Genomic DNA, 144,179 nt, shown 5'->3' with positions numbered 1-144,179 from the left:
CTCTGTCTCTCTTCCTCCAAAAACCTCTGCTTAAAAATCAGAGCAAGACTTCCATTCTTCCTTCACAAATCTGCATACTCAAGCTTTATGGACTTTAGATCAAAGTCCCTTTCTTTTTAATTCAAATCCAACATACCTTCCCACCTTATCTGACTTGCTTAAGTCAAACTAACATTCTCTTGGCTTTACTTCAATTGCTAATTGGTAATCCAAAAGAATTCTGATTTAAAGGATTACTGTATCTTCAAATGCTGCATCTTTAGCATAATGCTCATCAATTATAAGTTTTTCTCATTTTAGCAGCAAGTCACATAACAATCATAAAATTCTGAGCAAGCATTCTTCACATGTATGCCATTTTTAACATCCTACCCTCTCCTTGGCTACTGTTTGCAACATATATCTTTATACAGAGCAAAATGTTATCAAAATAACAATCAACATATTCCCAAAGTTCCTGTGAGGTAACTTATCAATTACATATCTCTCAACTCTTTTTATCATTCTGCATATGGAATGTTTGCATTAAGATTCCACAGCTTCAGAGAAGCTTCTTGGTCAGACAGGGCTGGCAACATTTGCTTGCTTGAGCATCTTAAAACCTCTGAAATATACAATTAAAATATACTCATCATTTAGTTCTATCACACAGTGGTTGTCACCGATGTGAGGTTCCTATTTCAGTCTCTAAATATCAGTGTGGAACAATTTTAAGTACTACTTTCTCCTTGCTGTGCGCAAGGAAGGGGTTAATAGCTTCTGAGTAATTTATTCTAAGACTGCTTGGCTCAATTTAGGTTTTATTATTTAACAATCTTGTCCCATCCTTCTTTAACAAGTCAGATTACTAGAATTTTTATTTTGAATTTTGAATTCATCAAACCCTTCATAAAAATTTACTCTCAGTGGATTTTAGTTTGAACTTCACAACTTCCCAATAACTTTGATTAAGTCCTTTAGTAATCTCTCAGTGTGTGACCAAACTGAAATTCAAAGCATTTACCTGTACTCCTTTCAACCTACTGTCTAAAGTAGAACAGAACCTCCAGTTTAGTTTTCTTTTAGCTCAAAACATAGCTACATACCTGATTAAATTCCAGCAACATTATTCCAATTTATAATTTCTTGTATCTATTTCACACTAGAATTCAGAGTATCAACTAGAATCTCTATCCATTACTCTTATTTCTTCTGGTTTCTCCTCTTTACCATTATTGTAGGTAGAAGAAAGGTACTCTGCTGAATTGTATTTAATCCTCATGACAAGCCCTCCTTGATTTCATGGCTGGTCCAATTTGTCTTGTTAAGGACATACAGTTTGCATATCATAGACCCTTAACCTATTTAGGTGGAAAACTTACTTCTCTTCATCCTACAAATGCATACATATTTTGTATTCACTAATCATTACTTTCCAGGTATTTATATCTGAATACATTTTCATCTCTAGATCACAAATTCCTTCCTATACACCACTGTACACATTTTAAAAAACAAATCATATAACCTTAGTCAAAGACAACACCGCTTAGAAATTCCCTCTTTTGCAAAATACCAAATTCTTAGTACTTGTATTATTAAGTCCCAAGCTCAGATGAACCACTTTGAATACTTCTTGTGTGTCATATAATTTATTATGGCTAGTTCTGAAGAATATATCTGTTCTTAAATATTTATGGCAGCTCTGTTTGTGGTGGTGGCAAAGAACTAGAAACTGAAGAGATACCCATCAGTTGGGCAATGGTTAAAAAATTTAGGCCATCTGATTGTGATGCAACACTACTTATATATAAGAAATGATGAATGAGTTAATATGTTTTTAAATATAAAGAACTGCATTAAATTATGAAGTAGTTAATGAGCAGAACCAAGAGGAACTTGTAAAGGGAAATAGAAATATTTTTGAAGAATAACTATGAATGTCCACCTCCAGAGAAAGTATCGATCAATAGACATATTCAAGATGTAGTTTTCCATATATGTTTTTTTAAACAATGCCTTCTCTGATGGTTGGAAGGGAGAGGTAGAGACACTTTATAGAAATATAAATTAAAAAAAAGAAGGATGTTGAACCTAAGAACTCTGCTTGAAGGCTGACTGCTTATATATAAATCAATGTGACTTTGTGAGATCTAAAACAAACCTAGGCTTGTGTTCTTGGCTGGGTGATCAGTCCAGTCCCTCTTCTACTTGGGGGAACTCTGGGGGGAAAGCCATATTTGTCTTCAGCAAAAAAATTAAAACCATTCACAGGAATACAAAATGCAGAACTAGGCACCAACAGAGGCACACAACTGTCCATGGTTTACCATGACTTCCCAGCAAAGGTTCTAACACTCAGTATGGTAAGTGTGATAGAAAGTCAATTAGGAAAGACTAAAGTAAGATTGCCCTCTATTAGTGATAGTTCACTGCAGAGGAGATAATGCACAACTGTGGTAGGCATCATGTCCCACCAGGACACCACAAATTTCTTGAGACATCCTAGGTCAAAGAATACATGAGGGACTACATACCTGCTATGCTACAGGGACAAAGCCAACCTAGTGCCATCTAAGAGGTTGCTGAGTAAACAAAGGATCCTTTGTCTCTGGCTTTCTTTACATTAGTCTTAAGATAAGGATCTCCAGGGGAAGGGAGACCTATTTATGTCTCAAACATCCATAGGTTTCTCATGATAGGTAACTTGGGAACAGGACATCATAAAGGCTTTTTACTTCTGTTTAAGCCCTCAGACCCAAAGGCACCTATTATGTTACCTAATTCTCTCTTGATTGCCCAGCACTTTGTTTTCATTGTTTATCTTCCTCCCCACCATTCCCCTCCAAGTCACTTAGACCCCTTCCCTTCAGGATGTAAAAATCCTGACCTTTTCTCTGTTAATGAAAGAAGTTGGTCCTGCACACTCTCTCCCATTTATTCAACCTAAATAAATCGCTCTATCTTTGAAAGGTTTCCACCAGAGTCTATCATTCTTGAAAGAGCATCCTCCCCGGACCAAGGCTTCATCTCCAGCCTCCACAACATAACTATGAGATACCAGTCAGCATAGTCATGGGAGCTCTTCCAACTTCATTCAGTTGCAGATGAGGAGAGGAATAAGAGAATGAGGGTAAAGCAAGATTTGGCTTTGGCTTTAGGATTGGGAAAGCATTAGTGGAACAAGTAAAGCAGGGGAAGGGAAGTTGAGGAAAGAAGGCAGCTAACATTGAAGTCTTTAAAAATAGAGTGCAGATTGAGAAAGGAGGAAGATGAGGTTAGAGGAGGCATGATCAACTTAAAAGCACTGAGCTGAGTGGCTCAGGGACCCTGACCACCAGGAGAATACACACAGGAAGCCTAAGAGGTAGAGACAATGTAGAGAGACAATTCCAGATTATTGTATGGCTTGTTAGAAGTTTGGGTGATAGACTTGGTGATAACCAGATCCTCTGGTGTTTTGGACCTGGGTATGTGACTTGAACATTCATTTTATTCCATTTCTGTCCCCAGGCAGCAGCAATCAGAATGATCAGTTGAGAAAATACCCCCAAGAAAACACAGCATTTCTGATGAAAAGTCCCCATTGACTGCTTTGGAATGCCCACAAAATGCAAATGTTCTCCTTCCTTTGGTACTCTGAAACTCTCTGGTGTGTCTGGTGCATTTGCTCAGTTTAGTAAATGGAAAGGGATCCCTTGTGGATAGAAATGGACTATTTCCGGCCAGAAGGAATCTTAGTGATCCCCCGGTCCAATCCAATCATTTGATGGAAAGATGTTGCCTGGAGAGAAGTCACCTGTCCTCCTCCACAACCTCCTGAGATGCCTGATCATCATGCACCCTGGGGACCCCATGAGGGCTTTCCCTTGGGCCTTACTGTGAGAAAGCCTTTGATCTCCCAGGACACAGTTCTGGGTCTCAGTTCCATAATGTCAGAAACGACCTCAGAAGCTTTAGAGGTCAACTTCTCTGTGCACAAGGACATGCTTTTGCTCCATCATCCGGGTCACCTCATCAGGTAGATCTTATGGGCTGCCCCACCAGCAGCAGCCTAGAGCAGGGGAAGATTTGCATGAGGAGCACCACCTCTCTGAGAGTCCAGAGAGGATATAAGAGAATGCCAGCTGAGTCTTGCATAGACTGGGGGGCTTCCACACATGGAGTTCTTGGAGGAACCTCCACCATGGCCTGGACACTGCTCCTGTTCCAGCTCCTTACTCTCTGCATAGGTGAGTCCTCCTGGCATCTCTTCCCTGGGCTCAGAGCCCGCAGGCTACTCCTTGTCTGGACCCCAAGTTGACTCTGGCATGGCCTTTTGGAATGGACACTGCTTGCCTCTGACAGATCTCTTCTTCCCTTTCCTTCCAGGTTCGATGGCTGCCTATGTGGTCACTCAGCCACCCTCAGTGTCCATGTCTCTGGGAGAACAAGTCAGCCTGTCCTGTGATGGGGATGGTATTGGTAACAAGTTTGTATCCTGGTACCAGCAGAAGCCTGGCCAAGCCATTAAACCACTTATTTATGAGGATAGCTACCGGCCCGAAGGGATCCCTGAGCGATTCTCTGGCTCCAACTCAGGGAACACAGCCACGCTAAGCATCTCTGGGCTCCAGGCTGAGGATGAGGCCGATTATTACTGCTTCACAGTAATAGAACACAGAACTATGAAATAGTCAAAATCACTCTTTAATTGAGGGCAATAAAGGGGTTCAGCGCTAGGAGGCCTGAACAACAGAGGTGCATGCCACACAAGACTGCAGAGAGTCAAAGGATTGATCCCTGGCCGCTCTGGTCTCTGACCCCTGGGAGTTCCACTGTTATGGAGTTCAGATATGCACCCCTGGGGTTCAGGAAGGATGCCTTTTGCAAGAATGGAAGACTCCAAACTTAGCTTAAAAACAAAAGGAGTAATTTATTAATTTAGGAGGTAATGTTGAGAATGGCCAGGAGGATAGCAAGTTGGAACAGCAAGATGGGGAGCAGTTCCTGGGAGGACAGCATGAACGGTAAGGCGGTTCCCCATGAGGATAGCATAGATGGAAAAGCTGTCCCACAGACTACATCAGTTCTGGGGATCTTATACTATTTACAACAGATGCTATCTCATGGTGTGGATGTGACCTAGAGTGTTAGTCCCTCAGGCCCTTGTTAGGGTGGGATGGTCATCTGGCTGGGGTCTGGCTGGAGGCATAAAGATTCATCTCATTGTCCATCTTAAATCTAGAGGACAATCAAAAAGGATAAACATCTCAGGACCCTAGGGGGTCATTGGGTGTTTCTAGGTTCAGACATGAGGATGCAAAGGAGCAAGGGAGTTTCCCTGATAATAGTTCCGCCGGTTTTCTGGGGTTACAGTGCCCATGTCACCACCACACTAGATGGATTGCAAGGAACAAAAGAATTTGGGGCATCCCTATATCATTTGGGGAACACAGGGGTAGGGAAAAATGATTGATATTGCTATAGCTACAAAGAAAATGTCAGTGTTCAAACTGCATTGACAGGATACAATCAAGCTTGGGAAAGGAATCATAGCTAGAGGCTGGGCTATAAGGGAAGAGTCTGCTTACAATGGATGGTAAAGAATGGTTGCACCCCAGGTGTGATTCTTGGGAAAGGGTCTGATACAATAGGGGAGACTACCTAAGAAAAAGAGAGTCCAAAGCATATGCTTAGTCTCACTCTACTAGAATTGTCATTCCCCTGAGGGTCCCCCACTCAGTCTGAACCTGCCAGCCTGGGATTCCCTTCAGGGTAGATTCCATGGGTAAAGGGAACAAGGACAAGCTATGGAATCTCTAACCTATAAGCTACTCCTGAAACTTGGGGTTCATGAGATCCCATTAGGCTACAAGTTTGGGATTCCTAAATTCCATGTTGACGCCCCCCCCCTTTGGTTCAAGACTGGATGTCACTGACCAAGCAAATGGACAAATGGGCAATGCTATATGGGATTGGACTCCATCTCTAATGGTGGGAAAGCCTAGGGATACAGGCAGGAGTAACTGGCATTTGGAGGCATTCCCCAATGCCACTAGCGCACTGACAATTTGAGTCAAAAAGGCAGGCCGTCTGACTTTGGCAAAAACAATCAAAACAGGACCCCATTTCCCCAAAGTCTTTAAGTCTTTCAAATCTGGTGGGTCCTGATATGATACCTTCAGCCTCCTCTCAGGCAGACTTCAGTGCTTCTGTAGGCTTCTCCTTTATACTAGAGCACTTCCTTGTGGTTACAAGAGAAAAGAAGAGAAATCTATAAACACATTCTTTAATAGGATTTGATCATCTCTCTATATGCTTACTCACTACAAAGGGTATTCAGGCTGCTAACCTTAAATCTGCTATCATATTATTTATTCTAGTAATGTTCTTTCCACAATTATAAAATTATGTAAATTACACGCTTAATCAGAAAGATTGCCTAACTTTACCAAAATAGTATTATAAAAACCCTACAAACTATAGAAGTATTGAAGTGCCCAGTTATTGATCCCAAAGATGAAAAAAGACCAACAATGTAACCCACAGGAGGGAGTTTGTTAAACACACTGAAGTTTGGGCTTAGCACTCTAAAAATGGCTGGCCCCGAGTCTGGGGTTTGCAGGGTTTTTTTATACACTTTTGTGTTAGTGGAAATGCAGAGGAATTCCTGTGGTGGGGGATGTGAACAGGAACTCCTAGGGCTGAGGTGTTATGAGTTCCTGGCATATTTCAGGAGGGGGAGGGACAAGAACTCCTAGGGTTAGGGGGCCAGGTAGGGGAAAGAAGGATTTTGGGAGCTGACTCTTCATTCTCCACTTCTTCTGCAGTACATGAGGTATCTGCCTCATGAGATCTTATGATCATAAGGGGATTCAGTAGGAGTAAGGGTTTGATATTGCTGGTGAAGGACCATAGCTGGGCATTATTAATGCAATTCTAGACAAAGGCTACTAGGCGATTAAGAATTCATGGAACATAGATTCCTTAACAAGGGCTGTATGATCAGCTTAAAAGTAAATAATAACATAGGATCCTATAGGGGTCATTAGATTCCTTAGGCTAGGAGTTGTAATGATTAAAATCTGGGGAAAACCGAGGCAGGTAGAAATTAGTTTCTCTCTGCAAAGAGTGTTATATTTTTAGAGGTTTATTTAAGATAAGGTATTTAAGAAAATACAGAATAAGAAAGCACATGTCTAGGCCCAGAGAGGACTAGACAACCTCACCTACATTATGAAAAAGACACGTCTGCTTGGAAGCAGGAACAGGAAAGCAGAGAGACCCCGCCTTAGGTGGAGACCCTTTAAATAATAATTTGCTCTCGGCCCAGGTGAGAATTCAGTGAGATTACAAAGCATTCTGGCAAGTGGAGCAAATACTTCTGGGGATTGAAGTCCTGGATTAAAGTCTCCATTTTTACATTTCACCATGTTATCATTTTTGGAAAAAAGAAATTTTTCCCCAAAAGGATCATGAAAACATAAGCAACTTAAGGATTACAATAATTTGAGGATAAGAGAAAAAACAAAACAAAACCAAGAATTGCTGGACACATTGACAAAAAGCCAGTTAGGGGGCAGTCCCCTCTGGCATGAAAGTATACATACAAATAAATGTTCAATCAACTATACCCAAAGTTCATTCTTGTGGAGCTTGTGGTCTGGAGGCTTCTTCATGGTGTCTTCTCCAACAGTTCAGTTTCTGGATTCAGAGAGGTAGCATCTTTCATTACCTAAATTTCTTCTTTAAGGGAATTTAAACTTTGCAATTTAAAATAATTTTTTTTTTTACATTTCCCCGTATTGTGGGTGATTGAAAAATACAGGATCACTTAGGGATGCATGGCGGAGGTATGAGGTATATGAATCAATTGGCAAGAGAACTTAATAAGATATCAGAAAAATCAAAAAAAAAAGCAAATACTGAATGAAAATATAGACTATCAAAGTCTTATGTGTAAAAATTCTAAGCAAAAGAAAAATAAATCTATGGCAGGTCCTTGAATCAGGGCCCAATTAAAATGATTTAAGCAATGATGCATTTACCCAGTCAATAGCCAGGACTATAGAAAGTTACCACACTATGAAAGATAGAAAAAGGACCAGATTATAGGAGCCAAGGTTAAGATACTTGGAAGAATGTAGAACAAGGAAGACCTGCATTTAACACATGTTAAACAGCCGCAATCTCGAACCCCAAACACGTTCAAGTCCTCCTTGTCTAGACTCAAAATTACATCAATCCCACCAGGATTGGTTGGTCTCTTTGACCTTGTGCTTGATTGGCACTATGCAGTTTAGCTTTGTGCTTCTTTGGCACTGTGCAATGGCTCTTTTGTGTATATCTTGTCCTGGAACCAGACAGAATCATTAAGCAAAGTCCCATAATTTATTTTAAATAATTAGTGGCATCAATTTTATAGTCCCAAGCTTCTGGGGCATGCATTATTTTAGTGTATTTTAAGTGTATTTTAAACTTATATTACTAAAAAATCAAAAAGTTAAAGAAAATCTTAATACCAGTGACATGCGCTTCAAATATAAAAAGGAGAGAAAAATAAAAAAATTCTGAAATAGTATATTGCACATGCAAGACAAATATAATAAGAGTTTTAAAGAATTCAAAAATATAGCTTATAATCATTGACACTATGTGTCAGCTAAGAAAATATAAAATGCAAGGCTTTCTCACCAAAAATGAGATCCATTTCCTCTTCATATCTGGTCATGATCCACTTTAAGTATGAGCAAATGAATTGAACAAGGTAACATTTTTTCATTTTTAAAGAACAGTATTACAAATATGTAGATATCCATATCCCCCAAATTCTAAATATCCCAATAAATTACAATAGCAAACAAACACACTATCATATTTCACATAAGTTGCTGTATGACATTATAGAGCCTATGAATTGATAGATATTTGTCACAAATTTTTACAAAAGTAGCAAATCTTTCAACCTTGGTAATAAACACTTTTAAAGAAAGTAAAACTCATTTTGGGTTTAGAACATCATCAAAAAAATCTAGATATCATCCTGGTGGAAGTAAAGTAGTGAGCTGAGGAGTAATAAATGAGAGATGCTTCTTTTTTTGGAGGCTTTTTTAGGGATACAAATGCCCTGAGATTAACTGCCCCAACTTCCATTCACATATTTAGAAATGTGGGAAGGTTGGGGGTTATAATTGTATTTCACTTCAGCTACTAGAATGGGCCTTATACCCCATGTTAGGGGCAGGCAAAATAACCAGAGATTGTTAAAAAAAATTCTAAAAGTCATGTTTTAAAAAAAACAAACCCTTAAAATCAATTGCGATATTTAGCATATTAAATTTTCCAAAGGTTTTTATACAATTGTAACCAGTGCTGATGAAGTCCATCTATCCTCTATCTGACAATTTACAAAGGCAAAAATAGAAAAGCTGTTTTCCTATATGGGCTTAATTACAATGACATTTATTCAATATGGCTATAGGGGGAAAGCAACAGAATTTAACAGTTAAACTCAGTACATCAAAATGATTCAGTGTAACAGAATAATATTGAATGCAGTAATATGTGAATTTAAAATCACAAAGTTAAACCTTAAACAACGCAAACAGTAAAATGCAATAGAATACAGAGATTTTTATAAACCATTGGAGTCTGAAATGCCTTAAAATATATAACCTCCAGTCTTTTTAAAGTTCCTTGGGTTTTTTATCCATTTAGATGTCTATTGTCCGAAGGCAAATTGATAAGGGGTAAGCAATAAGGGTTAAATGACCTGCTCAGGGCCACCCCACCATGAAGTGTCTCAGGCCAGATTCCAAACAAAGATTTCCCGTCTCTAGGCCTGGCTCTCAGTGCGCTGAGATGCCCAGCTGCCTCCCCAAAGTTATCTAAAAGGTTGTACAGAGCTTAATTTTTTTCTGACACACAGGTGAAGTCAATTAAAGGATCAATGGAATTAAAAGATATCCTTGTAAAATAGCCATGTTTTTAAGTTCCCGCTTGTAAGTCTCTTCTCTCCCTTTTCCTCTCCCCTCCTCCAATACCTAAACCTGCCCCAGTCCACATAGATAATCTTAGCCTAAGGGAAAATTACCTCCCCATCTTTACCAGCTGGGAGAAATGAGTCCTGAGCCTGAGGCAGGATTGCTGGGTCCGGAGGTTGATCTGGGTCATGATTGCAGGCAGCAGGGCAGGGAGCTGGAGCACAAGGTGAGAATGGAGAGAGGCCAGGAGCAGGAGCCAGAGCCGGAGCAGTCAGCCAGGGTGGGCAGGGCTGGGACCAGGTGAGAGATATCAATCAAACAGGTCCAGATTGCAGGCAACAGTAGCCGGGCTGGAAGGGCTATGACCAGGTGATCAATATTGAATCAAGAAGGTTCAAAGTGGATGGCTGCTGGCAGGAGCTGATCAAGATGGTTTTCTAAAAAAACATCTTGGAGAAATGTGGCTTAAAAATTTTTATAGGCATTAGCTATTAAAGGCTAAATTACAGATCACTAAAGAAACGAATCAGAAGATTGAGATATTTCATTTTCCCGAAGTGGTAGCCAAACTGTAATGATTACAATTTGGGGAAAACCGAGGCAGGTAGAAATTAGTTTCTCTCTGCAAAGAGTGTTATATTTTTAGAGGTTTATTTAAGATAAGGAATTTAAGAAAATATAGAATAAGAAAGCACATGTCTAGGCCCAGAGAGGACTAGACAACCTCACCTACATTATGAAAAAGACGCGTCTGCTTGGAAGCAGGAACAGGAAAGCAGAGAGACCCCGCGTTAGGCGGAGACCCTTTAAATGATAATTTGCTCTCGGCCCAGGTGGGAATTCAGTGAGATTACAAAGCATTCTGGGGATGTGGAGCAAGGACTTCTGAGGATTGAAGTCCTGGATTATATTCTCCATTTTACAGAGTCACAAGGATGCAAGGGAGCAAAGGAACTTCCCTGACAATAGTCTGCTTGAGTTTCTGGGGGTACAATGCCCATGTCATCTCCCCCCCTCTCCAAATATCTAAGGGAAAAGGGGCGATAGTCTCAGTATTCTGTAGCTTCTTCAGAGCTGAGCTGTCCCTGACTATTGTTAGGAGAAAGAGGTATTGACTGTAGGCAATGTCCAGGGCTTCAGGCTGGAATGGTTGCCGAGGTTATAGTGGCATCTGGGTGAGTCCCATGAGTGCTTCTACCCTAGGAGCAATTAGAGAAGTGACAAGGTTACAAATTTAAGGTCCATATATCCCACAGGGGAGTAGCCAAAACTTGGACTTGCCGAGAAAGGTTGTGGACACAGGGTTTTTAGGGGCATGTCCTCAGTGAATGCCTGGGTCCTAGGAAGGTGGGGACCTGCTTGGAGATCTGAAGGATGTCCAGCAACTGCTTCCCCTGATTGGCAGACAGGTCACAAGGGGGAGAGTCAGCCCCTAAGATAGAAGGGTAGAAACCAGGACTAGGGCAAAAACTAGAACACCAGATAGAAACAGAGAAAATTAGTACAATGGTAACTGATATTACACATTTGCATTTGGCTAGCTTAGCCAACAGACTTCTTCAGAAATCATCTTCTGAAAGGAATAGAACCCTTTGGAAATCAGATTCCAGAGTTGTTTGCAGAATTAGTATGTGATGTTTCTCTTAAAGAATATCTTTTTGGAAAGTACACATTAACTATAAACATCTACAAACACTTAAGTAATAATATTTTATAGATGAATTTCTTTACCCCAGATTCTGTGGGAAATTCAAGAAAGCTTTGAGCTATATTTCCAAGCTCACGATCCAAACTTCAACTGTGGTAAATTAAGGTTACAAATACAAGCCATCTATGAATAAACTTTACCTACTTCTACAAGCCATATTTTTCTTCTGCAAAGAAATTAAAACCATTCACAGGAATACAAAATGCAGAACTAGGCACCAACAGAGGCACACAACTGACCATGGTTTACCATGACTTCAGAGCAAAGATTCTAATACTCAGTATGGTAAGTGTGATAGAAAGTCAATTAGGAAAGACTAAAATAAGATTTCTCTCTATTAGTGATAGTTCACTGCAAAGGAGATAATGCACAACTGTGGTAGGCATCATGTCCCACCAGGATACCCCAAATTTCTTGAGACATCCCAGGTCAAAGACTACATGAGGGACTTTATCCCTCCTATGCTACAGGGACAAAGCCAACCTAGTGCCACCTAAGAAGTTTCTGCATAAAAAAGGATCATTGGCCTCTGGCTTTATTTACATTAGTCTTATGATAAGGGTCTTAACAAAAAGAGGGACCTATTTATGTCTCAAACATCCATAGGTTTCTCAAGACAGGTAATTTAGGATTAGGACATCATGAAGGTGTTTAACTTCTGTTTAACCTGCCAGACCCAAAGGCACCTATTATGTTACCTAATTCTCTCTTGCTTGCCCCGCACTTTATTTTCATTGTTTATCTTCCTCCCCACCTTTCCCCTCCAAGTCACTTAGACCCCTTCTCTTCAGGATGTAAAAATCCTGACCTTTTCTTTGTTACAGAAAGAAGTTGGTCCTGCCCACTCTCTCCCATTTATTCAACCTAAATAAATCTCTATCTTTGAAAGGTTTCCACCAGAGTCTATTATTCTTGAAAGAACACCTCCCTGGACCAAGAGTTCATCTCCAGCCCCCACAACATAACTATGAGATACCAGTCAGCATGGTCATGGAAGCTCTTCCAACTTCATTCAGTTGCAGTTGAGGAGAGGAATAAGAGAATGAGGGTAAAGCAAGATTACTATTTTGCTTTAGGATTGGGAAAGCATTAGTGGAACAAGTAAAGCAGGGGAAGGGAAGTTGAGGAAAGAAGGCAGCTAACATTGAAGTCTTTAAAAATAGAGTGCAGATTGAGAAAGGAGGAAGATGAGGTTAGAGGAGGCATGATCAACTTAAAAGTCCTGAGCTGACTGGCTCAGGGACCCTGGCCACCAGGAGAATACACATAGGAAGCGTAAGAGGTAGAGACAATGTAGAGAGACAATTCCAGATTATTGTAGGGCACGTTAGAAGTTTGGATCATAGACTTGGTGATAACCAGATCCTCTGGTGTTTTGGACCTGGGGATATGACTTGAACATTCATTTTATTCCATTTCTGTCCTCAAGCAGCAGCAATCAGAATGATCAGTTGAGAAAATACCCCCAAGAAAACACAGCATTTGTGATGAAAAGTCTCCCTTAACTGCCTTGGAATGCCCACAAAATGCAAATGTTCTCCTTCCTTTGGTGCTCTGAAACTCTCTAGTGTGTCCTGTGCATTTGCTCAGGTTCTGAAATGGACAGTGATCCCTTGTGGTTAGAAATGGACTATTTCAGGCCAGAAGGAATCTTAGTGTTTCCCCTGGTCCAATCCAATCATTTGATGGAAAGATGTTGCCTGGAGAGAAGTCACCTGTCCTTCCCCACAACCTCCTGAGATGCCTGATCATCATGCACCCTGGGGACCCCATGAGGGCTTTCCCTTGGGCCTTACTGTGAGAAAGCCTTTGATCTCCCAGGACACAGTTCTGGGTCTCAGTTCCATAATGTCAGAGTCTCCAAGTTGGAAACGACCTCAGGAGCTTTAGAGGTCAACTTCTATCTGAACAAGGACATCTGGGTCAGAGCATCAGGTAGATCTTATGGGCTGCCCCACCAGCAGCAGCCTAGAGCAGGGGAAGATTTGCATGAGGAGCACCACCTCTCTGAGAGTCCAGAGAGGATATAAGAGAATGCCAGCTGAGACTTGCATAGACTGGGGGGCTTCCACACACAGAGTTCTTGGAGGAGCCTCCACCATGGCCTGGACGCTGCTCCTCTTCCAGCTCCTTACTCTCTGCATAGGTGAGTCTTCCTGGCATCTCTTCCCTGGGCTCAGAGCCCGCAGGCTACCCCTTGTCTGGACCCCAAGTTGACTCTGGTATGGCCTTTTGGAATGGACACTGTTTGCCTCTGACAGATCTCTTCTTCCCTTTCCTTCCAGGTTCGATGGCTGCCTATGTGGTCACTCAGCCACCCTCAGTGTCCATGTCTCTGGGAGAACGAGTCAGCCTGTCCTGTGATGGGGATGGTATTGGTAGCTATGCTGTATCCTGGTACCAGCAGAAGCCTGGCCAAGCCATTCTACTACTTATTTATGGTGATAGCAACCGGCCTGAAGGGATCCCTGAGCGATTCTCTGGCTCCAACTCAGGGAACACAGCCACGCTAAGCATCTCTGGGCTCCAGGCTGAGGATGAGGCCGATTATTACTGCTTAGCGTCGGGTAGTAGTGGTGTACACAGTGACACAGACTGATGGGGAAGTGAGACAAAAACCCCTGCCAGCCTCTGCTCACACAGCGCCCTTCCTCCTGGAGAAGTGGCTGGTGAAGACAGACATCAACAACTTCTCCTTCAGGCCTCTCTTATTCCCCAACTCCTTTCACAGCCAGAAGCAGAGCCATTATCAAACGTTTATTGACATTCATTAATGTGATGTTCTGGGACTGGGTTAGAAAACATACCTGGAGTGGGGAGGAGGGAGAAGTCAGGCCCTGCCCTCAGGGAGCTTTTCATTGAATGGGGGAAGAAGGTCAACAGAACCTCTAAGATCTTTAATCAGGACAAGGACAAAGTTCTTCTGGCCACCACATAGTCATGAGCTCCTAAACCAATACTGTCACACCAAGCTGGGGTCTGAGACTCTGGAAACAATGTCTCTGGGGAAACTCACCAGAAACGGGAATGTTCATCAGGGGAAATTCCAAAGACCTGAACCACTTGGAGTCCCAAATATACTTTGGGGAATAAAGGAAAGGAAGGAGAACTGATTGGGATACATGGAGACGAAGGCAGGAGGATTTCAGCCCAGACACTAAGGGAGAAACTTCTAAGACAAAAGGGTACTGAAGATTTGAGCTTCTTTATCATGCCTGTTTGGGGTGCTTATTGGATATTTAATGGGTACTTGATGGCTTATTTAATTAGTTTGGGACCAGAGTCAGTTTGGGAGTTCCTTGAAGGCAAGTTGACATGGGACTAAGGTAAATTTAGGGGTTCCATAAATGAATTAATGTAAAAAACCAAAATAAAACTAAGAAAGGTTTGGGGAAAGTAGTGAAGAGTTTGGGTGGGGTGGGGATGGGCACAGTGAAATAGGTAAGGAAGTCCAGAATGAGTGTAGAAAGACAAGAAATGAGATGTTTGAAAGGAACCATCCTCTCTGCTTTTTGATCTGGGGGGGGGTCCCATCTTCCTCTCTGGCCCTCTTTTTCCAAGACTCCTTCCCCAGGCCCAGTTCCTCACCTGCTTCTCCTTGGTATCTGCTATCCTCTGAAAGCCCATTGTAGCCTTTCTCCTACTTGGACCACTTAGATGGAGCTCTGGACCCAGAGCCTTCTAGTTAGCATCAGACACAGTTGTATCTCAGGAAGTACTCTCCCCCAGGCTCAGGCTCCCTGGCAACTTAGAGAGGTTTCTTTTTTGTGTTGATAAAAATCACTGAAAGGCTTTTATCTTGAGAGTGATGGAGAGGTCCAATGATTTGTGATTTGCTTTTTTAGAAAAGGGTTAGTGTTAGCGTCTGAGTGGAAGACCACCCCAGGGAGCATACAGAGACAATGCAATTCAGGCAAGGGGAACTTTATTACTAGCAATCTTAGGGGAGCCCAATCAAGGGGTTCTGAAGAGGCAGAGTCAGAGGGGAGTTTATATTGGTTAAAGCAGTCATAGTTGAGTTGCTTGATGGGGGACACCTAGAACATTCTGTTAATGATGTTGGCTAGTTTAGCATAACAAGTGGGCGATGTTGGACAGCCATGAAAGATGGCCATATGAGGTGGGCTCTTGGACAGCCATGAAAGGTGGCCATATGAGGTGGGCTCTTGGACAGCCATGAAAGGTAGGTAACTACGTGACTACGAGCATACTTCAGGGGTCCTGTAATTCCTGGGACCTTGCCAAGAACATTCTGTCGCGGGACATTCTGTTGTCCCTTACAGAGTGAGGGTCAGTTGATTTTTACCACATAACATCCCCCACTTCTGGTTGTTCATAATGAGGAATCTTACTCATGGCTATATCATTATTACATAGTTTAGGGATGGTGTCCAAGGGTTGGTACTGTTGCCTTAGTACCATGAGCTGGACAGTGTTGATGCGATCCTTCACAAACTGAACCTTTGAGTCTAAGGAGCCTTTAGATACACAGGGGGTCAAATCTGAGATCGCACACAACCATTGGGTGCCTTTGGGTGGGAGAAGGTATTAACTGTTGCTAGGAGTCACAAAGATGTAAGGGAGAAAAAGTGTTTCCCTGACAATAGTATGACTGAGTTTCTGGGGGTACAATGCCCATGTCATCTCCCCCTCTCCAAATATCTAGGGGAAAGGGGAAGATGATCTCAGTCTTCTATAGCTTCTTCAGAGCTGAGAATGGTTGTAGAGCTGTCCCTGCCTATTGTTAGGAGAGAGAGGTATTGACCATAGGCAATGTCCAGGGCTTCAGGCTGGAATAGTTGCCAAGGTTAACAGGGAGAGAATGGCTACAAACACAGGGTCTTTAGGGGCATGTCCTCAGTGGATGCCTGGGTCCTAGGTAGGTGGGGACCTGCTTGGAGATCTGAAGGATGTCCAGCAACTGCTTCCCCTGATTGGCAGACAGGTCACAAGGGGGAGAGTCAGCCCTTAAGATAGAAGGGTAGAAACCAGGACTAGGGCAAAAACTAGAACACCAGATAGAAACAGAGAAATTAGTACAATAGTAATTGATATTACACATTTCCATTTGGGTATCTTAGCCAACAGACTCCATCTTCAGAAATCATCTTCTGACAGGAATAGATCCCTTTAGGAAATCAGATTCCTGAATTGTTTGCAGAGTTGGTGTGTGGTGTTTCTGTCAAAGAATATCCTTTTGCATAATACACATTAACTATAAACATCTATAACAATATTATACAGATGAATTTCTTTACCTCAGACTTTGGGGGAATTCAAAAAAGCTTTGAGCTATATTTCCAAGCTCAAGATCCGAATTTCAACTGGGGCAAATTAAGGCTATAAATACAAACCATCTATTAATAACCTCACCTACTTCTCAAATTATGTTCCCTAATAATTTAAGAGTCTTCAATTATTAACCTAATAGGTTGTTTGAGGAAATGGAAACTTTAATTTTACAATTTGCATTATGTGCTGAGTATGGGAATGTCACAAAGGAAAGGCAGGGAAAACATTTCCTAATGTCCCAAAGGACACATAGTGAGGGCTTCACGTGCAGGCCAAAGCTATCACTGGCTCATGCCATCATTGTTTCACTCAAGGATTAATAGCCTAAATGGTCAGAAAATGTCCATTTCCAGGCGAGCCCAGAATATGCCTCTGTAACCATCCCAGGACTTTCTCTATCCTTATGTACTTTGTCACCATTCAATCCCAGAAGCCTTCTTTTGCTTGAAAAGACTAGTCTCACCCATTTTAAGCTGAGAGAGTTTCTGCTTATCAGTCAATAAGAATTTCCATACACCTCAAGCAAGCTTTTCTGATCATTTACCCTCTCTAAGGATTCCTTAAAGCCTATGAGTCTACATTATAGCAATTATCCTTACATATTCTGGCAATAATTGACATATCACACTTAAGTCACAAAACCTGAAATAAAGAACATGAGTGCTGAATTGAGTAGCTCCCTAGTAATATAAATCAGGGCTGTATCATCTCTTGGATCTAGGCCATCTGAAAGACTAAGGCAAGGCCATACAGGAATTACTTCAGGGTAACTATCCAGAGAAATTATAGAATCATATGTGATTTTCCTACAACACATACATTAATTTTAGAAATTATCCCTAGGTCAGGGATTCAATTATAAGAGTAGAACATTTATCTGTTCTCTTTCACCTCCCTACTCATCTTTAAGTCCTATCACACAGTGTTTGTCAACTTTGTGAGATTCCTATTTCAATCCCCAAGTATTAGTGTGGAACAATTATAAGCACTTCTTTCTCCTTCCTATATGCAAGGAAGGGATTAATAGCTTGTGAGCAATTATCCTAAGACTGCTTGGCTGAATTTAGTTTTTAACCTTGTCCCATCCTTTTTTAACAAGTGGGCTTAGCTTAAAATTTTGAATGCATCAAACCCCCTTCATAATAATTAGTCTCAGTGGATTATAGTTTGAACTCCACAACTTCCAAATAACTTTGATTAAGTCCTTTAGCAGTCTTTCAGTGTGTAACCAAATTGAAGTTCAAAGCATTTACCTGTACTCCTTTCAACCTTCTGTCTAAAGTAGAATAGAACCTCCAGTTTAGTTTTCTTTTAGCTCAAAACATTGCTACGTACCTGATTAAATTCCATCAACATTATTCCAATTTAGAATTTGTTGTATCTATTTCACACTAGAATTCAAGCCCTTCTTGATTTCAGGGCTGGTCAAATTTGTTTTGTTAAGGACATACAGTTTGCATATCATAAGCCCTTAATCTTTTTAGGTGGTGCAAATATAGTACAAATGCACACATAATTTATATCTGAATATATGTTCATCTCTAGATCACAAATTCCTTTCTTTGCATTTTGCACATTTTAAAAATGATTCATATAACCTTAGTCAAAGAAAACACCATTTAGCTCAGTACTGGTATTATTAAATCCTATGCACAGATTACCCACTTTAAAAACTTTTTGTGTGTCATATGAGTACTTGTTGCTAGTTCTGACAGCACATACATTAAAATAACATCTGATTTAAAAAATCCCAAGTTTAAATTCTAGAATAAGTTCTTCTCAACAGCATAAAACTCTTTCTGGATGACTTTTACATCTATAAGTAGCCAGTACAATTTCTTTCCTCATAGAATAAAACATTTCTTCTCTGTGTCAGGCTGGCTATCAATCACATTTGGATAATTCTCAAATTCACTGAACCCATTATACATTGCAAGATCTAACAAAACAAACCTCTAACCATGAGTTTTTGTGCTCAATAAAAATCTGGTTAACATTTCACATTTAACTGATAAACAGTAATACATAAAATTACATTTGTACCATATCAAAATCATTAGGATCCTCCCAAGTTGCATGTATCAACCCTTAGAATTAATCTTTGCGATGGGGAGGGCCATTGTGGAAGAAGGGGGGGTTGTTCTGGCGGGGGGTAGGCAGTGGAGGTGACATCGGGAGGAAGGGGGGGGGACTCAAGGATCTACAACCTTGACACAGGACAAACTTGTTACCCTTTTTCTCCCAGCTAACCGATTCCTAGGGAGAGTGAAGATTTTCCTAGGCAGAAACCCCAAATCCTCATCGATTGTCCTAAAAATCCACACAGGCCATGGACTTGTCCTCCCATTCCAGCCCACCCAACCCCAGCTCCAACCATCTAGCCCATCTGGCTCTGAGTGGGTTATACCTAGGGCTGGGGAAAGACTCCTCTGAGTGTCAATGGAGCGGAAAGGACATGGCACGGGGCCAGCCCATTGCTCCACTGGGTTTTGGGCTTAACTCCTTTTCTGCAGACCAAGAGTTTTACACCAATAGCTGGAGACTTGGAAGAGAGGAAACCTAGGGACATATGATGGGGGTCCATGGGTGGTGACCCCGAAGGGGGCAACATGGGAGTGGTTGGGGTTGGTGCCTTGGCCACCAGGATGGTAGAGGGGTTGGTGGCCAACACCAGGGGACGGACCCAGGGAGGAGGATGCAAGACCAGGTCTTGCCCGATCACGATATAAGGCATTTCATTGGGGACACAGATAACAAAGAGAACAAGACAGACAAAGAGACAGACAGACAAAAAAAACAAACAAAGAATTCTCTTTCAGGGGTTGGAGCTTGCTAAAGACTCCAGCCTACCTTCCCTGGTGTCCTGCTAAAAGGACCCAGTGTCCCTTTTACTTGTCCTGTGCCTGCAGTGCACAGTGCCCTTTTGCTGAGTCTGTGCCTGTAGTGCATCCATTATGGGGATTCCTGGAATTCTGTCACGGACTCTAACCCTGAATTCTAAACCTGCCAGGGACTTTAACCCTGATCATCAAGGACTCTAACCTTGATATGTCAGGGACTTTAACCCTGATCACCCCCTTATTGTCTGGGGGTCAGAAGGACTCTAACCTCTTGAAGCAGAAGGACTCTAACCTCCTGAAGTTCCAACTTTGTCTCCAAGCTTTTGCAGGACTTCCTTTCCACCCAGCTAAATACACTCGCTTCCCTGTTTTCCCGACCTGGTCCCTCTTGGGAGATAGGAAATGCGTTAGACACCGGTCTACACTCACACACAGGTGGAACAAGACCACTTAGTGGAATTGAGCTTAGCTTAGGTCCCCTCGTATAAACCCTGAGGCGGAGAGTCTAGCCAGACCACTTAGCCATATGCTCTAATTCCATGATCTGTTCCCCATAAGTCACAGCCACACAACCAATTACATAGCACAGACACTTAGATCACCTCAAGAAAGTTACCACAAAACTTGGGAGAGAACTTCTGTATCCTGGAGATCCTCTGGGTGTCATATCCCAGACTAGCCCCCATATGTTAGGGTCCAAGTGGAAGACCACCTGAAGGAGCATACAGAGACAATGCAATTAAGGCAAGGGGAAGTTTATTACTAGCAACGCTAGGGGAGCCCAATCAAGGGGTTCTGAAGAGGCAGAGTCAGAGGGGAATTTATATTGGTTAAAGCAGTCATAGTTGACTTACTTGATGGGGGACCTGGAACATTCTGTTAATGATATTGGATAGTTTAGCATAACAGGTGGGCGATGTTGGACAGACATGAAAGGTAGGAAACTACATGACTACTAGCATACTTCAGGGGTCCTGTAATTCCTGGGACCTTGCCCAGAAGATTCTGTTGCGGGACATTCTGTTGTCCTTTACAGAGTGAGGGTCAGTTGATTTTTAAAACATAACATCAGGAGTTGGCTGTTTGAGAACAGAGGAGATGAGCTGGAAGTATGTCACTGGGGAGGGTGGTATGGAATCACTCAGACTAAAAGTTGAGGGTTGCCATGTATCTGTTGACTGGGAAAAACACAGAACTATTAAATAGTCAAAATCACTTTTAATTGAGGGCAAAAGGGATTCAGCACTAGGATACCTCCACAACAGAGCTGTGTGCCACACAGAATGGCACAGAGTCTGAGGATTGAACTCTGGCCGTTCTGGTCCCTGACCCCTGGGAGTACTACCACACTAGATGGATTCCAGGGAACAAAAGAGTTTGGGGAATCTCTATAGCATTTGGGGAATACAGGGGCAGGGAAAGATGATTGATATTGCTATAGCTACCAAAAAAAATGGAAGCGTTCAACCTACTTTGACAGGATACAATCAAGCTTGGGAACAGAATCATAGCTAGAGGCTGTGGGTATAAGGGAAGGGGCTGCTTACAATGGATACTAAAGGATGGTTCCAGCCCAGGTATGATTCTTAGGTAAGGGTCTGATACAATAGGGGAGACCACCTAAGAAAAAGAGGGTCCTTAGCATATGCTTAGTCTCACTCAACTAGAATTGTCATTCCCCTGAGGGTCCCCCACTTGTTCTGAAATGTCCAGCCTGGGATTCCCTTTAGTGTAGATTCCCATAGGAAAAGGGAACAAGGATAAGCTTTGGGGTCTCCAACCTATAAGCTACTCCTGAAATTTGGGGTTCATCAGATCCCATTAGATCACAAGTTGGGAATCTCTAAAGTCCATGTTGAACCCCCCACCCCGTTTGGTCAAGACTGGATGTTGCTGACCAAACAAATGGACAAATGGCCAATGCTATATGGGATTGGACTCCATCTCTAATGATGGGAAAGCCTAGGGATACAAGCAGGAGTAATTGGCATTTGGGGGCATTCCCCAATGCCACTGGCACATTCACAATTTGAGCCAGAAAGGCAGGCAATCTGCCTTTGGCAAAAACTAACAATCAAAACAATACCAAGGTTGTAGGTTCAAATCTGGCTTCAGACACTTCCCAGCTGTGTGACCCTGGGCAAGTCACTTGACCCCCATTGCCTACACAGTATTGACTCCAAGAAAAAAGGTAAGGGTTAAAAAAAAAGAAATAAGAAAGAAATCATCTTCTGACAGGAATAGATCGCTTTAGGAAATCAGATTCCAAAGTTGTTTTCAGAGTTGGTATGTGATGTTTCTGTTAAAGAATATCTTTTTGCAAAGTACACATTAACTATGAACATCTTTAAACACTTGAGTAACAATATTTTACAGATGAATTTCTTTACCCCAGATTCTGGGGGAAATTCAAGAAAGCTTTGAGCTATAATTCCAAGCTCAAGATACAAACTTCTACTGTGATAAATTAAGGCAACAAATACAAGCCATCTATTAATAAACTTTACCTACTTTGAAAAGTATGTTCCCTAACAATTTTAAAAATTTCAATTATTAACCTGAGGAAAATGGAATTTGTATTATGTGCTGATTATGGGAATTTGTTATAAAGGAAAAGGCAGACAGGGAAAATATTTCCTTATGTCCCAAGGACACAGTGAGTGTCTTCATGTACAAGCCAAGGCTGTCACTGGCTCATGTCATTGTTGTATCACTCAAGGATTAACAGCCTAGATGGTCAGAAAAGGTCCATTCCCAGTTGAGCCCAAAATATACCTGTAACCATCCCAGGACATTCTCTCTCCTTAGAATACTTTGTCGCCATTGGATCCCAGAAGCCTTTTTGCCTTAAAGGACAAGTCTTACCCATTTCAGCTGAAAGAAGTTCTGCTTATCAGCAAATAAGAATTTCCATATACCTCAAACATGCTTTTCTGACCATTTGCCCTCTATAAGGATTCCTTAAAGCCTTTGAGTCTACATTATAGCAGTTATTCTTACATATTTTGCAAAATAACTAATTTATCAATATGTAGTCACAAAGTCTGAACAGGAATGTTGAATTCATTAGCTCTACTGTAAATACAAGTCAGGGCTAGATCAAATCCTGGCCTTAGGCCAGCAGAAGGAACTAAGACATGATCAGTCAGGAATGTCTCTAAGAATTTCAGAAAAATTCCAGAAATATTTGTGATTTTCCAAAACCACATACATCAGTTCTTGATATAATCCCCAAGTTAAAGATCCAATTATGAGAACAGAACATTTATCTGTTCTCTCTCTCTCTCTCTCTCTCTCTCTCTCTCTCTCTCTCTCTCTCTCTCTCTCTCTCTCTCTCTCTCTGTCTTTCCTTCCAAAACCCTCTGTTTTAAAATCTGAGAAAGACTTCCATTCTTCCTTCACAAATCTGCATACTCAAGCTTTATGGACTTTAGATCAAAGTCCCTTTCTTCTGAATTCAAATCCAACATACCATCCCACCGTATCTGATTTGCTTATGTCAAACAAACATTCCTTTGGTATCACTTCAATTGCTAATTGGTAATCCAAAAGAATTCTGACTTAAAGGATTACATCATTGAACCACTGCATCTTTAGCATAGTGCTCATCAATTATAAGTTTTTGATCATTATTGCAGCAAGTCACATAATAATCGTAAAATTCTGAGCAAGCATTTTACACATATATGCCATTTTTAACGTCCTACCAACTCCTTGGCTACTGTTTGCAACATATACCTTTATACAGTTCAAAATGTAATCATAATATCAACCAATATATTCCCAAAGTTTGTATGAGGTAACTTATCAATTACATATCTCTCAATTCATTTTATCATTCTGGACATGGAATGTTTGCATTAAGATTCCACAGCTTCAGAGAAGCTTCTTGGTCAGACAGGGCTGGCAACATTTGCTTGCTTGAGCATCTTAAAGCCTCTGAAATATACAATTAAATATACTCATCTTTAAGTTCCATCACACAGTGGTTGTCAATTTTGTGAGGTCCATATTTCAATCCCTAAGTATCAGTGTGGAACAATTATAAGCACTTCTTTCTCATTCCTGTGTGCAAGGAAGGGGTTAATAGCTTCTGAGTAATTTATTCTAAGACTGCTTGGCTTGATTTAGGTTTTATTACTTAATAACCTTGTCCCATACTTTTTTAACAAGTGACCCTTCATCATACCCTTCATAATAATTTATTCTCAGTGAATTTTAGTTTGAACTCCACAACTTCCAAATAACATTAAGTCCATTAGCAATCTTTCAGTGTGTAACCAAACTGAAGTTCAAAGCATTTACCTGTATTCCTTTCAACCTTCTGTCTAAAGTAGAATAGAACCTCCAGTTTAGTTTTCTTTTAGCTCAAAACATTGCTATATACCTGATTAAATTCCATCAACATTATTCCAATTTATAATTTCTTGTATCTATTTCACACGAGAATTCAGAGTATCAACTAGAATCTCTATCCATTACTCTTATTTCTTCTGACTTCTCCTCTTTACCATTATTGTAAGTAGAGGAAAGGTACTCTACTGAATTGTATTTAATCCTCATGACAAGCCCTCCTTGATTTCAGGGCTGGTCAAATTTGTCTTGTCAAGGACATACAGTTTACATATCATAGACCCTTAAGCTATTTAGGTGGAAATTTTAATTCTTTTCATAGTAGTGGTAGTCTCTCGGTGACTGAGAATGACTATTGTCTTTGTGCAGTTTCATCTACGGTGTACCCTCATGTGGCTTTGGAGTCCAAAGGCTGAGGCGCAGAGTGTGTGGCACATGGGGGATGGGATGCCAGTTGTTACGGGAGGTGCGGTTGTGGCCTGGTGTCGGCATTCACGTGCAGAGGCAAGATGTCAATGTCCCTCATCTTCAAAGGTGGTGGTGAATGTGGGTTCACCAGCTGCTTCTGTCAGAGGCAGCGAGTTCTAGTTGCTTTGGTGTCATGCCAGCCCACTTCAAGTTGGACTTTAGCTGATCCTTGAATCTTTTCTTTGGTCGGCCTTGTTTCCTGAGTCTAGCTGACAGTTCACCGTAGAATACCTGTCTTGGTATTCGCTGTGGGTCCATGCGGATGACGTGTCCAGACCATCGTAGCTGGATTTTGAGGACCATGACTTCGATGCTGGTGGAGTTGGCTCTGTCGAGGACTTCCTGATTGGTGATTCGGTCCTGCCATCGGATCCTCATGATTGACCGGAGAGAGCATTGGTGGAATTGCTCCAGCTGCTTCATGTGCTTCCGGTACAGTGTCCATGTCTCACAACCGTACAGGAGCAAGCTGAGGACCACTGCGTTGTATACTTTGAGCTTCGTCGCAGTGCTTACACCCCTGTGTTGGAGGACTTTGCAGCGCAGCCGCCGGAGTGCCTAGCTGGCCTTTTGGATCTTGGCATTAATCTCGTGGTCTAGGGACCCATCATTGGCGATGGTGCTGCCCAGGTACTTGAAAGTGTTGACGTTAGAAAGCTGCGTGCCATCGATTGTAATGCGCGGCTGGTTCGTTGGCCTCCCTGGTGCAGGTTGGAACAGCACCTCTGTTTTGCTGAGGCTGATCGTCAGGCCAAACAGTTTTGTTGCGGTGGAGAACCTGTCCACAATGGTTTGGAGATGATTTTCTTGGTGGGCCATGAGAGCACAGTCATCTGCAAAGAGAGATTCCAGGATGAGTCTCTCTGTTGTCTTTGTTTTTGCAGTCAGGTGGCGAAGGTCAAATAGTGAGCCATCCAGTCGGTATTTGATGTAGACGCCCAGGTCTATATCCATCACAGCATGTCGTAATACTTGGGTGAAGTATTGGTTGAATAGTACCGGAGCGAGGACACAGCCTTGTTTCACGCCATTGGAGATGTTGAAGTGGTCGGAAGTCTCTCCACCAGATAGGACTTCCCCTGTCATGTCAACATGAAAGAGCTGGATCAGTTTGACGAATTTTGCTGGGCAACCGAGCTTGCTGAGGATCACCCACAATGCGTCCCTGTTCACTGTGTCGAACGCCTTCATCAGGTGTATGAAGACAATGTAGAGACTCAGGTTCTGCTGAAGACATTTTTTCCTGCATTTGCCTCACCATGGAGACCATGTCGATGGTGCTACGATCCGGTCGGAAGCCACATTGTGATTCAGGCAGGTTCTGCTCTGAAACAGATGACAGGAGTCTATTGAGTATAACATCGGCGAGGATCTTTCCAGCAGTGGAGAGTAGTGAGATGCCTCTGTAGTTGACACAGGCTGCTCGTGAGTTTTTTTTTTTTTTTTAGTTCTGATGTTCCATGCTCCTAGTAGGAGTTTCTTTGTATTTTTTCTTTGATTTCGACCACTTAAAGGGATGACCCGCCAGCCGCGGTGTGCTGACAGGGTGTTTGTAGGGCAGGCAATGTTTGGGACACCTTTTCTAGTCCCCTCCCTTGATTAGGGTGAGCAATGCTGTCCTAGAGAGGGCTGCTCAGTCGCCCAGGATGCTGCTGAATGTCTGCTGCCCACAGGGCTGAGCGACCACTGGTCTCTGGGCCGCCTACATGCAGGATTGTGACTACAACTGCCAGTGGTCACCTCCACCTATTGTGTTGCCACTCCCCCATTGCCACAAGTCTTGTAGAGAGTGGATGGGGTTAGGATAGATGAGTGTGCACAAAGATACTTGTGCGTGAAAGAGATTTAAGTGGAAAAGTCGATGCACAGAGACAGTCTCACTCTCTCAGCGTTGGAAGCCTGGGTCCAGTGGCACGAAAAGTCGTTACGTCTGGAGACTTCCTCAGCTGCATTGGGTGGCTGTGTTGTCCTTTGTGCTCCAACATGCCCTAAGCACTCCACAGTGCTTTGCTGCGACGCCATCTCAGCCGTTGAACCTTCTTATTAGTTTCTTCCGTCTGTTCTGCCAAAGCAGTCTTCACATGCTGGGTGAGCAAAGCCCTAGTTCACCAGGGGTCGACGACCCGACGGCTACTCTCACAAGGTTTAGCCGGCCTGTCCAAGCCATTGCCCAGGGTGTGGCCGCTGCCACAGGCTAGCAGCTACTGGGAGCCACAAGTGAGAGCTGGGTGTCAGGTGGGGGTCAGAGGCTGGAGAGCTGCCCTAGGAGGGCACGACAAGCCCTCCCTACCAGAGATACTACCCCTCCCTGAGCACCACATACACCCCTTTTTCATAGTACAAATGCATAAATATTATGTATTCACTCATTATTACTTCCCAGCAATTTGTATCCAAATACATGTTCATCTCTAGATCACAAATTCCTTCCTATACATTGTGCACATTTTTAAAAACAATTCATGTAACCTTAGTCAAAGACAACACCATTTAGAAATTCCCTCTTTTGCAAAATACCAAATTCTTAGTACTTGTATTATAAAATCCCATGCACAAATTAGCCACTTTAAAAATTTCTTTGTTTTCATTGTTTATCTCCCTCCCCACCTTTCCTCTCCCTGTCACATAGACCCCTTCCCTCCAGGATATAAAAATCCTGAACTTTTCTCTGTTAAAGAAAGAAGTTGGTCCTGCACACTCTCTCCCATTTATTCAACATAAATAAATCTCTCTATCTTTGAAAGGTTTCCACCAGAGTCTATCATTCCTGAAAGAACACCTCCCCAGACCAAGAGTTCATCTCCAGCCTCCACAACATAACTATGAGATACCAGTCAGCATGGTCATGGGAGCTCTTCCAACTTCATTCAGTTGCAGTTGAGGAGAGGAATAAGAGAATGAGGGTAAAGCAAGATTACTATTTTGCTTTAGGATTGGGAAAGCATTAGTGGGACAAGTAAAACAGGGGAAGGGAAGTTGAGGAAAGAAGGCAGCTAACATTGAAGTCTTTAAAAATAGAGTGCAGATTGAGAAAGGAGGAAGATGAGGTTAGAGGAGGCATGATCAACTTAAAAGTCCTGAGCTGACTGGCTCAGGGACCCTGGCCACCAGGAGAATACACATAGGAAGTCTAAGATGTAGAGACAATGTAGAGAGAGAATTTCAGATTATTGTAGGGCATGTTAGAAGTTTCGGTGATAGACTTGGTGATAACCAGATCCTCTGGTGTTTTGGTCCTGGGGATCTGACTTGAACATTCATTTGATTCCATTTCTGTCCCCAAGCAGCAGCAATCAGAATGATCAGTTGATAAAATACCCCCAAGAAAACACAGCATTTGTGATGAAAAGTCTCCCTTGACTGCCTTTGAATGCCCACAAAATGCAAATGTTCTCCTTCCTTTGGTGCTCTGAAACTCTCTGGTGTGTCCTGTGCATTTGCTCAGGTTCTGAAATGGACAATGATCCCTTGTGGTTAGAAATGGACTATTTCAGGCCAGAAGGAATCTTAGTGATCCCCCGGTCCAATCCAATCATTTGATGGAAAGATGTTGCCTGCAGAGAAGTCACCTGTCCTACTTCCCCACAACCACCTGAGATGCCTGATCATCATGCACCCTGGGGACCCCATGAGGGCTTTCCCTTGGGGCTTACTGTGAGAAAGCCTTTGATCTCCCAGGACACAGTTCTGGGTCTCAGTTCCATAATGTCAGAGTCTCCAAGTTGGAAACGACCTCAGGAGCTTTAGAGGTCAACTTCTCTCTGAACAAGGACATCTGGGTCAGAGCATCAGGTAGATCTTATGGGCTGCCCCATTAGCAGCAGCCTAGAGCAGGAGAAGATTTGCATGAGGAGCACCACCTCTCTGAGAGTCCAGAGAGGATATAAGAGAATGCCAGCTGAGTCTTGCATACACTGGGGGGCTTCTGTACACAGAGTTCTTGGAGGAGCCTCCACCATGGCCTGGACGCTGCTCCTCTTCCAGCTCCTTACTCTCTGCATAGGTGAGTCCTCCTGGCATCTCTTCCCTGGGCTCAGAGCCCCGCAGGCTACCCCTTGTCTGGACCCCAAGTTGACTCTGGTATGGCCTTTTGGAATGGACACTGCTTGCCTCTGACAGATCTCTTCTTCCCTTTCCTTCCAGGTTCGATGGCTGCCTATGTGGTCACTCAGCCACCCTCAGTGTCCATGTCTCTGGGAGAACAAGTCAGCCTGTCCTGTGATGGGGATGGTATTGGTAACAACTATGTTTCCTGGTACCAGCAGAAGCCTGGCCAAGCCATTCTACCACTTATTTATGGTGATAGCAACCGGCCTGAAGGGATCCCTGAGCGATTCTCTGGCTCCAACTCAGGGAACACAGCCACGCTAAGCATCTCTGGGCTCCAGGCTGAGGATGAGGCCGATTATTACTGCTTAGCGTCGGGTAGTAGTGGTGTACACAGTGACACAGACTGATGGGGAAGTGAGACAAAAACCCCTGCCAGCCTCTGCTCACACAGCGCCCTTCCTCCTGGAGAAGTGGCTGGTGAAGACAGACATCAACAACTTCTCCTTCAGGCCTCTCTTATTCCCCAACTCCTTTCACAGCCAGAAGCAGAGCCATTATCAAACATTTATTAACATTTATACTGTGGTTGGACTAAGAGAAATGGAGATGGGCTAAGGCAGTCCAGAATGAGTGTAGCCAGACAGGAAATGAGATGTTTGAGAGGAAACATCGTCTCTGCTCTTTCATCTGGGTGGTCCCATCTTCCTCTCTGGCCCTCTTTTCCAAGGCTCCTTCCCCAGGCCCAGTTCCTCACCTGCTCCCCCCTCATTCCTTGGTATCTGCTACCCTCTGAAAGCCCATTGTAGCCTTTCTCCTGCTTGGGCCACTTAGATGAAGCTCTGGCCCCAGAGCCTTCTGGTCCGGGTCAGACCCACTTGGATCTCAGGATCTTCTCTCCCCCCTGGAAACTTAGAGAGGCTTCCTTTTTGTGTTGATAAAAATCACGGAAAGGCTTTTATCTTGGGAGTGACTGAGATGACCAAGTGGTTTGTGGTTTGTTTTTTTAGAAAAGGGTTGGGAATGGAGTTGGCTGTTTGAGAACGGAGGAGATGAGCTGGAAGTATGTCACTGGGGAGGGTGGTACGGAATCACTCAGTCTAACAGTTAAGCCTCGCCATCTGTTGACTGGGAAAAAACCCAGAACTATTAAATAGTCAAAATCACTCTTTAATTGAGGGCAAAAGGGTTTAATCACTAGGATTTCTCCACAACAGAGCTGTGTGCCACACAGAACTGTACAGAGTCTGAGGATTGAACTCTGGCCGCTGTGATCACTGACCCCTGGGAGTGCCACCACACTAGATGGATTCCAGGGAACAAAAGAGTTTGGGGAATCTCTATACCATTTGGGGAATACAGGGGCAGGGAAAGATGATTGATATTGCTATAGCTGCCAAAAAATGGGAGCATTCAAACTACATTGACAGGATACAATCAAGTTTGGGAAAGGAATCACAGCTAGAGGCTGGGGTGTAAGGGAAAGGGCTGTTTACAATGGATGCTAAAGGATGGTTCTATCCCAGGTGTGATTCTTGGGAAAGGGTCTGATACAATAGGGGAGACTACCTAAGAAAAAGAGGGTCCTTAGCATATCTTAGTCTCACTCAATTACGATTGTCATTCCACTGAAAGTCCACCACTCAGTCTGAACCTGCCAGCCTGGGATTCCCTTTAGTGTAGATTCCCATAGGAAAAGGGAACAAGGACAAGCTTTGGAATCTCCAACCTATAAGCTACTCCTGAAACTTGGGGCTCATCAGATCCCACTAGGACACAAGTTCGGGATTCCTAAATTCCATGTTGATACACCACCCCACCCCCTTAGTCAAGACTGGATGTTGCTGACCAAACAAATGGACAAATGGGCAATTTTATGTGGGATTGGACCCCATCCATAATGGTGGGAAAGGCTAGGGATAGAGGCAGGAGTAATTGGCATTTGGGGGCATTCCCCAATGCTACTGGTGCATTGACAATTTGAGCCAGAAAGGCAGGCAGTCTGCCTTTGGTAAAAACTAACAATCAAAACAATCCCCCCATTTCCCTGAAGTCTTAAGTCTTTCACATCTGGTGGGTCCTGATATGATACCTTCAGCCTACTCTTAGGCAGACTCCAGTGCTTCTGCAGGAGAGAAAGATTGTGGACACAGGGTCTTTAGGGGCATGTCCTCAGTGAATGCCTGGGTCCTAGGTAGGTGGAGACCTGCTTGGAGATCTGAAGGATTTCTAGTGACTGCTACACCTGATTGGCAGACAGATCAAAAGGGGGAGAAATAGCCAGTAGGATAGAAGTGTAGAAAGAAGGTCTGGGGCAAAAACTAGAACGCCTGCTAGAAACCAAGAAAATTAATACAATAGTAATTGATATTACACATTTGCATTTGGGTATGTTAGCCAACAGATGTCTTCAGAAATCATCTTCTGACAGGAATAGATCCCTTAAGGAAATTGGATTCCTGAGTTGTTTGCAGAGTTGGTATGTGATGATTCTGTTAAAGAATATCCTTTTCATAGCACACATTAACTATAAACATCTATAAACATTTGAGTAACAATATTTTACACATGAATTTCTTTACCCCAGATTCTGTGGGAAATTGCAAAATACCAAATTCTTAGTACTTGTATTATTAAATCCCATGCACAGATGAACCCCTTTAAAAACTTCTTGTGTGTCATATGATTTCTTGTGGCTAGTTCTGTAGAATATATTTGTTCTTAAATATTTATGGCAGCTCTGTTTGTGGTGGTGGCAACGAACTAGAAATTAAAGAGATACCCATCAGTTGGGCAATGGTTAAAAATTTTAGGGCATCTGATTGTGATGCAACACTTCTTATAACTAAGAAGTGATGAATGAGTTATTATATTTTTAAATATAAATAACTACATTAAATTATGAAGTACATAATGAGCAGAACCAAGAGGAACTTGTAAATGGAAATGGAAATATAATTTGAAGAATAACTATGAAAGTCCACCTCCGGAGAAAGTATCGATCAATAGACATATTCAACACGTAGTTTTCCATATATGTTTTTTTAAACAATGCCTTCTCTAAAGGTTGGAAGGGAGAGGTAGAAACACTTCATAGAAATAGAAATTTTAAAAAAAAGGATGTTGAATCTAAGAACTTTCCTTGAAGGCTGGTTGCATCTAGATAAATCAATGTGACTTTGTGAGATCTAATACAAACCTAGGCTTGTTTCCTTGGCTGGGTGATCAGTCCAGTCCATTTTCTACTTGGGGGAACTCTGGGGGGAAATCCATATTTTTCTTCAGCAAAGAAATTAAAACCATTCACAGGAATACAAAATGCAGAATTAAGGCACAAACAGAGGCACCCAACTGACCATGGTTTACCATGACTTGAGAGCAAAGATTCTAACATTCAGTATTATAAGTGTGATAGAAAGTCAAATAGGAAAGACTAAAATAAGATTTCTCTCTATTAGTGATAGTTCACTGCAGAGGAGATAATGCACAACTGTGGTAGGCATCGTGTCCCACAAGGACACCCCAAATTCCTTGAGACATCACAGGTCAAAGAATACATGAGGGACTTCATACCTGCTATGCTACAGGGACAAAGCCAACCTAGTGCCACCTAAGAGGTTGCTGAGTAAACAAAGGATCCTTTGTCTCTGGCTTTATTTACATTAGTCTAAAGATAAGGGTCTCAACACAAAGGGAGACCTATTTATGTCTCAAACATCCCTAGGTTTCTCAAGACAGATAACTTAGGATCAGGACATCATAAAGGCTTATAACTTCTGTTTAAGCCCCCAGACCCAAAGGCACCTAATATGTTATAATTCTCCCTTGATTGCCTCCCACTTTGTTTTCATTGTTTATCTCCCTCCCCACCTTTCCTCTCCCCATCACATAGACCCTTTCCCTCCAGGATATAAAAATCCTGAACTTTTCTCTGTTAATGAAAGAAGTTGGTCCTGAACACTGTCTCCCACTTATTCAACCTAAATAAATCTCTCTATCTTTGAAAACTTTGCACCAGAGTCTGTCATTATTGAAAGGGCACCCCCAACATAACTATGAGATACCAGTCAGCAAGGTCATGGGAGCTCTTCCAACTTCATTCAGTTGCAGTTGAGGAGAGGAATAAGAGAATGAGGGTAAAGCAAGATTACTATTTGGCTTTGGGATTGGGAAAGCATTAGTGGGACAAGTAAAGCAGGGTAAGGGAAGTTGAGGAAAGAAGGCAGCTAACATTGAAGTCATTAAAAATAGAGTGCAGATTTGTAAAGGAGGAAGATGAGGTTAGAGGAGGCATGATCAACTTAAAAGTCCTGAGCTGAGTGGCTCAGGGACCCTGGCCACCAGGAGAATACACACAGGAAGCCTAAGAGGTAGAGACAATGTAGAGAGACAATTTCAGATTATTGTAGGGCACGTTAGAGGTTTGGGTCATAGACTTGGTGATAACCAGATCCTCTGGTGTTTCGGACCTGCGTATCTGACTTGAACATTCATTTTATTCCATTTCTGTCCCCAAGCAGCAGCAATCAGAATTATCAGTTGAGAAAATACCCCCAAGAAAACACAGCATTTGTGATGAAAAGTCTCCCTTGACTGCCTTTGAATGCCACAAAATGCAAATGTTCTCCTTCCTTTGGTGCTCTGAAACTCTCTGGTGTGTCTGGTGCATTTGCTCAGGTTCTGAAATGGACAGGGATCCCTTGTGGTTAGAAATGGACTATTTCAGGCCAGAGGGAATCTTAGTGATCCCCCGGTCCAATCCAATCATTTGATGGAAAGATGTTGCCTGGAGAGAAGTCACCTGTCCTTCCCCACAACCTCCTGAGATGCCAGATCATCATGCACCCTGGGGACCCCATGAGGGCTTTCCCTTGGGCCTTACTGTGAGAAAGCCTTTGATCTCCCAGGACACAGTTCTGGGTCTCAGTTCCATAATGTCAGAGTCTCCAAGTTGGAAACGACCTCAGGAGCTTTAGAGGTCAACTTCTCTCTGAACAAGGACATCTGGGTCAGAGCATCAGGTAGATCTTATGGGCTGCCCCACCAGCAGCAGCCTAGAGCAGAAGATTTGCATGAGGAGCACCACCTCTCTGAGAGTCCAGAGAGGATATAAGAGAATGCCAGCTGAGTCTTGCATACACTGGGGGGCTTCTGTACACAGAGTTCTTGGAGGAGCCTCCACCATGGCCTGGATGCTGCTCCTGTTCCAGCTCCTTACTCTCTGCATAGGTGAGTCCTCCTGGCATCTCTTCCCTGGGCTCAGAGCCCGCAGGCTACCCCTTGTCTGGACCCCAAGTTGACTCTGGTAAGGCCTTTTGGAATGGACACTGCTTGCCTCTGACAGATCTCTTCTTCCCTTTCCTTCCAGGTTCGATGGCTGCCTATGTGGTCACTCAGCCACCCTCAGTGTCCATGTCTCTGGGAGAACAAGTCAGCCTGTCCTGTGATGGGGATGGTATTGGTAACCACCTTGTATCCTGGTACCAGCAGAAGCCTGGCCAAGCCATTCTACCACTTATTTATGATGATAGCTACCGGCCCGAAGGGATCCCTGAGCGATTCTCTGGCTCCAACTCAGGGAACACAGCCACGCTAAGCATCTCTGGGCTCCAGGCTGAGGATGAGGCCGATTATTTCTGCATGGCGTATCATGGTAGTGATGGTGTACACAGTGACACAGACTGATGGGGAAGTGAGACAAAAACCCCTGCCAGGCTCTGCTCACACAGCGCCCTTCCTCCTGGAGAAGTGGCTGGAGAAGACAGACATCAACAACTTCTCCTTCAGGCCTCTCTTATTCCCCAACTCCTTTCACAGCCAGAAGCAGAGCCATTATCAAACGTTTATTGACATTCATTAATGTGATCTTCTGGGACTGTGTTAGGAAACATACCTGGAGTGGGGAGGAGGGAGAAGTCAGGCCCTGCCCTCAGGGAGCTTTTCATTGAATGGGGGAAGAAGGTCAACAGAACCTCTAAAATCTTTAATCAGGACAAGGACAAAGTTCTTCTGGCCACCACATAGTCATGAGCTCCTAAACCAATACTGTCACAGCAAGCTGGGGTCTGAGACTCTGGAAACAATGTCTCTGGGGAAACTCACCAGAAACGGGAATGTTCATCAGGGGAAATTCCAAAGAACTGAACCACTTGGAGTCCCAAATATACTTTGGGGAATAAAGGAAAGGAAGGAGAACTGATTGGCTTACATGGAGATGAAGGCAGGAGGATTTCAGCCCAGACACTAAGGGAGAGACTTCTAAGGCAAAAGGGTACTGAAGATTTGAGCTTCTTCATCATGCCTGTTTAGGGTGCTTAATGGATATTTAATGGGGACTTGATGGCTTATTATTTATTTTGGGACCAGAGTTTGGGAGTGTCTCTGTTTCAGATGCTGCATAAAGTGCACACATTTTTTCTCCATCCTTGAGCCCCTTCACTTGTACTCTAGGTGTCCCAAAGGTGTCTTCAGGGACACCCAAACCAGAATGGTTGTCACCAGGCAGATCTTTGGCCATAAATAAGCTTCCATCTTTGGTTTTGGCAACATTCTGAGAAAGCTCCTCTATCCCTGAAAAGTCACAGTAGTTACTGGCCCAGATATATAAGAACAATCTACGCCAGGAGTTCAGCCATGTTAATAAATGATAACCTTCCCTTGTACATCATTGCATATAGGAGTTAAACAAGTCTAAGAAAGTGGGAGAATGCTTGGGAAGACACTAGAGAAAGTCGAAATGGAATGAACAAACCCATCTGGTTACTCAGAGACTAAGACAATAGAGAGAAATGTTAGAATATTCAGAAATAAATCCCAGATCCACTCCCCAGACATTTTCCTGGGCAAATGTCTTGCTATGTATTGTTTCTACAAAGAAAGAAGGGAGAGAACCATCTGAAGGAGCACACTGGGGATCCCTTTTGATTTCTAGCCTATAAGCCCAGACTGGCCTCTGGCTCTAGTACACATGTCCCCTGTTCCTGCTCCTTGCCAAGGAGGAAAGAAGCACATCCTTTTTCTTTTGTGGGTACTTGAAACAAGTGAATAAAGACAGTACATCAGCTCATCCAAACCCTGGGGCCCCTTCCTAGGCCTATGGAAAAGAAAGGTTTTGTCTTTTCCCCATCTATCTCCCAAACTCCAATCCTCTTCATGGAGTGACTCAACAAAGGAAATCTTCAAGCCATTATCTGGGATTGATTTAAAAAAATAAAAGCAGGAAGGTTTCCCAACTCAGTATGTATCTTATTCCCACCCCTGAGCAATAGGGCCAGAGAGAGATCAGAGGCCCTGTATCTGAGGGCATGAGGCTCATTCTCCAGTCTGAAGAAGTTGATTGAGATGGGCTAAGATGAACTGTGTGGGGTGGAAGTGGAACGGTCCTTGGAAATGTTAAAGTTCTGCCTCTTTTACCACTTATTAAAAAACAATGTGTTCATGTTCTGTTCTTGTTATGGGGTAAAGAGGTGCCCCCCTTGGGTTCAGGAAGGATACCTTTTCTGCAAAATTGCAAAACTTCGAACCTTGGCTCAAAGGCAAAAAGAGAAATATTTATTAGTGAAATAACAAGGGGGTAAACCCTTTGCCAGCTAGATAGCATAAGTCAAACAACCTAAAGGTTCCCCCTCAATGCCTCCATTCTACGGTTTTTATCTTAATTCAAGAAGGGTAGTCTCCAAGGCCAGGTGTTTTAGATTGGGAGTCAGGAGACCCTCAGGGAGCAAAGGAATTTCCCTTATATGGTTTCCCTGAGTTTCTGTGGATACAATGCCCATGGCATTCTAATTGTTCTTTCAGATGGTCATGAGAGCAGTGATGGTGCTCTGGGATACACAGCCCTAGATTGGAGGCAAGGCAAAGAAAGAAGCATTTATTCATCATTTCCTATGTACCAGATAGTATTATAAAGATTAAAATTTTAGGGGAGACTTAGGCAAGATAGAAATTAGTTTCTCTCTGCAAGGAGTATTATATTTTTATGAGGTTTATTAAAGGTTAAGGATTAAAGAAAATACAGAATAAGAAAACATATGTCTAGGCCAGAGAGGCCTAGACAAGATAACCTCACATCATGAAAGAGAAGCATCTGCTCCGAAAAGGAAGTCCAAAAGAGGTTGAGCCTATTCACAACCAGGTTAAAATATCCCATCTTGCTCTCGGCCCAGGTGAGAATTCAGTGAGATTAGAGGGATTCTGGGGAAATGGAGAAAGGATTTCTGGGGTTTGAAGTCCTGGATTCAAGTCCATTTTTACAGTATAAAGGGTAAATTTAGGGGTTTTTGACTAATATATTATCCTTATGGTTGCCAGGGATTAATTAAAATCCCAATATACATACTTTTCTGTTTGGGAATTTTATGGTGGTTTGATATAGAGGGAAGGAATTAAGAAGAGAGAGGGAAAAGGGTATAAGATTTCTCCAGCCTAGCCTGAGCCAGGGGGAGTTCAGAGCCCTCAGCCACAAGGCCTCCCCCAAGATTTAATCTAGCTTGGCTTCAAGCCATGAGGCCTCCTCCAAGATGAAGGGCCTCCTAGGAGGATAGCGTTTTAGGAAAGGTAAAGGAAAAAGGGAATCAGCCTAAACTCTGAGAGAGCTCAGAGAAGATGCCTCACCTGACCCATGCTATTGAGCTTCTCCCAGTCACTGCACCAAGGACGCTCACTGCCAAACCTGGACAAGAGCTGCAGCAACACCAAGACTCCAAGACTCCAAGATTCCAAGACGCCAAGACGCCAAGATGCTGAGCACACTGCCACCAGACATACTGCTGCTGAACCCAACATCTCTGAGAGAGAGACCCAGAGCTCAACACCTCCACCAAAGAGAGCCCGGAAAGAGGAAGTGATGCAAATGTATGGACTTTTTTACATCACTTCCTGTGTCTCACATGTACCAATGGTGTGCTAAGTGCTGGGGATACTAATGTAAACAAAAAGTTCCTGCACAGCTTATTTTCTAATAGGGGAAGATAACACAAAAAAAGGGGGCTGAAAGGAATGATGGAGAAAAGACTGAGGTACAGGTTGGAGGAGGGCATAGTCAGAGGCACAATTGGAAGGAAATGAAACCTAACTCAGGTCCTTGGAGGAACTCCAACGGAGGGGCTGTCATGGTGCATGGATATTCCATGTTGAGAAGGCCCCAGTGCTGCAGGGATGTCCAGGGTGAGAAAACTGCTGAGTTATATTATAGTCACAAAGTCGAGGAGCATCAGACATAGAACCTGGAGAGAAATGAATCTGACTCCCAGAATCCCTGCATCTCAGAGTTGGAAATTAATTCAGGGGCTATGGTGACCCTCCTTTGTCCCCTAGATCCTAGGGCTGTGTTGGTAAACCTATAGTACATGTGCCTGATCATGCCAGAGGGGGCTGCTCCCTTGTCCCTCTCCACTCACGCCTGGGGACATGCCCCCCCCACTCTGCCCAGCAACCCAATGGGAGCACTTCCTCCCTCCCCCATTTGGGGTAAGGTATGGGGCTCTCATGCAGCAGGAAGGGTGCAGTTTGGGTATTCAATCTCCAAGATCTTTAAAAGGTTCACCATCACTACCCTAGGAACAGCAGGGGTTAGTTAGTGGCCCCTCCAGAGCAGGAGTAGATTTGCCTATTGTAAGGGCCAGAAGATGGGATTAACTCTTCCCTCTCTGGCCTTCCCGCAAGGCAGAGATGTGGATAATAGAGCCCAGAAGGGACCTAACCCAACTGTAGATCCTCAGGGTCCAGCTATCCGGTTCTAAGAAGAATTTTTACAATGGCTTGGATCCCTTTTCTGTTCCCATTCCTCACTATTAACATAGGTGAGACCCTTTAAGGGCACAAGTTGGCCCTCATCCTTCCCTGAAGCTGCTTGAGGGGGGACCTCTTCTGGCCAAGAGCTTCTTCCCTTCCCTGTACATCCTGCCATGTCCTATGGACTGACTCAATTACCTTCAGAGACCAAGTCCCTGGTTGAGATAGCCACCATATTGTGTAAAGGAGAAGGAATTGGTGAAAGAAGCATATTCTGGCATCAGAAGAAATCTCTGTGCTGGTGATTTATGAGAATGTCAAAAGACCCTTGAGAACTGCTGACCCATTCTTTGGCTCCCACTCAGGAACCACAGCCACGCCATGCCTCTCTGGGCTCCAGGCTGAGGATGTCAGCCATGGCATAGTGACACAGACCAACGGGGAAGTGAGACATAAACCCCTGCCAGGTTCTGCTCACACAGTGTCCTTCCTTCTAGACAGGTGCCTGGTAAGGAGAGAGACAGAAATGACTTTTTCCTCAGTTTCCTCTCTATCCTCTTCTCTCACTGCCCATTCTCTGTCTTTGACCTTCTTTACTGTCCCTTATCTGGACCAAATCCCTCATCTGTTCTCTCCTTCCAGGCACTCACCTCTTTTTCCTTGAATTCTGTTGCCCCCACGAAGTCTATTTTGGCCTCTCCCTAACTTTGAAGGTTTGTGGATGAAACTTCTGTGCCCAGGCCAAGCCCTGGATCAGGCTGTTCCTTGCCCACATCCCAGACTTTTTGGACCTCAGAATTAATTCTCTCATATCCCCAGACTCATCTACTAACTGAAGACTTATCCTTTTTGATCTCAGGTTTTGGACTAGAGGAGAAACCTGTAGATCTCTGGCTCTATAATTTCTCTGTGACAATAAAGACAGATCTTTACTCAGAAGGGTCTCCCAGCGTCTTATTTTTACCTCTGGCCCTCCTCAGGTCTGGAACCTGGACTCCAGACATGGGATCCTCAAGTCAACCTTCAGGAATGCCTGGATCTCTTCCCAAGAGATTCAGGTTCTGGGACTTCCCTTTTGCTTGGATCCCTCCTTTTCCAGGTTTAGTAAGCTTCCATCTTTAGGAGGATCGTATCATTCTTTCTTCCCCTTGTGGGCCCCTTACTATTATGTGGTTTGTTTCATGTTAGTCTTGGTTTTAGGTCTACTTGTGTTTTAGATGGTTGGATTTTCTTTTAAGGAAAATTTAAGGAAATTTAAGGAAAAAATAGGTCTTTCTGAGTAAAAGCACTTGGACCAACACTGAACCATTTAGAGTTCAAGACTCCCCCCCATTCCAAGGAAGATTATCTGGGTGAGTACTCATTTTTAAAAATATCCCTCATTATAGACGATGGTTTTCCCTGGAGGATGGAGGCTACTCTCATCTCTAAGATAGCAACTGAAAACCCAAGATCCTTTTTTTGTTTGTTTTAAGTGAAAGGCTGAGAAAATTCTTCTCTGACAAGGACTCACTTTTCAGTGGAGAGAAATTGTCTTACTTGTGCTCTGTTTTCATTTCAGTTCTGTCATCATCTGGCTTTTCAGTTTTTAAAATGACATCAATTATGCTACTCTGAAAGAAGCTTTAAAAATTACTCATTTGATTGCGAAGAGCCATCTACATTGGCTATATAAGCTCATACAAGGTCCGTTAGATTCCTGTGGCTCTTACTGAAACTCCCAGACACCTGTATCTACAGATACCGAACTTGCTATTGCCTTGTTCTGTTTCTATGCATGAGAAACTTTGAGGTTACTTACACAGGCTGTCGATTTGTTAGAAAGAAAAAGGGGAAGCCAGCTAAGCTCTATTCCACTTGACAGCTCACTCAGGAAATTGCCACAAGCACAATGGCAGGGTAGGCTTCACGTTCAGCCTGACGGTACAACGAATAAAATTCAGTGAGTGAAAATATATATAAAGTTTTTTGAAAAGCTAGCTAATTAGTTATTGCATATTGTCAAATAATGGAACCAGGGGACAGACTACTCTTAAGAATTTTATTCCCAGTAAAAACACTGATGAAAAGCAACTGCTTGACCACAGGGTTGGAGGAGATAAGACTGAGGAGAGACTCTAAATGAACACTATAATGCAAATTCCAACAACAGGGAAATGGGTTCGAGTCAAGAACACATGTGATAACCAGTGGAATCGTGCATCGGCTATGGGAGAGGGAAAGGTGGTGGGAGGGGGAAAGGGGAGGAAAAGAAAATGATCTTTGTTTCCAGTGAATAATGTATGAAAACGACCAAATAAAATAATGTTTAAATAAAAAAAAAAAGAATTTTATTCCCAGATTTTAGTAGGTTTTTTTCTTCTCTGATATCCTGTTGTCAGTTATTGAATTTTAATCATCTCATGTTCTGTAATGATCTTACATATGGTAAAGAAAGCAAATCATAAGTTAATAACGAAAGGTTAATTGAAGTATAAACTATAATACTTAAGCGTTTTGCTATTGTTAAACATGATTAATGGTTTGAATCTTGAAGAAAAAAGTACATTAAAATTTTTAGAGAGTTTCCAGTGATGTCCTATTAAAATCTTGTCAGGGTGAAATTTTTGTTTTTAAAAAGTACTAATTAGTATAGACTGAAATCATCCCCAAACGAAATCTTTTGACAGAAACTTTGCTCAGAAAACTCATGATCCTCTTGTTAACTTTCAACTGAGAAAATAATAATTGTACATTTACTATTGTCTATGATGCTCCATCCTGAAGATCCTTAAATATTTGCCACAATCTTCTGTTTAAATCCTTACATTTCACGTGTAGTGCATTTTAAAAAAATATAATTTAGAAATAACTTTTTTGTCTCTGGACTTGGGGAACTTCTGAAATAGATGGTATATTTCAGTGTAATAAATTCACCTATACTATTACTATAAACTTGACCATAGCTCTATCATGCTCCTGTTTCAAAGACACACTTTAGCTCTCTAACAAACTTTAACACCCTAACTGTAAAGAAACTGTAGAGTCTGTTCACATGAAGAAACTGAAGTGAAAGGTTAATACCATTTCTTCATGTGGTAGAAGTTGTACCATGAATTGGACAACCTGGCAGTACAGTCTAACCTTGAAATTAAAAAACCCACTATTGATTCTATTTTAAGTTGACATTAATCATTGTTGCCTTCCCATTTTTCTGAGAGTCTCCTTGGAAATTCTTCAAACAGATAAACTACCATTTCCTGTACTTCTTACAGTCAATCCTTTAAGAATTCTGGAATTCAGGGGGGCAGCTGGGTAGCTCAGTGGATTAAGAGCCAGTCCTAGAGATGGGAGGTTCTAGGTTCAAATGTGGCCTCAGACACTTCCCAGCTGTGTGACCCTGGGCAAGTCACTTGACCCCCATTGCCTAGCCCTTACCACTCTTCTGCCTTGGAGCCAATACACAGTATTGACTCCAAGACGGAAGGTGAGGGTTTAAAAAAAAAAGAATTCTGGGATTCTTGAATGAATGAACAGGGATGTTTTTAGATCTGTCATTACTTTCCATCTAACGGATTAAAAAAAATTGCTTTTATTTCAAATTTTCATCTGATCATTTGTTACATGCAAGTTGCTGAGGCTACCTTGTGTTGAAACCCATGGCTCCTGTCTCCCTGATGGTAGGACATGGGCTACTACTTCCTTTTTTCTTGCATGCTGACCTAAAAAATGAAGTTAGGTGAATGAGTCCCAGACTGTTAGTGTAATGTAGGGGGGTTTAGGGGATGATATATGTTTTAATTATGGGTCAGTATCAGAAGAATAACTTTTTGGAAGGCCAGCTATGGGCTGACAGATCCAGACCAGGCAAATCCTGTCCTGAGCTAACAAACACAGTCCAGGTTATATCAAGAATAGATGATGGATTTATTAGTCAAGGGAAGGTGAAAAAGGGATTTGGATAAATCTAATTTAATGTAAACTACCTAAAACCCCTCTTACTGTCCTATAACCAGGAGTCTTCTTGGATTCAAACCACACTGAACTACTTAGCTGTCTAAAGACCCAGACCCTAATATAACTAGATCTACACTAACCAAAACCAACCCCCCTTTTGGTGATATTAGAGGTAGTGGGTTTGGCAGTTAGACAGGACAGGGCCCAGGAAGAGGTCCTGGATCCAAAAGGACCCCAGACCAAATCTTATAGGCAGATGGCCCTGACAGTTCAGGATCACACCAGGAAGCTCTGTAGATATCAGCCAGCAACACAGGAAGAAGGTGGGATGGAGAACATCAGATAGAAAACAGCCAGCAAGGGAAGGCAGCCAGTACCCTCCAGGAAAACCAGAGAGCTAGAGACAGCCCCAAGACCCAACTGTCCCTTAGCAACAACTTAACTCCCCCTTGCAGAATTCCAGAGTTCCTTACTCTGCCCTCTGCAAACACACACTTTCCTCCTTAACTTAACTTTTCCTTATAACAATAGTCTTAGATCCTAAGGTTCTAGTGACCAAATCTTAAGTACCAATCTTGAGTACTCTTTGATTTAGAAGACTCCCCTATTGTACCTTTGTAGCCCCTTCTAGATAATCCAGTCATGACTTACTCCCCTCTCTCCACTCTTTGTATCTGTCTCCAACTTCCTAGACACTTCTTTGAAATGTTGATTTGCTTGGATGTATCCATTATGAAGCCATTCTCCAATTTCTTGAAGATGTTAATAAGTTTGAATGTGTTCAGTGTAAAACCAATGTAAAACTATTCAACACTCTGCCTCCAACTATTGTAAAATGTTATTATCCCTTCTGGGAGACTGAATTACATCAGGATTCTTCTATAAGAAAGGAATTTTTCTGTGAAATTTTGGGCATTTGTCTTGGGTCACAACTTGAGGCAGTGCCCCTAATTTTCTCTGTAATTCCTTGGTGGCATGTGTCTTGGGTCCTCTGCCTAAGACAGTGTCCTCCCCCATCTCTCTCTCTCTCTCTCTCTCTCTCTCTCAAGCCTTATATTTTAAATTAATGCTTTCCATGATCCTATTTTTGTGAATAAGTGATAAAGGAAGGTGAACTTTGAAATATCCAAGGTCCCCTCAATTTCCACTCCACACAGTCCTGAGATGAGGGAATGGCTGGTATGACATCAAGTCTGAGACATTGATGTTATTTGATCCTGTCCAAGAAGTGAAGGGAGAGTTAGGAAAGAGGCTTCATAAATATCATACACAATATAATAGATCTTTGAACAGATTACATTGAGTCCTAAGTATGAGATCTGGCTTACAATGTTACTTGTTCAGGGAAATGTAATGATACAAGGCAATTAGCCCTATAAGCTATCAAGGAAAATGCCACCATTAAGTTGTCAGGTGTTTTTTTTTTTAATTTTGTCACCTCTCAAGGAAGTTTTCATTAGGTTTAATCATCAATGACCATTTTCTGAACCCAAGATGCATAAAGTACTTTTCCAGAAAGACACCTTTGTACCATAGACTCTACAGGGAACTAGAGTTCACAATATTACTTTGAACTTATGTTTTTCCCTTGGATGCATAGATGTATAGAGGGGGGAAAAGAAACTCCCTTCTAATTAGGATACCCAAATTCCAAATTCAATGTTGTATTTTAACTTTTCTTTTCCTATCAGGTAATATCCTCAAGAAGAAAGGATTTGGGAGATAATTCTGCATTCCTTGGCAAACTGACTGAATACACAATTTAATAGTTTTCCTAATTAGCTTACAAGATTCCTTGGACCATCGGAAGCCCTGCAAAAAGGAATTCTCAAGATGGAATTTTTTACTATAGACCTAGGACTCCTCAGACTCACCATCTCCACTGACCTCTTCCCTACTTCCATGAAAGTCACATGACCATTAACATATGAGCTCATTCTATAACAAGAATTTGACTGAATTGTGTTAAAAGCAGACTTTGTAATTTTGATATAACCTACTTATTGTTTCCCCTGTCTACCAGTGATGTCAATTGGTTTTCCAACTCTCTCTCTCTCTCTCTCTCTCTCTCTCTCTCTCTCTCTCTCTCTCTCTCTCTCTCTCTTTCCTTTCCTCTTTCTGTAATTCATATCAGTTATACCTTCCAGTTTAAGAATTAAGAGTCTGCCCTGGCCTTTCTGCATGTGTATATAATGCCATCTGTTGGAAAGAATAACAATAAATAAATATTACATTTCTTATATATAATATAAATAAATAAAAAGGAATAAACCTAATGGGCTAAGCAAACTCTAAGGTCCCTTTAATGTCTCAGACTTGATGTTATTTGATCCTGTCCAAGAAGTGAAGGGAGAGTTAGGAAAGAGGCTTCATAAATATCATACACAGTATAATAGATCTTTGAACAGATTACATTGAGTCCTAAGTATGAGATCTGGCTTACAATGTTACTTGTTCAGGGAAATGTAATGATACAAGGCAATTAGCCCTATAAGCTATCAAGGAAAATGCCACCATTAAGTTGTCAGGTGTTTTTTTTTTAATTTTGTCACCTCTCAAGGAAGTTTTCATTAGGTTTAATCATCAATGACCATTTTCTGAACCCAAGATGCATAAAGTACTTTTCCAGAAAGACACCTTTGTACCATAGACTCTACAGGGAACTAGAGTTCACAATATTACTTTGAACTTATGTTTTTCCCTTGGATGCAGAGACTCAGCTGCAGAGAGGCCCCAGGCAGTTTGGTCTCTAGAGTTCACAATACACCTAGGCTTCCCTGTTGAGGCTGGTGTAGGGAGAATGATCCCCATCAAGACAACAACAAGGACTGCTCTGAGACAGAATTCTTTCTAAAAGTTGATGAAACTATAAAATTTCCACTGGTATTGCACCACTGTCTTTATTTTGGACCTGGGTCTGACTAACATCCCATTGTGTTTCCTCAGGGGTGACAGGCAGAACATAACCTGGGCATCTACAAAAGAACCAGACATTTCTGATGCTGGACAGCTCCTCATCAGTCCTTAAGGCTGCCAATTTTAGTCTAAGGGGCTTCTTGGTTTCTTGGAACTCCAGGAAATTTTCAGGGAGATGTTGCCTAATATTCACAAAAGCATTTCTCAACTGCTTTCTGCCTTTCTCATCTCTCTGCTTCTGCAACTTCCAGGCTCTGACCACAGGACAGAGAAGCCACCCTGCTTCCATGAGGTTAATCCCATTGTTTCCAGAGATGGAGATCTGTTGATTGGCATCTTTTTATCCTTATTCTCAGTTGAAGTAAACAGAGTAACAGGAGCAGAATTGTTTGAAAACCCTCCTAATCTAGTTTGTAAGCCTTATCAGTAAGTGCCTCTCTATCTATTTCACCATGGGTGATTAAAAATTGGTCCTTATAGATGGAGCAGAAGGGCACATCCATGCCACATGGGACAAGGGAGCTCTAGTCTTTTCTTGACTCTAATTTTTTTTAAGTTCTTATCGGTTTCCACTTTGTCAGATTTACTTTCATAATTTAAAGTACAGAGTCTCTCCCCTCTACTTCCTCTTGCAAAAGACCCTTTCTTAGGAAGCTCAGTTCTGATCATGCTCAATCTTTGATTACTCTGCCTTTCCTGTCCTAACCTCATGTTTATTCTTAAGTATTAGAACTAATGAAAGTCCTAAGAAAATCAACCCTAATTAATTCCTAATTAGATTAATACCCGGAAGCAGAAAAAGACCTTAAAGACTGTGACCCTTTTCCACTCTTGGGCAGAATTATCACTGTTATGTGTAATGAAATTGATCAAGGAGAAAATCTGACCCTTCCAAATGAATGAAAGTTCCGACTTGTCCTCTTTTCAATTCCCATTCTGATAACAATGAGTGCAAACGTCTCCAGTCAGAGGACCTCTTTCTTTGGTGAAGATATGATGTTTCTCTGAACTCTCACACAAGTGGAAAATACACCCTAAGTGTTCTCCCTCTTGTGGATATGTGAAGTTTGCATTTTCTTCTATTCTTTTTGACACTAGGTGCATGTTCCTGATAACAGAGCAGTCCAGGCTAGGGAATCCCAACAAAGTCTACTTAGACCTGCCTCAGAACTTGAAACTCCAGGTTCAGTAGATTTGAATTTATTTGGAAAGAGAAGTATACCCAGCACACAGTTGTAACAAGTACTGATTGAAATTTAGAAATGTCTTTGTGGAATTCTTATTCTCATTGATGTGAAGAACATTCTGATTTTCTCTAGGTGGTATTTGAGGGGCTTGTTTCTGTTTCTCTAGCTCAGTTTTACATCACTTAAAAGTATTCAAAAGATGTAGAGCTAGATTTCCTTTCAGGAAATTTCCAAAGTGAATTGACATTGGTGCCATTGGCCAGACTTTATTTTTGTGCTTTGTTCTGTATCAATCCCCTTTGCAAAAAGAAATCCTGGTTTGCACAACAGGAACTCTGTGTGTAACAATGCAAACTCATATGTGAGCCTCTTTGTTTCCACTGCTGAAATGGAATTCAGACTAAACCTAACAATTTCTGGACAATTTTACTTTCTTATAGCAGAGGAGAAGCAGGTTAGTAGTTGACTATATTTTAATAGTGAGAGGAAGATTATGAGATACATTGGGTAGTACTTGGCAAAGGAGAATTCTGCTTTTTTTCTGAACCTTCTTTTACCCAAATGATTTTGTATAACTTGTTTATCTTCTGTCACTTTTATAACTCTCTAGATTCCTTGATTTTCTGTTATATCTTGCTATTCATAAATAAGAAGTATTTGCCTATTTTTGTCAAAAGGAGAAAATCTTTTAATCATTTAATGCATTGGTTACATTTTAATGCCCTAATTTTCTTCTTCTTATTCTCATTTCCTTCTTCTATTATTCAGCAGTTAGGCAGAATTTGTGATTTGGCTTAATTAAAAAAGAAGGTTCTGCTCTCCCTTGATATACTATTAAAACAGAAAAAATACTCTTCTAAGTCAAATATCCTTTTAAGTTATTTGCACTCTTTGAAATTTGTCTTGATAATAGTTGTCCTTTGTGAGGGTAGAGTTCTCCTTCTGTACTATCTGAATCTAAATCAATAGAAAATTAATAAAGAAGTAAAGAATGGACACAGGGTGCCAAATTCTTAGAAACTAGAAAGTTACCCCTTAAGACAAAACTGAAAAATTTGTGGATACTTATCTTAAGTAAGGTAGCCAGGCCTTGGAATTCTGTCACGCTCACCTTCTGCCTCCATTAAAACAAACCCAGGTTTTCTGAGAGGTGGTGACTGCTAGATAAATTTTACAATGTGGCATGTATTTTTTGAATATTGCCAAGAATCATAGTGCTATTTGTTTTTTTCTGTTTAAACATAAAACTAAGTTATAATCTTGGAATTGACTTTAGTTACCTTCTTACCTTTGTCCCTCTAAAGGAAAGGAAGAAGGTGAATAAGGAAAGAAGTCTAATTGAGGATTTTGCCTTTCATTGTAGACATCAGACAGAACCTAAGTAAGACACTTGGGGCCCAAATGTGCCTTCTCTTCTACTCTAATAACTATGTGATCTTTTTTGTATCATTTCCTCTCCTTGGAATAAACTCTTGTCCAAATATATTGAAATTCTTCTCACCTTTCAGAGACCTTGATATCCTCCATAAAGACTTCCTTCATTTCTTCCTCCTCCTGCTCAACTTTCTTTGATCTTAGTGCCATTCACCTTTAACACTTTAACATTCACTGCCACCCTGAATTTTGGTTGTTGGTGTCTATTCTTTTTCCGCTATTCCATTAACCTTCTGGGGTCAAGAACCCTACAGATACTCTACTAGATCTAGTAGATACTAGATGCTCAATATCTATTGGTGGAGTGAATGAATGACTAAGGCAGACAGTCACACAGGAATTTAAAGGCAATAATTCTCATCCTCAGGAAATGCAAATGAAAAGTTAGGAACAAGGCAATTTAGAGATGCATTTTTAATGCAAGTTAAACTGACTGAACATCTGTTGGAGTTCTTAGTTTTGACTCACATAGCCTGAGAGATCTCTCTTCTAAAAAAGTCTTAATTATGAAAGCTTTTCTTGGCCCCTCAGGTGGCTACACAAAAATTACCAGCAGGCTCTGGCTATAATGTTTGCTGTAGAGGAGATTAACAGGGATCCCAATCTGTTGCCCAACATTTCCCTGGGATTCCACATCTACAACACTTACCACAGTGATGAGAGAACCTTGGAGAGCTCCCTAAGGTGGCTCTCTGGTCAGGGCCAGCCCATACCTAACTATAACTGCAGGGAGCAGGAAAATTCTGTGGCTATTATTGGGGGAGGCACATCAGCTCTGTCTGTCCAAATGGAGACCCTGTTTGACCTCTACAAGTTTCCACAGGTGAGTGATATTGAATCTGACATTTCATATTTTTAGCAACCAAAATAATAATAATAGTAATAATATAACAAAAACAATAAGTAATCTTTATGAAGTACATTTATGTTTTAAGTGTATTTTACAACTAGAATTCTTTTGATCCTCACAACAAAACCATAATGCAGATGTTAGTATTATCCCTATTTTCTATAGGAGTATAGTAAAACTTTATTTTCAATTTAAGTTGCTTGCAACTAATAAATTCCTGTGGCAGAATTTGACCTCAGGTCTTTCTAACACAATTTAACTATTTATACACTACACCATGCAGCTTCCTCTATTATTGGGGAAAGAGAATCTCTCCTTGAGTGTAACTCAGATTTCAGGGCAAGAATAGAATAGGAGTCTTTTGAATTCTAGTCCATGAAAGGACTAGAAGGACTAGAAGTAACCCTGATATACTTGCCCATTGCAAAGATGAGATCACAGAAGTTTAGAAAAGTTAAAATGTTTGCTCAGTATTACACAGTAGAGTGATAGAAGGGTAGATACTAGAACTTATACATCTGAACCTATCAATTGAAGGATTGATCAGTCTAATAAATCTTACTCTATGTGTCTTATCTTTCCTTTTTAAATTAAATTTATTTTAAGGTTTTTTCCCAAGGTTACATGATTCATGTTCTCTCCCTTCCCTTTTCCCTCCCCTTTCCTGGAGCTGACAAGCAATCCTCCTGGGTTATACATTTATTATCACTCAATATCTATTTCCATTTCATTCGTCTTTATAATAGAGTAGTCTTTTAAAACTAAAACCCCAAGTCCTATACCCATATAAACAAATGATAAAAGCATGTTTTTCTTCTGTGTTTCTACTTCAACACTTCTTTCTCTATATGTGGATACCATTATTTCCCATAAGTCACTTGGTTTGCCCTGAATCATTGTATTGCTATTAGTAGTGTTACAAGGGATTCACTTTAAAAGACTGATATATATTAATTTAAGGTCGCCAAGGAATCAGCTATGTAATTCCTAAATGAAAAACTCAAGTCAGCCGTCAGCTTTTTTTGGAGTTTAATTACAATAGGAGTAAGAAAGGAATTAGAGATATAGAGAGAGAGAGAAAGGGGAGAGAAGGGAATAGGGCTTAAATACCCCTTCTGTTTAGGCTGGGCCAAAAGGCCCAAGCCCTTAGATAGCTGGGGCAAAGAAAAGAGATCAGTCCCTATTACTCACGTGTCCAAAATGGAGAAACAGTCTCAGAGGCCCCCACCTTCAGCTTCCTTCAGAGCAAGCTTCCTCAGAGCCCAGGAACCACACCGCTCAAAAACTCCACACCCCTCTCCTGAGTCTCCAGACCCTCCTATCTTTAAGGACACCATCCAAGTTGCCTCCCCTCAGTCCTCACATCTACCAATCACTCTTCATCAATTTCCCTGTCAATGGAGGCTCTCGCTTAACCCAGGACCACCCAGAGGTTTCTGGCTTTTGCACATGTCTGTTGAAGGTCATATTTTTCAAATGATTAAATCTTTACTCCTTTGTTCCAGCCCTTTCTAAATCCTGTTAACTTGAGTATGGTAGAGATTGGAATAATTAAATTTTGATCTAGGCTGCAGCCCTTACTCAATCTTATTAGGACTGAATAGGGTGGAGTATCTCCATTGTATCAATTCTAAAATCAATCAAGACTCAAAGAAATTCCTGTTCTATGCTCAAGCATAGGTCAAAGTCCTTTCCATTGTTCAGCAAGGGGTTTCTGTCCTAAAGTAATCTTAAGAAGGGAAGAGAAGGAACCTCCCATGCCAATGGAGTTCCCATTCCAATAGACTATCAGTAAGAAATTTTCCAAGTATGAAATATCCCAATGGTGAAATTTTCAACAATTATAAGTCTAAGGAAATTTGAGGTTTACAATCCCCCCTGATGATCATTGGGAGACTAGTCTCCCCATTGATCATTTAACATAATCATTTTGTAGTTCTAAATTCACTTCTAACTAAAGATATACACAATATTCAATTTTCTAAGAGAAATTAGAATAGTGAGAGAGGAAATAGAAAAGAAAAGAAAGCAAAACCAATGTTTGCTAGGCGCATTGACAGAAAGCCAAATTAGGGGCAGTCCCTTTTGGCATAAATGTTACAATAAATGTTCAATCAAAAGTTCAGTCCAATCAATCACATCCAAAGTTCATTCTTGATCTTCTTGATGAAGTGTAGGTTTTTGGCATCTTTCTGCAACAGTTCATTCTCTGGATATAAAAGTTTCAAGCTTCTTTCTTGAAGATCTTTTCTTGAACAAAATCAAAATCTTTGAATTTTTTATAAAAGTAAAATCTTAAACAAAAGTCTTGGATTTTTATAAAAATAAAATCTCAAACAAAAAAAATTCAAAAATTCTTAGATTTTAAATTAAAATACAATCCCCCCTGAAGTAAGTATTTAAAAAAAAATATCAAGTTTAGCTCAGAATGCAATGTTCAGTTATGGGGGTGTATGTGTCAATTATCAAAAGAATAGAAAAATAATCAAAAACATAAGAAAATTTCAAAATAGACCTTGTATAGGTCCAGTTTAAAGTAATTTCTATCCCACAAGTATGTAGGACAGAATGCAGTAATATTTCACTTAGCCATTTGTAGCCAAGACTACAGGAAGTTGCCATAATATAAGAAGAAAAGAATTAGAATTCTATTTTGATGGGGAAATGTCATTCCCTTGTCTGATTTTTTTTTCAGGGATATAGGGAGCCAGCATGATAGTCAAGCTTTTTACTTGTTTGAGTACTTCAAAAAGAGTGTAGATACAAGGAAGTCCTACGACTTAAACATAAGTTAAGCGTCGCAACCTCGAGTCTCACTTTAATATTTCTTGTGTGCTCTATTGGCACTATTCAGGTTTAGTCTGTGCTCCTTGTTTTTATCCCTTTTCCTGGAATCAGACACAAACATTAATCACAGTCCTATAATATTTTATCAATAAATGGCAGGTTCCCATAGTTTAAAGCTTTTAGGCATATATTGATATTATAGCAAGAGTATATATATTAACTTGTATTACTGCAGGGAAAAAAATATTAATATTAATTATGTGTACCTTCAGTACAAAAAATGAGAAAAAAAATCAAATATTCTGATAAAAAATAAAAGAAATAAGAAAAAATAAGAAAAAAATCAGTAATTCAATATATTCTTGAAAAAAAAAACATCCATTTGTCTATGGATTATTATCTCCAATTCATATGATAAGATAGAGTCACAATTCATATGATAGGATAGAGTCAATCAGTCTCAGCAGAAGATGCTTTCTTCACATGTGAGCAGTGAATCCAAGAGTCTCTTTCTCCAATCTTTATAGATGTTGGAGTAGTTAATAATATTTGGAATGGTCCTTCCCATGAAGGTTCAGTTGCTCCAGTTCGCTTGAAATTCTTGATATAAACTTTATCTCCTGGGTTCAGGTCATGCAGAGAAAAGTCTAATGGTCCAGCTTGTACTGCAGCTCCGGATTCATGAAGTTCACGTAGTTTGTGCTGTAACTCCTGTATATAGGAAGCAATAGTAATATCTCCCCCTAATAGCGATGTATAAGCCGGGGAGAAAGGCTTAGCCTGTATAGGCGGATGTCCAAAAAGCATCTCAAATGGTGAAATATGTAAGTCTCCTCTAGGCCTGCTTCTAAGATAAAATAGGGCCAGAGGGAGAATTTCAGGCCATTTTAAATGGGTCTCAGTGCATAATTTGCCAATCATAGTCTTAAGTTCTTTATTCATCCTCTCCACTTGGCCTGAGCTCTGGGGGTGATATGGAACATGGAATTTTGGAGTTATCCCCAAGCAAGAATATATTTGATTTAAGACAGAATCGGTAAAATGACTCCCTCTATCGGAGTCAATACGTGCTGGTAGGCCAAAACGAGGAATAATTTCTTTTAAAAGTATCTTTGCAACAAAATCTGCTGTGGCTCGGGTCGTAGGAAATGCTTCCGGCCATCTGGTTAGTTGATCTACAATTACTAGACAAAATTTATAACGTCCAGCTTTTGGCATTGTAATGAAATCTATCTGTAGATGTTCAAAAGGTGTGTAAGCCAGAGGACGTCCCCCAAAGGCTTTTCCACGATATGCATGTTGGTTATATGCCTGGCAAATAGGGCAGGCTGAACATACTTTAGAGGCTACAGTAGTTATACCAGGGGCTATCCATACTCTCTTGACAGAGTCCACGATGCCCTGGGTGCCAAAATGACCATTTTTATGAATAGATTGGCAAATTTGGTTATAGAAACTTCTAGGGAGCAGGGGTTTTCCTTCAGGTGACACCCATACTCCATTAATTTGTTTTGCTTTAAATTTTTGTTTCCATTTTTCCACTTCCTTTTCATTATAGGAGAGTGATAAATTTAAATTATCAGTGGTTGTTAATGTTAAAATTAATCCAGGTCCTTCTATGGCTGCTAGTTTTGCAGCGGCATCTGCTCGGTCATTTCCTCTAGAGACAGGGTCAGAGCCACCTGTATGGGCAGAGCAATGAACTACAGCTAGGGCTTTAGGCAGTTTGAGAGCAGAAAGAACTTCATTAATAATTTCTGCATTAGCTATGGATTTTCCAGCTGAGGTTAAAAATCCTCTTTGGAGCCATAGCATCCCGACTGAGTGACAAATGCCGAAAGCATATCTAGAATCTGTATGAATTGTTGCCTTTTTATCCTTGGCAATTATACAAGCTTGTTTTAGAGCTATGAGTTCTGCTCCTTGAGCGCTAATGTTAGAAGGTAGTGAAGCTGACCATTCAGTGGCAAATTCTGAGACTACGGCAGCTCCAGTGTAACGTATGCCATCCCTCATAAAAGAGGAACCATCGGTAAATAAAATCAGATCTGCATTGTCTAAGGGAGTGTCCAAGAGATTATCTCGAGGCTTTTCTGCCATGGACACTAATGTTTCACAGTTATGTAGTGGTTCTCCTGAAGTGGGTAAATCTGGAAGCAAGGTGGCAGGGTTAAGAGTTGAACAGCGTTTCAAGGTAATATTTTCACTATTTAATAAGGTTATTTCATACCTTGTAATTCTCTGATCCGAGAATGCCTGTGTTCTATGTTTTACCAATAATGCTTCAATCTCATGTGGGCACATTATTGTTAATGGACATCCCAATACTAAATCAACGGTTTTTGTTACTAGTAAGGCTGTAGCAGCTACTCCTCTAAGGCATGGTGGTGCTCCTGCTGCTACTGGGTCTAGTTGGGCAGAATAATAAGCAATTGGGCGCTGAGAAGGTCCCAAAGTCTGAGTTAACACACCAGAGGCTACTCCTCTTCGCTCATGCACATATAAAGTAAATGGCTTGTTGTAATCTGGGATGCCTAGAGCAGGGGCAGACATGATAGCCTTTTTTAGATCTGCTAGAGCTGACAAGTGTTCAGGCTCTAATTTGAGGGGTTCAGGAACTGAATCCTTTGTTAATGCTATAAGGGGTTTAGTGATTTCCCCATAGCAAGGAATCCATTGTCTACAAAACCCTGTTGCTCCTAAAATTGCTCTCAGCTGTTTCTTAGTGGTAGGAGCACTCAATTTTTGAATGTTCTCAATTCGTTTTGGAGAAATATAACGAGCACCCGCAGTCAAGATGAATCCCAAATATTCTACTTTTTGGAGACACCATTGAACTTTATCCTTAGAGATTTTATGTCCTCTTTTGTGCAATTCCAAAAGAAGGTGTTTGCTATCTTCTTGACATGTTTCTGCATCTGTTGAAGCCAAGAGTAGATCATCTACATATTTGATTAATTTGCTATTTTTAAATGTTATATTGTCTGTGTCTTGGCTCAAAATTTGCTCAAATAAGCTCGGACTTTCGACATAACCCTGTGGCAGCCGACACCAGGTATATTGTGAGCCCTTCCAGGTGAAAGCAAAAATATGCCTGGAGTTTTCATGTATTGGTATGGAAAAGAAAGCTGAACACAAGTCTACTACTGTAAAGTATGTAGCTGTGCTAGGAATAGATGAAATAATAGTATGTATGTTAGAAACTACGGAGTGTCTCTTTATAACATGATTATTCACTGCCCTTAGATCCTGTACGAATCTATAGATGTGCTTGCCATCGGGTCCTTTTTTTGGTTTTTTAATTGGCAGGATGGGCGTGTTGTATTCAGATTTGCAAGGGATTATTATTCCCTGTTCTATTAATGAGTTAATAACTGGTGTAATACCCTCAATTGCCTCCTTTGAGAGGGGATACTGAGGGATAGAAGGAGGTGGGCTAGATTTAGTTTTTATCTGCACAGGAACAGCAGATTTAAGTAAGCCTACATCAGAAGAAGATGTGGCCCAAAGAGACTCCGGTATATCTTTAGGTATTTCAAAAATGGAAGGTTCTTTTGCCTCCTGGTTTTCTGAGAGAAGTACAGGGAGTAAATTTAAAGATTCCTCTGGTACTTCTAATGATAATGAGCCATCTGGGGAGCAGGTTATTGTGGCTCTGAGTTTGCATAGAAGGTCCCTCCCCAGCAAATTTAAAGGGGAGTCAGGCTTCAAAAGGAAGGAGTGTTGTACCTCTAGGGGTCCTACAGACACCATTCTAGGAGGAAGTCTTTTAACTCTTTGGGTTATTCCTGATACTCCCATTACATTCTCTGAGCCAATAGAATAACATTGTAAATCAGGTGTTCTCTTTAATACAGACCAGGAAGCTCCGGTGTCTAATAGACAATCATAATAAGTGTTACCCACTTTTAAGGTAACATGGGGTTCATTAGTATGGGGAGGGCAGTGGATAGGGACAACGGGTAGTAGGACATCAGGGTCTGGGAAATCAAAGGTTGTATCCTCTGATTCCTGTGCCCCAGCCCCCCCCGGGCACCATCATTGTGTTTGGGATATTCCTTGGGCACCCCCCTGAAGGGCACCTCTCTGAGGGTCATTAGTACCTCGAGTAATTTTTGGACGAGCGCCATTTCTCATATATTGTTGAGTATTATCATTAAAATTTTCTTCAATTTGAGCATTGTCATTAAATTCCCAATTCCTATTTCTATAATTTTGGTTTCTAAAGCTCTTATTTCTATATTCATTATAGTTATTTCCATAGTCATTATTATAATTTCTAGAATTTTGGTTTCTATAACCATTATCATAATTTCTATAGTTATTATTTCTAAAACCATTATTAAACTGTGTATTCCTTCCAAACATCTTAAGAAAGGTTCTACATTCCATCATTTTGTGGCCCTTCTTCTCACAGAAGTGGCAAGTAATGGATTGATAATTGGATTTCTGGAGAGGGGCAATTGTCGTTGGTTCATTATCATGCCCACTTTCTAATTTAGTTATCCTATCTATTACACATCTCATTTTTTTCTTCATTTCCTCCATGTCATCATTATTCTCTTTCTCCTTTTCTTCGTTTCCCTTAAAAACATATATAGCTGTTTTTCGCAATTCTTCAAGGTCCATATCTGACCATCTTGGGCATTGTGTTTTAAAATAATTTTTAATTACTTTGCAAGAATTATTTACAAAGATTCTTCTAACTTGTCTTAAACTATTCTCTTTATTTAAGTCCCAATCTAAGTATCTGTCCCCAAACTCGATAATTCTGTCCATAAATCTGGAGGGTGTTTCGTTTTCCTTTTGCTTAATTTTTTCCAGTTCCATCCACTTATCTGTACTGTCCGCACATTCCTTCATGGCCGTGAGGATGGCCTCTCTACAACGGTATAGTTGTAGATAGTCCTCAGGATTATTATAGTCCCATTCGGGATCCTGAGATGGCCAATGTGCTGCATTACGCCCCCGGGTTTTGTTGACATGAGCAATTATTTTATTTTTTTCACGTTCACTTAAAAAAGCCTGTAGTAAGCTCTCAACGTCCTTGTAAGACGGATTATATTGAAAAAATATGTCTCCCATCTTTTTTGTTACTAGAAAAGGATCTTGTTCATATGTGGGGATATTTCGTGTAAATTCATTTATTTCTTGGGGAGTAAACGGTATCCTATGTCTTAAAGTCACCACATCCCCATTTCGTCCTATTTCAGGTACTTCTCTTAGAGGAAACAGGCCTCTAGTTGAATTTTGCACCTGTGGGTCAGTTTGACAAGGACAGGTTTCTCTAGGAGGACAAGATCTCCCTTGCATTGGAATTTGGTTTTCTGTAGGAGAAGGAACATGAGAAGCTGGGATTGCAGGGGAAGGGTTTTGGGGATTAAATTCAGACAAGATTTGCACTGCACGAGAGAAGCAGTCTGTTAATTGGGCTATAGGGAAGGTGTTTTCCATCTCTATTTCAGGGAAGGAAATTTCCTCATTCAAAGGTTCAGAAACAGGTCTGTTTCCGGTAGAGTGGGTGTTTGCCCATTGATCCTGTAAGAAACATTTTAGATCTTCTAATTGGGCTTGCATTTTTTCCTCAATTTTTCCTATTTTATCTTCCATATCTCCCATTTTATCCTCAATATTTCCTATTTTATTCTCAATATTTCCTATTTTATCCTCAAGTTTTTCTATTTTATTCTCAATATTTCCTATTTTATCCTCAATATTTTCTATTTTATCCTCATTTTTTTCTATTTTATCCTCAACATTTTCTATTTTATCCTCAATATTTTCTATTTTATCCTCATTTTGTTTTATTTTATCCTCATTTTGTTTTATTTTATCCTCATTTTGTTTTATTTTATCCTCATTTTGTTTTATTTTATCCTCAATATTTTTTATTTTTTCATCTCTAAATATAGTATTGAGGAGTACAAAAATGACAGTACCTATTAATATAAAAATTTGGAGGTATCCTTCATTCCTCAATGCCCCTACTTCTTCAGCTGCCATATAATTGTCAAAGAATGTAGTACTCATTTTTATATGTATATTTTGTAATTTCACAAAACACGTGGGGAGCAGGGCAAAGCAACAAACTTTCCACAGGGTTTTTTTTTTTTCTAATCCAGGAAGTTGTTCCTTAAGGGAAAGGATATTTAGAAACAGTTCTTCCAGCCAGGACTTTAGAGTCCTGTTGCTGAGATTTAAAAACAGCTGTTTTCTGTCTATCAGAGTCACACAGCTGGGAAGTATCTGAGGTCTGATTTGAACCCAGGACCTTCTGCCTCTAGGGCTGGCTCTCAATCCGCTGAGCTACCCAGCTGTCCCTTAAGATTAAAGGGAAGAAAAAGAAAAAACTGCTGATTCCAATTTAACTTAAGGAGAAAAGAGAAAAAGTTTTTTATACTCACGTGTTCTAGCAGCTGTGTCTTTAAGCCAAGTTTTTTTGTTAAAAAAAAAAGAACTAAGTGGTGAAACAGTATAGTAAAAAGGCAAGGAAAAAGTTTTATTGAGAGGATTCTTTAGACTCCCGTGTGGTCAGCCACAATGTTACAAGGGAATCACTTTAAAAGACTGATATATATTAATTTAAGGTCGCCAAGGAATCAGCTATGTAATTCCTAAATGAAAAACTCAAGTCAGCCGTCAGCTTTTTTTGGAGTTTAATTACAATAGGAGTAAGAAAGGAATTAGAGATATAGAGAGAGAGAGAAAGGGGAGAGAAGGGAATAGGGCTTAAATACCCCTTCTGTTTAGGCTGGGCCAAAAGGCCCAAGCCCTTAGATAGCTGGGGCAAAGAAAAGAGATCAGTCCCTATTACTCACGTGTCCAAAATGGAGAAACAGTCTCAGAGGCCCCCACCTTCAGCTTCCTTCAGAGCAAGCTTCCTCAGAGCCCAGGAACCACACCGCTCAAAAACTCCACACCCCTCTCCTGAGTCTCCAGACCCTCCTATCTTTAAGGACACCATCCAAGTTGCCTCCCCTCAGTCCTCACATCTACCAATCACTCTTCATCAATTTCCCTGTCAATGGAGGCTCTCGCTTAACCCAGGACCGCCCAGAGGTTTCTGGCTTTTGCACATGTCTGTTGAAGGTCATATTTTTCAAATGATTAAATCTTTACTCCTTTGTTCCAGCCCTTTCTAAATCCTGTTAACTTGAGTATGGTAGAGATTGGAATAATTAAATTTTGATCTAGGCTGCAGCCCTTACTCAATCTTATTAGGACTGAATAGGGTGGAGTATCTCCATTGTATCAATTCTAAAATCAATCAAGACTCAAAGAAATTCCTGTTCTATGCTCAAGCATAGGTCAAAGTCCTTTCCATTGTTCAGCAAGGGGTTTCTGTCCTAAAGTAATCTTAAGAAGGGAAGAGAAGGAACCTCCCATGCCAATGGAGTTCCCATTCCAATAGACTATCAGTAAGAAATTTTCCAAGTATGAAATATCCCAATGGTGAAATTTTCAACAATTATAAGTCTAAGGAAATTTGAGGTTTACAGTAGCAAGTAGCAAAGCAAATATTGCTACCACAAACAATATTTCAGTTACTGTGTATAATGTTCTCCTAGTTCTGCTTATTTCACTCCACATTAGTTCATGTCGGTCTTTCCAGCTTTTTCTGAAATCATCCTGTTCATCATTTCATATAGCACAATAGTATTCCATCACCATCATAAACCACAATTTGTTTAGCCATTCCCCAATCAAGGGACATAGCCTCAATTTCCAAATTTTTGCCACCACAAAAAGTCCAGCTACAAATATTTCTGTTCATGTAGGTCCAGCCCCATTTAAAAAAAAATCTCTTTGGGATACAAATCTAATACTGCTATTTTGGCATCAAAAGGTATGCATTCTTTTAAAGACCTTAGTGCATGATTCCAAATTGCTTTCCAAAATGGTTGGATCAATTCACAACTCTACCAGCAATGCATTAGTGTCCCAATTTTGCCATGTCCCCTCCAACATTTATTATTTTCCTTTACTGTCATATTGGCTTATCTGAAAGGTGAGAGGTAATACATTAGATTTGTTTTGATTTCCATTTCTCCAATCAGGAGGGATTTAGAACACTTTTTCATGTGATTATTGATAGTTTTGATTTCTTCATCTGAAAACTACCTATTCCTATCCCTTGACCATTTGTCAACTGGGGAATGGCTTGATTTCTTGTATATTTGACTTAGTTCCTTATATATTTGAGAAATTAGACCGTTGTCAGAGAATTTTGTTATAAAAATTTCCCTCAGTTTGTTGCTTTACTTCTAATTTTAGTTGCATTGGGAAAAAAAGTTCACACCCCCAAAGGCCACAAGCACTGCCACTCCTCAGGCAGTGTCTCTCTCTCTCTCTCTCTCTCTCTCTCTCTCTCTCTCTCTCTCTCTCTCTCTCTCTCAGCACTTCAGTGGGATACTCTCTTCAGTGTGAGCTTTGGTAAGGTTCTTGGTGGTCTTAGCCTCATGTGGGTTGAAGGTTCTCAGTGGATTTTTCAGCTTTTCCTGGTTCTTCGGATTTCAGCTTCCTATTTAGAACTTTAGATTTTGGTGATATTCGATTTCAGATTCCCATTTGTGTCCTGGAGGTAATAGGATTAGGACTTAGGATATTTGTAGCTAGGGGATTTTTTTTCTATCTCTTTCCTATATTTCCCACTTTAATATCTCTACCTTGCTGTAAATAAAAGCTGCTAACAGTCATTTTTACTTAAGAAGTTAATTATTTTTTATAAATGGTGGCCACAACAATAATTTTTTAATTCTTATATTTGTCAAACCCATTTCAGTTATTACATATGATACATATACTATTCTATGTTCCCCTAATTTACATATAATTTCCCTTTTTATATTGTCATTTACCTACTTTGAATTTATCTTGGTATAGGGTGTGAGATGTTGACCTAAACCTAAATTTTCCCATACTGTTTTTCCAATTTTCCCAATAGTTTCTGTCAAATAGTGTTTTTTCCCAGAAAGCTGGGATCTTTGGATTTATCAAGGACTAGCTTACTGAGGTCATTACCCCAAGTCTCCACTGATCTACCCTTCTATCTCTTAGCTGGAAACCATATTGTTTTCATGATCACTGCTTTATAGTATAGTTTAAGATCTAGTACTGCTAAGCCATCATCCTTCTCATTTTTCTTTCATTAGTTCCCTTGATACTCTTGAGCTTTTGTTCTTCCAGATAAACTTATATTTTTTTCTAATTCTATAAAAAAAAGTTTCTTGGTAGTTTGATAGGTATAGCACTGAGTAAGTAAATTAATTTAGTTAGAATTTTCATCATTATGATATTAGCTTGTCCTACCCATAAGCAATTAATGTTTTTATAATTATTTAGATCTAGTTTTATTAGTGCAAAAAGTGTTTTGTAGTTGTGTTCATATAATTCCCATGTTTGTCTTGGCAAATAGATTCCCAAATATTTTATATTGCCCAGAATGATTTTAAGTGGAGTTTCTCTTTCTAACTCTTACTACTGACTTTTGTTGGAAATATATAGAAATGCTGATGATTTATGTGGGTTTGTTTTGTATCCTGCAAATTTGCTAAAGTTATTATTTCCATTAGCCTTTTAGTTGATTTCCTAGGACTCTCTAAGTATACCATCATATCATCTGAAAAGAATGACTTTAATTTCCTCATTGTCTACTTTGATTCCTTCAATTTCTTTATTTTTCTAATTGGTACCACTAGCATTTCTTGTACAATATTAAATAATAGTAGTGATGATGGGCATCCTTACTTCACTCCAGATCTTATCGGGAAGGCTTCTAACTTATCACCATTGCAGATGATTCTTGTTGATGGGTTTAAATAAATACTGTTTATTATTTTGAGAAAAGACTCTTTTATTCCTGTACTTTCTAACATTTTCAATAGGAATGAGTGTTATATCTTGTCAAAGGCTTTTTCTGCATCTATTGAGATAATAATTTGATTTCTGTTAGTTTGGTAGTTGATATGGTCAATTATGTAGATGTATTATTAATATTGAACTAGCCTTCCATTACTGGTATAAATCCTACCTGGTCATATTGAATAATTTTGATAACTTGCTGTAGTCTTTTTGCTAGTATTCTATTTAAGATTTTTTGCCATCTATGTTTATTAAGGAGATTGGTCTATTGTTTTCTTTTTTTGTTTTGGTGTTAAGGGTAAATTAAACTCCAGTCCTTAATTTCCATAAAATTTATTATTATTTATTGGATAAGAGAAGACAGACAGAGAGAGATTGAAGCCTATTCTCAAATTAGTCATGTGGACACTCTTCCAATGGCTCTCTCTCTCTCTCTCAGCCTACCTCCTTTCACTGCCCTGTCCAAGGGAATAGGAGAGATCACTTCCTGGAACCCCCACTTTTATATCTTCTCCTTTGCCCCTCTGGATCCTAACCTGATTCTTTCCAGGTCCTGAGCCTAGGTCAGTGTCTTATGACCCATGCTGGAGCACACATGATATACACTGGGACACAGGTTGGATGACTCCAATATGTGATCCTGGGAGGGGATTCCCTTCATACAATCTCCACTTTGATTCTATGGGAGACCAGCATGTTAAATTCTCTCATTCATGTTTCTGGAAGATTAACATGTCAGGTTTCCCTAATGAATCATTCCATATATATCACTTAAAACTCTAAAGCTTCTCTTACTAGAGGTTCATAAAATATTGTGTTTTACAAAGGGGGATTACAACAATTTGGGAATAAGAGGGAAAGAAAGAGAAAGAAAAAAGTGATTGATAGACACATTGACAAAAAGCCAATTGGGGGCACTATCCTTTGGAATAAGAGTTTACATTCAGAAAAAAAAATATGTTCAACCCCCTTCATCTCAGTTCATTATATTCCAAAGTCCACTCTGAATCTTTTGATGCAGTGTGTAGTTTCTGGAGGCATTCTTATACCATTTTCTCCAGAAGATCCAATTTCTTGATTTGGGATGTTGGTAATTTTCTTTCCCTAAAATTGTTTTAAAAGATTTTAAAATTTGGAATTGAGATTAATTATGCAATTTCCGTTTAGGGTGTTGACCAACACTCGAATAACCCTGGGATACATGGCTGATTCTAAAGCTTTTGGGTATGCATTGATATTAGGGCAAATAGATATTGTAAACTTATCCTTCAAAATAAAAAAAACATTAATACTGATTCCATGTATTCAATTATAGAAAATAAGAAAGAGAAAAATATCAAATATCCTATTATAAATATAATCAAAAATTAAAAATTCAGAAATTCATAGTTCACATTCCATGTGACAATGTGTCAGTCAAACAGAGGCACAATGCAAAGGTTTTTCACTCAAAAGTGAGCTCTATTTCCTTTCTAACTTTGTCATGAGTCACAGTGTAAGCATACATCATTTTTTCACCAGGTAAAATCTTGTTATAAACAGTAGTAAATGCATATTCTAAGAAGTACCACAACCCCCCAAATTATAAGAATCCATTCGTTGTCTACTGCAAGCAAACTAGTTCCCTGCTGTCATGAGAGATTCCACCAGTTATCATTAGGAGTCACACGAGTCTCTATAGCTACTTGCTGTGTGTCATTTAAAATCCTTTGAAGCTCATGGATATTTGTCACAAGTTCTTCATATCTATTTATATAAGAATCACTAAGAGAAGGGAAAATTGAAAGTATGGGTAAGGAAAGTGGGTAGCAGGAGCCCCTGTCACCTGGTAGACTGAGCACCCCCTCCCCCCAATCTTGGGGGTCCAGACCCTCAGCTTTGGCCACTCTTCTGGTCAGCTACTGACTTGTCCCTACTCCTGAGCTAATCTGGGTAAATGATGGAGTTCAGGACAAATTGGGGATAGAGAGGTAGAAAATATCCATGGAGAGGATTTCCTTGGTAGATAGCTTCTTTCAAAGTTCAGTCTACAGTATTTGAGTTGGATGAGAGGATTCAGAAGTTCACTAAGAAGCAGTGGATGTCCAGAGGGACCCCCAGCCTCAGAGATCCTAATCCCAGACTTTCAACTGGAGGAGTTCAATTGAAGTGGCAGTTTTTAGTTCTACTCAGCCTCTGTTATCGTTCTGGAATCCTGGGTCTCTTCCTTTATTCCCCTCCCCCATGTGGGCTGCTTCTTGCTCCACTGGATCAGATTTCTTTCTTTTGCATCTTCCTCTCTTTTGCAAAATTTTCTCTTACACTCCCTTTCCTGGCTTTCCTGGAGGTACTAGCCCCCGGAGGGGCCCCTCATCAGGGAGTAGGCCTCTTGGCTAAAACATTTGTTAACTGACCCTTACACCCTCCGTCTTGGGGTTCTGGAGCCCAGCTGGAGTAAAACCCAGGGATTGAGCAATAGTCTAGCTTGTTAATATAGATTTCTTACTCTGCCCTCTTTCTCATTTCTCTACTTTCCTACTTTCCCTCCATTTTATAAATGAATTGCTAAAAAAATCATTTAGGATTGATTAAATTCCTGGCAACCCTATTCTAAAATATTCTAGTCCAACCTTTTATATTAACCCCTTACATTCTGATCCTTACAGACACCTGACTCCCCTTACAGACCTCAGCCTTGAGCTGAGGACCTGGGAATGACTAAAGCAAGGGCTTCAGTCACAAAGCCTCTCTCAAGAGAGGAGGCCTCTCCTGAGACTAGTCCCTCTAGAAAATCCAGGAAAGGTGTCAGCCTTTTTCATTCACCCACGAGGTAGTTCAAAGAGAGAGAGATCTAAGAAGAGTCTCACCAAGTCCAAGGTCTCAGGTCCAGTAACCAGATTCTTCACCAGCCTCCAACTCAAACTCAGAACTATGAAGAATGAAGAATTCCCTCATAGGAAGTTTTAACTCCTTTTAAAGATACTCCTTTGCATCACTTCCTGTGCCTTACTCTACTTTTTACATGGACAAATTATAGTCTATAGTTTTGCTTAGGACTGCCAAGGGGACAGTCAGTGGTTTCTGATTCATCACCCACTTTTGCACACATGAGTCACAGACCTCTCCCACTCAAGTGTAAGTGGGGTGTATGTGCTTCTGGTGATTAAATCTAAAAATGGGCAGGGGAGAGTTAATTCCATCTTCACATAACCAAGTACTTACTACTACTTAATGGAACCTTACTTCTTGTCACACACAAGTCAAAGGTAGGTGAATGATAAGTCAGAAGTAATGGTGCTTCTAGATATTTGAAAATCACTTCTGAAGACCAATAAAAATCAATTGAAATTTTCAGCTCATTAAATTCCTCAAAGGCCATAGATATGGCTTGTAAACATTTTGATGGAGTCTATCTACCATCATCTATTGACATTTAACAAAGGCAAAAGGAATAAAAGGCCACTTAGGTAACATGTGATCTCCTTGTGTTGCAAGCTGTGGTAACATCTCATTACTGACTGAATTTATTTATATTATGGACTGAAATTGTTGCCCATAACAAGGTAGAGCTCCAATGGACCTGGTGACAAATCTAGCCTCCATAAGGACCTCTGACTTTGTTACTGAAAAGAGTTTGTCCCACTTGCCTATGGATTCCTATAATAGTATTACCAGTTCAGTCACAGGAGGAGGGTACAAATAAAGACAATGTAACAGAAGCTATAGCTAATAACCAACACACACACACACACACACACACATATGTATTATATAATGGAATACATATTATATAATGGAACATTTTAGATTATATTAATGTGTAAACTTAAAAGCAAAATTAAATCTTAAAACAAACTGGTAGCAAATACAAGATACGTAACAATACACATAACAGTCACTCAAAGACAGTAAAAGGTACCCATTTTACATGTGAGCAATGAATCCAATAGTTTTTTTCTCCAATTTTGATAGTTGTTGGAGTGGTTAAGAGTACTTGAAGTAGACCTTCCCAGGCAGGTTGAGTTCCTCCAGTGTGCTACAAGTTCTTTATATACACATGTAGATCTCCCCTGGGCCTGATACAAAGATTAAACAGGGTTAAGGGGAGAACCTCAAGCTATTTCAAGTAAGTCTCAGTGCACAATTTTCAAAACATATTTTAAGATCTCTATTCATTATCTCCACTTGACCTGGGCTCTGGGTATGTGGAATTGGGGAGAAAAGCCCAAACAAGACTAAACCTGAGACAAAAAAGAGTCAACAAAATGGGTTCCCATGTCTGAATTAATGTGGGCTGGTGGGCCAAATCAAGGGACAATCTCCCTCAAGAGCACCTTAGTGACAAAAACTGCTGTGGCCTAGGCACTAGGAAAAGCTTCTATCCATTTGGTCATCTGATCCACTATGACTAGACAAACTTTATAATGTCCAGGCTTGGGCATTGTGTAAAGAGAACCCTTTCCTCCTGGCATCTTCAAACCTGTGTCCCTGTGCTGAGTGACTGGACACCACATGAATACTCCAAACAGAGGTCATAGGTGAAGAGTCCTAGGGACATGACCCAGAACTAAAGGTTATGGGTTGAGCCAAAAGAAACAAATAAAAGAGGGGTGCCAGGAAGTACTTGCTCTCTATTCCCTTGGACAGTGGCAGTGGAAGACCATGACTGAGAGAGATAGCCATGTGGAGGGACATGTGGTAAGAATTAGATTAGAAAAAGGATTTAATCTCTATTTGTTTTCTTTATTCAAGTAATATTAAGACACTCCATGGAAACTAAGAACCAGAAGTTTTTAATTTAACTTTAGCAGCAGAGTAATAAAATTAATTTGTAAATGTTCAAAAAGTGTGTAAGCCAGAGGACACCCACCAAGAGCTTTGCCATTAAAAGCTTGTTGATTGTATGCCTGGCAAGTGGGGCAGGCTGCACACATTTTGGAGGCTATGGTGGTTATACCAGAGGCTATCCAGACATTGTTAACAAAGTCTACAATACCCTGGGTACCAAAAGTGACCACTCTTGTGAACAGAAAAGTATGTTTGATGATAGAAGCTTTGAGGAGGGGTTTTACTTCAGATGACACCCATACCCCATAGACCTATTTTGCTTTAAACATTTGTTTCCATTTTTCCACTTACTGTTCATTATAAGAGAGAGATAAATTTGAATTATTACTAGTTGTCAAAGTTAAAATCAACTCAGATCCTTCTAAGGTAGCACGCTTTACCGCAGTATCTGCCTGGTGGTTCCCTCTAGAGACAGGGTCAGTACCACCTGTATGAGAAGAACAATGAACTCCAGCTAGAGCATCAGGTAGCTGGAGAGCAGAAAACACCTCATTAATAATCTCTGCATTTCCAACATTACATTACATTTCCCAGCAAAAGTTAGAAACCTCTTTGGAGCCATAGCATGCCCACTGCATATCATATTCCAAAGGCATACCTAGAATCTGTGAAAATTGTTGCTTTCTTACTCTTGGCAACTATATAGGCATATTTTAGATCTATCAGTTCTGTACCTTGAGCATTTATATTTGAGGGAAATGAAGTTGATCACACAGTGGCAAATTCTATGACCATGGCAGCCCCAGTGTAGCATATGACTTCCCTCATGAAAGAAGAACCATCAGTGAATAAAACTAAGTTTGAGTTGTTCAAATGAGTGTCCAGGGGATTATCTCATGGCTTTTCAACCATAGGCACTAAAAATTGGCAATTGTGCAATGACTCTCCTGAAACTGGTAAATCAGGAAGTATGGTGACAGGATTAATTTTTGTACAGTGTTTTGAGGCAATAACTTCATTCCCCAACAAGGTTATTTCATACCTAATGAGTCTTTGACCTGAAAATGCCTGTGTTCTATGCATTAACAACAATGTCTTAACCTCATACAGGCACATTATGGTTAATGGGCACCCCAATATTAAAGTGTCAGATTTAGTTACTAAAAAAGCTGTGGCAGCTACACCTCTATGACAGAGCAGGGCTCCTAAAGCTACTGGGTCCAGCTGGGCTGAAAAATAAGCAACTGGTTGCTGAATTGGCCCCAAAATATACTTGTTTACATACAAGGTAAATGGCTTTTTGTATCTGGAATTCCTAGAGCAGGGGCAGATAGAATAGCTTGTTTTAATTCTGAAAGAGCTGACAGGTGTTCTGCATCTAATTTGAGAGGGTCAGGGATGGATTTTTTATCAGAGGTATAAGAGGTTTAGTGATTTCCCCATAGTGAGCAATCAACTGACTATGAAACCCTGTTGCTCCTAAAACTGCCCTAAACTGTTTCTTAGTGGAGAGAGTCAATTTCTGAATTGTTTTAAGGAACTTGGGTGAAATGGAGCAGGATCTAGCAGTTAGAACAAAGCCTAAATATTCAACTTTGGGGAGATACCACTGAACACTTTGCCTTAGATAACTTTGACTTCTTCTATGTAGCTCTAAGAGAAGAAGCTTGCTATATTCATGGCACACTGTGACATTTGTTGCAGTCAAGAGCAGATCATCCACAAACTATATCAAACAGTTCTTCTGAAAAATATTAGCTAAATCCTGCTTTAAAATTTGTGAGAACAAAACATTGACAAATCCTTGTGGAAGTCTTGTCCATGACCCTGGATGCCTTTCCAGGTAAAGGTAAATATATTACTGGAATTTTCAAGAATAGGAATTGAGGAGAATGCTGAGCCCAAATCCACCACAGTAAAATATGTGACTGTGCTGGGAATAGAGGAGATAATTATGACTGGGTTGGGAACCATAGGGTATCCTTTTATGACATGATTATTTACAGCCCTTAGATCCTGTACAAACTGATACATAGGTTTTCCATCTGGTCCTGGCTTTGGCTTTTTTTTCAGGGAGATTAGGTGCCTTATATTCAGATTTACATGGAATTATTATTCCTTGCTTAATTAATGAATCTGTCACTGGGGAAATTCCCTCAATTGTCTCTCTTGATAGGGGATACTGAGGAATGGAAGGAAGTGATTCACCTTTTGTCTTAATCTGAACAGGAAAAGCTGATTTGAGTGGCCCTACATTGGAAGATGTGGCTCAGAGAGACTCAGGTATATATACTGGGATTTCAAAGGTATGATTGTCTGAAAGAAGGACAGGGAACAAAGTTAAGTATTCCTCAGGTAATTCTAGTATCATAGAGCCATCTAGGGAGCTTGTGATCATGGCCCTAAATTTGTACAAAAGATCTCTCCCTAACAAATTGTAGGGGAATCAGGCATGAAAAAGAAAGACTATTCTACTGATAGGGGTCCTACAGACACCATTTGAGGAGAGAGTTTTGGAACCTATTGGGGTGTTACCAACACACCTACTACGTTTGATTCAGAATTGTGTTTATTCACTGAAACTGATCTGGAAGCTCCAGTTTCTGAGGCAATCATAATAAGTGTTCTCAAATTTCAGGGTCATGTGAGGTTCTTTATTTTGGGGAAGGGAATCAACCGGGATAACTGGAATCAAAACATTAGGATCTGGAAAATTGAAGGTTTCAACCCCCAAATCCAGAGCCCTCTCCCCCCCAACCATCATAATAATCCCTGGCTATTCCTCTGGGACCCCCCATACTGAGAGGAGTTCCCACACTGAGTATAGTGAGGACAAATCCCATATTGGATATTTTGGTGTGGGTTTTGTTTTGCCTCATTTGAATTACTAGTCCTATTGGAGTTATTATTATTATTCCTCAAGCTTCTATTTCTATTTTACTGAATCTTCTTCCTGCAATTCATAGCTACATGACTTTCATTTCCACAAAAATAACGTGTTATTTGTTATTTTGCAGATTCCTTTAAGGGAGCTATGACTTCTGTCTGTTTTATAGTTCCTTCTTTTACTTGTTCCATTATTTCAGCTGTTTATTTCCTTAATTTCTTCTCTAATTCAATTTTATCCTTCTTTTGTCTCTTCACTAATTCAGCTTCCTCTCTGTCTTCCTATTCATGACCATCAAAGACCTAAACTGCTACTCTTTAATGCATCATGGTCCATAGTGAACCAGTCAGGGTATTTAGTCAAAAATATTTCCTAAGAACCCTACAGCAGTTATTTACAAAATAAATTCTTATGTGTCTAACATCTTTTTCTCTAGAAAGATGTAGGTCATGATACCTGTATCTCAGTTCAAAAAGTCTATCCCTGAACTGAGATGGTTTCTCATTTTTACTTTAAGTCTTCGAATTAAATCCAACTTCTTGGCCTGTCAGAACAAGTTCTCATTCCCTTTAGTAATGCATTTCTAGCCTGACATAGATGTGTACAATCTTCCTCTGAATTTGTGTTCCAATTTGTGTTTTCACTTGGTCAAGGAATTGCACCCCTTCTCTGGGCCTAGTTGACAAGAGAAAGGACTTTGCTCCTTTGTCTTTCTATTAGCAGGGCATGAAGCAAGTTGTTGACATCTATCTAGTGCAGATTGTAAGTTTGGTAAATGCTTTCAAACTTTCTGATCACTTCTATGGGTTCATCTTCAAAGGAAGAGTTTTCTTCTTTGAATATCTCACTGTCTTATGGAGAAAAAGCTGTATGATGTCTAATATTTACTAAGTTCCCTCATTTATCATAATTGGGAATATCCTGTAGAGGCAATCGGCATGTATTTGAATTGTCTCTGGGTACTGGGGTATGATTTGTTTCTCTGTTTGAAGCTGAGTGCATGAGGGAAAGGGGAGGAGTGATTGGTCAGGTAGGGAGGGGCTGGTCAGGTGTTGGGAAGGCAGGGTGAAGGGGGACAGAGTGGAGGTGGGGATGTGTAGGATATTGGGAGAGGTGAGGAGGGGACTGGGTTGGGTTGGGAAGTGTTAGTCATGGACAGGGTGGAAGAAGACTGAGTGAGGGTGGGGAGGAGAGTAGAAGACTGGGTTGGATGGGAAGGACTGGTCAGGGAAAGGAGCACAGGGAGGAGAGCAGGGAGGTCAAGAAGAAGGAGAGTAGGGAAGGGGAAGATGGTTGGAGGTTGGATAGTAGGAAGGGAGCAACTGGGCAAAATAAGAGAGCAAGGTAAGGCAAAGACTTGGTGCCACGAGTACAGGGATAGGTGGGGTGAAGGTCAGATGGTAATGTAAGGTAGAAATGTGGATTGGGAGGAAAGGGGATGGGAGGGTTTGGAGGTTAGTGGGGTCTGATAGGGGGAGAGACTGAAGGTGTCAAGTCCTGGACTGGATCAAGAGGAGGAGGAGGACCTTTTTGACAGGCAGGGTTGGAAGACAATAGGGTACCTTTCTTGCTAGATTTAAATAGTGTTTTTGGAGGAGGAATTAAAGGAGTCAAGCCAGAATGGTCTGGATCTAAAGAAGGAATAGCCTTCTGGATGGAGGACATGAAGGCAGTTTTTGAGGGTTTTCAGAATCACCCAAGCTATTTTCAGAGGTATTATATTTGGTTGTATTGTCAAGCAGATAAGCCCAGAGTAGCCAAAATGAGTATTCTTTAGAATTTTTATGGCCAATGGCCAGTTTTAGTTCTTTCAAAACTTTAAAATCTAGTGAACCAAATATTGACCAGCTAAAGGATATTACTTCCCATGCTTTACACAATCTTTTTGCTTCTTTTTTTGGCATACCATCTTATTTTGGGAAATGAGGACCATCCCAAGAATTCAATAGTTTTTGCAGGCGTGAATATAGAGGAATTTTTCCTGATTTCCTCTGATTTGTTGCAGTATTTCCCATAGTGTCTAGTGTTTTGACTCTGAATTTAGAAAAAAATTCCTAGCCTTTCTGGCAATCTCTTTAGGAAAAGTCCTGGGCCTCCCCCCCCACCCCCCGCCCCCATCTGTGTGAGGCTTCTGCTCTAGCTGCTGTTGTTGAGGATTTCAGTAGTTGTGGTACAAGCCTATTACTGTCAGTGTTCAGTAAAGAGCTGTTCTGACCATTGCTAAATTAGCAATTCAAACAATGAAAGGATCCCAAAGCATTTAAAAAAATGTTGAGACACAACTTCCTTTGTTTTTATTGTAGAAAACAACCAAATTAGAGTAGTGTTAAATAAGAAACCAATGTAAGGCAATAGTAATTGATGCAAGGCAATAGTACTAATAATAAATATATATTTATAATAGTAATATTTTAAATGTATTATGTTTGAAATAATGAATCACTGAATTAGTGTGTTCATTTAATTAGCATTGCATTGAATTGGTTTGGCTTAATTTGGTTTTATTTTATTCAATTTAATTCAATAATATTAATTTTTAATTTATTAATAATTCCTTTATTTATTTTTATTCCATTCAGTTTGATTTATTCAATTATATTTCATTTTATTTAATACTTCAAAAAAAATAAATTGCCTGCAGTTCTACTTCTTGCCTATAGATGGCTCTACACTGGTGTGTACTGGCTGCTGGGCACCTTTAGCCATAGCTGGGCAGCAATCTCTTCTCTGGGAGCTTACTTTCTCTCTGGGAGCTCACCACAGAGCTTTGGCCTGGAGTCAGGGTCTAGGTCTGGGCTTCTCAGGGGATCTGCCGCCACCATAGACCCACAAGTGGGGAGCAAACTTGTCCTTAGCTCTGAGCCAGATTTTGGGGTGCAAGTCTGAAGCGCTTTGCTGGGTGTGTGGTGTGGAAGCAGAGTAGCTGCAACCTGGCTGGGATGGTCAGTGGGGAGCCAGGGTTTGGGGATAAGGCTTGGGTGTTGGTGGAGGCTGATGTGGAGGGCTATTGGTGATGAATGGGAGTAGGGAAGGTTTGCTGACCCAGGCCGACCTGTCAGTACTCAGTCCAGAGCTGGGTTGTAAGCAGCTGTGCCTAGCACAACCCTCACACTCTGGGAATACCTGCTGTGTATCTGTGTTGCTCTTGGGTCTTTGCTTTGTCTCTGGCTGCGCCAAGATGCTGGGAACAGGGAGATCTAGCCTGCTCCTCTCTCCAACACCCCATCCTCACCTAAACTAAGGCTAGGGCCACATAAGGACAATCTTATCAAAATGGCAGTAGCAGCAGCAGCATATCAATGGCTGAAGGAGCAGCAGTGACAGGAGCAGCAGTGGCAGCTTTTTGGCAGTGGAAGAAAAATAGGGAGATTAAACTCTCCTATTTTCTACTCTAAACTAAAAGTCTTTTTTAAAAAGTAAGGATTCTAATAGAAATTTCTACTGGTTTCCATAAGTGTTAAATGTAAATTAAACTATGGGTCTTAATTTCCATAGAGTTTATTAATATTTATGTGAGTAAGAAAAGACAGAGAGATAGAGATTGAAGCCTATTCTCAAACTAGCCACGTGGGCACTCCTCTCATGACTCTCAGCCCACCTCCTTTCATTGCCCTGTCCAAGGGAATAGAGAGAGACCACTTCCTGGAAAAGAGAGAGAGCAAGAGAGAGAGAGCGAGAGGGATAGAGAGCGAGAGAGAGAGAGAGACAGAGAGAGAGAGAGAGAGAGAGAGAGAGAGAGAGAGAGAGAGGGAGAGGGAGAGTGAGAGAGAGGAAGAGAGAGAGAGAGAAAGAGAGAGGGAGGGAGAGAGAGAGACAGAGAGAGACAGAGAGAGAGGGAGAGGAGAGAGAGAGAGACAGAGAGGGGGGAGAGAGAGAGAGGGAGAGAGAGGGAGAGAGAGAGAAAGAGAGAGAGAGAGAGAGAGAGAGAGAGAGAGAGAGAGAGAGAGAGGGAGAGGGAGAGGGGGAGAGAGAGAGAGAGAGAGAGAGAGAGAGAGAGAGAGAGAGAGAGAGAGAGAGAGAGAGAATAGCAAAGGAACAAAGATTCAGAGACAAAGAGTTAAAACACATGGGCTCCAGCATACTCCTCTGACGGTATTGAGAGAGTTGCACGTGTTCCCAAACTTTTTATTGAAGAATCCAGGAATGTGGAGTGGGAGGTAGCTAATGAACATGTGACATGGCATAGGATTTATTGATTTATTATCAATTTACTCAATTGACAACCACATTATCAAAGAGGAGAAGATTAGTCAAACATGTGACTTGGTATGGAATGTGGTCTAACAAGTTGGGAGCTAGGACTCTGTGGCAACTAATGTCCTGCTCAGGAATTATTTTTTCCTTTGGACCTAACGATTTGGAAATACAATAATCAAGAAGTAACATGATCATGAGTCTGGTATAAGAACACATATGTCACAATGTCAATACATCAATAATACTTTCAAGATGATAATATAACTGGGATGCTACATTAACATATATATCATATCATCATAATCAGCTTACTTCTCCACCTTCTTTCTGAATAAATGCCTTCTATCTTCTCTACTACTAAGAGTAATTTTTGAGAATTATAGAAATCCTCTTTCTATGTAGACATATAACATTTTGAGCTTAATGAATTCCTTAAAATTTCTCTTTCTTTTTTGCCTTTTTGGGTTTCTCTTATGTCTCATGTTTGTTCTTCAAATTTTTTGTTTAGGACTCATTTATTCCTCAGGAATGTTTGGAAATCTTCTATTGTATGGAATGACCATTTTTTCCCCTGAAATAAATATTCAGTTTTGCTGGATAGGTGACTCTGGATTGTAAACCCAAATCTTTTGCCTTCTTGAATATCATATTCAATGCCTTTTGATTCTTTAATGTGGAAGCCCCTAGGTCCTCTGTGATTCTGATTGTAGCTCCATGGTATTTGAATGCTTTCTTTCTGGCTGCTTGAAGTATTCTTTCCTTGGATTGGTGGCTCTTGAATTTAGCTATTATATTCTTGGAAGTTGTCATTTAAGGATTTCTTTCTTGAGGTTATCTGTGAATTCTTTAAATTTCAATTTTCTTTTCTTGTTCAAGGATCACTGGGAAGTTATCTTTGATAATTTCTTGTAATATGATATCCAAGGTTTTTTACTTGATCGTGGCTTTCAGGCAGTCCAATAATTCTCAAATTGTCTCTTCTAGATCTATTTTTATGTTAGTTATTAGTTTCCAGTTGGTCAATTCTGATTTTTAAGGCCTGATTTTCCTATCAGTTTTTGATTCTCCTTTTTCAATTGGCCCATTTCTGCTTGCATTAATTTCATTTCTCTTTGCATCACTTTCATTTCTCTTTCCCACTTTCCCCCTGCTTCTCTTAATTGGTTACTTAAGTCCTTTTTGAGTTCTTCCAGAATTTGTGTCCAATCCATATTTTTCTTTTGGACTTTGGATGTGTTTCCTTTGCTTTCACTGTCCTCTTCTGTGTCTATACCTTGCTCTTTGTATTTATAAAAATTCTTTAGAGTTAGGTGCTTTTTTTTGCTCACTTTCCTTATTTAATTATAGGTAGGCTTGGGGGATAATGTAATGATCTGAGGGTTGAGAGTTCTGAGAGCCCCCTCCCCCTGCTGATACAATTCGCCCTTGTGATGCTGATAACTTAAAGACTTGACTCAGGTTTAGATGTAAACTTTTGATCTCACTCTTATCTTCATCAGGTCAGGAACTGATCAAATTCTAGCCTCAGATTTAGTCTCAAGTTTTGGGTCTCACTCTGTAATTGATCCAATCAGGCTCACTCTTGTTTGTTCTGTCTTGGAGCCCAGCCCTGTGCATTAGGCAAAAAGATCAGTACTCAGTACTTAGTACTATCATCCACCATAAAGTGTTATTTAAGTCCTTGTCCCTAGCCCAGACTAGAATTCCCTGGGTTTAGGTTCTGGATTTTTCCACAGGTTTGAAATTTCAGGGGATATGGGTTGGCTTTTACCTCCATTTTTTCAGGCAGGGTCTCAGGATCTGGATGTAGGCTTAGGCATAGGTCCCCAACTTGGACAATGGATATGGGATGGGGGTGGGGCTTGCTCTTCCTTCCTTGTTACAGCTTCTTGCTTGCTCTGCTCTCCTGTCACTCCAGTGCCCCAGATGTTCATTGCCTACCTTTTAGGTTTTTCTTTTCTTGAAAGTTGTTTCATTCTGTCTTCTTGTTTATTTTTTTTTCATTCCTGTTTTGGTTTTGTGGTGGCATTTTGATCAAGGTTGGGGAGGATTCTCATGATGGCACAGAGCTGCTGAGGATTACTCTGCCATATTTGTCATACCCCCAGAACTCCCCTAGTCTTATTTATTAGTTCAATACTTCTTTTACTTTTACTTTTATTAATTTCAACTTTAATTTTTAGAATTTCCAATTTATTCTTTAACTGTAGATTTTTAATTTGTTTTTTCTAGTTTTTTTAAGTTTCATGCCTAATTCATTGATCTCCTCCCTCTCTGTTTTTTTTTAATATAGGCAGTCTGGGATATAAATCCCCCTCTGAGTACTACTTTGGCTGTATCCCATAGATTTTGATATGCTGTCTTCTCGTTGTCATTGTCAATGAAATCAGTAATTGTTTTTTTTTCTCCCCTTGATCCACCAATTTTGAAGAATTAGATGATTAAGTTTCCAATTAATTTTAATTTTGACTCTTCATGAACCCTTATTAATTATAATTTTTATCCCATTATGATCTGAAAAAGTTGAATTTATTATTTATGCTTTTCTACATGTTTTATGATGTTTTTATGTCCTGGTACATGGTCAATCTTTGTATACATACCATGTGCTGCTGAAAAGAACATATATTCCTTTTTATCCCTATTCATTTTTCTCCAGTTATCTACTAAATTTATTTTTTTCCTAATATTTCATTTTCTTCTCTTCTTTATTCTTTATTTTTTATTTGAATTGTCTATTTCTGATAGGGAAATATTGAGGTCCCCCACTGGTATGGTTTTACTATATATTTCCTACTTAAACTCCTTTAGTTTTTCCTTTAAAAGTCTGAATGCTATATCATTTGATGCATATATGTTGAGTACTGATATTTTTTCATTCATCAAGATGTAATTACCTTCCTTATCTCTTTTAATGAGATCTATTTTTATTTTAGCTTCGTCTGAGATCTTGATTTGCTACTCCTGCCTTCTTTGTCTCATTTGCAGCACAATAGATTCTGCTCCAGCCTCTAACTTTAACCTGTGTGCATCTACTTACCTCAAGTGTGTTACTAGAAAATAACATATGGTAGGAATTTGATTTTTAATCCATTCTGCTATCTGGTTCCTTTATAAGGATGAGTTTATCCCGTTTATATTCACAGTTATGATTACCATCTTGTGTATTCCCCTCCATTTTGACTTCCTCTTTAATCCTGACTTTTCCCCTTTCATTCTTTCCATTCCCTCCATAGTTTTGCTTTTAGTCAGTCTCCTTCCTTCCCCCTCCCTTATATTACTCTCCTTCCAACCACCTCCCTTATTTCCCTTTTACTATAGGGCCTTTTGATTGATTCCCTCAATCTCTCTTTCTCTTGTATTACTTCCCTCCCCACTACCTCATTTCTTATTCCTCTTTAACTTCTCTATAGAGTAAGATACAACTCTATACACCCAATGAATCAAGCTATTCTTTCCTCTCTGTGCTAATTCCAATGAGAGTAAAGTTTAAGTGTTACTCGTCACCAACCTCTTCCTTCTTTCCATTTTATTGGTCTACTACCCAGACTCAGTACTTCTTTATGTGATATATTTTTATTCCATTTTACTTCTCTTTCCTCATTTCTCTTAGTTTTATCCTATTTTTCATCTCTACATATATATATATATATATATGTATATTGACCTCCCACCCTTTATGTATACTTCTAACTACTATGATAATGATAACAATTTTTAAGAGTTAAAGATATCTTTCAAGCCCTTAATTTTTTCTCTTTCTTATTGACTTTTTTATGCTTCTCTTGAATTTCATATTTGGGAATCAAATTTTCTGTTTTAGTCTGTTTTTTCCTCAGAAATGCTTGGAAATCTTCTATTTTATTAAATTACCACACTTTCCCCTGAACGAATATAGTCAGTTTTGCTGGGTAATTTTTTTGTTTTATTTTCTTTGTTTTAAACTCAGTTCTCTTGCCTTTCAGAATATCATATTCCAAGCCTAACAATCCTTCAATGTGGAGGCTGCCATATCCTGTGTGATACTGGCTAGGGAATGTATGATATCTACATTGTTTATTTGTAGCTGCTTGAAGTATTTTCTCCTTAGCCTGGGAACTCTTGAACTTGGCTATGGTATCCCTGGGAGATGTTATTTGGGGATTTATTGAAGGAGGTCTGTGAATTCTTTTAATCTCAATTTTACCCTCTTGTTCAAGAATATCAGGGCAGTTTTCTTGGATAATTTCCTGTAGTATGATGTCTGGGTTTTTGTTTTTGTTTTTGTTTTTTGGTCATAACTTTCAGATAGTTCACTAATTCTTAAATTGTCTCTCCTAGATCAGTTTTCCAGGTCAGTTTTTTAATGAGGTATTTCATATTTTCTTCTATTTTTTCATTCTTTTGTTATTGTTCTATTGTTTCTTGATGTCTTGTGAAGTAATTTGCTTCTAATTGCCCAATTCTCATTTTTTAAAACTGAATTTCTTCAATGAATTTTTAATCCTCATTTTCTAATTGGTTCATTCTTCATTTCAAGCCATTATTTTTATCCTTTGATTTTTTTGCCTCATTTTCCAGTTGGTTAATTCTGACTCTTATGACCCTCTGGTTTTAATTCATGTGCCTCTGTTTCCAGATGACCTATTGCTTTTTTAGCTGTTGTTTTCCTTTTCCCATATTTCTTCAACCTGTCTCTTTTGACTTTTGAATTCCTTTTTGAGCTCTTTCAGAGCCTGAGTCCAATTCCCTGGATTTTTTTAGTTTTTTTCTTGAAGTTCTTTGGATCCATTGGACCTCTGTTGATTCTGTTCTTTGTTCTTTATTCCCAGAGAAGCTTTTAATCATTGCCTCCTTCTTTTTTCTACATATTTTCCACCTTTGTGAATTAAAAACTGTTGGTTTACTGGAACAGGGTGTTTGAGCACTCTGTTGTGGAGGGAATCTTCAGTCTTCTCTCTTCTCTGCTGGTATACTGAATTAGACTGGTTGAGCTGACCTGTGTGTTAATCTCTTGAGGCCAAATCTTCATTATAGCCTACTGCCACAAGGAAGTGCAAGTTACCCAACCAGATGGGATCCCCTCCCCCAAGTTCTGCCTTGCTAGTCACTGTCAAAGACTTGGACCTTATGTGGTGAATCTGAGGCTCTCCATCATCAATGTTTTTTCAGATAGTACTTTATTAAGTACTTTACAAAGCTATTATTTTTCTTTTCATGATTTTCTTATCCATTATTAACCTAGTTTTCCTTAACAAATTTTATTTGATTCCAAATATAATTTTTAGCTCTTAGATGGTTGACTTCATTTTCTTCTTCTCAGTCTTGATTTCCCATGGCACCATAATAGATATTGGTGAACATTAGGACCATAAGAGATGCCTGATCTTTAAGTCTCTAAGAACAAATCTTTTGTAACTAACTGTAATAAATTTCTGGTTTAAGACTTGTACAATCAGTCCTACTCTTCACAACTAGCATCTTAATATTTAGTGAATATATAAATATCTCCTTACATAAAAATCTATGAATGGGCATTGGTAATATCATAATTATAGCACCTATGTATATCTCATATCTTTTAAGTACCTATAACTTGCTATTTCCAAGTGTTTTTTTAAAGATATTCACTCCCCAGTTGATCATAGAAAATAGAAATTGTTGGTTTTGTTCAGCTATTTCAGTTATGCCTGAGTTTTAATTGCCCCATTTGGGATTTTCTTAGTAATGTTACTTGAGAAGATTGTCATTTCCTTCTGTCACTCCTTTTACATATGATATAACTAAGAAAAATAGGGTTAATTTACTTGCCCAGAGTCCACAGCTCATAAATGTATTCAGGAAGATGAATCAGCCCTGCCCTTTTTGTCTTATTTCTTTTACCCATTTCCATCCTACTACATTGTTGAGCAAGATAGATTCCTTTATTTAACTCTGTGCATGTATATTCATCTACTGTGCCAAGTTACAACAGAAAATTAAAGAGGTGAAAATTCCCTGATTTTCAAAAAAGAGACTATCATGGAATTTTAAATTTATGCTATTGATATTGACTTGATTCCATGAAATAATTCTAAAATGTTACATTAAGAATATTATGAATGTAAAAAAATGTATTTTTATGTAAAATGTAAATGTAAATTAAAATGTAAAAAAATCAGTTATTACAAATAACCAACATGACTTCTTCAAAAACAGATGTATATATACCCATATATATACATATATATATATACAGGTTTAATCTGTAATTCTACTCTGGGTAAACAAAAAGACAAAGATGTAAGACTATATACAGGTTCTTTTGGAAAGTATAGGGAAGACACAGTGACTGAAGTAGAGAAAACAATAGAATCTAAACACTGTCAACCAAATCATTGTCTTTTTAGGGGAACAAAGAGAAGAATGAATATAGTAACTCACAGTGACTAAAATACTACCTATAACAAACTGAAAGCTGAAATTAATATGATGTTTTTTCTGGCAATAAAATTTTTCAATTAAGAATTTGTATTTGCTTCTATTCTCTCCCTGTGATCATGGGTACCTGTGATCATAGGTCAAATTGAAACATATTTCTTTCTCATCCAGATCAGCTATGGTCCATTTGATTCCATTCTCAGTGACAAGGTCCAGTTTCCTTCCCTCTATCAGATGGCTCCCAAGGACTCTTCTCTTTATCAAGGTGTTGTTCATTTAATGGTATATTTTAAATGGAACTGGATAGGTCTGATTGTAACAGATGATATGAGAGGAGAGGATTTCCTCTGGGAAATAAGAAGGGAAATGGTAAAGAACGGTGTTTGTGTGTCCTTCACCGAGAAGATCCCTGTCAGTGAAAGAAGACATGTGGAATCACAGGACGCATTTATTCCCAGGATCTTATCATCATCAACAAGGGTGATTGTCATCCATGGTGACACAGACTCATTAATGATTCTGAGACACTCACAAATTCCTCTTATACTTCCCATTATAACATGGAAGGTATGGATTGCCTCATCTCACTGGGACATTACCATGAGATATTTTTATCATCATGGTTATACTTTCAATGGGGCTCTCACATTTTCTTATTTGACAAATGAAATTCCTGGGTTCAAGACTTTTCTTAAGACAATTAAACCCTCACAATACCCAGATGACATTTTACTTAGAGAATTCTGGCTCTCTACTTTTAGTTGCTCAAATCAACCTGTTAACTTAGAACAAAAGATTTGTTCACCAAATGCTTCTTTGGAGATTTTGCCTCTGTGCTTTTTTGATATGACCATATCTGGTTTGAGTTACACCATCTACAATACTGTTTATGCTGTGGCTTGGGCTCTCCATGAAATATTTAGGAGAAAAATAGAGAAAAAATCAAAGAGAGATGAAGAATACAGAGTATTCCATTCTTGGCAGGTAATATCAAATGGGTTGCCACAATTTAGACATGGTAAAGTAAAGATATATTTTCAGTATGCACGGGACAATATAGATTATGAAACTCCAACTATCAAATCATGTAATTTTATATTCCTGAAAGATTTTGTGTGTTGTTAATAGTCAATATTTGTCAATCTACATGGGAATTCCTAATTGTTGTTTCAACCTGGGTTTAAAGTTGGAAAAGACCACCGGCACCAATTGGTAATCATATATGTATCTGGACAAGTGCTTCTTTTGCAACGACTTTGCTGTTGTACTTCTAGTCAGAAAAAATATTGCCTCCAAAGGCATCTTTTTCCATTTTGTGGTGGTTATCATTGTTCAGAAACTATTCTTCATTCACCTAGGTCAGCTTGTTAAGACTATAAAATATCCTTTACTAGCTGACAACCAAGGTCATGACTATCCCTCATAAAGTCTATACCTGCTTGTGAGTACAAATATCCCATCCACATTGTGGGCATAGGACAAGTTACCTCTATAATCTGAAAAATCCATTCATAATTTTTGGTGTGCTCCTGGTACCTTATATTCATTTATTAATAACAAAAAATTTAAAATATCTCTGTTTCTAGCCTATTATGTGTCATCTGCAGGCCTTCATATTCTTTTCACAGACTATATTTATTTTTACTTATATAAACTTTAAAAAGGAAATTGTATCTATGTTGTTAAAAGTTAAATATGTTGATATAATACAATGCTATACATATATTTTATGTCTTTTGAGTTTCTAAAATTTCTGTGTAATCTGCTCCCCTTTATATTTCAGCTACTATTTATGTAACTCTCCAAAATTCCCTTTCCATTTCTTATTTTGACAAATTGAAACTATGATTGGGAAAGTCACAATGTGGAAGGTATACCTGCAGTTTCTTCAATTATTCTCATTCGGAGTTCTAAATAAACCAGGAGTTATATTTTCTCCTAAATTACTACTGAAGCACAATTCCTCTTTAATCAGTTAATTAACTGTGAACCTTCTTCAGTTCATAAGTAAATCAGAGACTCTTCTTTCCTGCCAAGTTTTTCTCTTTACATCAGTCCCTGGACTCAGATTATACAAACATGAATTCTCTTAACCATATAATTTATTAAATGTTTAAAAAAATTAAAGCCTTAGCAACCATGATGTATACGTCACAGGTTTGTCTCTAGGCATTGGAGATCATCTTGACTAAATATTAATCAAGTCAGACAAAGACTATCTTTTTCTATTTAGAAGGATGACAATATGACAACAAAGCTGAGTAAGAGAATGGACACCTTCTTCAGAGTCTGAGCACCATAAGTGAAGTTCTATTCTTAGGAATTTTATTATTTAATCAGTCAGTGAATAAGTATTTATTAAGTGCCTATTTATTGTAGTAGGCACTGTACTAAGCACTGGGAATATTAACAGAGTCTATATAGGAGCTAATGATCAAATAGGGAGACAAGGAAACAAATATGTATAAATGGGCTTTATAAAGGATAAATTAGAAATAATTAATGCAGTGAAGGCACTAGAATTAAGATGAATTGGTAAAGACATCCATTAGAAGGTTGGATTTAATTAAGATTTAAAAGGAAGACCAGGAAAGCAGAAAATGGTTTTGGAGAGGGAATGAATTGCATGAAGAGAATTCAGCCAGAGAAAATATATTCTGGAGCCAAGAAGTAGAGTCTTATTCACAAAACAGCAAATGAAGCCAGTGTCACTATATTGAATAATAAATAGGAAGGAATGAGGTAATATATTAGAACATTAGAAAGATGTGCTGGGGAATGAATACACAAAGTGCTTTGAATGTCACTAAAAGATATTTTTTTAAATATCCTGGAAGCAAAAGAAAAAGACTAGAGTTTATTGATTATGAGAGTCACACAGTCAGATATTAATTTTTGAAAATTTCTTTTGTAGCTGAATGAGGGATGAAGTGGAATGAGACAAGACTTGTGGCAGACAGACACATTTGTGGGCTACAAATATTGGAATAATTCTGGTGTGAGGTGATGAAGCTTAGGCAGTATGAGAAGAGAGGATGGGAAAATACTTGAGAGATGTTGTAAAGGTGCCCTTGGTAATAGATTATCAAAAAGAGATGAAGGATACTGAGAAGTAGGGAATGAAACTGAGATTTTGAACTATGGTGCATGAACACCACTGTGTGATCCAGGGGTTCACTCCTACGAGTCCCAGGAGACAGCCAGGTTTTATCACACCTCCAAATAAGACTACAAAAGAGGTCCAGTATCTCTCATATAACTCATAGGTTATGTGTCAACAAACTGCTCTTTGCTCTTCCCCTTGACACCATCTGGTGATGAAGATTTCTCTTCCCTTTCAGCTGCACTCTTCCCTGAAGAACACCCAATTTCAGAACAGTGCTGGGGACCAGGTGTTTGTGGATGAGAAAAGAAGATCTGAGGCTCAGTATGCCATTATGAACTATGTGTTCTTTCCAAATGAGACTGACGCTCTGGTGAAAGTGGGCCAGTTTGTCCCCAAGAGTCCCCTTGGTCAAGATTTCACAATTTGTGAGGATGCCATAGTGTGGAGCAGTTCCTGGGATTCAAAGGTCAGAGACAGTTGATATGTTAACTTTATTCTTCTAATCACATGATTGATTCTTGCCCTATTTGGTTTCTTCCACATCACATATTTCTATATAGCAAACATCTAGTGACTGCTTTAAAAATATCTGGGTAGATCTAAGGAATGAAAGGATCTCAAAGGCCATTTAGTGCACTGCCCTCTCTTTTCAAATGAGGAAACTTCTGCTCAGGGAAGTTGAGTGATTTATTCAAGGATACAAAGGTGCTGAGAATTCTAGGTAGTATTTGTTGTTATTGTAGTTGTCATTCAGTCACACCAAACACTAAATGATACCTCCATGCAGTCCATAGAGTTTTATGGGAAAAGATACAGGAGTGATTTGCCTTTTTCTCTTCAATTGTGTCCCCATTTTACAGAGAAGGAAGTACAAAAATAGGAGTTAATTGATTAGCTAGAATGTGAACCTGAGTTTTCCTGATTCTAGGTCCAGTGCATTATCCACTTTGGTACCTGGTTCCTCACTGGTTTTGTGTGTATATATGTATTTCAGTCTGTCTGTTCACACATGTATAAACACACACACATATATAATTTCCTTCAATCATCAAAAAGTAAACTTTTTCTCCATCTGACTCCAAATCTTCTTTCTTTCCAACTAAGAATGAAAGAATAACCAAACCTCATGAATAATGAACCAAAACTAATGTAGAAATTGGTCAATTCCATAAAAATAGTGCATGTAATTTTGCATTCTGGGTGCTTTACCTCTTTTTTAGAATATGAGTAGCATGTCTCATTCTTAATATTCTAGATCTATGTTTGTTTATTACATGGATTAAAGTTCCCAATTCTTTAAAAGTTTTGTTATGTAGGACAGGTGTAGCAATATTGCATTTTCTCACCATCAGCCATGACCCCAAAAAGTTGTATGCTAAAGAAAAAATGAGAAGGACCAAAGTCTGATTTCTACCTCAATCATGGGGATTTTAAGACAGAATTTAAGCCAAATAGAGACATAATTTTGTCTCATATCTTAACAGAAGAAAACAAGGAAGTTCGATTTCAGAAGTTGCTGAACAGCCACTTCCCTGAGTCCCCTGAGATGAATCTTCTACTTTGCAATTGATATTCAGCACTACCACTGGGACTTTTGGTATCTTTGATCCTGTGCTCCTCAGCACTGAGCAGTGGTTTATTAGCAGTTTCTTTTTTCTGGTATCAGATACAAACATCAGCTTAAGTCCCATAAAATTTAACAACCAATGGCAAGTTTCAATAGTCTAAAGCTTTTAGGCATGCAGCATTGGTTGTTGTGGTTGATAGGTACTGTAAACTGATCCTTTAATATCAAATATCAATACCGAGTCCATAAGCTCAAATTTTTAAAAGAAATCAAATTCAAAATTGGGAATAAGGAAACAAAAAAAAGGAAAAATCTCATTGCAAACCCCATTAAACAATGAGATAGTGAAACATAGGCATAAACAAAAATAAAAATCACTTAAAATTTAAAATCAACTCAGATTTTCAACGCTAAATTTCTTAAAGACTAATGGTAGAGACTGTAACTAGTTTGATGAAGTCCATCTGTTGTTATTTATATGACATATAACAAAACCAAAAGGGGCAAAAGACTCTTTTGGTAACATATGACCTTCCTGCAGTGCAAGTTGTGACAAAGTCTCATTCATATGGTGTGAAATTGCTGCCCAAGACAAAACAGAGCTCAGATAGAGCTGGCAACAGACCCAACATCCATAAGATCCAATGGCCTTGTGTTGGAAGAGTATATATCTGGCTTGACAATGGACTTTTATAATAGCATTATTCCTAGGTCAGTCATGGGAAAAGGGTACAAATGAAGAAAATGTAACCTGGATTATAGCTAATAACCCAAACATCCTAATTTAAGGTAACATTTTGTCACAGAATAACCTAGATTAGATTAATTTATAATCTTAAAGAAAAATCAAATCCCAAAAAAACAAAACAAAACCAAAACAAACAAATAAGCAATAACATGCAATGTATGCCACAGAATACAATTACTCAGTGTCAGTAGATGGTCCTTGTTTTACATGAGAATGATGAATCCAAGAGTCTTTTTCTCCAATTTTGATCACAGTTGGAGTTATTAGCAATTCTTGTAAAAGGCCTTCCATGAGTTCCTCCAGTGTGCTGAAAATTCTTTACATAAACCTTGACTCTTGAGTATAGATCTGCATGTGCATGAGGTTCTTCACTTGGGGAGGGGAGTAGACTGAAATAATTATTGTCAAGAAGACATTGGGATCTGAGAAGGAGTAAACACCTCCAGACTCCTTGATGTCTCTTCCCCATCCTTGTGCCATCAGAAATCATGAACCCTTTAACCATACCTTTGGTTATTCCTCTAGTGTCCCCCACAGTGACTATAGGCATTTTATGGGTTGTTATAATTTGAATTGTGATTTATCTTATTAACATTATGAGCCCTTTTGGAGGTTCTATTATTATTATCCCTCCAATGTCTGATCCTAATCTCCTGATTCTTCCTTCTACAATTTGTAGGTACATGGCCTTGATTTCCAGAGAAATATTATTGTATTGACCCTCAATATGCCAGGGTACTTGCCATGTCTTTCAAGAAAGTCATGATTTCCTTAATTACATTTGTTAAGATAGGAGCAAAAGTAACTGCCACTTTCTCCCTGCCTTGTTTTTGTTTGTCCAGTTTCTCCTTTATAGCTTTTTCCTTTTCTTTCCTCTCAAACTCTTCCAAAACATACACTGCTAATCTCTTCAAGTATTCTATGTCCATGATGGGCCTGTCTGGACAGTTCTTCAGAAAATATTCTTTCATTTTTGAGGACAAGTGATTGATAAAATGGTTTTCTTATGATATGAGTATTTGGAATCTCTGAAAGATCTAGCCCAAAATTCTACAATCCTATCATAAAAGTGAATTGAATGTTCACTTACTTACTGATTAATATATTTGATTTCATTCCAGTTCTCTGGTCTTGAGGAGCAAGTTTTCATACACTTTAACTAAGTATGTCTGGCTTCACATAATTGCATACAGTCCTCAGCTGTGTTTGAGTCCCATATGGGGTTTTTAAAGGCCATTTTTTGGCATTCTCATCTTGATAATTATTAGTAGCTACAAGGATGACCTGTTTATCCCCCTCAGTAAGTAAGGCATACATGATATCCATGACATGCTCAACTTGGGTTATAAGTCCTAAGAATATTTTCAAATTGCTTGGTCAAAAGAAAGGGTTCACCATCAAATAAAGGAGTCCTGTTTATACATCTATCAATATCATTGGAGGAAAAAGACACATGATTTCCTACTGTTACTAAATTTCCTTTACTCTCATGTGTGGTAACTTCCCTCAAAGGAAGCCTGCCTTTACTTGAGGCTTCTTTAGCTTTCAGTACAATGCCTAGAGTCTGAGTAGAGAAGGAAGAGAAGACACATGGAGTAGAGGGAGAAGGACATAGAGGAAGAGAAAGGAGAGGAGCAGACAGAGGGAGAGGAGAAGAAAGGAAAGGTGAGGAGGAGGAGAAAAAGGAGGAAGAACAGAAGGAGGGATTGAGGGAGGAGGAAGAGGAGAAAAGAGAGGAGTAGAAGAAGAAGGAAGAATAGGGGAAACAGCAAAAGGGGAAAGAGATATTTCAGACTCTGGGAGGAGCAGAGGCAGAGGCAGAAGGAAGAGGTGTGGTTAGGGAGGGAGGAAGAGGAGAATCCAAAGATGTACCACAGGGCCAGATCTTCAGAAGGAAAGGGTCTGGGCATAGATCAAGTGAAGGTTTACCAGAAATTTTTAGGGAGACGGGGCTTCATATGACACTGGTTTAGTAGAATATTTAAAGAAAAATTTCCAAACAAACCAGTAAAACAGTTTCTTGGGATTATCTTCTCCTATAGCCATCTTTAACTCCTTTTTGACTAAGATTTACAGAAATAAATTGCTTTCTTCCTCTTCATAAAAGATTATCTCCTCATAAAATGAGCATCTTATTAAAAGAGATTTCTTTTGGAATTCATTCTGTAATATTTTTCAGAGTCCCTGGAGAATTTTCCATTGTCTAAACTTTAAAATTCCAATATAGAAGAGAAAAGGGTGGGAGGTGGGGAAGAAAAATCAGGTTTCCCAATCTTACTATAGGACGTACCCCCACTAGGTCACACTTTAAAACTTAACTTTAAACTTGTTCCTAAAGAGGTCCCATTTTAAAAATCTACTTTAAATTTCTTTCTCAAGCTACCATTTGGTCTCCATGAATCCCCCTAAACACTGGGTAATTTTAAAGTGAAAATGGAAATAAAAAGTAAAGTCGTCATCTCTCCACTCAAATAATACTAATCTCTCACTCTCTGAGGCTGAGCTAAAACCTTTCCACCTTCCTACACCCATAGCCTAACAATCTAATTTAAAAGAACACAAAGATGAAGTCTCATTGAGCTGATCCACAGCATGGCTATTGTCACATCTCAGGAAACTGAAACTCAAAAAAAATTTAGATTTTCTAGTAAACTACCTTTATGAAAAACTGAGAGGAAGAGGAAGATAAAAATGGGGGGGGGGGAGGGAATTGGAAAAAATCCAAAGAGGAGAAACATCACCAACTTCATGGTTTGCCAGACTGTTAGGAATAAAAATTAATCTTGAAGACTATATTAAATTTATAAATATTTATTAGTAAAGAGAAAAAATATAGAAATAAGATTTCCAGCCTTTCTAACTTATAGTAAGATCAGGTCCCAAATTCCAGCCTGGCAAGCTGGCACTTGCCAGAGATGGTTATATAGATATGCCAGGGGAAATGGGCAATAGAAAAAGAGAGAGAGCAATAGAGGAGAGCTCCCCCAACCCCAAGCCTGTAGTTTCCTGCATTGGCTTTTCAAGCTTTTTTTCAAGTTTTCCTTTCCTTGGATCCTTTTCTTGTCCCCAGGCCTCCATACATTATATCTCCTGGCCTCCTGACTTAAATGGCAGTGCTATGCTGACATACTACCAGACATGTGACTTTGTTACTCCTCTGTCCATCCTCTGGGATGAGTCTAATATTGTTTTTGCCGGAAAAGTTCATTTAATTCTGTTCACTTCACTTGTCATCACTTCATACAAGTTTCCATTGATTCTCTGAAACAATCCCTTTCATCATTTCTTACATTATAATAATATTTCATGACATATATACATCTACATATGAACATATATACACATCATGTGAGCATGTATAATTTATGTTTATATATGCCTATTTATATATGTGCACATGTGTATATATCATAACTTGTTTAGTTATTCTTCAAATTATCTACAGTATTTAATATTTCCTTTGCCATTTCAAAAAGAGTAAAATGTACATTCTTATTTTCATTTTATTTACTATAGGCTTTATCCCTCTTTTGATCCACCTTCTCTCTAATTCCTCATTTTCCCTCTTATCAGCCTTTACCCATCCCATTCCTTGTTTGTGCAAATCTCTTTTTAGCGTACCTTGATTATGAGATACTTTCTTCTAACATTCCATTCTTTTCCCCACCTAGTATATTCCTCTTCTCATCTTTCCATTCTTCCTTTAAGATCATGAAGGCATAATACTACCACTACCAAGTATTATCTAATTAGTCTCCCACTAGGTCCTCTAATGATAAGGTTCAGTGGTGACATAAGATTCTCTCCCCACAGTAGAAATTAAGCTGCATGTGTTCCATTAGTCTTTTATCATTGCCAAGAATGGGATACTGTATATTCTTCATTCATCTTTGGTTTTTTCTCTATTTTTATCTTAAATATTTCATTGAGAGCCCAAACCACAGCATAGATAATATTGTAAATGGTGTAACTCAAGACAGACGTGGTCATATCAAAAGAGGACAGAGGCAAAACCAAATAAGCATTTATATCATTTTTACTTGAAAGTTTAGTAAACTGAGGCAGACAAAGGTAAAATGACGTGCCCAGTAACAGACAGTGAATGTTATGCTGTAAGTGAATTCAGATCTTCCTGCCTCCAAGGTCAGCCTTCTATTTGCATGGTCACTTGGCTATCCATGGAAGTGGGTGTAAAATAATGGTTACCTAGAAAATAAGCTTCTTTTTTGCTGTCCAAAATCTCTGGAGTTCTCAGTTAAGATGTGTATTCCCCTCTCCTGTTACTGTCTTAGGTTCCCTGTGGAGTTTGCAGTGACAGTTGTGTTCCTGGATTCAGGAAGACCCCTTTGGAGGGAGAGTCTGTCTGCTGCTTTGACTGCTTCCCATGCCCAGAAGGGGAGATATCTAGTCAGATGAGTGAGTTCCTGCAGGGAACTCCCTTCTCACGGTCATTAACATACATCATTTTCTGAGTAACAGATCATATGAGACCAAGAAGCATCAGATGAATATCCTGAAATAAGTGCCCCAAACATGGTGCCTTTGATCTTACAACAGATTGAAAATTGAAAACTACCCAAAAAAAAGCATTTGCTGTTGTTTCATTGATGAATTCAAATTCTTTAATCTTCTATTGGAAAAAAAATGGTTATAAATTCCCCAGAAAAAGCATTCCAGCCAGGCTGAATATCAGAGATGAAGACTCTAATGTAGCCTGGGTGTCAGAGGGGGTAGAGTAATGTTACGTTTAAGTGAGTTAAGCAGGTGAAAGTGAGATTTCAGGTCTCAGATCTATCTTCAAGAGCCATCAGAACAAATTGTTTTCAGGTACAATTACAGGGAATCTACTGAACTTGTTCCAAATGGGGTGTTATACTCTCTTCATTATAATAATACTGGGGACTATGTTGTGAGAGCCCCAGATACCCAAAAGAGTAGATTTGTGCTGGGGGGGCAAATTGTAGGAGCTGGGGGGTTAGCTTTAGGAAACTTGAAATCTGTCATAAGATACCTGTTAGCTACAGTAATGAGGAAGGGGAAGGGGAACAGTTACCTCTTCCCTATACTCTTTCTGATCTAAAAGAAGTGATGTCACTTGGGAGCTTTAGTGGATTACAGCTATCCACATCAGAATAGTCATTCCTTCTCCTGTCCCTTGCTATGTGTGTCCATTTATGTATCTTTAGGTACCATGTTTTGCATCCCTCCTCTCTATTTTTTTCTTTCTGTCTCTGTTTGTCTCCAATCCAATATTCTTTTCCTCTAGCTCATATTAATAATGATCCATTGAAGAACAAAGAAGAATCAGTTTTTCTAGAGAATGTTCAAAGCAATGTTTGGAATTTTAAACAATATAAAATAAGGTGATGTCCCTGGGCAAGTCACTTGACCCCCATTGCCTAGCCCTTACCACTCTTCTGCCTTGGAGCCAATACACAGTATTGACTCCAAGACGGAAGGTAAGGGTTCTAAAAAAAAAAATAAGGTGATGATAGGGCTAGGGGCTGGGATTGGGTCTGTGATTTTACTGCTAAAGGCAAATACTGAACTAGAAACTGCTTCTACCAATTCAGGTCCACAACTCATATGAATCTTACTGTTTTAGTGTTACCTGAACACTGAATGATTGAGTAACTTCTATTGGATTACAAGAGCATATGTATCAGAGGCAGAACTTGAACTATGGTCTTCTTGGTTTGCAATCCGTTTTCTACCAATTATACTATATTGCACATGAAGCAACATCAGAAAATGAATAAAATCAGAAGATTAAGCAATGGGGCATTAGTGTGAATAAATGCACACCTGAATCACAGTATTTATGGACTGAAAATATCATCAGATCTTGGGAGAAGAATGGATGCACCCAGAACTCAGCCAGGGCCATTTCATTTGAAACTTGATTTAGATTGTCTTGAAGCCAAGCCAGTAGGTAAAAGGAGAAAGTAGAGAAAAGGCTGATTCTATGAGAAGTTCCTACAATGTGTACCAGGTTTACGCCATATACTAATATGTTCTATTGCCTTGATATGGGAATATATCAGTTTTTCCTTTGCAATGAAGGAAGTCTCTTGATTTAGTGATAATGAGGATGATGACGAAAGTAATAATAAAAACCAGCATTTATATATTGCTTTACACATTTACCCTCATTTGAACCTCACAATTCTTGATGTACATGTTATTCTCACTGTCATTTTGCTGACATAGAAACTGAAACAGATAAAGGTGAAGTGACTTGCATAGGGTCATAGAGCTAACTAGAGTTTGAGGAAGGATTTGAACTCAGGCATTCCTAATACCTGTGTCTATGAACTATTTATGTTACTTATAACGTAGTAAAATTTCAGAACTTCTGTATGGATTTGTGACATCACCAGCAAATGAGTTGATTTCAATTCTTATCTCTGATGTCACAGAGGAAGTTTTGGGATTTGAAAGTTTCATGTGGTGGAAGACAACAGAAAAAGGAAGAAGAAGCAAAGAGGAGGAAATTGAATGTCTAGGGAAGAGATAACCTGCTGATGACAAGACGAGGTCTAGAGTGCCAGAGAAATTTTGTCATTTAGGGGGTAAAATTTTAGAAAAATTATTGAATCTGAATAAGAGGTTGAAAATATGGTAAATTCACTATTCCAAAAGCATGTGAAAAAATTTATTCTGTGACAGAATGAGAATTTGGCTTTAAACTATCTGATAAAACATTGATATTAAAGGATTATGGAATCCTCTGTTGAATATATCATGGAGTTGCCTGCTATTCCACAAATCATCAATCAATCAATATCCTTATATTATATGACAGTGTTGTTGACAAATGGTAAGAATATAAGGAATAAAAAGAAATAGTTCCTGTATTCAAGGAATTTCCATTCCAAAGAAGGAGATAACAAGAGCACAGAGAGTACAGCCCTACAAAAATAGGTTTATTTCATAAAAATTAAATGTGGGAGTGGTTATACTGAAAGCTGGGAAGAATGTGGAAAGATTAATTCAGGCAATCTATAGCTAGAGTTGTTGCACAATGCAATGGATATAGCAGCAAGCTTTACCTTTGATAATGGGTCTGCAAATATTAGCTTTATTGCATTAAGAGAATAAATTAAAAGTAACAGATATTATCAGTTAAGGAAAAGGAATATAGAGAATCAATGAGACCTAAATCTAACTATGAATGAAGGACATGGTCAGAGGGGGGCCTAGCCTTGATTGTCCTTTTATTTACCAGTAACATCTCTCAGCAAAAAGGGAAGAGAGATTTTTGGTCCTATCGGGAAAAAAGATATTGTTGCCATTCTCTTGCCTACTTCCTAAATATGGGCATAGACATAATTCTTTAAATCTAAACATTGAGTCCTTATTTGTCTCCTGCAGATGCAGAGCATTGTATGAAGTGCCCAGATGTTGAATATCCAAATAGAGAGAGAGATCGCTGCATCCCTAAGACTATTACCTTCCTGAATGCAAAAGATCCTTTGGGGATGACTTTGGCTCTACTGGCTGTTTTTTTCTCTTTACTGACTGCCTTGGTTCTGTGGGTCTTTGTGAAGTTCCAAGACACTCCCATAGTCAAAGCCAATAACAGGACTCTCAGCTATACTCTCCTCATCTCTCTTACCTTCTGTTTCCTCTGCTCCCTGCTCTTCATTGGCCATCCTACCCCTGCCACCTGTCTCCTCCAACAAACAGTATTTGCAGTTGTCTTCACAGTGGCTGTTTCCTCCATTTTGGCCAAAACTGTAATAGTGGTTCTGGCTTTCAGAAGTATAAAACCAGGAAGCAGGATCCGCATGTTCATTCAGCCCAGAGTGTCCATCTATATTGTTCTCATCTGCTCTGGAATTCAAGTGATTTTCTGTGGCATTTGGTTGGTAACTTCTCCCCCCTTTCCAGAGGCAGACACACACTCTGAATACGGCCACATAATCATTAGATGTAGCGAGGGCTCTACCTTTGCATTTTACAGTGTCCTGGGCTATGTGGCCCTTCTAGCCCTGGGGAGCTTCACTGTGGCTTTCCTGGCCAGAAACCTGCCTGATACCTTCAATGAAGCCAAGTTCATCACTTTCAGCATGCTGGTGTTTTGCAGTGTCTGGGCCTCTTTTCTGCCCACCTACCAGAGCACCAAAGGGAAGGCCATGGTGGCTGTGGAGATCTTCTCCATCCTGGCCTCCAGTGCTGGGTTACTGGGCTGCATTTTCATTCCCAAATGTTATATCATCCTCCTGAAGCCAGACAGAAATACCCAGGAAAAAAAGTTAAAAAATAAACAAGTTTTCAAAGGCAAGGTTTTTCCTCGAACCCAGTCTTATACTTCCAGTTCTTGGAATATTAGGTTGGAAGAATAACCAACATGAATCTGGAATAGGAATTTTTTTAGTTTTTGGTGATGTTTGGACAGCACTTCATGTCTATATGACAGTCTCTTTGGCTACTTTGTAAACTTCCACTCTCATAGATAGGCTGAGTTCCCATGGTGCAACTGACTACTGCTCTTTTGATGAGGTTGCTACTAATTTTGATGGACATTTCTAATAATGAAATGGGTAAAATATTGGATTTCAGAATGTTAGATGTTATCAACGTCATCCTATAAATGTAAGGGATGGAGACAAAGAGTCTAAATAAAATCTCTCATGTACCATATCAACCATCAATTCCCATGAGGAAATTCTTAATCAATACACTCAATCATAACTTAAATCATTGATTATCTGATACTTTGATTTGTTACCTTTAGCTCCATGGGGCATGACTTATTCTACATAACTAGTCTCAAACTATCTTCATTATGGATCATCTGCTTTCATTCAATGACCTGAGGGAATTGTCAGAATTGAGTTAACTGCACTTACTCCATTTTGTGACTTCATTCTAGATTTAAATCACTTCCCTTCATATACAATTATTGATCTGATCCAATTTCTATCTTGAAAGAAAACTGTATTCTATCATGGGACTTGTGAGAAATCTTTATTACATTGTTTGAACATAGATGTTTGTGACTTGAAGCTGGATCATCTCTAATCATACTTAAAGACTCTTATCTAAAGATCTAGGTTTTGTTGACCAGAAAACCAGTTTTATATGAAGACTGATACTAGGATGTTTTTCACAATTATTCCTCTCAAGGACTCATATATTTTGTCTAAAATTTGTCCATGTCTAGTCAATCTGTTTCTATTTTCAAGTTTCATTGATTGAAAGCAGACAATTGTGGTGAGTGGAACACCACTTTTTTCTGATTTAAGGGGGTCACACATGTGCACTGGTTTCCTACATATTTGGAATGCTCCGAATCAGATTATTTAACTGACTAACTATGGTTTATACTCTGTTAATTATTTTCTTTTAATACATAAAGAATGTGTCTCTTATGTATTGGTGGTCCATTGTCATGATGAGGACTGGTCCTAATTTCTTATCAAATTGACATGTACTGTTCAATAAATCATTATGCTTAGAAGCTTGAATCTTTCTTCAATTATTTCAGTTTTCACTCTCAAAGATGCTTAGCAAATTGAAGCAAATCAAGTCAGGAATCTGACTTCTGGGAGGCAGCTTTTTAGAAAAACTCCTTTTTTTCTGAGTTTCCTTTTTGGTACTTTTTCATGGAAGACCATCCTCTTCTGAATTGAGAGGACCATATTCTTTTCAGTTTCTTTGAAGATAAAGTAAGGTTTATTCTCACACTGCTAGAGGAAAATATTCTGTTTAAAGGAATAATAGGTTAAGATACTTCCTTTAAAGGAATAATAGTTTCTGATAATAATAAAATGATGAAAAGATATTCCACTTAAGGGAATGAGGTTCAGTCATTTATCAGTCATGTTTGACTCTTCAGTGATAGTCTGTTGGAATAGTGAAATCCTGGATATGACTATGGCTTCCAGGAGCAATAATTTCAGATTCTTTGTGATTTTCAGGCTGTTTTCCAGTTTTTTTTCCTTCTCCATATCTTCCCTAAAGATGACACCTGGCTGTGTGGAGGGTGGTGAGGGTGGAGATGGCTTTTATCTAGATCACCTGGATGAACATAATTCTTTCAAGAGTCAAAATTGCAACTCCTTCATGGATTCTCATGTTATAAAACTTACCCATAGTTCCTTTCTGAATCTTCCATATGGGCCCTCTCACTCAGTATGTGTGTTGCTTTTTCTAGATCTCTTGCCACTTCTTATTTACAATTGGAAACAAGGGACCAATACATGAACAACTAATTAGCATTTTGGGGGTGGAGGGGGTTCCCCATAAACAAAGGCACATTGACAATTTGCCAGAAGCCAGGCCTTATGCTTCAGCAAAATGTTACAACAGAAAAAGGTACCCCATAATAAAAGGTATCTCCATAATAGAAGATATTATGTTCTACTATTCCTCATAGTGGAATAAAACATCACTGATTTGTAACTTTCCTACTCTAGTTAGGTATGAAGATGAGCTTCTCCTGCCCCCTTCTAACTTTTTTAGATGTCATTGTTATTTAGATGTTGAAGTAATTGATGATCTCAAGAAGGGACCTCATTCAGAAGTGATAGGTGAGATGCAAGACGGTTAAGGACTACTCATGCTCTTGGGGGTCACAATGTCAGCAGATATTATCAGTGGCAGGGTAGGCAGGACTAATGCTGGCAATGGAGGCATGGAGGCAAAAAAGAAGTTACTCTTCTTGACCTAAACCCCACAATGGAAAGCACCTCACAATTACCAAGCTTACCTAGGGAAGGGTACTGTGCTTGGCCATTATTAGACTTAACTTCACAGAGAAAGTTATTCTTGGTGTCATTTGCTTTACATCTAGACAATGGCCAAATTCCCTGACCTTCGTCTAACCATATACAACCAGGACTCTATTCTTGCTTCCAAATAGATGCAATGTGAGAACATTTTTTCTTATCTGGATAGGAATCAGATTTCTCTGCCAAGTCCTATAGTCTTCTCCTCTTCTCTGCATTCCAATACCTTTAATATTCATTATAATGTAAATTCCTTGAGTGCAGAGATTATATTGTATCTCTAGTCCTTAACAATGATATAAATAAAAATGAACCTTGGAGGCTTATAACTAGATTTATGAGCATTTATTAGTAAAGAGATAATATGAGCCTATATAGCTTAACATAAAAACCTGGTTCTCCATTGCAGCCAGCACTCCATGCTATAGCTTGCCAGAGATGGCAAGATAAGATGAAAGAGAGCCTCTACATTTTTCTAACTGCAGGTGCATACAAAATTTCACCTTATAAGAGGAAACTACAATAGTTAGATAGAAGAGGGGAATAAAAGAGAGAAAGACAGAAAAACCAATGTTTGTTGGGCGCATTGACAAAAACCAATTGGGGTAGTCCCCTTTTGGCATAAGTGTATACATTCAAATAAATGTTCAATCAAACTTCTGTTCAATCAACCACACCCAAAGTTCATTCTGGATCTTCTTGATGTAGTGTAGGTTTTCTGGCATCTTTCTGCAACAGTTCATTCTCTGGATTTAGGAGTTAGCAAGCTTCTTTCCTTGAAGATCTTTCTCAAACAAAATTTTAAAATCTTGAATTTTTATTAAAATACAGTCCCCCCTGAAGTGGATGTTAAGAAACATCTAGTTCAGCTCAGGATGCATGGTTGAGTTATGGGGGGTATATGAGTCAATTATCAAAAGAAGAGAAAAAACCCAAAAACATAAAGAAAAAAAATGGAAGAAAGTTAAAATTTTAGAAGAAAGGAAAAAAATTCAAAATCAGAAACAAAATATCAAAATCTATATATATAAAATGTTGAGTAACCAAGAATAAATTCCTAATAGGTCCTTGTATTAGGGTCCAATAAATTTCTAACAAGCCTTTCTATTAGGGTCCAACTTAAAGTAAGTTCTATCCCACACGTCTGTAGGAGAGAATGCAGTAATATTTCACTTTCCCATTTGTAGCCAAGAATACAGGAAGTTGCCATACTATAAGAAAGAAAAAGTACTAGATTTTTATTTTGAGAGGGAAGTATCATTCCCTGGTCTGATTTTTTGTCATTCTCAGGGATATGGGAGCCAGGATGATAGCCAAACTTTGGTACTTGTCTGTGAGTGTTTCACAAAGAGTATGGATATAAGGAAGTCCTACAACTTGACATATGTCAAGCATCGCAACCTCGAGTCTCACACTAGGTTCAAGTCCTTTTGTATTGGCTTATAAGTGCATTGATCCTACCTGGATTGGTTTCTTTCTTTTTACCTGTGTGCTCTTTTTTTGGCACTATTCAGGTTAAGTCTGTGCTCCTTGTTTTTATCCCATTTCCTAGAATCATACACAAACAATCACAGTCCCATAACATTTATCAATAAATGGAAGGTTTCCACAGTTTAAAGTTCTTTGGGTATGCATTAATATTATAGCATGTATATATATATATTTATATATATATATTAAACTTATATTACTGCTGAATCAAAAATTAATACCTTAATTACAAGAAATGAAAAAAGGGAAAAATAAAATATTCTAATCAAATATAAGAAAAGCAATAATAAAATAAGGGGGGGGGAATTCAGGAATTCAATGTGTTCCCAAAAAAACAGTATCCACTTGTCTATGGATTATTATCTCCAGTACACGTGATAGGATACAGTCAATCAGTCTCAATAGAAGATGCTCTCTTTACATGTGAGCAATGAATCAGAATCATTCTCTCCAATCTTCATAGATATTGGAGTAGTTTACAATATTTGGAATGGCCCTTCCCAGGAAGACTGAGTTGCTCCAGTATGCTGGAAAATTTTATATACACCTTTTCTCCTGGGTTCAGGTAATGAAGTGAAAAGTCTAGTGGTCTGGCTTTTACTGCAGCTCCAGATTCATTGAGTTCACACATTTTGTGCTGTAATTGCTGTATGTAGGAAGCAATATTACAATCTCCCCCTAATAGTGATGTATATGCAGGGGAGAAAGGCTTAGCCTGTATAGGTGGATGTCTAAAAAGCATCTCAAATGGTGAGATGTGTAGATTTCCTCTAGGCCTGCTTCTAAGATAAAATAGGGCTTGAGGGAGAATTTCAGGCCATTTTAAATGTGTTTCAGTGCATAATTTGCCAATCATAGTTTTAAGTTCTCTGTTAATTCTTTAAACTTGACCTGAGCACTGGGGATGATATGGTACATGAAATTTGGGAGTTATCCTTCAGATGACACACATGCTCCATTAATCTGTTTTGCTTTAAATTTTTGCTTTTTTCCACTTCATTTTCATTATAGGAAAGTGATAAATTTAAGTCATCAGTGGTTGTTAATAGCAAAATTATTTCAGGCCCTTCTATGGCTGCTAGCTTTGCAGCAGTATCTACTTGGTCATTTCCCCTAGAGACAGGGTCAGAGCCACCTGAATGGGCAGAGCAATGAACTACAGCTAGGGCTTCAGGCAGCTGGAGAGCAGAAAGAACTTCATTAACAATTTCTGCATTAGCTACAGATTTTCCAGCTGAGGTTAAAAATCCTCTTTGGAGCCATAGTATCCCAACTGAGTGACAAATGCCAAAAGCATATCTAGAATCCATATACATTGTTGCCTTTTTATCCTTGGCAATTATACAGGCATGTTTCAGAGCTATGAGTTCTGCACCTTGAGCGCTAATATTAGAGGGCAGTGAAGCTGACCACTCAGTGGCAAATTCTGTGACTACAGCAGCTCCAGTGTGGCATATGCCATCCCTCATAAAAGAACCATCAATAAATAAGACCAGATCTAGGTTGTCTAGGGGAATATCCAAGAGATTATCTCAAGGCTTTTCTGCCATGGATACTAGTGATTCACAACTGTGTAATAGTTGTCCTGAAGTTGTTAAATCTGGAAGCAAGGTGGCAGGGTTAAGGGTTGTATAGTGTTTCAGAGTAATATTTTCATTGTTTAACAGGGTAATTTCATACCGTGAAATTCACTGATCAGAAAATGCTTGTGTTCTATGCCTTAGCAACTATGCTTCTACCTCATGTGGTGTAATAGAGTGATAATCTATAATAGATAGATACTTCATGAGGGTGTCTATTGATACTAGATAACTAATGGATCAAGATTTTACCTACCCTCCTCCCTCAATGCCTCCTATTTTCTCCCCTCTTCTGAAGCCTTTAGCTTCCCCTCCCCCTTCTCCTTCAATTCACTCAATGTGAACTATGAGATTTAGGGAAGATACTTTTTTCTCTTAATTTCTCAGGGAAGGGTTTATTGTGGAAGACAGGAAATGATGGGGGATGAAGTAAGAGGGATAGGATTCCCTATTCTCTAATATGAGAGTTAGGAGGATATTGGGGAAATGGCAATCAGTCACTAGCAGGGACAGTCTGAGAGATAGGAGGACAAAAATTTTTCTTCTTTCTTCTTTTTCTTCTAACCAGCCAGGTAAATATCAGTCAATCAGCAAAAGCTTCAGGGTCTTCATCATCATCCATAAGCAGCCAAAAATAAGTTCACCAGCCTCTCCCCCCAGCTCCAGAAGCCAAAGGGGGTCCAGTTAAGAAGCTTCTCAGCCCAGTTCAGCCTGACTTGACTCCAACTGTCTTTCCCAGGAACATTCCAAATGGAATGTTCCTTTTGATTGACAGCTATTCTGTCCTCAGCTTTCTGTCTTGCATACATACCTCTTCCACAGTAGGCACATAATTGTTAATGGGCATTCCAATTCTAGATCAACAGTTTTTGTCACTAGAAAGGCTGTAGCAGCTACTCCTCTAAGATATGGTGGTGTGCCTGATGCAACTGGGTCCAGTTGGGCAGAATAATAAGCAATTGGGAGCTGAGAAGGTCCCAAAGTCTGAGTTAAAATATCTGAAGCTACCCCTCTTCTTACATGTACATACAAAGTAAATGGTTTGTTGTAATCCGGGATGCCTAGAGCAGGGGCAGACAGGATAGCCTGTTTTAGATCTAATAGAACTGTCAGGTGTTCTGGCTCTAATTTGAGGGGTCCAGGGATCAAATCCCTTGTTAGTGCTATAAGGGGTTTAGTAATTTCCCCATAGCAAGGAATCCATTGTCTACAAAATGCTGTTGCTCCTAAAATTGCTCTCAACTGTTTCTTAGTGGTAGGAGCACTTAGGTTTTGAATATTTTCAATTCATTTTGGAGAAATATAACAGGCACTTGCAGTCAGGATAAACCCAAATATTCTACTTTGGGGAGACACCACTGAACTTTATTCTTTGAGATCTTATGCTCTCTTTTGTGTAGTTCCAAAAGAAGGTATTTACTATCTTCCTGACATGCGTCTGTGTCTGTTTAAGCCAAGAGTAGATCATCTACATATTTGATTAATTTACTGCTTTTAAATCTTATATTATCTGTGTCTTGGCTCAAAATTTATGCAAATAAACTCGGGCTTTCCATGTAACCCTGAGGCAGACAGCTCCATGTATCTGGGAGCCCTTCCAGGTGAAAGTAAAGATATGCCTGGAATCCTCATGAATGGGTATGGAAAAGAAGGCTGAGTACAAGTCCACTACTGTAAAGTATGTAGCTATGCTAGGAATACAAGAAATGATCATATGTATGTGGGAAACTATGGAGTGTCTCTTTATAATGTCATTGTTCACAGCCCTCAAATCCTTTATGAATATATAGAGGTGTTTGCCATGAGGCCCTATTTTTGGTTTTTTAACGGCAGGATGAACAAATTGTATTCAGATTTACAAGGTATTATTATTCCCTAAACAATTAACGAGTTTATTACTAGGGTAATACCCTCAATTGACTATTTTGAGAAGGGATACTAAGGAATGGAAGGAGGTGGGCTAGATTTAGTTTTTTTTTTATTAAAACCTTTACCTTCTGTCTTGGAATCAATACTGTGTATTGGCTCCAAGGCAGAAGAGTGGTAAGGGCTAGGCAATGGGGGTCAAGTGACTTGCCCAGGGTCACACAGCTAGGAAGTGGCTGAGGCCAGATTTGAACCTAGGACCTCCCGTTTCTAGGCCTGGTTCTCAATCCACTGAGCTACCCAGCTGCCCCCCGATTTAGTTTTTATCTGCACAGGAACAGCTGACTTAAGTAAGCCTACAACAGAAGAAGATTTGGCCCAAAGAGACTCTGGTATATCTGCAGGTGTTACAAAGGCAGGATGTTCTTTCCCCTCCTCACTCTCTGAGAGAAGTACAGGGAGTAATTTTAAAGATTCCTCAGGTACTTCCAATGATAAGGAATCATCTGGGGAGCAAGTTATTGTGGCTCTGAGTTTGCATAGAAGGTCCCTCCCCAGCAAATTTAAAGGGGAGTCAGGCATCAAGTGGAAAGAATGTTGTACTTCTAGGGGTACTACAGACACTATCCTAGAGGAAAGTTTTTTTTAACTCTTTTGGGTATCTCTGACACTCCCATTACACTCTCTGAGCCCATGGAATAGCAATGTAAATCAGGAGTACTCTTTAATAAAGACCTGGAAGCTCCAGTGTCCAAAAGACAATCATAATAGGTGTTACCCACCTTTAAGGTAACATGGGGCTCATCAGTATGGGGGGGCAGTGGATAGGGACAACAGGTAGTAGGACATCAGGGTCTGGGAAATCAAAGGTTGTATCCTCTGTTTCCTGTGCCCCATAATAGCTTCCCTAATAATCCTCAGAGTTGTTATAGTTCCATTTGGGATCATGAGATGGCCACCATGCTGCATTGTGCCCCTGGGCTTTGTTGACATGAGAAATTATTTTATTTTTCTCACATTCAGTTAAAAAAGCCTGGAGCAAGTTTTCAACAACTTTCTAAGATGAATTATACTGAAAAATATGTCTATTATCTTTTCTGTTACCAAAAAGGGATCTTGTTTATATGTGGGAACATTTCATGTGAATATATTTATTTCTTGGGGGGTAAATGGTATAATGTGCCTGAGGGTCACCACATCCCCATTGCATCCTATTTCAGGTACTTCTCTTAGGGGAAAAATACCTCTAGTTGAATTTGGTACCTGAGAGTCAGTTTGACTAGAAAGAGGTTCTTTAGAAGGATGAGATTTCCTTGGGGCTAGAATTGGTTTTTGGGTAGGAGAAGGAACAGGAGAAACTGGGATTTCAGGAGGAGGGTCTTGGGAAGTAAGTTCAGCCAAGATTTGCAGACCATAAGAGAAGCAGTCTGGTATAGGAGAGGTGTTTTCTATTTCCATTTTGGGGTAGGGAATTTCCTCATTTAGAGGTTCAGAAGCAGGTTTCTATGGGTCAGACATGTTTGGGGTGGGATCAGTATTTGCCAATTGATCCTGTAAGGAGCATTTTAAATTATCCAATGGGTTTTGCATGTCTTCGTGCATTTTAGCTTCAAATTTTTTCAAGGTAGCATTTCTCATCACAGTATTTAGGAATATAAAAATGAAATTACCTAAGAACATAAGAAATGGGAGGTATTAGACTAGAAGCTGGTACTTTGAAAAAACAGACAAAATAGACAAAGTACTGGTCAATCTAATTTAAAAAAGGAAAGAAGAAAGGCAAATTAACAGCATCAAGGATGAAAAGGGGGACCTCACCTTCAATGAAGAGGAAATTAAGGCAATCATTAAAAACTACTTTGCCCAACTATATGGCAATAAATATACCTAGGTGATATGGATGAATATTTATAAAAATATAAATTGCCTAGACTAACAGAAGAAGAAATAGATTTCTTAAATAATCCCATATCAGAAAAAGAAATCCAACAGGCCATCAAAGAACTTCCTAAGAAAAAATCCCCAGGGCCTGATGGATTCACCAGTGAATTCTATCAAACATTCAGAGAACAGGTAATCCCAATACTATACAAACTATTTGACATAATAAGCAAAGAGGGAGTTCTACCAAATTCCTTTTATGACACAAACATGGTACTGATTCCAAAGCCAGGCAGGACAAAAACAGAGAAAGAAAATTATAGACCAATCTCCCTAATGAATATAGATGCAAAAATCTTAAATAGGATACTAGCAAAAAGACTCCAGCAAGTAAACAGAAGGGTCATCCACCATGATCAAGTAGGATTTATACCAGGGATCCAGGGCTGGTTCAATATTAGGAAAACCATCCACATAATTGACCACATCAACTAACAAACAAACAAAAATCACATGATTATTTCAATAGATGCATAAAAAGCCTTTGATAAAATACAACACCCATTCATATTAAAAACACTAGACAGCATAGGAATAGAAGGGTTGTTCCTAAAAATAATAAACAGTATATATCTAAAACCATCAACTAATATCATCTGCAATGGGGATAAACTAGATGCATTCCCAATAAGATCAGGAGTGAAACAAGGATGCCCATTATCACCTCTATTATTTGACATTGTACTAGAAACACTAACAGTAGCAATTAGAGAAGAAAAAGAAATTGAAGGTATTAAAATAGGCAAGGAGGAGACCAAGTTATCACTCTTTGTGGATGACATGATGGTCTACTTAAAGAATCCTAGAGATTCAACCAAAAAGCTAATCGAAATAATCAACAGCTTTAGCAAGGTTGCAGGATACAAAATAAACCCACATAAGTCATCAGCATTTCTATATATTTCCAACACAGCTCAGCAGCAAGAACTAGAAAGAGAAATCCTATTCAAAATTACCTCAGACAAAATAAAATACTTAGGAATCTATCTCCTGAGACAAACACAGGAACTATATGAACACAACTACAAAACACTCTCCACACAACTAAAACTAGACCTGAACAATTGGAAAAACATTAACTGCTCATGGGTAGGATGAGCCAATATAATAAAAATGACCATCCTACCCAAACTCACTTATCTATTTAGTGCCATACCCATTGAGTTTCCAAAAAAATTTTTTTCTGATTTAGGAAAACCATAACAAAGTTCATTTGGAAGAACAAAGGATCAAGGATATCAAGGGAAATAATGGGAAAAAAATACAAAGGAAGGTGGCCTTGCAGTCCCAGATCTCAGACTATATTATAAAGCAGCAGTCATCAAAACAATTTGGTACTGGCTAAGAGACAGAAAGGAGGAATAGACTCGGGGTACGTGACCTCAGCAGGACAGTATACGACAAACCCAGAGATCCCAGCTTTTCTGACAAAAATCCACTATTTAATAAAAACTGCTGGGAAAATTGGAGGACAGTGTGGGAAAGATTAGGTTTAGATCAACACCTCACACCCTACACCAAGATAAATTCAAAATGGGTGAATGACTTGAACATAAAGAAGGAAACTATAAGAAAATTAGGTGAACACAGAATAGTATACATGTCAGACCTTTGGGAAGGGAAAGATTTAAAAACCAAACAAGACTTAGAAAGAGTCACAAAATGCAAAATAAATAATTTGGAATACATCAAATTGAAAAGGTTTTGTACAAACAAAACCAATGTTACTAAAATCAGAAGGAAAGCAACAAATTGGGGAACAATCTTCATAGAAACCTCTGACAAAGGTTTAATTACTCAAATTTACAAAGAGCTAAATCAATTGTACAAAAAACCAAGGCATTCTCCAATTGATAAATGGGCAAGGGACATGAAGAGGCAGTTCTCAGCCAAAGAAATCAAAACTATTAATAAGCACATAAAAAAGTGCTCTACATCTCTTATAATCAGAGAGATGCAAATCAAAACAACTCTGAGGTATCACCTCACACCTAGCAGATTAGCTAACATGACAGCAAAGGAGAGTAATGAATGCTGGAGGGGATGTGGCAAAGTAGGGACACTATTCCACTGCTGGTGGGATTGTGAACTGATCCAACCATTTTGGAGGGCAATTTGGAACTATGCCCAAAGGGCACTAAAAGACTGTCTGCCCTTTGATTGTAAAAAATAGACTCGAATACAGGACTACAATCCCCATGAGCCTTTGCTCCACTTCCCCAGAATGCCTTGTAATCTCACCTGGGCCGAGATCGAGAAGATATTTAAGTTGATTCAAAGGCTTTTGAGGGGCTCTTGGCTCTTTTTGGACTTCCGTTTTGGAGCAGGCGGGCTCTTGCGTGATGTGAGGTTATTTTGTCTAGGCCTCTGGCCTAGGCACATGTTTCTTACTTGTATATTTTTTAATCTTTAACCTTTAATAAACCTCTAAAAAATATAATACTCCTTGCAGAGAGAAACTAATTTCTACCTGCCTCAGTCTCCCCATATTCCTAAATTTTAACTGTTACATGATCCAGCCAAAGCACTGCTGGGTCTGTACCCCAAAGAGATAATAAGGAAAAAAACTTGTACAAGAATATTCATAGCTGCGCTCTTTGTGGTGGCAAAAAATTGGAAAAGGAGGGGATACCCTTCAATTGGGGAATGGCTGAACAAATTGTGGTATATGTTGGTGATGGAATACTATTGTGCTAAAAGGAATAATAAAGTGGAGGAATTCCATGGAGACTGGAACAACCTCCAGGAAGTAATGCAGAGTGAGAGGAGGAGAACCAGGAAAACATTGTACACAGAGACTGATACACTGTGGTACAATCGAAGATGATGGACTTCTCCATTAGGGTCAATGCAATGTCCCTGAACAATCTGCAGGGATCTAAAAATACTATCCACAAGTAGAGGATAAACTGTGGGAGTAAAAACACCGATGAAAAGCAACTGCTTGACTAGAGGGGTTGAGGGGATATGACTGAGGAGAGAATCTAAATGAACACTCTAATGCAAATACCAACAGCACGGAAATGGGTTCGAATCAAGAACACACGTGATATCCAGTGGAATCATGCGTCAGCTATGGGAGAGGTGGTGGGAGGGGGAGGGGGAGGAAAAGAAAATGATCTTTGTTTCCAATGAATAGTGTTTGGAAATGACCAAATAAAATAATGTTTTTAAAAAAGGGAGGTATTCTGAAATCTTTAATGTCCCTAATTTATCAAACATCATACAAATTTCATAGAATGTACTATTCATTTTTTTATACATACATATATGTACACATATATTTAAATTATTTACAATTTTGGTTTTAGTTGGTAGATGTTGCTACTGGCTAGGGGTTAAAGTCAAGGAGTGAAAACAAAGATTGGGTATAGTATACCTTTTTAAGAGCCTTTTAATCCAATCAAGTCCCCTAGGCCAAAAGGAGACAGAAAGTAAAGTCTTTTGCCTGAGGCTGACTGAGTTTTTGTTTGATTTGAGATGGCAAGCATCCTCTATTTCCCTTTCAGGGTAAAACTTTCTTTCTTTGAGCAAAGCCTCAAAGGCTTTTTCTAACTGGCCTCACCAGGCTTTTTTACTTCTTACTTAATTTTAAAACTAGGGACACTAAGGACAAAGGCCAAAACTTTCTCCAGGTTTTTCTCACTGCTAGCTAAGAGTGTTTCTCGATGCTATTGAAGATCTATTGAGTAAAAAGAACAAAGCCTTTTTGGAGTGGCAAAATAACCCAAACTCCTAAAAAGGACAGATTCAAGTCTCTCCAAGCCATGGCGCAGGGTGAGATCAGGAAGATGCAAGGCCGATGGTGGGAAAAAAAGGCAGAAGAAATCCAGCATTTTGCTGATACAAAAAACTACAAACAATTTTTCAGTGCCCTCAAGACTGTCTATGGGCCATTAAAACCCACCACCACTCCCTTGCTATCCTCTGACAGTGACACTCTCATAAAAGATAAAAAAGGCATCAGCAACAGGTGGAAAGAACGCTTCAGTCAGCTTCTCAACCGACCCTCTTCAGTCGACCAAAGAGCCCTTGACCAGATCCCCCAAAACCGCACCATTGAACAACTTGAAGTCCCTTCTTCAATAGAGGAAGTCCAAAAAGCCATTCAACAAATGAGTGCAGGCAAGGCACCCGGTAAAGACGGGATCCCAACTGAGGTGTACAAGGCCTTAAATGGAAAGGCACTCTAGGCATTCCACATAGTGCTGACCAGCATATGGGAAGAGGAAGACATGCCCCCAGAACTCAGAGATGCCTCCATCATAGCCCTATACAAGAACAAAGGCTCATGAGCAGCCTGTGACAACTACAGAGGCATCTCACTACTCTCCACTGCCGGAAAGATCCTCGCCCGTGTTATACTCAACAGACTCCTGTCATCTGTTTTAGAGCAGAACCTGCCTGAATCATAATGTGGCTTCTGACCAGATCGTAGCACCATCGACATGGTCTTCACGGTGAGGCAAATGCAGGAAAAATGCCTTGAGCAGAACCTGAGTCTCTACATTGTCTTCATAGACCTGACGAAGGCATTTGACATAGTGAACAGGGACGCATTGGTTGCCCAGCAAAATTTGTCAAACTGATTCAGCTCTTTCATGTCAACATGACAGGGGAAGTCCTATCTGGTGGAGAGACTTACGATCACTTCAACATCTCCAATGGCGTGAAACAAGGCTGTGTCCTCGCTCCGGTGCTATTCAACCTATACTTCACCCAAGTATTACGACATGCTGTGGTGGATCTAGACCTGGGCGTCTATATCAAATACCGACTGGATGGCTCACTATTCAACCTTCGCCACCTGACTGCAAAAACAAAGACAACAGAGAGATTCATCCTGGAAGCTCTCTTCACAGATGCCTGTGCTCTCATGGCCCACCAAGAAAATCATCTCCAAACCATTGTGGACAGGTTCTCTACAGCAACAAAACTATTTGGCCTGACCATCAGCCTCAGCAAAACAGAGGTGTTGTTCCAACCTGCACCAGGGAGGCCAACGAACCAGCCGTGCATTATAATCGACCACACACAGCTTTCCAACATCAACACTTTCAAGTACCTGGGCAGCACCATCGCCAACAACGGGTTGTAAACCTTAAAATTTCTTAGACTTATAAATGTTGGAAATTTCACCATTGGGAAATTTCATACTTGAAAAATTCCCTATTGATAGTAGGAACTCTATTGGAATGTGAACCCCATTGGCATGGGAGGTTCCTCCTCCTCCCTTCTTAAGATTACTTTAGGACAGAAACCTTTTGCTGAACAAGCACTGCGATGAAGCTCAAAGTGTATAACACAGTGGTCCTCAGCTCGCTCCTGTATGGTTGTGAAACATGGACACTGTACCAGAAGCACATGAAACAGTTGGAGCAATTCCAACGACGCTCTCTCCAGTCAATCATGAGGATCTGATGGTAGGACCAAATCACCAACCAGGAAGTCCTCGACAGAGCCAACTCCACCAGCATCGAAGTCATGGTCCTCCAAACCCAGCTACGATGGTCTGGACACGTCATCCGCATGGACCCACAGCGAATACCAAGACAGGTATTCTATGGTGAACTGTCAGCTGGACTCAGGAAACAAGACTGACCAAAGAAAAGATTCAAGGATCAGCTAAAGTCCAACTTGAAGTGGGCTGGCATGACACCAAAGCAACTAGAACTCGCTGCCTCTGACAGAAGCAGCTGGCGAACCCACATTAACCATGCCACCACCACCTTTGAAGATGAGCAACGTCGACGTCTTGCCGCTGCACATGAACGCAGACACCAGGCCACAACTGCACCTCCCGTAACAACTGGCGTCCCATGCCCCATGTGCCACAAACTCTGTGCCTCAGCCTTTGGACTCCAAAGCCACATGAGGGTACATCAAAAGATGATAATGCACAAAGACAAAATTCATTCTCCGTCACTGAGAGACTACCACTAGACTAGTTAAGAGTAATCTAGGCATTATTGTCAGTGAGGGTTGGCTAATTGGGTTGTTTGTTCCCTCAGGGAATGGAGATTTGTAAACAACTTCCCTGGCTAAGGCCACTTAAGGTCCTGCTACTTTTAGGTTAAAAAAAAAAATCTGTGTTCAATTCAAATTAAGGAGAAAAGAGGGGGAAAATGCTTTATACTCACCTGATCTCACAGTTGTGTTTTGAACTGCTGAGTTATATGTTTAAAAGACTGACTTAAGAAGGTAATAGAGGAAGGAGAGGAAGGGTCGTAGTCACAACTTTCGTGGATTAGCCAAACTGTAAGGAGTAAATTTAGGTTTGTTGTTATGGCCTTCAACAGACATGTGCAAAAAAAGGACAGACCTCTGGGCAGTCCTAGGTCAAGCTAGAGCCACCATTGGCACATGTGAGATGCAGGAAGTGAGATAGAGAACAGCCTCTGGAGTTCTCGGGACTTCCTGTGAGGAGGGCTAGAGTTCAGTTTGAGGTTGGTGCTTGAGGATGGAGGAGCCCCACAGACTGCTTTCCTTCAGATTGGTCACGTGAGTGATAAGGACTGATCCCTTTCCCTGCCTTGGCTATTCGAGGCCTTAACACCTGCTTTGGCCCAGCCTGAGCCAGAGTAGTTCTGAGTTAAACTTCTTTCCTTCTCTCCCTTTTTCCTTCTCTCTCTCTCTCTCTCTCTCTCTCTCTCTCTCTCTCTCTCTCTCTCTCTCTCTCTCTCTCTCTCTCTCTCTCTCTCCCTTTCTCTCTCTCCCTCTAATACTTTCTTCCTCCTGTTGTAATTAAAACACCATAAAAATTTGGCAGCTTACTTGAGTGTTTCATTTAGGAATTATATAAGTGAATTCCTTGGTGACCTTACTATATATCAGTCTTTTAAATGACAGTATGATGGTATCAAGGAAGCCATAGGGCATGACATTTGAAAGCAGTTAGCTAAGGGAAGGATTAGGAGGAGGAGATTAGGTTCAGAAAGCCAGTAGAGGACGTTTAATAGATCTCTTTCCTTCCCTATCTGTCTTTAGTGTGAATTTTAGATTTATTCCACCCTGCTTAGTCTAGCAATCAGGAATGTAAACACCCCTACTTAAGGATTAATTGTTGAGGAGGATGGCCTATGAAAAGACATGTGCTAGTAAATGACAAATCAGAAACAACTGACAGACCCCCTGGGCTGTCCTAAGTCAAGCTTAAGCTACCATTGCTACATGTAAGATGCAGGAAATGATGTAAAAAATGGTCTATATATCTGGCATCACTTCCTCTCTCTGACTTCTTTTTGCGGAGAACTGTCTCTGGCTCTTTTTTTGGTAGCGGGGGTGTGCAGCTCAGTCTCTCTCTCTCTCTCTCTCTCTCTCTCTCTCTCTCTCTCTCTCTCTCTGATACATTGGGTTTGACTATCGGTGTGGCTTGTGGATGCATTTTGGTGTCTTGGCTGGGTCAGGTGAGGTGTCTGAGCTCTCTCAGAGTTTAGGCTGATTCCTTTCTTTTTCCTTTACCTTTCCTAAAACACTATCCTCCTAGGAGGCCCCTTATCTCAGAGGAGGCCTTGTGGCTGGAAGGTCTCTGAACTCCCCTTGGATCAGGCTAGGCTAGAGAAATCTTATACCCCTTTCTCTCTCTTCTTCTTCTTAATTCATAGGTAGATACAAATCTACTAACATTCTGAGTGGATGAGTGTGAGATTTAAAATGGTTGAGGTCTTAAACTGTGGTGATTAAAATAGTGGAAGATATAAATTGTGATAGATATAAGAGAGGGTGAGTAAATTTTGACTGCAGAAATATGTTTCACTACAGTGTCTTGGGTTTTAAAATCAAATATAAGGTGGTCACCAGGGAAATATTCCCAATTATTCAAATACCCAAGTCAATTGGGTTTTATAGAGATTTTTATTAACAATACAACGAGTAATCAAAGAAAGAGAGAGAGAGTAAGAAAGGAATAAGTATGAAGGGCCTCAAGCCAATATGGCCTAGACCTGAGCCTTAAGAGAAAAATCAGTCAGTTTTTTATAACTCACCATAAGATCTGTCTAAGTAAGGATTTCTAATGACACTAGGCCAGTAGCGTCTCAGCTGCTTTCACCAGCTCCCTCCTCCATCTGAATGTTTCAGAATCAGTCTCCTCAGAATGAGTCTCTCCAATCTGAATGTTTCAGAATCACTTCCCAGCTCTTCCCTGAGCTCTTATTTTTAAGGGCAAAATCTTCTCTGTCACCTTCCCTAAGTCCTTACATCTACCAATCACTGTAGATGTTTCTAAAGGACCACCCATTTTGAATTCACAGCTGAGTAGTTTTAATCTCTGTAGTAAGTCAGGAAAAAAAATGCTGCCGTGTCAACAAATTTCATTAGAAAAAATCTCTGAATAAGTTATCACCCTTTTAGGTTTAAGTAGTTTACAAGTTGCCCCACCTTTATAGGTACTTAGTATCCCATTGTATCAATTCTAAAAGAGTCATGACTCAAAGAACTTCCTGTCCCTTCCATAAGCATGGATCAAAGTACTTTTCATTGTTCTCAAGGAGCTCTCTGTCCTAAAGCAGTCCTAAGTAGGGTGGAGTAGGGATATTCCCAAGGCAAGGAACCCCCACACTCAAGTAGAGTTCTCACCATGTGCTAGGGAATTTTTTTAAGTAGAAGATTCCCCAATGGGGGAAACCCCTAACATTCATAAGTCTCCTTCATTCATATGGTCCTCCTCAACCTGTAGATTCAGAGACTTTTAACTAAGGACATTGTCATGCTGGCCAGAAATACAGTCAAATATGAAGATTGATGCAGTAATTTTTCTCATACTTGTACATGTCAAATGACCCATATGTCTTATCTGAAAAAATGGCCCCTGATTGAGAAGTAAGTAAGTGTTTCCATGTCTCTTTAACACTTGTGGGGGGAGGGAAATATCTCTTTTTTATTTCAGGGAATTGCACGTGTTTGCTCTCACCCTCCTTAATTTGAAAATCTCCAATCATTCTTACAATTAGAAATTAATTGCGGAATTTTGGGCCATGGTTTATATCCTGCTAATTGGTTTATTTTAATGCATTTAAATTATTTTTCCCCGTATTCGATGTCCAATGCCAAGCTCAGGAGTCCAGATTCTACTTTGTCATTCAATCAGCTTGCATTGCTAAATAAATATATATGCTCAGAAGCACAAGCCTTTGCTTCCTCAGTTATTTCATATTTTATCCATCACAGACTCAAAGAAGGAGTGATCCTTTAAAATCATTTAAGGAATTACTCACTACCAATTTGTATTTGATTGATTAAATTGTTCAGTCAAAATGTATTCTTGATAATAATGGATAAAATAGTGTTGTAGAAACTAACCATGGAAAAATATGGTTGAGGATTCATAAATAAAAGCCTATGTGGGGAGATGAATTAAAAGAGTAATGTCTATGCATCATTGATATTTTTCCAAAGATGGGATTCAGAAGGCAATAAATGTAATAAATACTTAAAAGTAGAAATATAAATGAAATGGATGATTATTTGATAAAGAAGATAGGATTAGTCATTTTCTTGGAGGCAATTTAACTATTTGAATGAGATGTACAACTTAAAGAAGTATGAAAAGAAAAAATGGAAATGTAAATAATGCAATTTTCATTTTGTGTTTGCTTTTGTCTTGTGAGGAGAATAATGCTAGACTTATAATAATAGAAAGAAAATAGCTCATGGTTATTTTATATTAAAGTCCAACAGGGAGAATTACACAAATCAGGTAATAAAGAGGTAGAGGACTAGCCATTTTCATGGGTTTTAAGAGCATCTCAAATTTCTCAAACAGAAGAATAATATTCAATAAGTAAGGCAAGTTCAGCTACTTCCATCATCTAAGAATGGAAAAACTCTTAACTATGTACCAATCTTAGGATGTTAATTGAAGGAACAGAGGAGTTGAGATCTTTCCAAATGCTCTAAAAATTTTTATTGCTGAGGATACAGAATTATTTAGATTCTGATATGATTTTGTAGTGGCTACTTTGGACATTTTTATAGCCATTTGTCATGATCCTTGGAGTCCTGAAAAATACTCTGAGGTACCATCTCAAACCTATCACATTGGCCAATACAGCCAAAAAGAAAAGTGATAAAGTTGGAAAGGATGTGGCAAAACTGGGCCTCTAATACACTACTGATGGAGTTGGGAACTGATCAAAGCATTCAGGAGGGCAATTTAAAACTATGTCTGAAGGGCATTAAAACAATACATACCATTTGATCTGGTAATAACATCACATTGTATCTCAAAGAGATTTTTAAAAGGGGAGGAACAGAGGTGAGGATTTACTTTTATCAAAATATTTATAGCAGTTCTTTTTGTGGTGGCAAAGAATTAGAAATTTAAGGGATATCCAATAACTGAGGAATGAGCAAATTATGGTATATGATGGTGATGGAATACTATTGTGCTCTAAGAAATGATGAGCAGGATGATTTCAGAAAGACCTGGAAAGACCTACATGCTCTGATCTAGAGTGAAATAAGTAGAACCAGGAGAATATTGTACACAGTAACAACAGTATTATGAAATGGTCAACTGTGAAAGACTTAGCTACTCTCATTAACATAATAATCCAGAAAAATTCTGAGGGACTTGGGATAAAGAATGCTCTCCACCTCCAGGGGTAGAACTTTTGGAATCGGAATGCAGATCAAAACTAGAGTGAGAAAACAGAATGTCCTAGACATAACACACAAGAAGTTTAGAAACTCAGAAATGCATACTTAACTCAAAACTTACAATAAGATACTGTAACATCACATAAAAGTAAAAGAAAATTTTCAGAGTCCTCTTGTGTTAAGAGAGGACCAAAAAATTTATGTGGATTTTCCAGTTCATAGGGGCACTGTGCTCCTAATCCCCAGAATGCATAAGGGTATATTAGCTTTGGATTCAAAAGAGCAAAATTCATCAGCTCCATATTGTCTAAATGCAGGCATTTTATATTCTTGGCCATCACTTTCCTCATCTGTCAAATTAAGATATGAAATCAGATTACTTCAAGGGTCTATGGCAGTTCTCAATTGTTTACTCATCAAAAAGGTACAAATGCATATCTCCAGAGTCTGACATTCTATCCTTACTCATGTAGGGAATGTGAGTGTGCATGTGTATATAATACTATCCATTGGAAAGAAGAATTAAATCATAAATCTAATGGACTAAACCACTTCAGAGTTCTCTTTTAGCTCTCACACTGTGACACTATATGATCCTGTCCAAGATGGGAGGGAAAAAGTAGGAGTGGTCCTTTATGGACATTGTGCACAGTATAATAAATCTTCAGAATAAATTTCACTGAGTCCTGAGTATGAGACATGGCTTACAAAATACTTCTTTCAGGGAAGTATAGGGATATCAAGACCATCAGTCTTATAGACTGTAAGAGAAATTGTCATTACTTGGGATTTTTTTTTATTTTGTCTTCTATCAGGGAATTTTTCATGTGCTTTAGTCATCATAAGACATTCTCTGAACCCAAGATGCATGAAGTACTTTTCTAGAAAGACACTTCGATACCGTAGGCTCTACAGGGAATAAGGACATAAGTGTCCAAAATATAATTTTCCACTTGTGTTTTTCCTTTGGATGCAGAGACTCAGCTGCAGATGCCCTAGGCAGTCTGGTCTCCAGAGTTTTTAATAGACCCAGGCTTCCCGGTGGACTAGAGAGAGACTCATCAATAGCTAACAATAAGTGTGCTGTGAGACAGAATTCCTTTTAAAAGCTGATGAAACAATAAAATGTCCATTGGTATTACAACCTGGTCCTTGTCTTGGACTTGGACCCAGTTAATATCCCATTGTGTTTCCTCAGGGGTGGCAGGCAGAACAGAACCTGGGCATCTACAAAAGGATAAGACATTTCTGATGCTGGACAGTTCCTCCTCAATCCATGACTAAGACAGTTAACTTTAGCCTGAGGAGTTCCTTAGTTTCCCCAGATTTGGAACTCAGGATAATATTCAGGGAGATGTTGCCCAACACTCATAAAAGCATTTCTCAACTGTTTTCTGCCTTTCTTATCTCTCTGCTCCAGCAGTCTCTGAGCTCTGGCCTCAAGACACAGAAGCATCCCTGTTTCCACCAGATTAATCCCATTGTTTCCCAAGATGGACACCTGGTGATTGGCATCTTTTTATCCTTATTCTCAGTTGAAGTAAACAGAGTAACAGGAGCAGAACTGTTTGAAAATTCTCCAAACAAAGCTTGTAAGCCTTATCAGTAAGTGCTTCTCTATCTGTCTGAGATTATTCTTGCCATGATGATCAAAAAGTGGTCCTTATCTATTGATTAGAAAGGCAGATCCACGCAACATAGGGCAAGGGAGCTCCAGTCTTTCCTTGTCTCTAATTTCTTTTACATTTGTGTCAGTTTCCCCTTTGTCACATTCACTTTCCCCTCTACTTCCTCTTATAAGAGGCCCATTCTTAGGAAGCTCGGTTCTGATTGAGCTCAGTCTTTTAGAACCTTGCCTTCCCTGTCCTGACTTCATGTTTATACTTAAGTATTGGAACTAATGAAAATCCTTAGAAAATAGACCCTTTGAAATTAGATTAATATCCTGAAGCTACAAAAAATGTTTTAAAGACTGTGACCCTTTTCCATTCTTGGGCAGAATTATTTCTGTTGCATATACTGATATTGTTCAAGGAAAAGATCTGGCCCATCCAAAGGAATGAAAGCTCCAAACTTTCCTCACTACACTTATCCATCTGATAACAAGTGAGCATAACAATTTGTATAGTCATAGGATATCTTCCTTTGATGAAGATATTATATTCTTTCCAACTCTCACATGAGTGGAAAATACATCGTAAAATATTTTTTCTTATGAGTGAGTGAATTTATCACGTTCCTCTATTTTAATTGGTGCTAGTCACCTTTTAATGATTGACAGAGCACTAGATAGTCCCAACAAAGTTGACTAGACCTGCCTGATACAGATCCTGAAAGTTAAACTGAGGGCTCGGTTACTTTGAGTTTATTGGGAAAGAGAAGTATTCCAGGACATAGTGGTTACAAGTATTGAGTGAGTTTTAGAAATATATTTCTGATTTGCCTGCTATTTCTCATTATGTGTGGAATAGTCTGACTCTCTCCAGGTGATATGTGAGGCCTTATTTTTGTTTCTCTAGAACAATTTTATTGAACTGTTAGCATCTAGGGAAAGTGGAACTGTATTTCTTTGGTTATGCTTTGAGAAGGTGTATTGACATTTGTACTGATGTCCAGGTTATAGTTCTGTGCTTTCTTCTGTATCATTTTTCCTTTGAAGAAAACTTGGTTTACATAGCAGGAACTCTGGGTGTGGCAATGTTAACTCACAGAGGAGCTTCTTTAAGTCTCCAGTGCTAAAATGATACTCAGACTAAAATACCCCAAATTCCCGGACAATTTCACTTTGTGATAGCTGAGGAGAAGCACATTAGCAGTTGAATCTTCCTTTAGGTTAAGGGGGAAATTTTGAGATATGTTGGATCCTCATTTGATAGATTCGTGTTCTGACCTCTTCTTTATTTTCTCTGTAGCCCAATGCTTCTATATAGCCATCTTAATATCCATTTCTGTCTCTCTGGATTCCTTTATTTCCCTTTCTATATTTTATTTCAACTATAAATTTAAAAATACAAAAATCATTAAATCATTATTTACTTTTAAAATGCTATATTTCATATACTTCTTAGTCTTATTTTCTTTATTATTCACTAATTAGGCAAAATTCCCAGTTTAGCATAGATAGAAGTAAGGGAAGGTTGTACCATCCCTCAGTTAAACATTAAATAAAAATCCTTGTCTAAGTCAAATAGCCCTTTAAACCCTATGCAGTCTTAGAAAGATGTCTTGAGAGTAGCACTTTTGGGTGAGGATAGGGATTTTCCTTCTCTCTTCTCTTATTCTAATTCAATGGAAAAATGAATGAAAAGTAAAAGAAGACACAAAGAATCACAAATCCTCAGAAAATAGTAAGTGACTTCACAAGACAAAGTTGAAAATTCTGTGTATGCAATCACATTAAGTGAGATATTAAGGACTTGAGATTCTCTCATGATCACCTGGATCTATTAAAACAAGCAGAGATTGCCTAAGAGGTGGAGACTAGTAGAGAAATTTTACTACACTGTGTATATATTTTTTAAAACATTGCCCAAAACAAAAGAAGTGTTTATTCTCTGCTGTTTACATTCTGGCTAAAAATCTGTCACTAAGTTACAATCTTTAAAATACTTTTGGTTTTGGGGAGGGAAGTGAGGAGTCAGGGATGATTCAGGACATTGCCTTTCATCAAAGGCATCAAACAAGACCTCAGGAAGAGACTGGGGGCCAGAATGCTATCATAACCCTCTACCTGTTTGAACTTGTTTGTATCATGCCCTCCCTTCAGAATGACCTCTTCCTTAAATAACCTTATATCAAAATCATCTTCACTATTCAAGGGTCTTGATCTTCTCCAGAAAGCTTTACCTTCTTTCTTCAAGATGGTGGGGTCTCCACCTGCTCAGCTCTCTGAGATCTCAGTGCCATTGACCTTTAACAAACCCTATGTAACTGGGTTGTGGTCATTGATGTTTCTATTCTTTCTCTCACTCTAACATAGAACTTCTAGGGGTCAAGGGCCATGCAGATCCACTGGAGGATCTATAGTACAAGTTGGATGCTCTTTATCACTTTGTAGAATGAGTGTGTGACCCAAGCAAGCATAATCATATAAGAACAGCTCTCCCCATTTCAGGAATCATAAGAAAGAAGGAATATAAGAACAAGGCACATGCAGAAGGCATTTTTATACAAATGAAATGAACTGAACAACTGTCAAAGTCCTTAGTTTTGACTCAGATGATTGGTGAATTCTTCCTTTTGAAAAGTATTAATTTAGAGGGTTTCTTCATGTTCTATGGCACTGACTCCCACAGATGGCTTCACAAAAATTACCAGCAGGCTCTGGCTCTACTGTTTGCTGTAGAGGAGATTAACAGAGATCCCCATCTGTTGCCCAACATTTCCCTGGGATTCCACCTCTACAACACCTACCACAGTGATGAGAGAACCTTGGAGAGCTCCCTGAGGTGGCTGTCTGGGGAGGATAAACTCATCCCTAACTACAGCTGCAGGAAGCAGGAAAGGTCTGTGGCTGTTATTGGAGGGGTCACCTCAGCTCTCTCTGTCCAGATGGGGACCCTGCTCGACCTCTACAAGTATCCACAGGTGAGTGATAATGAACCTGACATATTATACAGATTTATCAACCTTAACAGTAGCAACATAGCAGCAATAGCAATAACTAAAACTTCTCAACTTTTAAAAGTGCATTAGAGTTTTAAAAATGTTTTATAGCTGTACTTCTTTTGATCCACACAACAAACCCATAAGGCTGACATGATTATTACATCCATTTTCTAGAGGAAGGTACTGAGGCTGATAAAAGTCAGGTTGTTTGTCCACAATTGTGCAATTAATAAGTTCCTGAGGCAAGATTTTACTTCAAATGTTTTTGACACAGTTTAACCCTGTGCCTCAGTGTCATACAGCTGCCTCTATCATTAGTGAAGGTAAATCTCTCCCAGAATATAATTCAGAATGTAGGGAAAGAATAGAATTGGAGTCATTTAGATTCCAACTCATGCAGGGATCTGGCAGGGAACCTGAATATTCTTGCCCATTAAACAGATTGCTAGATTAGTGTAAACCTTAAAATTTCTCAGACTTATGAATGTTGGAAATTTCCCCACTGGGGAATCTTCTACTTAAAAAAATTCCCTAGCATATAGTGAGAATTCTACTTGAATGTGAAAACTCCTTGCCTTGGGAATATCCCTGCTCCACCCTACTTAAGATTGCTTTAGCTAGCTGTGTGACCCTGGGCAAGTCACTTGACCCCCATTGCCTAGCCCTTACCACTCTTCTGCCTTGGAGCCAATACACAGTATTGACTGCAAGACAGAAGGTAAGGGTTTAAAAAAAAAAGATTGCTTTAGGACAGAAAACTCCTTGCTGAACAATGAAAGTGCTTTGACCCATGCTTATGGAAAGGACAGGAAGTTCTTTGAGTCATGCCTGTTTTTAAAATTGATACAATGGGATGCTAGGTACCCATATAGGTGGGGAAACTTGTAAACTACTTAAACCTAAAAGGGTGATAACTTATTCAGAGGTTTTTTCTTAATGAAATTTGTCAACACAGCAGCATTTTTTTCTGACTTCTAAAGAGATTAAAACTACTCAGCTGTGAATTCAAAATGGGTGGTCCTTTAGAAACATCTACAGTGATTGGTAGATGTAAGGACTTAGGGGAGGTGACAGAGGAAATTTTTGCCCTTAAAAATAAGAGCTTGGATCTCATTCAGGAGCTCGATTTCTGATTGTCATTCTGGAGGATCTCATTCTGAGAGACTCATTTTCCTTGAGGACTGATGCTTGAGGGCTCTTTCCTTGGAGATAGATCTCTTTGAGGAGAAGTGCTCTTGGAGGAAATCTCATTCTGAAGGAGAGCTCCTTGAGGAGCTCCTCTGAGGGGCTCTGTCCCTCTGAAGTAGGAGCTCTGGAGGCTCTTGAGAGAGGCCCTTTGAAACAATCTCTGGCTGGAAGACTCTTTGAGGAAGGACTCTGGCCTGGTATCACTAGTATCCTTGTTTAGTCAGACCTTGTGGTGAGTGTTAAAAAACTGACTGATTTCTCTTTTAAGACTCAGGTCTAGGCCATATTGGCTTGAGGCCCTTCATACTTATTCCTTTCTTACTCTCTCTCTCTTTCTTTGATTACTCATTGTATTGTTAATTAAAATCTCTATAAAACCCAATTGACTTGGGTATTTGAATAATTGGGAATATTTCCCTGGCGACCACCTTATATTTGATTTAAAAACCCAAGACACTGTAGTGAAACATATTTCTGCAGTCAAATTTACCCACCCTCTCTTATATCTATCACAATTTATATCTTCCACTATTTTAATCACTACAGTTTAAGACCTCAACCATTTTAAATCTCACATTAGGGATAGAATTTACATGCCTGAATGGACTTAGAGTTGAAGGACTAATCGGTCTATTACATCTCTTTCTATATATTTCAAAGTTAGTCCTGAATTTCTTGAGAAGAGAGTTATTTACAAAAGGAAGTTTGAGTATGACCACTGCTTTAGAAATTGCAGATTTGGAGGAGCAAAGACAAGAGTGCCTGTGATGCTATGCTAAGAGCACCCTATCTCTGTATCTTTAACAATGTGCAGACAGTGGCGCAAATTGTTGTCACTAACCATAAATTGACCCAGAAGTCTCATTAAGGTCACAGAAGACACCTACACACTTGTGATATGAGCAAATTCCTTTCAGAAAATAGTTCATTCATGAATGATGGGAAAGAATCTTCTCTGAATACTTGTCTTGCAGGTGGGCTCATCTGCCTTTTAACCTTGATGCTTACTAACTTTATCACTGCTAGACACGTATATATCTGACTGCTCTGTTAGTTCAGAACTAAGAGCAGGAGTATCTCTAATCAGTCTTAACTTAGGGCCTTTTCACAAGATAATATATATACCTTTGATTTGTTCTTCTAAAAACTCCCTATTCATATACACCGACCATTTATCAAATGGCAAATGACTCTTATTTTAATAAATTTGTCTCAATTACCAAACTATTATAGAAATGAGGACTTTATCAGTGAAACTTGCTATAAAAATATTCCCCAATTCCCCCCAATTCTTATCAGTCCATCTTTTTATTGTCTTTCTCTCACCTTCCCTCCTACTTTCTAATTGAACAAGATATACTTCTCTAGCTAACAGTGTGTGTGTGTATTCTTCTGTCTTTGAACCAATTCATATGAGTGAGAATCAAGTATTATTGCCTCTCTTCACCTTTTAATTCTCCAGTGTAGATTATTCTTTTGCATATCACTTTTATATGAGATACTATTCTACATTCTTCCTCTCCCTGATTCCTTTCCCCAACGCATCCCTTTCTGGTTCTCATGCATGTTTTTCTTTATCCCAACAGAATTAACACACTCTCACAGCCTCTACTTGTGTAGATTCCTTTTAAGTGCTCTAATAATGATAACATTCTTAGATGTTGCATTTATCTTCCCATATGGAAAAGTAAATAACTTAAAGTTGTTGAGTCTCTTACAATTTCTTTTTCATGTTTACTTTCTTGTGTTTTACCTGAGTATTATATTAGAAAATCAGATTTTCTAGTAAGTTAAGACCTTTCCTTTAAGAATGCTTGAAAATATTCTATTTCATTAAATACAATTTTTTCTCTTGAAATATTACCCTTGGGGCCCAGCTGGGTGGTTCAGTGGATTGAGAGTCAGGCCCAGAGATGGAAAGCCTTGGGTTCAAATCTGGCCTCAGATACTTTCCAGCTGTGTGACCCTGGGCAAGTCACTTAATCCCCATTGCCTAGCCCTTACCACTCTTCTGCCTTGGAACCAATACCCAATATTGATTCTATGAAGGAAGGTAAGGGTTTAAAAAAAGGAAAACCTAAAGAATATTACCCTTGTTTTGCCTTATGGTTTATTCTTATTTTAATTCTAATTCTTTAGACTTCTGGAATTTCATATTCCAAGTCCTCCACTCCTTTAATATAGTAGTTATTAAATTCTGTGTGATACTAATTATGACTCCATCATATTTGTAGGAGTCCTTTTTAGCTACTTGACATATTTTCCCTGACTTGTGAGTTGTGGAACTTGGTTATGATTTTCCTGAGAGTTTTCATTTCCTAGGAAAGAGTTAGGGATCAATTTCTGGTGTTGATCAGTAGATTCTCTCTATTTCTATTATAACCTCTGATTTTAGAAGTTTAGGTAGTTTTATTTTATAATTTATTGAAATGTGATTTCTAGGGTCTTTCTTTGATTATGGCTTTTAGGCAAGCCAATTCAAAATTGTTACTCTGGTATCTATTTTTCCAGGTTATAGTTTTACTAATGAAATATATCATAACTCCTTTTACCCTTAATTTTTTGAGATTACATGTTGATACCATTTTAATAATGATTTTATGACATTTTGTAATCATCTTCTTTCCCTTCCTCCAAGTTCTCTCCTCCTCCCCAAGATAGTAGGTAGTATGATATAGGTTGTACTTGTGCTATCAGAATATATATTTTCATTTCATCACGTGGCTAAGGAAGATACTTTTCACTTTCCCTGGGAAAATAAAAGTAAAGGAAATAAAATTTAAAATGGTACGCTTCAATCCTATTGTTTCTAGATTACACACAGAATAATTAGTTTCCATCTGCCTGTGAAGAGTTTGAATTAAGATTGAGACAACAGTCTTGGATATTCACATTAATGATAATTATTGAATCATTTGCAACTGATCATCATACTTTATTTTTGTTACTGTGTACAATGTTCTCCTGGTTCCATTCACTTCTTGTTGAATCACTTCATAGGAGTCTTCCCAAGTGTTTTCTATTATTTATTATTTCTCATGACACGATAATATTCCATTATAATAATATACTACAATTCCCATTCATTCAGCCATTCCCCAATTAATGAACATCCCATCATTTTCCAGTTCTTTGCCACCACAGAGTGGCTATAAATATTGTGGTATAAGTATTTCTGTTTCCCCTATCTATGATCTCTGGGATTCCAACCTAGAAGTGGTATATTGCTGGGTCAAAGGGAATACACATTTTTATGACACTTTTGCCTCAGTTCCAAGTTGTTTTCCAGAATGGTTGAATCAAATTGCAGTTCCTCTAGCAGTGTATGGTGTCTAATTTTTCCACAACTTGTCTTCTTTATACTTTTGATTTTGTCTTCTTGTATCTTGATGTCTCATGGCATTATTAGTTTCTACTTGCCCAATATCAATTTCTAAGTAATTTTTTCAGTGATCTCTTGTAACTGTTTTTTAGTGATCATTTCTTTGATATTTTTGTGCCATTTACCAAGTGGTTAATTGCTTTTCCCCTAATTTTCTTCATGTGCTCTCATTTCTCTACCTAATTTACCATTACTTTACTTTGATTTTCAAAATATTTTTCATTCTTCTATGAATTATTTTTGACTTCTGTCTATTTCACTCATTCTTTTTTCCTTTGAGACTTTGCTTGTATAGCTGTTTTAACTTCATCATTTTCTGAGTTTCTGCCTTGATCTTCCTTGCCACCAGAGTAGATTTTTATGATCAAGTTCTAATTTCATTCATTCACTTTTAGACTGTTTATTGACTTTGAACTTTACAATAAAGTTCATCTCTGTTTCCAGCATTGGGATTAGGGTATAATGGCAGTATCCAAAACTACAAAGTTGCCTTTGCTACTTTAAGAAATAGTTATGTATAGTTTTGAAGTTTTTGCTACTTCCAAGATGGCATGATCTAGGGAGAGATGTGGCCACTAGACCTCTGATCCTTTTTTGTAGGTGGCTCTTCAAGGCCCCTTCTCCTCCTGGATCACAACAATACTGCTCTTCCAAATTGCTGTTCCATTATAAATAAAAGCATTCTTCTTTATCCTTGAACTGTGACCCATAATCAATGAATAGAGCAAATGAAATCACTAAACAGTGTTTTGTCCTGTGGCCAGTGCTGGCATATGACTCCCCTGAGCTTTCCTTCAGATCGTTTCCCTCATCCCCTTACATTTTCTGGTTTGAATGTTCTCATAGCTACTGCTGCTTTTGCCATTACCAAATCCCACCACTGGTCGCTCTAGGATGGCCTCGTATATGATAGACTGCTCTTTCTGTCCACTTAGGCTCTCTTTTGCTGGAAGAGTGAATAGCTCTGTCATTATTTTAAAGTGTTTGTTGGGAATCAGATATCTTCAATTCTCAAAGCATCCAGTTTGTCATTCTCCTTCTCTTACAGCTTCAAGGTGATGTGGACAATGAGGATTCTCTTAAAACATACAGTCTTGCAATTCTCTTTTAACTTTATGTCATGAAATCTGTGCATTTGTTAAGCCAAGAGACAGAGGACCTAGAATCTTAGATAAATTCCTTTGAGGTGATTTGTAGTAATTATAACAGTATCTGCTATTTAAAATGGAAGCCTTCAATTAATTTCAAACATTAGCAATTGAGAATAAATCCAAATTTAAAGGAATAATTTGATCTTCTAAGAAGCAGTGGAGATGTTTATAAATGTTTGCATTGTAAGAAATGAGATGCTTATTTTTGGCTTTCCAGTTTGATATAATATCTCAAATGGCATTGTGGGCAAATTTCAAAACAACTAACATTCTCGGCAACTGGCTTCTCACATTGGAAAAAATATTGTCTGGTGGCTCATTTTGCTATCGAGTGACTCCTTACCCTAGACTACCATTTTCTTAGGGTCCCACTCAATTTTCACTTCCTTTATATGGATCTCCACATGTCCCAAACAGGAGAAGGGATAGGGGATGGAAGAGAATAAGTATTTACTAAGAATCTAATAAATATCAGACTCTGTGCTAGGCACTTTGCAAATATTATCTCCTTTGAACAGTGAGAGATATGCATAGCTGGCAGCTCATTTTACATTGGTGGTGTATGGGGTGCTCAGGGAGTGGTGGTATCTCTAGTATGGAGGGCTTGTTGTGCCCTCCTAGGGCAGCTCTCCAGCCTCTGACCCCCACCTGACACCCAGCTCTCACTTGTGGCTCCTAGTAGCTGCTAGCATGCGTCAGTGGCCACACCCGGGGCAACGGCTTCGACAGGCCGGCCAAACCTTGTGAGGGTAGCCATCGGGTCATCGACCCCTGGTGAACCAGGGCTTTGCTCACCCAGCATGTGAAGACTGTTTCGGCGGAACAGACGGAAGAAACCAACAAGAAGGTTCAACAGCTGAGAGGGCGACGCAGCGAGGCACTGTGGAGTGCTCAGGGCGTGTTGGAGCAAAAAGGACAACATGGCCATCCAATGCAGCTGTGGAAGTCTCCAGGTGTAACGACTTTTCGTGCCACTGGACCCAGGCTTCCAACGCCGAGAGAGTGGGACTGTCTCTGTGCACCGACTTTTCCACTTAAATCTTCATGCACAAGTATCTTTGTGCCCCAAAACGCACAAAGACAATCGTCATACTCGGTTACCGAGAGACTACTACCATACCATTAGGACACTTGAATGCACAGGTGTTATTATTTTCCAAATATCTCTCCTTGCCCTAAATTGCTCACCCAGTAACTCATTTCCATCACCAGTCTTTCTTCATTCTTTTCCCCCTTGTTTCTTTTTTCCACCATTTTATTTTATATTTTAGTTCTAAATTTTACAAAATCAAATAAAACAAGCATTTCTATATTCAAAGAAAAAGATTAAACATAAATTAAATGATAAATCTCTTAAATGTTTAGTTTCTTTTCCCTCATATCTACATAATAAATACCATAAAAAAAACTTCCAAAGCTTTCCTGCTTGTCTGTTTCCTTCTGTATACCCTATTCTTTTCTTTTCTTTTTTCATTTATGAAATTAATCCACAAAGATTCCAACCACCCTCCATTACCCTTCTCACATTGGAGAAATTATTGTCCAGAAAACCAACATACTCATATAAATTGTCTGTCATGTTGTTTTTTTCCTTTCCATTCACTCTCTAAAGGTAACATTCACAATTTATTCTGCCAATATTAATTCTGTAACTGTGTATAATGTTCCCTCATTCTACTCATTTCATTATTCATTATCCCATGTAATTTTTCCAGTTTTTTTAATTAGCCACTATAATGGGCATGAAATGATATCAGAATTGTTTTTGTTTGCACTTCTCTAATCAGCACTGATTTAGGGTATTTTTTCATAAATTATATATGGCTTTGATTTCTTCACCTAAAAATTGTGTGTATATTTTGCCCATTTTATTCGTTGGGTAATGATTCTTCTCTTACTCTTATGCATTTGACAAAATTCTCTATATGCTTTCAATATAAGACCTCTATCTGAAAGGCTGCCTATAAATACCACCACCCCCCAGTTTTCTGCTTTCCTTCTAATATGAACATTTTTATGGGTACAAAATCTTAAATTTGATGTAATGAAAATCCCCTATTTTACATTTCACAATGCTTTCCATCTCTTTTTCACTTATAAATTCTTTTCCTCTCCATACATTTAATGGGTAATATGTTCCCTGTTCTTATTTGCTTTTACTATCTTCTTTTATGTCTAGATCATGTATCCATTTTGATCTTATCTTAGTGAAGAGTAGGAGACTGGTCTATACCTAGTTCCTTGTAACTTCTTTCCAGTTTCCCCCAAATTTTTACCAAATACTCATTTACTAAATAGTCATCCAAAACCCAGACCCCATTTTTCACTGAGTGCAAGGTTATTATAACATTTTACTACTTTCTATTGTTGTATGTCTCTCTTGCTCCACTGATCTTTCTTTCTATTTCTTAGACAGTACAAAATAGTTTTGAAAATTACTGCTTTATAATATAATTTAATATCTGGTTCTGATAGATCTCTTTCTTTTATTTTTTCCAATTAATTATTTTACTATTATTGATCTTTTATTCTTCCAAATGAATTTTGTTATTTTTCAAACTCAATAAAGTATTTTGGGTAATTTAATTAGGATGACTTTGAATATATAGATTAAATAGAAAGGATTTGTCATTTTAAATATATTGGCTCTGCCTATACATGAATAATTAATATTTCTCCAATTACTTAGATCTGATCTTATTTTCATTAAAAGTGTTTAACAATTATGTTCATGTAGTTCCAGGGTCTGTTTTATCTAGCATACTCACAGGTATTATATTTAATCTATGGTTATTTTAAATATATAATCTCTATCCCTTCTTTCTGGATTTTATTAGTAATATATAAAAATTTGCATGTAGGCTTATTTTATAAACCACAATTCTGCTAAAATTATTGAGAGTTTCAACTAATGTCTTATTTGAATCTCTAGGATTTTCCACATATACCACTGTGTCACCTGCAAACAAATAGCTTTATTATCTCTTTATCCTTATTATTCCTCCTATTTCTTATTCTTCTCTTATTGCTATTTCTAGCATTTCTAATATTATACTAATATTATGCAATAATATTATTAATAATGAGCATTCTTGTTTCACTCTGGACCTCATTGTGAAGGCTTCTAGCTTCTCCACTTTACAAACTGTAGAAGTAATTAACTGTGTTCCAAAGTTTACACTTGTTTTTCTATTGTTAAATTTATGGTTGGACTGAATATTTAATTAGTCCCCAGGGATTAAATTCCAATAATGAATTACTAAAGTAAAATGGAATTTATGGTATTTTATTTTTATAATAGAGGGAAGATATTAAGGAAGAGAGAAAAGGGAGAGAGAGAGAGAGAGAGAGAGAGAGAGAGAGAGAGAGAGAGAGAGAGAGAGAGAGAGAGAAAGAGAGAGAGAGAGAGAGGGAAAGAGAGAGAGAGAGAGAGAGAGAGAGAGAGAGAGAGAGAGAGAGAGAGAGAGAGAGAGAGAGAGAGCGCTCTGGCTTCCTCTAAACCAGGTAGAAATTCTAAGACCCCAGCCAGGGGAAAGGAGTCTCAAGATAATGGGCCTTTCCCTGGAGGCTCAGGCCTCCCTAAAGGGCAAGGAAGGAAGTCAGCCTTCACACTTACCACATTGTCAGTTCAATCAGCAGATTCTTTTATCAACCTCAACTCCAGCAGGCAGGCTGCACTCCAAGTGTTACTCTTTCAAACTCCAAGTGTCCCTCTTCACTCCAAGTCTCTCTTCACTCCAAATGTCTCTGTTCACTTCAAGTATCTTCACTCCAAGTGACTCCCTTCAAATCAAATGTCTGTGTGTGTGTCTGTTTCCACTTTTAAAGACCTTTTTCTCTTGTGTCACTTTCCCTAAATTTTTACATCTACCAATCATAGCCAACACTCCACTCCAGGACTGCCCACTCTTTCACACATGGGTCACAGACCTCTCACTCAATGTATGAAATGGGTGTTCACACCTTTTTGTGGTTAAAATCCAAAATGGGTAGATCTCCATACTCAACTTAAACAAGTACTGTTTAAACTTTGGGGATTAAAATCTAAAAATAGACAGGGGATTACAGTTTAATAGTCACAATCAAGGAAGACCTAAGTGCCTTCATTGTTACAATCAGGAGAGAGCCAAATCCAATCTTCACACTATCAACAAAAATTCTCATTTAAGAATTTGCATTTTGTTTCAATTCTCTCCCTGTGAGCATGGCTTAAACTGATTCCTATTACTTTCTCATTCAGATCAGCTATGGTCCATTTGATTCCATTCTTAGTGAAAAGGTCCAGTTTCCTTTTCTCTATCAGATGGCTCCCAAAGACACTTCTCTTCATCAAGGTCTTGTTCACTTAATGGTATATTTTAAATGGAACTGGATTGGTCTGATTACCTCAGATGATATGAGAGGTGAGGATTTCCTCTGGAAAATTAGAAGGGAAATGGCAAAGAATAGTATTTGTGTATCCTTCTCAGAGAAGATTCCTGTAAGTGAGAGAAGACATATGGAATCACAGGAGACCTTCATGCCCAGGATTCTATCATCATCAACTGTAGTGATGGTCATCCATGGTGACACAGATTCATTAATGATTTTGAGATATTCACAAATTCCTTTATTCCCAATACGGAAGGTGTGGATTGCCACGTCTCACTGGGACATTACCATGAGACACCTCTATGTTGAAGGTTTTGCTTTCCATGGAGCTCTCACATTTTCATACTTGACAAGTGAAATTCCTGGATTTAGGACTTTTCTTGAGGCAGTTAGACCTTCAAAATACCCAGATGACATTTTACTAAGGGGATTCTGGCTCTCAGCTTTTAAGTGCTCAGATCAAATGGAAAATCCAGAGCAAGAGATATGTTCACCAAATGCTTCCCTGGAGACTTTGCCTCTATGCTCTTTTGATATGACCATGTCTGGCTGGAGTTACACCATCTACAATACTGTCTATGCTGTGGCTTGGGCTCTCCATGAAATATTTCTGAAAAAATCAGAGAAAAAATCAATGAGAATTGAAGAATTCTCATTTCCTCATTCTTGGCAGGTAATATTGCTTTTTAGATATGAAATAATGAGGATGTATTTTGAGTATGGTTGGGGACAATGTACAAAACATAGTTCAAGTTCTCCAAGTCTGTCATTATATGTTCCTTACAGAATGTATTGTTACTTTTCATTACTTGTCAGTATTCATGTGCTCATAATTATTGTTTCTTTCATAGTTTTGAAGTTGGCAAGCATCTGAGGTAACACCTGGTTGTCACACATGTATCTGTTTTATTTTGCAACAACTTTTCTGTTGTACTTCTGGCTATAGGACAATTTATCTCCTACAAAGGCATCTTATTCCATTTTGTAGCAGATATGATTATTGAAAGTCAATCCATTATCAGCCTGGATGGGATTATATAGGCTATAAAATATCCTATACTGACTGACAACCAACCAATGACCAGTTGTTATAAATTCTCTACCTGCTAGTGAGTAATTTATTCATTAATTCTCATTCTGGGATCTAAAGCAGTCAATATTTTGTTAGATTTCCATATAAATTTCTACTGATACAGTTTTTCATTAGTCTAGTGATGAGCTCTGAACTGTCATTATATTTTATAATTGAACTAAAGACTCTCCTTTCTTAGAAATCTTTAATGATCTCTTCATCAGCCTCTTCATGAATCATGGGTTTAAATGAACACAAGTTCTATTGAACATACAATTTATTAAGGGTGTAAGTTCTTTTAATGAGCTTTTGCATCCCTGAAGCATAAGTGCATAACCACATGGCACGTTTTCCTAAGGCTCTGCTCTGCCACATGCATGAGACCTTCCAGAGCATGCTTTTAAGTGGGCAAAGCAAGGCTAAGCAAAAGGTGAATTTTCCCAATGGGAAAAGGCTCTGTTGATGAATTTTCCCCTGGTAAAATGCTTTGAAGATGTGTGTCCTTGGGTGGGCTGGAGCCACCAGTGTTTTGTTACCAGCCAAATTAAACTAACTTATTATGCCACAAAGGTGTTTGGCATATGCAGAAAGGACTAGCACCTCTACTGTGAGGGCCCATTTTCAGGGCTGATTTCTTCCTTTGGTGTCTACTTGTCACCCAATTCTCACTGATGTCTCCAAGAAACTAAGCATCCACAGCATCCATACCCCAGTAAATCATCTGGAGAGACAAGGTAAATCAGGCCAAGGGTAATCATAAACCCCTCTTTGAATTAGGGGGTATCTACTCCAGGCATGTGAAGAATTCCATATCAGAATTATTTGTTCATTAACCATAAAGGCAGCTGAAGCAAGTGCTTTGAGGTACTTAAATCTTAATTAGACATCATAAAAGCCAAGATCACCTACTGCATCCTGAGCCATCACCACTCATCTTGATTTTGAACTTCCATCGTTCTGGAAGAGAGAGTGGGGCTGATGCCTTTATACTTCCTGCCTCACTTAAATCTTATTTATGAATGAACCAAAAGGCATCACCAGTTATTTCATCCTGGTCCTCTTTGAGGACAAAAGACAATAACCAAGAAATTATACAAAGAAATACTTCAATACCATATCTGAGATGATAGTATGGATAAAATCATTTATAGCCATTAATAGTGGCTGTTAATTTTTTCACAATTACAAAATAAACCTCTCCACTAATCAACCAGCTGCTGATATTCTCTCTCAAAAATTTTCATCTCTATCAGAAACTGACTAAAACTCAGTTCTCTCAAAAAATGCTTTAAATGCCACACAGATTTGTTTTTAAATCCTGGAGGTGAGAGAGAGGCATGAGAGTTTGGTGAGTATGGTTGTGACATGGTCAGATCTGCGCTTTAGAAAATTTATTTTGGTGGTTGAATGGAGGGTTGACTGGAATGAGAAGAGACTTGTGGCAGATAAACCCACCAGTAGGCTACAAATATTGTAAAAGTCTAATATATTTCAGAGATGATGCAAAGGTAAAATCAATAGACCTTGCCAATAGATTATTTCTTTTATAAAACTCTTACCTTCCATTTTATGTCGATCCTGTATATTGATTCCAAAGCAGATTATAGAGAAAGGCTAGGTAATGGGAGTTAAGTGACTTTTCCAGGGTCACACAGTTAGGAAATTTCTGAAGCCATATTTGGACTTCCCACTTCTAGGCAAAACTGTCAATCCACTAAGTCATCTAGATACCCCTGGAAATAGATTATTTAAAGAGGATAAGAAATAGTAAGAAGCTTTAAAGAGGTTGTCAACCAGTATTATTTAAGCAACACTGTGGGTTCTAGAGGTAAAATTCTATGTGTTCCAGGAGAAAGTCATGTTTTATATCTCCTAATAATATGACAGAGTTCAATAAGGCTACAAAACAAACTTAATATCTATCACATAACTAATAGGTTTTATTTCAAGAAGAACTCATCATTCAGGCACCATCTAGTGATGAGGACTTTCTTTCCTTTCAGCTGCACTCCTTCCTGAGAGATACACACTTCAACAACAGTGCTGGTGATCAGGTGTTTGTGGATGAGAAAAGAAGCTCTGAAGCTCAATATGCCATTATGAACTATGTATTGTTTCCTAATGAGTCTGAAGCTCTGGTGAAAGTGGGACAGTTTGTCCCCATGGCTCCACATGGTCAAGATTTCACAATTTGTGAAGATGCCATATTGTGGGGCTGGTGGGATTCAAAGGTCAGAGACATTTCTTTTTAATTTCTTTTTAAAATTTTATTTAATTGATTAAAATTTTTTTCTCATGGTTACATGATTCATATTCTTTCCCTCCCCATCCTCCAACCCCTGCTCCCATAGCCAACACCTAATTCCACTGGATTTTACATGTGTCATAGTTCAAGACCTATTTCCATATTACTGATATTTGCACTAGGGTGATCATTTAGAATCTACATTCCTAATCACATCCCCATTGACTCATATGATCAAGCAGATTTTTTTTTCCTTCCCTATTTCTACTCCCACAGTCCTTTCTCTGGATGTAAATAGCATTCCTTCTTTTAAGCCCCTCAGAATTGTTCTGGAATGTTGCAGTGCTGACAGTAAAGAAGTCCATTACATTTGATTGTGCCACAGTGTACACATCTCTGTGTATAATGTTGTCCTGGTTATACTCCTTTGACTCTGCATCAATTCCTGGAGGTCATTACAGTTCACATAGAATTACTTCAGTTCATTATTCCTTTTAGCACAATAGTATTTTAGTATTCCATCACCAACAGATACCACAATTTGTTAAACCATTCCCCAGTCAAGGGTATCCCCACATTTTCTAATTTTTTCCCTCCACAAAGGGTGCAGCTATAAATATTTTTGTACAAGTATTTTTCTTTGTTATCTCTTTGATGTATAAACCAACGGTGGTATGGCTAAATCAAAGGGCAATGAGTCTTTTAAATCCCTTTGGGCATAGCTGCAAATTGCCCTCCAGAATGACTGGATTAATTCACAACTCCACTAGCAATGTATTAATGTCCCTATTTTGCCACAAACCCTCCAACATTTATTATCTTCTTTTGCTGTCATGTTAGCCAATCTGTTAGATCTGAGGTTGAACCTCAGAGTTGTTTTAATTTGCATTTCTCTAATTATAAGCGATTTAGAACACTTTTTCATGTGTTTATTGATAGTTTTGATTTGTTTATCTGAAAACTGTCTATTCATGTCCCTTGCCCATTTATCAATTGAGGAATGGCTGATTTTTTTGTACAATTGATTTAGCTCCTTATATATTTGAATAATTAGACCTTTGTCAGGTTTTTATTATAAAGATTTTCCCCCAATTTGTTGCTTCCCTTCTAATTTTGGTTGCATTGGTTTTATATATAAAAAATTTTTTCATTTAATGTATTCAAAATTATTTATTTTACATTTTGTAATTTTTTTCTAACTCTTGCTTGATCTTAAAATCTTTCCTTTCCCAAAGATCTAAGAAGTATACTATTCTGTGTTCACCTAATTTATTCATAATTTCCTTCTTTATATTCAACTCATTCACCCATTCTGAATTTTTCTTGGTGTAGGGTGTGAGATGTTGATCTAAACCTAATCTCTCCCATAATGTTTTCCAATTTTCCCAGAAGTTTTTGTCAAATAGTGGATTTTTGTCCCCAAAGCTGGGATCTTTGGGTATAGACTCTCTTGCTGAGGTCACTTACCCAAAGTCTATTCCACTGATCCTCCCTTCTGTCTCTTAGCCAATAACCATATTGTTCTTATGACCACTGCTTTATAGTACTTTTTAAGATCTGGTACTACTAGGCCAACATCCTTTGCATTTTATTTCATTCTTTCCCTTGATATTCTTGATCTTCTGTTCTTCACAATGAACATTTTTATAGTTTTTTTCTAATTCAGTAAAAAAATTTCTTGGTAGTTTGATAGCTATGGCACTGAATAAATAAATTAATTTGTATAGGATTGTCATTTTTATTAGGTTGGTTTGTCCTAACTATGAGCAATTAATGTTTTCCCAATCATTTAGATCTAGTTTTAAATGTGTGGAAAATATTTTGAAGTTGTATTCATATAGTTCCTGTGTTTGTCTTAGCAAATGGATTCCTAAATATTGTATAGTGCCTAGAGTGATTTAAAAAGGGATTTCTCTTTCTAACTCTTGCTACTGGATGTGTTGGAAATATATAGAAATGCTGATGGTTTATGTGAATTTATTTGGTAGCCTCCAACATTGCTAAAGTTGTTGATTATTTCCTCTACCTTTGTAGTTGATTCTCTGGAATTCTTTAAGTAGATCATCATATCATTTGCAAAGAGTGATAGCTTGGTCTCCTCCTTGCCTATTTTGATGCCTTCAATTCCTTTATCTTCTCTAATTGCTACTGCTTGTGTTTCTAGTACAATGTTAAATAATAGAGGTGATAATGGGCATCCTTGTTTCACTCCTGATCTTATTGGGAATGCATCTAGTTTATCCCCATTGCAGATGATACCTGCTGTGGTTTTATTTTATTTTTTATTTTATTTAGTCAATTTAGAATATTTTCCCTTGGTTACAAGAGTCATGTTCTTTCCCTCCCCTCCCCCCAACCCTTCCCATAGTCAACACACAATTTCATTGGGTTTTACATGTGTCCTTGATCAAAACCTATTTCCATATTGTTATGTTTGCACTAGGGTGATCATTTAGAGTCCATATCCCCAATCATATCCCCATCAATCCATGTGATAATTGCTGATGATTTTAGATATAAAGTATTTATTATTTTTACGAAAGGCTCTTCTATTCCTATAATTTCTATTGTTTTTAATAGGAATGAGTCTTGTATTTTGTCAAAGGCTTTTTCTGCATCTATTGAGATAATTATGTGGCTTTTGTTGGTTTACTTGTTGATATGGTCAATTATGTGGATGGTTTTCCTAATATTTAACCTTCCTTGCATTCCTGGTATAAATTCCACCTGATCATAATGAATAACCCTTATGATCACTATGAATAGAAGAATCGAAAGACTACTTTAAAAATATGATAGATTTAGATAATGAAAAATCCTAATAGACCGTCTAGTACGCTGTCTTCCATTTTTATATGAGGAAACTTATGCTTGCAAATTTGTTGTTGCTGTGTAAGTGACAGGGTTCAGCCTGTCATACCCTGCCAGTTTCTGGGGGTCCTATAAGGTTTCTACAAAGTCCTCACTGGGGTAAGGAGGTGCAAGGATCATAAGAAAGATGGATGATTCAGAAGGACCAAAGTTGCTGGTGGCAATCAATGACAACTTTATTGAGGGGAGTGAGGATTTTTATAATCAATTTGGGTTCCTATGCAAATTTTACAGAATCATGGTAACAGACAAATATTTATGTGTTAACATAAATGGTTAACAGAGAGCCTCCCATCCTGTATGGGAATGAGAGGATGATGTTGTCTTCTACAGGGAAACTTATGGGGATTGAAGGATCAGAGGGTGTCCATAAGTATGATGTCACCAGCTAAGGTTTCCAGGGATATGGAATACAAACATGCCATAGATAGGGAAGTATAATGTGGCTGGGGATTTTCTAGAAGGGAGTATAGATCTTTTATTCAGGGATCCAATCAACTATTTAATTATTGTCACATCTACAAAGTTCTCTACAGAGTTCATGGGGTTTTCTTGGCAAAGATACTGGAGTAGTTTGACATTTCCTTTTCCATCTTATCCCCATTTGACAGATAAGGAAGAGAGGAAATAGAGATCAAGTGGCTCTGCTGAGTATCACACAGCTAATAAGTGCATGAGAAAAGATTTGAACTTACATCTTTCTTATTCCAGGCTCTATCTTCTGTGCCATCTCTTTGCCTCATAGGTCATGTGCTAAGTATGTATCAATATATATATATATATATATATATATATATGTGTGTGTGTGTGTGTGTGTGTGTGTGTGCATGTATACATATAATTTCCTTGAATCAACAGAAACTAATCTCTCCATTCCTCTCCAAATCTTCCTACTTCCCAAATGCAATGAAAGAAGAACAAAGCCCCATGTGTTGTGAAGTCCAAAAAATTTCCACATTGGCCATGTGAAAAATATTATGTCTCATTTTGCATTGTGAGTTTTTCAACTCTATCAGGAAGAATATATCAGGTGTTTTCCTTAATGCTTCTTGATTATGGTTTGTTATTAAACCGATTAGTGTTCCTAATTGTTCCAAATTTGTTAGTTTTTAGCATATCATTGTTTTTTGTAGAATTATTTCACCTGGTTCTGTTCACTTGCTAACATTTATTTTTAAAAAAACCCTTAAGTCTTAGTAACAACTCTAAGATCAAGGGTTAGGGAGGTAGAGTCAAGTATATTGCTGAGTATCATATAGGTAGGAAGTGTCTGAGGTCAGATTTAAACCCATATCCTCCCAACTCAATGCCTGGTAGTTTATCCACTGTGCTACCTAACTGCCTCCTATTCGTCACTTAATAAAATTTCCAATGTTTCTCTGAAATGATTCTTTTCATTTCATAATATCTACCCACCTATATATGTATACACATGTGCACATTGATGGGTATATGTATATATAATTGTATATAATATGTGTATATATATATATATAATAACTTATTCAACCATTCTTCAATTTTGGTGCACCATTTCAGAATCCCATTCTTTGCCACTTCAAAAAAAGCAAAATTATTTTTGTACATCCTTAGTTATAGTTTGTTTTAGCTTAGACCTTATCCTTCCTTCATTTAGCCTACCTTCTCTCTGGTTTCTCCTCCTTATTATAGTCTTCTCTTTTCTGAGCAGTTCACATAAGAGTTAAGTGGTAGTGTCAGCCTTTCCCCACCCCTGTTCCTTGTTTGTACAGATTTCTTCTTGTATGCCCTAATTATGTGAGAACATCTCCCCTAACCTTCCATTCCTTTCTTCATCCAGTGTATTCTCTTCTCATCTTCTCATTCTTCTCTTAAAATCATTGAGACAAGAGGACCACTCCCAAGTATTGTCTAACTTGTTTATCTCTATGATCCCTAATATGGTTCAGTGTGACCCATGAATTATCTCCCCACATTAGAATTTAAGCTGCTTATGTTCCATTGGTCTTTTATTATTGCTCATTTGGATTTATATTCTGAGGATGGATGAGGTGTTCAAAGAGTTCGATCACCTCTAGTATGAGGGCCTCCTGAACTCTTTCCAGTCCTGTTCATCACCTTTGGTCCTCCTGTCACCCAAATCTCACCTGTGGCTTCAAAAATCTGGAACATGCAGCAGCTACAACCTGGAAAAAACCATCTCAGCAGATGGGCTAAACCAAGTTGAGAGTAACCAATGAGTCTCAAACCCATACAAGCATTAAGGAAATGTCCTCCCCAAGTATGTGATGACTTATCCTGGTAGAACGAGGATATGAGAATAATTTGTTCCTCTGACCATGAAGACAAACTGAAGCCGTTGCTGTGGAACACTTAGAACTTGATCACATCAATGACACATGTAAAACCCAGTGAAATTGCGTGCCAGCAAAGGGAGGGGGTTGGAGGAAGGGGAGGGAAAGAACATGAATCTTGTAACCAAGGAAAAATATTCTTAAATCAACTAATTTAATAAAATTTTCAAAAGAAAAAGAACTTGATCACATCCATGACACAATTGTCATCCACTTCATCCTGAGCCAAAACCAGTTGTCTTGACTTTTGCCCTGCCACTGGACTATGTTGTTTCTGGAAAAGATACTGAAGCATGGGTCAAGAGATCAAGCCAGAATGTCATTGATCCTCTTTGAAAGCAAAAGGCAAAGAATAATAACCTTTCATGATTTTTCTTACTCATGTTTGGAAGTCAGTATTTCTCCATAGTTTAATTTTTTATAAGTGAAACTTTATAGTTCTCTATTAAAGGTTTATCTTGGGGTTTTTTCTTTCAGATTTAAACTTAATCTTGTTAGGTAAGTTATTCTGGGCTTTAAACCTTTATCCTCTGTTATCTGGAATATGGTATTCCAAGGTCCCTGATCCACTTGAGTGATAGCTCTGAAAGTGTGTGTGATCTTAACTGTGATTAAATTAAACAGGGCTAAAATTCTTTCTGACTACTTGGAGTATTTTCTGTTGGGCTTGGAAGATCTGGCATTTGGCTAGAATTTTCCTTAGTTCTAATTTTGGAGATCCTTTCAGGAGGCAAACAATGGATAGTTTTTATTTCCACATTGCCCTCTGGTTCTAGGAGATATACAAGCAAATATCTTTTAAGGCATCTTCAAATTTGGAGTCTGGCCTTTTATTCTGATGATGGCATTTAAGTAGTTCAGTGACTCTTAATATTCGTCTCCCCTATATGTTTTCCAGGTCATTAATTTTTTTCTGAGATACTTTGTGTTTTATTTTTTAGGCTTTTGACTTTAATTTATTATTCCTCATTAACTCATGAAGTCAGTGGCTTGTATTTGATTTGTTCTAATTTTCAGAGTTCATGACTTGAGCAAGATTGTGTATCTCTTTTTTTCAAAACTGTATAATACTTTTCCAATTCTTTCTTTAAATTCTCTCATTCCCTCCAATATTCTTCTCTTGCTCAAATTTCATTGATAAAAAGCATTTTAACCCTCAAACATTCTCATTTCATCTCTTCCAAAAACTGAAATTGTGCCCAATCCATGTTTTCTTTTGAGGCTTTTCCTGTGCATATTTGGTACTTCTCTTCTTGTGGGCTTGTCTCTCAAAAATCCCCATTATCCTAATAACTTTTTTTTTATTTTGCCCTTCTTTGATTTGTTTGCTCATCCTTACTTCCAGGCTAGTTCCTTATTTTGGACTTGACTTATGGTTCTATTTGCCAGACACATCTGGATGTGTCTGGATGGACACATCCAGAGGGAAGGTCTGGAGCAGTCTTCTTGGAATTTGGAAGGGGACTTTGTGTTATGCCAAGATGTTAGAGAAAATTCAATGTAGGGATGTGAAGATTTCTGCTCTTTCAAAATGGTCTAATTCTGGATGAAATCTGCTCACTATCTCTTGCTCCTGACCCCTCCACCACTAAACTGAATTCTCCAAGTTTTTTACCTGGTTTTAGATTTGAGCAACAATAGAATGATTCAACCACTGTTAACCACTGCGAATCTCTATTGACAGAACTGAAGGTTTCTTTTGTGTTAGGGACTGCTGCCCTGGTTATTTCTCTGTGGGCACCAGTTTGGAATAGAAATTGGAAGTGAAACTCTGCTCTTCATTTGGGATCTAAGCCACAATGTTGTCATTTGATACTAAACTTACTCCTCTCTTAGTAAACCATATAGAGCCTGAGACTAATCCTTATCTCAGAATGTTACCATGGATACATATCCCTTTTTCCATTCCTCCCTGGATCTGTGACCCAAAACTGGAGAGTGAAGGCCCATAGTACCAGAAGGTACCTTTTCCATGAAAGTATCTTAATATGAGTCTAGAACCTCCTCTTTAACTTGTGCACATTCACAGGTCATTAGGGATAGGGTTATTTCCTTTCCTTAGTGTCTGTAGACTACTCCATCTATCTCTCCATGTTAATATGACCTTTAAAAATGACTGGGCACTTTTCTGGAGCATCTCTAGATCAATTTGATGAGTTAGGGTGTACTGTTGTGCTGTAACCTTTTCTTCTATTTTGTCATTTTCATTCTGACTCATGGTATACCCTCTTAATATATTCAGTGCTACCTCCAACCCTCTTGTATTTCCTTTGAATAAGGTGTACTTATCTGCTACTTCTTTGTACTTCTATCTACTTTGTCATCTTAGCTCTACTTCTCCAAAGACACATTGTGCTTAGTCTTTTTCCAGGTATGACAGTTGAGAATGTCTACAAAATAACAATAGCTCTATAAAAGGAAAGGGCAAGAGAAGAGGCATTTAGTAGGCACCTGATGTGGGCTGGGTTGTTTAAAAATAGTATTTATTTTTTCCTCCCAACAACCCCATCAAGTAATTACTGTTACTAATATCCTTAGAAATTTTTGTAAACTGAGGCAAAGGTTAAATGACTTGCCCAGGACCATATAGTACTGAGTGTGAATTCAAGTCTTCCTGATTCCAAGCTCAGCATTCTATCTACACCACCACTACAGCTATCTATGGGAGTGGCTGTCAAGCAAGGGTTACATAGAAAATAACCTTCCTTTTTCTGTCCCAAACCTCAGTAACTCTCTGTTACAGGAGTGTATTCCATTGACCTGTTCTTTTCTTAGGTTCCCTGTGGAAAATGCAGTGATAGTTGTAGTCCTGGATTCAGGAAGACCCCGTTAGAGAGAAAAGCTGCCTGCTGTTTTGAGTGCTTCCCATGCCCAGAAGGGGAGATCTCCAGTCAGATGGGTGAGTTTCTGCAGGAACTCCCTTCTCATGGCCACTGATATAGAAAAACCACAATACTTTATTCTTCTACAGTCCTCTCCAATCTCTGGGAACATTATTGTCAGTATAATAGATCACACGAGACAGAGGAATATCAGATGAATATCCTGAGATAAGTATCCAAAGTATGGAGCCTTTGATCTAATTACACAATGGGAAGTATGATCTACCAAAGGAAAAAAAGTATTTGTTATCATTTCTTTGATGAACTGAAATTCTTTAGTATACTCTTGAATACAATGGTTGTTTGTATAGGCTACGAAAATACGCATACATGCTTGTACATATATGTATATGTGTGTACATGATATATACACATATATTTTGTATGCATGTATGCATGCATACACATATATGTGCATTTGCAAGAAAAAGGAAGGGAGTAGTTAAATATTTTCCTGTATTCTTTAGGTTCTAAAATAAGTTTCATAAATTGGCCTGTTCAGTAGATTATAGTTAGCTCCATCAGGTGTTCTTCCTTTCCTTCTCTCTTTTCCCACTCTGTGTATCTGTCTCTCCCTCTCTTTCTATCTTTGTATCCATCTCTTTGTCCCTCTCTGTTTCTCTGCTTCTGTCTATTTACTTCTTTATTTTTATTTCCTACCCTCATTATTTCACTTCCCCCCCCCTTTTTATACACTTCTCTGTCTCTGTCTCTGTCTCTGTCTCTGTGTCTCTCTCTTTCTCTCTCCCCTTTGGCCCTTGCTCCCTCCTGGTCTTTCTCCCTCTCTTTGTTTCCCTCTCACTCCATCTCTATTTCTCTCAGTCTCTCTACCTTAGCTATAGCCATTTATTCAAAAGTTGAATTCTGACTGTACTCGTTATGTTGCTTTAAGTATGCTTTTTTTCCAACTGGATTTCTTTCATCCACATTAAGCAAATTTCAATACCACAGCAAGGAGAAATTAGCACTGTAAGACTAAAAATGTTTATAGGATTTAATAATAACAACAAAGTGAGAGAGAAGGGGATTCCTTAAGTCAAGCAAGCAGAACAAAGAGCAAGAGACCCAGTAGCTGGTTCAGCTCAAGCCATAGCAAAAGCCCCACCGTGTGAGTTTCAGCAAATATATAAAGAGAGAAGGGAGAGGGGAGAGTGTGGTGTCCAGAAGTTGTGCAAGACAAGAGGAGAAATACCATCTCAGGTATAGGTGGGGAGGGATCCTCTTTTTGCACCTGGAAACCAGGCAAAGAGTTTTCAAAATTATCCAATCCGGTGTGCATTTGGGTCTACATTTGAAGCAAGATAGCCTTTTGTTGTTTAATGTTGAGACTAATGAAAAGAAAACCTCCTAGAAAAAAATTAAAAGAAAGAGCTGGTCTGATCCCCTAAGGTTTTCCAAGTAAATAAAATCCACTGGGGACAAAAAGCTTTCTATTAAAGTTGCGAGCATGGTTTGCCACATCCTGTCTCCTCAGTTGGAGGCAAGGAGAATTTTGAGAAGGTACAAAGGGTGGCACAGGAGAGCCCCCTGTTCATGCTAAAGTAGCAGGTGTAACCCCCCAAAGGCAGGAGCCTAGGGATGGGGTGGGGCAGCAGGTGGAGAAGGAAACTGGAGGTTTAAACGGTTATAGTGCAGGAACTGCTACCTGGGGTGGGGCTGGATGTAGCAGCAACAAGGAGCACAGGGTATGGGACAGAGCACAGAGCCACAACCATGGTGCTACTACTGTGGAGTTATGACCTAGATTGGGCAGAGCGGATTGCCTGTGACCTGGAAATTGGCCATGTAGATTTGCTGCTTCATGCAGTTTCTAGGCTTGAAAACCCATGTGGGCAGGGGGTGAGTTGGGGGGGAGGTGGGGATGAGGCCAGAAGCAGGAGGCTGTAGTGCCTGCCACTCAGCTGGGGGAAATATAGACATTACCTTCTACTTGAATACTGGACCCAGAGACCAGGAGACTAGGGGATTCAGCCATGGAAGGGAGCAGTCACGAGACGAAAATGATTTTTAAAATAGTCTTTGTTTCTCTCCTGCAGATGCAGAGAATTGTAGAAAATGCCCAGAAATTGAATATCCAAATAAGCAGAGAGATGGCTGCCTCCCCAAGACTGTGATCTTCCTGAGTATGAAAGAACCTTTGGGGATGACTTTGGGGCTCATGGCAGTCTCCTTCTCTTTGCTGACAGCTCTGGTTCTGGGGATCTTTGTGAAGTTCCAAGACACTCCCATAGTCAAAGCCAATAACAGGACTCTCAGCTATACTCTCCTTATCTCCCTTATCTTCTGTTTCCTCTGCTCTCTTCTATTCATAGGCTATCCTACAACTATTACCTGTTTCCTGCAACATACAGTATTTGGAGTTGTATTCACAGTTGTTGTTTCCTCTATTTTGGCCAAAACCATCATAGTGGTTGTAGCTTTCAGAGGTATAAGACCAGGGAGTAGGATACGCATGTTCATACATCCTAAAGTGTCCATTTTTGTTGTCCTCATCTGCTCAGGAATTCAAGTGATTTTCTGTGGCATCTGGCTGGGCACCTCTCCCCCTTTTCCAGAGGCAGATGCACACTCTGAATATGGCCACATAATCATTAGATGTAACAAGGGCTCTACCTTTGCCTTTTACTGTGTCTTGGGCTACATGGGCTTTCTGGCTGGAGGAAGCTTTACTGTAGCTTTCCTGGCCAGGAACCTGCCTGATACCTTCAATGAAGCCAAGTTCATCACTTTCAGCATGCTGGTATTTTGCAGTGTCTGGGCCACTTTTCTGCCCACATACCAGAGCACCAAAGGGAAATCTGTGGTGATTGTAGAGATCTTTTCCATATTAGCCTCTAGTGCTGGATTACTAGGCTGCATTTTTATTCCCAAATGTTATGTAATTCTCCTAAAGCCAGACAGAAATACCATGGGACAGATTAAAAAATAATTCAGATTCTAGAAGCAAAATTTTTTCTGGAGCACACACCCTTCCACTTCCAGTTATGGGAATAATAGACTTGAAGAATAATCTACATTAACCTAGCAGAGTTGTGTTTTTAAGTTCTGGTGAGATCTGACCCATAATTATTGTGTATGTTTGGTAGTTGGTTGCTTTGTCAAATTCCATACATATAGATAGGTTGGGTTCCCAAGGTACAACTGACTACTGCTATTTTAATGAATTTACTATTAATTTTGATGGATGTTTCTATTGATGTAGTGGGTAAAAACTAGAACCTCTATACTTTCAGAATGTTGGAAGTTCTTATTGCCACCAAATGAACTTTGGGGAGTGGGAAACCAAGAGTTATGAGGATGTCTCTCATGTTCTATACTCAGTGTCAATTCCCTTTAAGTATTCCTTTACTACTTGATTCAGCAACTTAATAAACTTAAATGGTTTAAGTCCTGGAACTTTGATCTGTTCTCCATAGCTCCAGAGGTTATGACTCATTCTGTTCAACCAATCTTAAAATACTTCTTTATATATCATTTGCTTTCATCCAATGAAGTAAAGTAACTGTGGGAATTGAGTGAATCGACTGACTGCATCTTGTGGCTTAGTTGTGGATCCAGCTTAGTTCAATGTCTATTTAATTATGGGTCTGATCTCATTTCTATATAGATTCTTAGTTAAGAGTCTGAGCAATATGTAGAGGTGAACCAGCCTCCCAACCAAGAAGGTCTCATCCACTTCTTCCTGTTCAGAGACTTTAAGAAAATTATTTTTTAAATTTTAGTTTTATTTAATTGATCAATTTAGAACATTAATCTTTGGGTACAAGAATTATATTCTTTCCCTCCCCTCCCTCCATCCCTTCCCATAATCAACTCGCAATTTCATTGGGTTTTACATGTGTCTTTGGTCAAATACTTTTTTCATGTTGTTGATATTTACACTAGGATGATCATTTGGAGTCGACATCCCCAGCCATATCCCCATCAACCCATGTAATCAAGCAGTTGTTTTTCCTCTGTGTTTCTACTCCCACAGTTTTCCCTCTGAATGTGGATAGTGTTCTTTCTCATAAATTCCTCTAAGTTGTTCAGGATCACTGTATTACCACTAATGGATAAAACCATTACATTTGATTGGACCACAGTGTATCAGTCAGACTCTTAACTAGGGATCTATATCATGTTGACCAGAAATCCAATAACATTCAAAGTTTGATGTGAGGAATTTTCTCACAATTATATATCTGAAGTCATCCTTATTCTTATCTGAAAACTGTCCTTATACTGATCAGTTATGGTTTCCATGTTCCTTTGATTGAATGAAGACACTTGGGGTGAATAGAAATCCTCTTCTACTGATTTGAAGGAATTGCATGTATTAGCGCTCCCTATTCCAGCTTGTATAGACTCTAATCTTTCCTCTATTTAGTAATCAGATTACCTAATACTGAATAATTGTTTCCATCCTAAGGTGTTCTTTTAATGTATAAATATCTACTTCCCCCAGGTCCAGAGTCAAGCTGAAGAGACCTAGTTTGTATTTGTTTTCAACTGACATGTATTACTTAATAAATAATATTATAAATAAAATTAATTAATTAATAAAAAATAATGTGCAGATGCTCAAGATTTTGCTTCCTCAATTATTTGTTTTGATTCTTGACAATTTTTTGGTACACAAAATGGAATCAGTATTTTCACCACCCATGAAAACCATTTCTCAGGAAAAAAATTCCTTGAGAGTTGTGAACTTTTCTTTATGGGACTTTTTCATAGAAAACTAACCATCCCCAAGTTTGGATTCCCCCACTCCATTTCTAATTCTTCAAAACTAAGGTAAAGTTTACTTTCTTCACACTTTTTGTGGAAGTTTACCCTCACACTGTATTGATGTGTG

General features: G+C 39.0%; 2 protein-coding genes and 3 gene segments (V, D, J or C); all 5 read left to right on the top strand.

Moving 5' to 3' along the window:
- The first annotated feature begins 13,723 nt into the window (after nt 1-13,723).
- On the top strand, nt 13,724-14,397 carry LOC100616918 (immunoglobulin lambda variable 3-19-like). The segment is given in 2 exon segments: nt 13,724-13,798; nt 13,938-14,397. Coding segments are annotated over 2 exon segments (360 nt in total).
- Nucleotides 14,398-28,530: 14,133 nt separating this feature from the next.
- Nucleotides 28,531-29,568, top strand: LOC103092235 (immunoglobulin lambda variable 3-25-like). The segment is given in 2 exon segments: nt 28,531-28,608; nt 28,749-29,568. Coding segments are annotated over 2 exon segments (360 nt in total).
- A 4,234-nt stretch (nt 29,569-33,802) lies between these two features.
- Nucleotides 33,803-34,337, top strand: LOC100616859 (immunoglobulin lambda variable 3-25-like). The segment is given in 2 exon segments: nt 33,803-33,881; nt 34,021-34,337. Coding segments are annotated over 2 exon segments (363 nt in total).
- An 11,149-nt stretch (nt 34,338-45,486) lies between these two features.
- On the top strand, nt 45,487-93,374 carry VN2R552 (vomeronasal 2 receptor 552). Its single transcript, NM_001099562.1, has 6 exons — nt 45,487-45,662; nt 48,389-48,680; nt 79,777-80,589; nt 82,947-83,177; nt 89,319-89,442; nt 92,401-93,374. The coding sequence occupies exons 2-6, from the start codon at nt 48,426-48,428 to the stop codon at nt 93,372-93,374; spliced, it is 2,397 nt and encodes a 798-aa protein (NP_001093032.1). The 5' UTR covers nt 45,487-45,662; nt 48,389-48,425.
- Nucleotides 93,375-114,671: 21,297 nt separating this feature from the next.
- On the top strand, nt 114,672-142,271 carry VN2R551 (vomeronasal 2 receptor 551). The gene is made up of 6 exons (NM_001099561.1): nt 114,672-114,844; nt 117,535-117,826; nt 127,809-128,612; nt 131,015-131,242; nt 139,236-139,359; nt 141,379-142,271. The coding sequence occupies exons 2-6, from the start codon at nt 117,791-117,793 to the stop codon at nt 142,269-142,271; spliced, it is 2,085 nt and encodes a 694-aa protein (NP_001093031.1). The 5' UTR covers nt 114,672-114,844; nt 117,535-117,790.
- Nucleotides 142,272-144,179: the final 1,908 nt, after the last annotated feature.

Source organism: Monodelphis domestica, chromosome 3 (assembly GCF_027887165.1).
Source record: "Monodelphis domestica isolate mMonDom1 chromosome 3, mMonDom1.pri, whole genome shotgun sequence".
In the NCBI taxonomy this organism is placed as follows: Eukaryota; Metazoa; Chordata; class Mammalia; order Didelphimorphia; family Didelphidae; genus Monodelphis; species Monodelphis domestica.
Note: the sequence above shows the minus strand (reverse complement) of the source record. Positions and strands in the feature narration are given on the sequence as shown.

What these genes read in the sequence shown, in the direction of transcription:
- VN2R552 (NM_001099562.1), top strand. Translation starts at nt 48,426, where the DNA reads ATGTTTGCTGTAGAGGAGATTAACAGGGATCCCAATCTGTTGCCCAAC. An exon ending in GCAGTTCCTGGGATTCAAAG is followed by an intron (nt 83,178 to 89,318) that starts GTCAGAGACAGT and finishes TTACTGTCTTAG; the next exon opens with GTTCCCTGTGGAGTTTGCAG. An exon ending in GGAGATATCTAGTCAGATGA is followed by an intron (nt 89,443 to 92,400) that starts GTGAGTTCCTGC and finishes TGTCTCCTGCAG; the next exon opens with ATGCAGAGCATTGTATGAAG.
- VN2R551 (NM_001099561.1), top strand. Translation starts at nt 117,791, where the DNA reads ATGGGGACCCTGCTCGACCTCTACAAGTATCCACAG. An exon ending in ACCTCTACAAGTATCCACAG is followed by an intron (nt 117,827 to 127,808) that starts GTGAGTGATAAT and finishes TTTCTCATTCAG; the next exon opens with ATCAGCTATGGTCCATTTGA. An exon ending in GGAGATCTCCAGTCAGATGG is followed by an intron (nt 139,360 to 141,378) that starts GTGAGTTTCTGC and finishes TCTCTCCTGCAG; the next exon opens with ATGCAGAGAATTGTAGAAAA.